At 59.3% G+C, this 105,572-nt stretch overlaps 10 protein-coding genes and 2 non-coding genes across 22 annotated transcripts; 4 read left to right on the top strand and 8 right to left on the bottom strand.

The window, feature by feature from the left end:
• Positions 1 to 860: 860 nt before the first annotated feature.
• Positions 861 to 3,105, bottom strand: TCF23 (transcription factor 23). The gene is made up of 3 exons (XM_004618960.2): positions 2,884 to 3,105; positions 2,143 to 2,385; positions 861 to 1,019 (listed from the first exon to the last, which is right to left on the bottom strand). Exons 1-3 carry the CDS (start codon positions 3,103 to 3,105, stop codon positions 861 to 863), a joined length of 624 nt encoding a protein of 207 aa, XP_004619017.2.
• A 6,038-nt stretch (positions 3,106 to 9,143) lies between these two features.
• PRR30 (proline rich 30) lies at positions 9,144 to 10,307 on the top strand. Its single transcript, XM_004618959.2, has 2 exons — positions 9,144 to 9,236; positions 9,492 to 10,307. The coding sequence occupies exons 1-2, from the start codon at positions 9,144 to 9,146 to the stop codon at positions 10,305 to 10,307; spliced, it is 909 nt and encodes a 302-aa protein (XP_004619016.2).
• A 1,143-nt stretch (positions 10,308 to 11,450) lies between these two features.
• PREB (prolactin regulatory element binding) lies at positions 11,451 to 14,950 on the top strand. Of its 2 annotated transcripts, none has more exons than XM_004618931.2 (9): positions 11,451 to 11,776; positions 12,244 to 12,436; positions 12,734 to 12,951; positions 13,070 to 13,150; positions 13,249 to 13,373; positions 13,501 to 13,674; positions 13,796 to 13,868; positions 14,056 to 14,215; positions 14,312 to 14,950. In XM_004618931.2, the coding sequence occupies exons 1-9, from the start codon at positions 11,642 to 11,644 to the stop codon at positions 14,404 to 14,406; spliced, it is 1,254 nt and encodes a 417-aa protein (XP_004618988.1). In that variant the 5' UTR covers positions 11,451 to 11,641; the 3' UTR covers positions 14,407 to 14,950. The 2 variants fall into 2 exon arrangements, with proteins under 2 accessions (XP_004618988.1, XP_054978621.1); XM_055122646.1 differs by having other exon boundaries at positions 11,451 to 11,966.
• On the bottom strand, positions 14,936 to 17,024 carry ABHD1 (abhydrolase domain containing 1). The gene is given in 13 exon segments (XM_055121357.1): positions 14,936 to 15,063; positions 15,176 to 15,196; positions 15,199 to 15,285; positions 15,288 to 15,337; positions 15,436 to 15,501; positions 15,719 to 15,802; positions 15,804 to 15,866; positions 15,994 to 16,103; positions 16,210 to 16,257; positions 16,396 to 16,567; positions 16,817 to 16,884; positions 16,886 to 16,914; positions 16,967 to 17,024. Coding segments are annotated over 13 exon segments (984 nt in total).
• Positions 17,025 to 26,611: 9,587 nt separating this feature from the next.
• Positions 26,612 to 40,776, top strand: CGREF1 (cell growth regulator with EF-hand domain 1). The gene is made up of 6 exons (XM_055122645.1): positions 26,612 to 26,875; positions 38,307 to 38,397; positions 38,995 to 39,060; positions 39,132 to 39,202; positions 39,288 to 39,412; positions 39,488 to 40,776. The coding sequence occupies exons 1-6, from the start codon at positions 26,626 to 26,628 to the stop codon at positions 40,163 to 40,165; spliced, it is 1,281 nt and encodes a 426-aa protein (XP_054978620.1). The 5' UTR covers positions 26,612 to 26,625; the 3' UTR covers positions 40,166 to 40,776.
• A 575-nt stretch (positions 40,777 to 41,351) lies between these two features.
• KHK (ketohexokinase) lies at positions 41,352 to 55,134 on the bottom strand. Of its 3 annotated transcripts, none has more exons than XM_004618929.2 (8): positions 54,588 to 55,134; positions 49,617 to 49,733; positions 47,520 to 47,654; positions 45,699 to 45,771; positions 44,287 to 44,433; positions 41,885 to 41,973; positions 41,655 to 41,812; positions 41,352 to 41,561 (listed from the first exon to the last, which is right to left on the bottom strand). In XM_004618929.2, exons 1-8 carry the CDS (start codon positions 54,677 to 54,679, stop codon positions 41,476 to 41,478), a joined length of 897 nt encoding a protein of 298 aa, XP_004618986.1. In that variant the 5' UTR covers positions 54,680 to 55,134; the 3' UTR covers positions 41,352 to 41,475. The 3 variants fall into 3 exon arrangements, with proteins under 3 accessions (XP_004618986.1, XP_004618987.1, XP_054978626.1); XM_004618930.2 differs by lacking the exon at positions 47,520 to 47,654 and adding an exon at positions 47,853 to 47,987 and having other exon boundaries at positions 54,588 to 55,131; XM_055122651.1 differs by lacking the exon at positions 47,520 to 47,654 and having other exon boundaries at positions 54,588 to 55,129.
• Positions 55,135 to 55,373: 239 nt separating this feature from the next.
• On the bottom strand, positions 55,374 to 62,434 carry EMILIN1 (elastin microfibril interfacer 1). The gene is made up of 8 exons (XM_004618957.2): positions 61,989 to 62,434; positions 61,061 to 61,186; positions 60,371 to 60,585; positions 57,299 to 59,218; positions 56,895 to 57,011; positions 56,418 to 56,435; positions 56,159 to 56,296; positions 55,374 to 55,947 (listed from the first exon to the last, which is right to left on the bottom strand). Exons 1-8 carry the CDS (start codon positions 62,156 to 62,158, stop codon positions 55,610 to 55,612), a joined length of 3,042 nt encoding a protein of 1,013 aa, XP_004619014.2. The 5' UTR covers positions 62,159 to 62,434; the 3' UTR covers positions 55,374 to 55,609.
• A 7,297-nt stretch (positions 62,435 to 69,731) lies between these two features.
• OST4 (oligosaccharyltransferase complex subunit 4, non-catalytic) lies at positions 69,732 to 70,882 on the top strand. Of its 2 annotated transcripts, none has more exons than XM_055122654.1 (3): positions 69,732 to 69,888; positions 69,989 to 70,120; positions 70,648 to 70,882. In XM_055122654.1, exon 2 carries the CDS (start codon positions 69,990 to 69,992, stop codon positions 70,101 to 70,103), a length of 114 nt encoding a protein of 37 aa, XP_054978629.1. In that variant the 5' UTR covers positions 69,732 to 69,888; position 69,989; the 3' UTR covers positions 70,104 to 70,120; positions 70,648 to 70,882. The 2 variants fall into 2 exon arrangements, with proteins under 2 accessions (XP_054978629.1, XP_054978630.1); XM_055122655.1 differs by having other exon boundaries at positions 69,741 to 69,888; positions 69,971 to 70,120.
• A 245-nt stretch (positions 70,883 to 71,127) lies between these two features.
• On the bottom strand, positions 71,128 to 86,280 carry AGBL5 (AGBL carboxypeptidase 5). 7 transcript variants are annotated; one of them, XM_055122634.1, is made up of 17 exons: positions 86,079 to 86,280; positions 83,866 to 84,123; positions 83,574 to 83,745; positions 83,174 to 83,337; positions 82,538 to 82,715; positions 82,237 to 82,415; positions 81,575 to 82,034; positions 80,992 to 81,161; positions 80,557 to 80,692; positions 79,652 to 79,854; positions 79,117 to 79,322; positions 73,472 to 73,573; positions 73,212 to 73,364; positions 72,353 to 72,576; positions 72,056 to 72,102; positions 71,574 to 71,704; positions 71,128 to 71,266 (listed from the first exon to the last, which is right to left on the bottom strand). In XM_055122634.1, exons 2-16 carry the CDS (start codon positions 84,075 to 84,077, stop codon positions 71,656 to 71,658), a joined length of 2,655 nt encoding a protein of 884 aa, XP_054978609.1. In that variant the 5' UTR covers positions 84,078 to 84,123; positions 86,079 to 86,280; the 3' UTR covers positions 71,128 to 71,266; positions 71,574 to 71,655. The 7 variants fall into 7 exon arrangements, with proteins under 7 accessions (XP_054978609.1, XP_054978608.1, XP_054978606.1 ...); XM_055122633.1 differs by lacking the exon at positions 86,079 to 86,280 and adding an exon at positions 85,231 to 85,369; XM_055122631.1 differs by lacking the exon at positions 86,079 to 86,280 and adding an exon at positions 84,730 to 85,206.
• TRNAA-AGC (transfer RNA alanine (anticodon AGC)) lies at positions 85,783 to 85,855 on the bottom strand. Its single transcript has one exon. It is a non-coding gene; the product is annotated as a tRNA-Ala (tRNA).
• Positions 86,193 to 86,281, bottom strand: TRNAY-GUA (transfer RNA tyrosine (anticodon GUA)). The gene is given in 2 exon segments: positions 86,193 to 86,228; positions 86,245 to 86,281. It is a non-coding gene; the product is annotated as a tRNA-Tyr (tRNA).
• Positions 86,282 to 94,780: 8,499 nt separating this feature from the next.
• Positions 94,781 to 101,925, bottom strand: TMEM214 (transmembrane protein 214). The gene is made up of 17 exons (XM_004618926.2): positions 101,303 to 101,925; positions 100,322 to 100,518; positions 99,539 to 99,689; positions 99,239 to 99,373; positions 98,914 to 98,996; positions 98,490 to 98,595; positions 98,306 to 98,387; positions 97,735 to 97,836; positions 97,358 to 97,499; positions 97,110 to 97,201; positions 96,869 to 96,917; positions 96,623 to 96,733; positions 96,413 to 96,530; positions 96,149 to 96,245; positions 95,885 to 96,053; positions 95,649 to 95,794; positions 94,781 to 95,540 (listed from the first exon to the last, which is right to left on the bottom strand). The coding sequence occupies exons 1-17, from the start codon at positions 101,724 to 101,726 to the stop codon at positions 95,414 to 95,416; spliced, it is 2,331 nt and encodes a 776-aa protein (XP_004618983.2). The 5' UTR covers positions 101,727 to 101,925; the 3' UTR covers positions 94,781 to 95,413.
• Between the last annotated feature and the right edge of the window lie 3,647 nt (positions 101,926 to 105,572).

Here is a 105,572-nt window from a genome sequence, read left to right as displayed (position 1 = left end):
GGAGAGTTGTTCTCAACAGTACAGACTCTATAGCCGGACCTCACGGTTTCTTCAAGGCCAGAGCTAGAGTCCACTGGAGCTGGCTCTGATTTCTGCCACCCCACTCAGCAGGCGGCTTTGATGCTGGGGAGAGGTGGCCGGTACATATCAGAAGAGAGCCCAGACCAGAAAGGCTTTAGACCGAAATCCTGCAAGGAGCCCCCCTCACCCGACGCTGGTGTCCCCTGTGCTCCCTGAAAGTTGAATTTCAGCGTGATGGAAAAGGATCAGCCCCTGGAAAAGACTCACTGACTCCTCTAGAGTGCCAGGCCCACGGTTACCTCTCAGACCTTACAGAACAAAAGTCGCTGAGATGAGATCTCCCAATGCAGCCGCTGGGACGCTATAAACACCATTCTGGGGACCGGAAGAGTGCCGGGAAGCCTTATGAAGCTAATGATACCTCAGAGCAGCGTAGGGGTGGGAGGGTCCGGGACCCCTAGAGAGAAAACTGTCGCTGCTGGCGAGACGACGATGCAGAGACGGCTCTCTGAGTCTCCTGGCTTCTCTGCCCTCAGGGAGGCCACCAGGATGCACAGTCCCTTCTTCAGCATCCCCCGAGGTGACCCCACGGCTCACACGTTTGCCCTCACAGGCACCATGAGCCCCGCTGGCCCCGGAGTTCCTGCCAGCACCCAGGGCGCCCCCTCCAACTGGCCCTTGGCCCCGTCCTTTCCAGTCTCTGCAGATCAGCTGCCCGGTGCTGTACTCTCAGTTGGCACTTCTGCCTGGGCTGCGTGTGGGGGGGGGAGAGGCACCCCGCTGAGGCAGTCAGTCAGGCCTCGAAGCTTGAGTCCGGGGGGCCAGGGCCTGCGTGATGCTTATTCACCTCCAGGTGAGGGGGTGCTGGCGGGGACCAGAGCGCCTGCCTCAACAGAACCTTGGGGACCCGCCTTTGCCTCCTTTGTTCTCAGGCCCGAGGTGGTGGCTGGGGTGGTGTCCAGGCCGCATGCATAGAGGCGAGAGCGCATGGGCCATTTCTGCAAGACAGAGGGGGGTAGTGTGTTGAGTCCTCCCCAGCTCGGCTCCCCGGGCCCCGCACACTGGGATTGGCCCAGCCTCCCTGGGGCTCCCCTGAAGACAGTGGCTCATCCCACTTAGGATCCACACGTCCCGGGCTGAGAGGAACCCCCAGTGGGGAGGGACTTGCTCGGGTGGGAGAGCAGCAGGCACCCCCGTCCCTCTATTCCCAGCCCAGCCTCTGGCCCAGCTTTCGGCACCACCCACTTCCTGTAAGCTGGGAACTCTCATCAGCCCAGCTCCGTCTAGAAGCAGGGACAGTCCCCGAAAACGCCAGGCGAGCTCTCCCTGCCCTATTCCAGCAGCCCCCCTCGGGCCCACAGGGGCACCCCAATACTGCCATGTGCTGGGCTACCAGGCCCTCCCGGCTCCTGTATCAGCATTCCTCTGTCACCCCCACCCTGCCTGGCCCCACTCGGCACCATGTGGCACCACTACAAGATGGGGTTCTCCCCCCAGGCAACCGTAGACTCTCACAGCAGTAATATCCGCAGGAAAGAACACCGGCTCAGTGGGAGCCGTTTCAGAGCTAAGGTGTTTCGAGATGGTGACCCCCACAGACGGTCCTTCCTCCTCACAGGGGCACAGGCCCCCCCAGGTGGCCTGGGGCACTGAAGCCCCCAGGTCAACCGCAATAGCCACTCGGTGTCCCTGAGCCTCGGCTTCCTTGTCTGAGCCTCACTGGGAGCTGGGTGGGGGAGGTTGGCAGGGAATGAGACCACCAGGCTCCCGCAAGCCCTGCCGGAACTTTCCTCCTGGTCAGAACACCTGACGCCGTTGCTGCCTCACTCCTGCCCGTCTTATCCCAGCTGACAAAACAAGGCAGGGGAGCCCTCCCTGGCCTCCAGCTTCCGGGTCCTGGAGAAGAGACCCCCTAACCCCTCCCCTCCCCAGGGACACCCCACCCCTTCTTAAAGAGCAGGAAGCAGCTCTCACACCCGCTCTGTCAGGGGAGGGGCCCAACAAGCCTCATGTCAGCCCCTCCCCCCACCCAATCCCCAGCCCCCTCCCCAGCCCCCCCTCTCCATAGTAGCCCTTGCTCCAGTCCTCCCCACTTTCCGGTCCCCCCAGTCCCGGGCCCACCTTGAGAGGGTGCAGGTAGCGGAGGCCTCGCAGGAAAGGCGGCCGGCCGCGGGCGGGCAGCTCGTGGCCCAGCGTGCGGGTGAGGTGGGCGATGTAGCTGGTGGCCAGCAGCAGCACGTCCAGCCTGGAGAGCTTAGTGTGGGGCGGCACTGTGGGCAGCGCGGCCTGCAGGGCCAGGAAGGCGCCGCGCAGGGCCCGCACCCGGCTCCGCTCCCGCGCCGCGTTCTCAGGACTGGCTGGGGCCTGCACGGGAGGGGGGGAGACCCGGGGAGTCAGCCCCACCCGCAGTCCAAGAGCATCTTCCCCCAGGAGACTCGCCTCAGCCCTGCTGGGCTTATAGTGGGGGACACGGTTTTCTCCCGACCCCTCCACTCGGCTCCCCCCACCTGGCGACCCAAGTTGGGGCCCCACTTCTAGGCTTCCCTGTGCCCCCGCCACCACGCACCAGTCTACACACTGCCCCGCAGGCCTGCCCGGCCTGGCCTCCCGTGCTCGGGCTAGGGGGTTCCTGAGTCTCCTGGTGCCTCAGTGTCCCAAAGGGGCGAGTTGGGCCGTGTCTGAGCTGGACTCTGGCCCCGCCTGGCCCTGCCTTCTCCCAACCACCCAGAGTGGGGCCTCGGGGTGTCTCAGTCACCACTGAGGCAGGCCAGTCCACGCCGAGGAAGAGGTGACGTCTCAGGGCCCCCCCCCCCCCCCGCCAGGCCCCTGCCCGTGCCCTCTGTAGATTCCGCATTTCCTTACCCTGCTGTCACCCCGGGTCCTGGGCCTGGGGCCCCGGGGGCTCGGGGCAGCCCTGCCCCACCTGTGGGGGCTCCAGCTGGCGTCCTCCCACGGGTCCTGCCTGGTCGGGCTCGGGCGGACCCTCTTCCTGTTGGAGCCCGCTGGTGGTCGAGGCTTGGCCTGAGCCAGGGTGCGCCCCACCCCTGGCATGGGGGGTGCCCCTCTGGCCTCCGCCTGAGTCATGCCCCGCCTCGGGGGAGGATGTGGTACTGCGGCGGCCGAGGGAGGCAGCGATCCAGGCGCTGCAGCTCTGTCCGCCCGAGCCGGCCAACTGGGTCCCTCCTCGCTCTGGGAAAACCGCCCACCGGGCCCGGCCCGCAAGATGACTTCTGCCCTCCCTCCCTGCTGGCTGCGGGGTGCTGGGTACTGGGAGTGGCCAGCCCGGGGAGGAGGCCTGGGCCTGGGTAGGCGGCAGGAGGACGGGTAGGAAGGGCGCCTCCTTCCTGGAGCCTGGCGGGGCGCTGACAGGGATCCTGTCCTAGGAAGCCGGGGTTCCAGTCCGGGGCACAGCCCGGAACCATGTCGCTGCAGAAGCCGCCTGCAAACATCACACAAACACGTCTCTTACCTCCAAGCCCACTCTTGGGCCGGCCCTCTCCAGCCCCTGGCGTGCCTTCCTTCCTCCGCCTCTGCCAGGCCAAGCGCTGCTCGTCTGAAGGTCCTGCCCTCAATGGTGAGGATTCCCTCAACCCCCCGAGTGCCCAGAACTCACGTCTCCCTGTTTGATAGGGACCCCCCAATCTCCTGCATCACCACCCCCCACCATGACAAGCTTCCTGGCAGTCCTTACTGAGCCAGGCAAGGTGTGAAGCACTTTAGATGTGGCAGGACTCAGGGAACCAGACGGGGTGCCGGCGATTGAAGCGAGGTCGACCCCGCTGCACTAGCTCTCTAATATGCATGAATTTTAAACTCGTGGGTAACATTTCATATCATTAACTCTAAAATATAACTTCTGTATAGGGTGTTGTGTATTTCTGTGTTACTTCCTCCGGTCATTCCTGGTAAAGGCCCTTGAGCTCCTAAATTGTTGCATGCCATGCCTCAGTTTGACCACCCAGAGCCCCTGGGACAGATGTGCAGATTGCTCCAAGTCCTAAGTCACCCCCGGGGGTGCTCATAGCGCTGTCGTGAGCACCACTGTCCTTGTGCCCTTGTGGAGCCATCGAAGAATATCAAAGAGGGGCCGGAGCGATAGCACAGCGGGTAGGGCGTTCGCCTTGCACGCGGCCGACCCGGGTTCGATCCCCAGCATCCCATATGGTCCCCCAAGCACCGCCAGGAGTAATTCCTGAGTGCAAAGCCAGGAGTAACCCCTGAGCATCGCTGGGTGTGACGCAAAAAAAAAAATCAAAGAATGTGGAAAACCGACATCCAGTGTAGGATAACATGGGGTTTGTATTCTTTACAATCCAGGAGCCAAATGCCGGGTTCATTGACCAAATACTGCCCGTGTGGCATCCAGAATGGCTGCAAAGCTGCAAGTGCAATTGTCCTGCCAGGGACTCGAGCTCCCCACAGCCTCACCATCAGCTGATGTTGACCAGATTTCGAGTTTTATAGTTGACCAGCTCTAAAGGACTAGCCTGTCCTTGTTTTCATCTTCCCTTATCTGATTTCTGAGACGTTCAAGCATCCTTTGTAAATGGTGCCTGGTGGTGGTTTTTCTCCATAATAGAGAGCCAGTTTCACTCTCTCCAGGTAAGGATCAGCCTCATCTACTACTACACACAGTTACCATCCTCCCCTCCTCTGTCACCCCTCCTCCTTCATCACTTGTCAAGTTCCCTTATTTACACGTAGCTCCATTTCTGAGTTCTCTATCCTATTTTTCTTACTTGATGTCTGTATTTGAGACAGTATCACACTGCTTCTATTATGTCCTGTCTACATATACAACAGACAGGACTGGGGGGACAGTACAGGTGTTCAGGCTCCCGGATGCCCTCCTGGCACTGCTCCTGAGCCACCTGGATGGCACCACCCAGCTGAACAATCCTCTGGGAATCCTCGAGGTGAGAGGGCTTCGGAGACAGTGCTCCAGAGATGTCAGGACAGCACCGAAAGGGGTGCCGTTTCCCCACAACTTGTAATTAAACCATCTCTCCTCCCATAGTTCCGCGATGCTCAGGTTTGACATTGGTCGGCCTTTCCCTCGCAGAGTGTTTATGATGAGTGACACCCACTACAGTGCCCCTGGGGTACACCCAGTTCCACAGAACCACACCCAGTTCTCCATGCTTATGTTTAACTTTGCCTTTGTGTTTTACTTCCCCCATCTGTTAATTCCCCACCCTTCAAGGAGCAGTTTCTCTTTCCCTATGCTGGCCCTGTTCCATTTCAATAAAGACGGTGCCGGCTGTCAGCCTGCAACCTGTTTTTCTGTCCATCATCCTGGGAACAACTATTGGTCCTGAACACACAGGGGACACGGTTACCTGGCGAGCAGTGACTCAGGTACTTGCTTGCATGCATCTGCTTCTCTCAGCGATACAGCAAGATCCCCTGAGCACAGAGTAAGCCTTGAGCACGGCTGGGGGTGGCCCCAAACCAATGTTTATATATAGTAAATATTTCCCTTCCTTGCCCTTCTTTTTCTTTCTTTCTTTCTTTCTTTCTTTCTTTCTTTCTTTCTTTCTTTCTTTCTTTCTTTCTTTCTTTCTTTCTTCCTTTCTTTTTTTTTCTTTTTTTTTTTTTTTTGCTTTTTGGGTCACACCCAGCAATGCACAGGAGCTACTCCTGGCTCTGCACTCAGGAATTACCCCTGGCAGTGCTCAGGGGACCATATGGGATGCTGGGAATCGAACCTGGGTTGGCCGCATGCAAGGCAAATGCCTTACCCACTGTGCTATCACTCCAGCTCCCCCCTTTTTTTGCTCTTATTTTTCAAGCTTCATTGTTAACCAGAAATAATAGCATTGAGCATCATTTTCTTCTCCTAATCTTGAAGAGAATGTGGCTATAACTTCTCCATTAAATATATTTACTATAGGTTTTTGACATTGAATCTTTATTACCAAATTTAAAAAAAAGTATTCCTCAGAGCTGGAGAGATAGTACAGCAGGTAGGGCTGCATGTGGTCAACCCGGCTCAATCCCCAGCATTCCATTGGTCCACCAAGCCAGCCAGGAGTAATCCTAAGTGCAGAGCTAGGAGTAACCCTTGAGGATCACTGGGTGTGGCCCAAAAGCCAAAGAATAGTAATTAATTAAAGTGAAAATTTTCTTTTTTATATAAAAGTTATGTAGCATTTTTGTAAATATTTTAAGTGAAAGATAATAGTTTTATCATGTTATTTTTGGAGTCAAGATTATACTAACCTCAGCTAATTAGCTGGTATCCTGTCATTTTTTAAATTTTCTGAAACATCTTTAAGTCTGGTAAATGTGCTTGTAAATCCACTGGATCTAGATTTTTTCTTTGGCAATGAGGGGAAGAGTTTTAACTTCTATTTCAATTTCTTTAGTTTTTTTTGTGTTTGTTCATTTGTTTAAGATTATGTTCCTTATTTTTTAAAATAAATATTTGGTATTTTTCTGTAAATAGGAAGATTTACAGGAAGCCCAACAATTGCGGGGGGGGGGTGCAGTCTGGGGCTATATGCAAGGTGTCTCACACCCCATACTATTGCTCCTTCCCAGAAATTCCAACATTTTGAATGTATGAAATGTTCTTGGGAAATGTGTCCAAGGATATTAAAAATAAAAAACAAACCAAAGCCTTTCCAATAGGAATTTCTTTTAAAAACCTGGGCCCTAGGGCCAATTCTAGATTGACTCTGTACCACACACACCCCAGGCACTGTCAGGAACGAGCCCTGAACATAGAATCAGAAGTAGCTCCTGAGTACTGCTGGGTGTGGATCCAAAACCCAAAATGAAAAATTAAAAAAAAATAAGGTGGGGGGAATGTGGAACCTATTCTGGAGAGAGCTATCAAAGGGCCGAGCACATACTTTGCATGCAGGAGGCCCACAGTTCAACCCCTGGTTCCTAGGCACCACCAGGAGTAAACCCCAAGCATAAAGCTGAGAGTAGACCCCCAGGAAACCAGAGTGATGGTATCGTGGGTAGGACATTTGCCTTGCACATGGCCAATCTGGGTTCAATCCCCAGCAACTTACCCGAAACCACCAGCAGTGATCCCCGAGTGCAAGCCAGGAGCTAGCCCTGAGCACTGCTGGTTTGGCCCAAAAATAAAAACCAAATCTGTGAGCCATTTCTGGCATTCAAAGAGGACAGTGCAGAACCAGAAGACTGACCAGCAGCTGGCATATCCAGTTAAGTGTATTTGGTCCACAAAATGGGCGTCTGGAAATACCTGAAGTTCTTATCACCCCAGGGGCAAGATGAAGACTGACAGGAGACCCTCCCAGCTCACGCTCAGGACACCGAATGCCCACCCTGCCTCCTATGAACCTTGCTCATGGCTGTTGACACTCAAGGTCCTAAAGACTGTGGTGGCAAACTTCAGGTGTTAGGGTGTCCGTGGACAGTGCTACCTCTCAGTGGAGCCAGAGGTCATCAGAACCCCATAAGGGGTGCCGGCCAGGAGTTTGGGAGAATAGCTTTTGGGCGGGGCAGTGCTGGGCCAAACTCAGTGGTGCTCAGGGGACCATATGCTCAGGGATGCTGGGGACTAAATTTGGGTTTGTCGCATGCAAGACAAGTGGCCTACTCTCTACACTCCCTCTCCAGCCCTTTTCTTTAGGGGGCCTGTGTGCTTGGCCCGTGCAGTGTCAGGGGCAGAATTGAGCTGGCCGCATGCAAGGCAAGAGCCTTCACCCCTGTCGTATATCTCCACCCTGGAAATCACCTTCTTTAAACAAAGACTGCTGATGTTCCCTTAGATGGTTCTAGTGTCTTAGAGGGGGGTTGCTGGGGCAGTATCTGCCCCCTTTAGAAAACACTGGGTAGAACCTGATCATTGCTGAGAAAACAGGCAAGCAGGAGGCAGAAGGCTGGGCAGGCAGGTGTGCTCTGCCGTGGAGCAGACTTGACCTGGAGCACCAAGATTCAGAGGGGAGGCCAAGGGCAGGGGGTAGGCAGTGGGAATGGGGGCACCTTAGGAGAAACTGAGTGCCTTGAAGTCTCCCGTTTCTCTTGTGCCAGGGGCTCCTCTGGGGACCTCTGAAAGAAGGCCCCGGAGCCTTGAGAAGGCAAGTCTGTGATGTCACCAAGGAGCCTTTGTGATATAAGAGGGATTCCAGGGGGAAACAGCTCCGAGGAAATGGGGCTTCCAGCTCCCAAGGGGGGTGGCCGAGCCACCCCATAGAGAACCAGTCTCCAGAGGCCTCACCAGCTGCCTCGCGTGACGGACGGTTGCTGCTAAGGGACAAGCCATCTTGGTGGGACTCTGGCCGTGCCCCGAGCACATCAGTGCCAGGGGCCAGCCTGGTCAGCACAAGCAGAGGGGCCGGAGCCCAGGATGCTGACTGGAGCCAGGGTCGGGGATCAGGAGAACAGAGGCCCGTAACAGAAGCCCCTCAGCCGGCTGCGGCCCCACAGGCAGGATTGGGACTGAGACTTGGGTCCAAGAGTGACTAGGGGCACAGGCCAGTGGGGCAAGGCGGGACCCGTCCTGTGTAACGCCTTCCTTCCCCTCCAGCTCTCTTCGGCACTGCACTGCCAGGGAGGGCAACGCGAGCTGGAAGAGACTCAGGTAAGAGCTCGCCAGCCCCGGAGCAATCCCAGTTCCTTGTCTTAGTCTAGGCCCCCACCACCTGCCCAAGTTCATCTCCTCCCTCCTCCTTTACTCGGTTCTCACCTTCCCAGGAGCGCGGCAGCTCTGCCGTTCCCAGACGTCACACATTTTGGGTTCTGGCAAGCCAGCCAGAATCTGGGTATGGGAGGCAGCCGCCCTGGACCTCCCCCGCCTCTTCCTTTCCAGGACCTGCAGGCTGTGTGCTCTGCCTGGCACACCCTGCACAGCTGCCTCTGCGCCCCCAAGGGCAGCTCTGGTTCTCCCGAGCCCCCACCTCTCATCCATGGCTGACTGCAGAGCGACAGGCTGAGTGCAGCGCCAGGCTCCTGCCTGAATCCCTGGAGGCCTGGTGGGACAGGCTCCCTGACTCGCACCCACACCTGGCCGGAGCCATCCTGCACACAAAGGACTGGCTTCCAGGGGGGGCCCCCCCGCCCCGCCTCAGAGCCTAGTCTGAACAGCCACCTGTTCTCTCATCTCTGCTCTTACCACACCAGCCCCTCGTGGAGTCAAGGAAATGTTGCCTCAAAAAAAGGAGCAGGTCCTGCTACAGAACACAGCGCCCCCTGGACGCCCCCCGCAGGGTCCTTCACAATTTGTGCACCCCTTGGCCCCCAAACTCCAGCCTCTATTTCCCCAGCAATCATACCCTTCCTCCCACCCACCACACGCCTCTTCCGTAAGGTCAAATTCTTGGGGCTCCTGGCTGTGCTCCTCGGAGTCCAGCTCTGAGTCTGTCCTCCACCCCGCCCCGTCTCCCTCTTTCCCAGACTCCTCCCATTTCTTCCCTCAGGACTCCCCCTCTTGCTCCTTCCAGCAGTCCCACTCCACTCCTCCTCGGACACGCTCCACCGTTCCCTCCCAGACACCCAACTATCCTTCTCACTCCCAGTCTCCTGCCCACGGGGAAGGCCCGCCCAGCTCCACCTACACTTTCCTGAGTGCAGGGGTGTTCCCCAAGCAGCAGGCATGGCACTGGCATCAGTCCAGGAGCACCACGTCCCCTGGGGAGGCGGAGGGGTGCGTGTCAAGCGGGAGGGACCCTGCAGATTTCAGGGACCCCGGAGCCCTGGCGCAGGCCCTGGTGGTCCATCTGGGGCCTCGACGCATCGCTCAAGACCTGCGGCTGCTGCTGCTGCAGCGTCTGTGGCTCGGCAACAACGGCCAGGCCCCGGTCGTGGAGTACCCTGTGTGCCTGGTGTGTCTCCAGCTCCGCAGCCCCTCCTGCCCCATCCCCAGGTACAAGACTGGCCCCCACCTGCTTGCCTTCCCCCAACTACTGCCCTGCGCCAAGGACCAGGAATCTGGACTGCTCCGCCTCGGCATCGGTTTTGGCCTCCGCCTGCCTCGGGGCCAGGCCAAGGCCTTGCATCTGCTGCCAAAAAAAAGGCCAGAGAAACCAGAGCCTCAGCAGGTGGCCGCACAGGCCCATCAAACATCTCCGCCAGCCCCCAGGGCGCCAACCCCAATGCCTTGGGCCTGGGAAAATTCAGTCCCAGGCACATTCTCGCAGACAGAGAGCCTCATATCTGCAGGCCCTCCCTCACCAAACTCCACCCAGTGTCCCGGCTCTCCAGCCCAGGCTCCAAAGCTGCACAAGGCCTCCCCGAAGCCCAGGCCTTGCTCTGCCCCAAAGAGGCCTGCCTCTCCAGAACCCTTTCTCCAAAGGTCGCCACCCTAGTTCCAGAGCCCCGGAGGGTCCCCGGAGCACCTCCCCCAAACCCCACCGGCCCCGCCAGGCCCCAGATATCAGGGAGTCCCCGAGACACTCTGAAGGGCTGGCTAGCTGGAGGTCAAGTGTGTTCTCCAGCCCTCAACCCTGGGAGCCCCCTGTGGAGTCTGCTCTCACCCAGTTGAAGGGGACCCAGGGCACCCGACGTTCCTTTTGGCCTTCAGCCTATCCAGTAAAGCCTGACCCTACAAAAGCACAGCCCTGTGTCCTGCTCAGGGGTGGAGGACAGGGGATAAGGGCATCTTCCTCTTAGGGAGGTGGAGAGGGCCGGTCTCCAAGGGGACGGAGTCTAACGAGAGTGGGTAGGTATCTGCGGAGGGCAGGGGCTCCCCAACCTCACCCCCGGAAATGTGCAGCGGGCACCCTTGGTCTTCCACACACTGAGTCCCGTTAGGTGGGGCAGATCCTGCCAGTGGGTCCCGCTCCTGCACCCTGGGCTACCGAGGATGTAGGGAGAGGCAGTGGGTGTGTGGCGGGAAGGGTGTTCACTGCAGAGACGGGATGGAGTGGACGTCTTCACTTCGGAGAGCAAAATCCAAAGGTCGCCTCGGAGGGTTGGAGGAGGGGCGTCTTGGAGGGAGTCTGAAGGAGGCAGCCCCCCAAAGACGTGGGGTGCAGGAGCGAAGCCCCAAGAACGGTCAACCCCCACCTCTGCCAACCACGGGCAGGTGTTGGTTACACTAGACAGTGATTTCCTCAGAACAGGGGACTCGAGGGCGCTTTTTTTTCCAGCCCTCCTGACTCCACCAAGAGGCAAGGGATGCAGGTTGCACTTCCGGTGTGTGACCTGCGCCCGATCGTGTCCTCTCTGGGGTCAAACACAACGACCGCGCTTCTTTGCTTGCGCCCCTCGCCTGACACGTGGCCAGGGATGTCTTCACAAAAAGCCGCCTTTTCCTCCCCGCGCCGCCGCCCAGTCGTCACCCACGACTTCCCGCGGAAGAACACCGCGGCGCGCCGCCGCCCCGCACCAAGATGGCGGCGCCCGTCCTCACGGGGGGCGGCGCGAGGTTGTGACGTCACGGGCCCGGCCTCCCGCAAGGGGCTGAGTGCTGACGCGCGGCGGCCGCTCTGCGCCTGCGCGAGCGGCGTGGGCCCGGTGCGCGTGCGCACGGCGAGGCGGCGCGACCTGCCTGCACGGCGCCGGGCGCGGACCGGCGGCGACTCCTGCGTGCGGCTGGCGACCAGCCCGCGAGCGTGAGCGCGGATCCGGGAGCCTTCCCGGCGGTGGCATGCCCCGGCGCGCGCGGTGCGGGCTGTGAGGGGCGCGGCGAGCGGGCGCGATGGGCCGGCGGCGGGTGCCCGAGCTCTACCGGGCCCCGTTCCCGTTGTACGCGCTGCAGGTGGAGCCCGGCTCGGGGCTGCTCATCGCTGCGGGCGGAGGCGGCGCCGCCAAGACCGGCATCAAGAACGGCGTGGTGAGAGCGAGCGCGGGCGCCGGGGCTCCCCCGGGCGGGCCGCCCCTCCCGCCCTGGCACTCGGGCCCCCCCGGCCGGGCGAGTTTCCGCCGAGAACTTCCTCACCCCGCGCCGGAGACGCCTCTGAGGCGAAGGGGAAGCCGCGGGGGCCCCCTGCCCGCGGCCGCTCCCCCTAGCCCCGGCCGGAGAGGTGCGTTTGCCCGCGGGCTGCGTTTCTTCGGAGCGTCGCCCTGTGGTTCCGCAAACGGGCTGGGATCCCCGCCCCGCTGGGGTGTCCGGCTGACCTGGGAGCTTCCCCCCTCCCCGCCCCCCAGCTAGAGCAAAGGGGCCCGACCGAGCCTCGCGCCTCACGCGAGGGGTAAAGGGGTAGGACCTGGGGCTCGCGGCGAGGCGCGCTTCGCCCTTGACGTGCGCTCCGGACCCCTCCCCCCACCGAACCCTGCGTGTCGCCGTTCCCTCTCCCGCAGCACTTTCTGCAGCTCGAGCAGATCAACGGGCGCCTGAGCGCCTCCTTGTTGCACTCCCATGACACGGACACGCGGGCCACCATGAACTTGGCGCTGGCCGGGAACATCCTTGCGGCGGGGCAGGATGCCCGCTGTCAGCTCCTGCGCTTCCAGACCCGGCAGCAGAAGGGCAAAAGCAAGGCGGAGAAGGCTGGTGAGACGCGCGCCCCCCACCCCGACCCCCACTAGGTTTGGGGAATGGGAAGGCGGCTCCCCCGGAGAGAGTCAGGTGCGGAAAGTGCTTGTGGTTTCATCCCAGGCACCTCAGGGTCCCTAGAGCATTGGTCAGTGTGACCCAGGCTTCCCCCCCACCCATTCAAAAGAAAAGATCCGGACAGGGACTGGGGCGGAGGGAGCAGGTGGGCAGCACAGAGGGGGACGGTTGTCAGGTGTGGAGAGGGCAGCGCTGGGTGGCAGAAGCCTGGCACCTGGCAGGCTGTTCATATTACAGGGGCCAAGGAGCAGGGGGCCCGACAGAGGAAGGGCGCGGCCCCCGCAGACAAGTCCAGCTCGGAAACCCACCCCGAGGGGGTCGAGCTCAACATCCAGAGCCTGCAGGCAGTGCAGACGGACTTCGGCCCCGAACCTCTGCAGAAAGTCGTTCGCTTCAACCATGATAAAACCCTGCTCGCCACTGGAGGAACAGATGGCTGCGTCCGCGTGTGGAAGGTGTGGCCTGGGGAGGTGCAGGAGGAGAGCGGAACTGGGAGAAGCCGCGCTTGGCGTCTGGGAACGTGGGGGCCAGAGTGGGCCCCCTGGGCTGACCCTTTTGGTGATGTGACCGCAGGTGCCCAGCCTGGAGAAGATGCTGGAGTTCAAAGCCCACGAAGGGGAGATTGAGGACCTGGCTTTGGCGCCCGATGGCAAGGTGAGGAGGGGACAGGGTGGAGAGCGTGGGTGTGAGCTGTTTGTCCACTCGGCGATGCCCCTAACCCTTCCGCCTTTGGACTCTTGATTCCCAACTAGTTGGTCACTGTGGGCTGGGACCATAAGGCCTCCGTGTGGCACAAGGACCAGCTGCTGACCCAGCTGCAGTGGCAAGAGAACGGACCCACCTTTTCTAGCACGCCTTACCGGTACCAGGCCTGCAGGTGTGACCCCAGCGTGTGGCCAGCGGAGGCACAGCCTAGATGCGGCTGGGTGTTGGGGGTGGGCAGCCTCGGTGGTGTCAGCCCCGCCTGCCCTGGAGCTGACCAGCCTCTGGGTCCCCGCCCCCAGGTTTGGGCCAGTTCCGGACCAGCCCTCGGGGCTGCGGCTCTTCACCGTGCAGATTCCCCACAAGCGCCTGCGCCAGCCCCCACCCTGCTACCTCACAGCCTGGGACGGCGCCACCTTCTTGCCCCTTCGGACCAAGCCCTGTGGCCATGAAGTCATCTCCTGCCTTAGTGTCAGGTGTGAGGTGGCCTGGCTTGGCCGGCGGGGGCTGGGGAGTCCCTGGGAGCCGCCCGTGGGGAGTGGGGCGGGGGTCGCTGCAGAGGCCGCCGGGACAGTGGGTTCTTTCCGTTCGTTGTAGTGAATCGGGCACCTTCCTCGGCCTGGGCATGGTCACGGGCTCGGTCGCCATCTACATAGCATTCTCTCTGCAGGTAACGGTGCAGGGGGCCCGGCCCCAAGGGCTCTTCGGGTGGGGGCTCCAGCCTGCCTCTGCGCTGAGCGCGTCAGCCAAGTTTGGCCCAGCGCACAACGGAAAGCTTCGTGGGGGCAGGCGCGTGATTTCTAAAAGGAACAGTCACCAGGTGCCCTGAGACTGCCCTCCTGCCCTCCCCTCCCCAGCGCCTCTACTACGTGAGGGAGACCCACGGCATTGTGGTGACCGACGTGGCCTTTCTGCCTGAGAAGGGCCGTGGCCCCGAGCTCCTTGGATCCCACGAAACCGCCCTGTTCTCCGTGGCCGTGGATAGTCGCTGCCAGCTGCACCTGCTGCCCTCCCGGCGTGAGTCATGGGGGTGGGCTGGGGTGCTCCCCCCTCCTCGCCCCTTCCCCCATGCGCTCTGTTCCCGGGCCCACACTGCGTCCCTCCCCTCCCCAGGGAGCGTTCCCGTGTGGCTGCTGCTGCTGCTCTGTGCCGGCCTCATCGTGGTGACCATCCTGCTGCTCCAAAGCGCCTTGCCCGGTTTTCTGTAGCCTCCCCGTCCCTTCCAGGCCTGGCTAGAGCCTGGGACGGGCACCAGGGCATGGCCCCTGGCTCCACAGCTGCGGCCGTCTCCGCTGGAACCGAGAGGTACCGCCTGCCCTGCCCACTTCAAGTTGGTGGTGGCAGGTGCAGCAGCGCTGGCATCCGGCGCCTGCGTTCACCTGTGGATCCACCTAGGCTAGCCGTGTCTGGACGGCCACCAGCAGCCCGCTGCCTGTCCTCCGGCCTGCCAGAGGCTCCAGAGTTGAGTTGTCCTTTGTCCAGAAATATGTGAAGATGCCCAGGAGCCTGCAGGCACCGCTGGCCTCTCTCCCGCAGCCGGGGCCAACTGCCCTGGGCCCTGCTCGAAGGGAAGGAAGGGGCCAGCAAAAGACCCAGGGGGGGATTGTGGATCCAGTGCGGTCGCTCCAGGCCAGCCAGGGTAACTGTGCTGTGGGGTCTCAGATGGTCGACCCCAACCCCCGGGAAAGGGGAAATGAACCTCAGCCCACTGGGGAGGAAAAGCTGATATTTAATAAACTAGAAAAGACCAGACCCAGGGCCCATGTCCGAGGCTAGCTCTTGTCCTCTCTGGAGGGGCGGGGCTGGGTGGCCGCCCTGGGCCGTGATGAGCGGGAAGGGGGACTGCGCGTCCTGCAGGCGAAGGGCTGCGGGGCGGGGGTGGCGGCCCTGTTGGACTCCCTGCCCTCTGCTGAGTTCTCGGAAAGCCCCGCTGCCCCCTGTGTGGGGGCCAGAAGGTTCCAGAGCGAGCATGCGTACCGTGGTCTGGGGAGAAGGGGCCTCCGCTGCGTTGAGGCAGAGCACTGGGATCTGGATGGCGTCGACCTTGGTTCCGGGACGTGCTGCCTGGTGGGGCGCGCAGTCTTCACAGCAAGGACCACAGCTGTGTAGCGCTCGTCAGACTGGCGGATGGTGCGGGCCCTCGGGGAGTGAGGGCAAGGCCGGCTGGGATGCGGCGCGAGGAAGAAGAATTAGAGGACTGCTTTGGGCGAAGGGGAGGACGGTGGAAGGCTACCCGCAGCACAAGGTCTATATTCACCTTTTCTGGCACTGTCCTGTCCCTGCAAAGGAGCGTGTAGAGGGGGCTGATGCCATTGGCGGGTGAAGCGTGGGTCTAGCATGCATGAGTTGGGCTCATCCCCTGACGCCACAGAGCCAACAACCACCACCCAAAGGGCCATCTCTGCTCCTGCATCTGCTGACCCCCCCGCCCAGCTCGGGAGAGCCTGGCATGGCTGCCGTCCTGCCCCATCTGCTGCTCCCCCGCTCACTCCCGTCCTACCGGGCACGGTTCAACAGAGCATGCGAGTGATGCAGCGGTTAGAGAGCAGCGAGTTGAGGGGGTCTCCAAGGGAGTGGGTGGTCGCCGTGGAGTCCCGGCACGAGCACAGTCAGTGCGGCCACCAGCTTGGCAGTCTGTCATTGTGCCCTCAGGCTCAGCGCCAGCATCCTGCAGGATTGTGTGGGGAGGAGCAGGAAAGAGGGGCCCGAGGGGATGAGCTGAGGTGGGGCGCAGGGGCACGGGGAGGAGAGCGGAGGGAAGAGCCGGCCTGTAGGGCCAGTCAGGCAGCCTTTACCCTCCAGAGGAGACGCCCACGGCCCGCAGCGGAGCGGGAGAGTACCAGTGCTTTAGGTGGCCCATAGTCTCCAGGTCATCAGTCTTGCTGGCACAAAAGGCCCTGTGGGTCTGAGGCGAACCATCACTGGGTAGGCAGGGCAGGAGGCAGCTGGCGGGGCAGGAGCACTCCCCGGCCAAGAAACAATTTAGGGAGTTGGTGGAGGAAAAAGGGGACTCACCGCAAGTTCTTCCCACGGCAGCCTCGGTTACTAAACACCGCAGCCTTGCACACAGACAACGGCGTGACTTAGCCAGACCGTCCCGAGAAGGCCTGCTCTGCCGTCGCCCTTCACGGAACACCCCCTCCCCGCCTCTGTTGGGGGCCGAGTTGCCACCAACTTCTGAGCTCTGCCATGGCTGCCTGTAGCCGCCCCTCAGCCTGCCGGTCGCAGGGCAGGATGGAGGACCCCTGGCTGCTGCCACTGATGCCAGGCAGCAGTAGAACAATGGGCTTGGTCGGGGCCCTGCCACTGTCCTGTGCGTCAGCCCAGTCCAGCAGGAGCTGACCCCCGTCCGGGGGATGGAGGACTTCACTAACAGCACAGAGAGGGGAAACTGAGGAACATCCTCACGGAGTTTCAAGGTTTCTGCCCCGACCCCTCCACATTGTCCAGGGGGAAACATGAAGACGGAAACAAAATGGAATGGCAAGGAACAAGCTTGAACGTTCCCTCAAGGCCGTGCAATTGCGAAACCTTCCACGCGGCACTCGGTTACCTAAGGCTGCGTGGGCTGAGTTTGCCTGAGTGGGCCAGCTTCCCCTCACCCCTGCCCCTCCCTACCTCCTGTAGGGGATTTGAGGCTGAGGTTGCAGGAAGGACTGGAAGATGGTCTAGAGCTGCCCCTCCAAGACACCAGGGCGTGGGAGAGAAAGTCGCCACTGTGATTGGGCGGCATCGTGTCAGGGGGGACTTAAACCGGGGCCCACTCACCAACGGAGGCTTCTGTGACCACACAACAGTCCGCCTCACCCCCTAATATTTCCCCCATGCCAGTGGGCACTTGGACCTTCAAGGCTGGCCTGGAGGCCACCGCTATCAGGGTGGGAAATCCAGCATATTGTGTCACTTCTTAACACAGTTCGGCTCCAGTCCCAGAGGTTCCGCTCTGGGGTGCCCCTGCTCTGCAGGTTTGTAGACAGAGGCTAAAGAGGTTCAAGCCATGACCTTTGACTTGCAGTACATTTTACTCTGCCACCCCCTCACTGGTATTTTTTTGGCTCCTGATATTAGCATCCCATTGTTCCAGAGGCCTAGTCCCATATGTGTGTTCCCACTGCCAAAGGGTTTTTAACGGCATCTCAATTTTCTCATGGGGCCCCTGATGGAGGAATAGGCCCACGTGAACGGGGCCATGCTCCAGGGGTGACAGTTGAGGACACTGGGCATTCGGCCCCGGTTTCAAACTCTTCAGTTCTTCTGGACAGACAGAATGAGCCTAGTCACACAGGCTTCAATGCCGTACTAGGCGAAAAGTCCTCACACTGAAGAAAGATTACATTTGTCACTGACCCTAAGAAATCAGAACCAGGTTATCTCTACACTCAGTACTTAAAAGGGACAGTGAGCAGAGGCCCAGGTGGGGAGGGTGACTTGTGAGTCTCTGACTCATCCCCAGGTCCTTCTGACCTGGAGCAGTGACACCTGTGAGTCACTGTGTGCTGCTGAGAGGCGCTGTGCCAAGGCTAGCTCTGAGCGAGCAGCTGAGGTGGAGACAGGCGTACCTGATTTGCCTCAAGTTACAGCAAGCAAGAGGCCAACTGGAATTGATCATTTCAATTAGCACCACCTGCTAACACTCAGAGGTGAAAGGTAAGCTCTTTACCTGGTTCCTCTAATTGGCACAATAGCTCTTCAAGGTAAGTACTCTGGGGATCCGGTTTGACTGTTGAGTAACTGGGCAAAGGTCACAAACTTGCTAGTAATGGATCCAGGGTTCAAACCCTTGTGGGCTCTTGGCTGTTGTACTCATTACCTCTTTGTTGCCAAGATTTTGAGTGAACAGTTGGAAGTCCTGGGTCAGAAAGTTCAGTAACCTTGAATAAGGGGTTAATAAATTAGGCCACAAGTTTTGGACTTTTAGTGTCATTCTAACTCTTAAATGTTTCCTTGACTCATTCCTGAGAATGGGTTACTAATATGCCTTTGGTTAGAGGGGTGAATTAGTACCAGTCCACTCTCCTGCTTGGCAAAAGCCATGTCCACAGTCCAGGATGGTACTTGGACTGCTTCCGAACCAATATGGGGGGAGTTGCCAGAAGTTCCGAATATATAAAGTTAGAGATTCATGACCACTGCGTAGCCGGTTCACCAAGAGATGTTTCATTAAGAACAGTTCTGGGGCTTGAGTGCTAACACAGCAGGGAGGACATTGCCTTGCATGCAGCTGACCTGGGTTCAATCCTCACACCACTTAGGGTCCCCCAAGTCTGCCACGAGTGGTCCCTGAGCATGGGTAGGTGTGGCCCCCAAACCAAAAGTGTACAGTACTGCTGGGGACAGAGAGTCCAGTAGGTAGGGTACTTGCTTGCATGCAACTGATGCACATTCAGCCCCTGACACTACATATGGCCCCCCAGCCCCCTCCAGGAGTGATCCCTGAACATAATAAAACCTGCTGGGTGTGACCCCCAAACCAAAAAAATGAGCTGTTTTGGAGTAACCATTCAAATCAGAGGTAAATGGTAAGGTTTATAGGGTATTGAGAAGTTTTGTTAAAGCAGATGATACATGATAATGTAGAAAGCTCCCACACCTAGCAATACTCAGGAGTTGAAGGACCATATAGGGCAGGAAATCAAGGGTCAGCTGCCTGCAAGGCACATGCCTTGGCACACTATGTAGATTTGGGGGGGGTAGCTGGGGGGATGGGCCACAGCAGTGATGCTCAAGGGTTACTCCTAGCTTTGCAGACAGGATTCTCCTGGTGGAACCTCTGGGGCCCATATCGGATGCTGGGCAGTGAACCCCAGTCAGCTCCATGCAAGATATACACCCTACCTGTATTACCAGTACCCCAGCTCCCAGGCCTCGTCATTTCAAGTGAATTAATAGGTTTCGTCCTAGACAGCTACATACCCCAGATTTGAATGACAGGGGGATTAGGTTTTCTAGATAAGTCATGTTTATCGAAATTTCAGTGAGAACCTTCATGTTCAGCCCTTCCCACTGCACTGTCCATGGAGGGCGTAGAGCTTCAAACTGAGCATCTTGAGGCAGATAATTGGGCTCAGGATGGTGGGGAGTAGGGAGTTGGCATGCGGTTCCTTCCGTGAGAGTGAGACCGAGTTAGACTGCCCAGAAAGAGGGGCATGTGGTAGGTACATCCCCTGGCCCCTCGGGATTTCTTCCATCTCACCTTTCCCGGGATGTCTGTGTACATCAGGGAGCAGCCGCTATGATGGGCAGTTGCTGCACAGGCAAAGAACCCACTTTCCACTGATGATAACAGCCAAGCCCGGCCAGAATGAAGGACTGAAGCGCAAGACAGGAATTTGGGGTGTCTGGGGCGGGGGTCACATTTCACCTGGGGTGAGAGGTTCAGACTGCCCCGCACAAAGGAAGCCCCAGACTGCGACCACTTCCCTGTGACCTGAGTATCTCCAACCGGCCAGGCCTCTGGACACGCACCCACCTGGGGCACACGTGTCCAGTAGCAGCCCAAGTAGAGGGTAACGCCAAGAGCCAAAACCAGAAAGAGTTTTAGACAGATTTTCGTTCTGGGGGCCTTGGGAGGGAGTCTGGCATTTCTGATCTCTGGGTTCCGCGGAATCCCAGGGTCCCCAACCTGCACGGAACAACCAGCAGCCCGCTGGCGCGAACCCCGCCCCCGCTACGCGCCATTGGACTGTCTGTGCAGGTCCCGCCCCCTTTGCCCAGCGGCTCGCCAGCGGCCCTGCGCCGCGCGGGGCGGGGCCTGCACAGACTGTCCAATGGCGTGTAGGGGAGGGGCGGGGCCTAGTGCTGCAACCCGCCCCCAGTCGCACTCGCACGTGCGGGCGAGTAGCCGCGCGCCCCCGACCCTCGCGCCGCTCTGGGGCTGCTCCCCTGCTGCTTCCGCCTCCCCGGGGCCGCCAGGAGCGCTCGGAATGCGGCTGTCGCCCAGGGGCCCGTCACTCGTGCCCACGCCTCGCCCCGCCCCCGTTTTCCGCGGTGCTCACTCCCTGGACCCCAGGGACGCCCCTGACTGTCACGTGCTCAGGTGTCGGTGTGGGCGCCGCAGTCACACCGACTGCCCCGGTGCCACCTCCTAAACCTCTGTCATTCCCATCGCCGCCCTGCCGGGTCTCACAGCCCCGCCGGAATCTTCCGGAAAGCCGATTAAAGGCCACTACCGCCAAGCTACCGGGCGGCAGAGCCTGGCAAGCAACCCGTGCTATTGGATATGCCAAAAACAGTAACAGTAAGTCTCAATGAGAGACGTTACTGGTGCCCGCTCAAACAAATCGATGAGCAACGGGATGACAGTGACAGTGACCGAAGAGACAGGTTGATGTGGGGGTGAACAGTCTACAGGGGCTAGCCCCCGAGAGGATGGGGGGCCCGCATCTTGTCTCCACCAGTGGCAAGAAGGGTTTAGAAAGAGAAAGGGAAGGTGGGTTACAGCCTGGGGTGGAGAGGAGAGTGATCCATATATTCACTGGCGCTGATGCCTTTCGCAATCGCAGTGCCGCTGCGGGTGGAGATGTGTGATTCAGGCCGCTGCGCTCTAGCCTAGCCTTGGGCTTGAAAAGGCAAGGGGGCTTTCTCACATGCTCAGCCACCCGGCAAGACAGGGCTTCTTGTTCTATATTCAGCAACTCCTTACCCCCCCTCTCTCTCCCTCTCTCTCTCTCCCTCTCTCTCTCTCTCTCCCTCCCTCTTTCCCTCTCTCTCTCTCTCTCTCTCTCTCTCTCTCTCTCTCTCTCCCTTTCCTTCTTTTTTTTTTGGGGGGAAGATGGCTGCACCACACCTAACAGTGCTCAGGGGTTACTCCTGGCTCTGCACTCAAGAATCACTCTTGGCGATGCTTGGGGACCAGATGGGATGCTGGGGATTGAACCCCAGTCTAGGGAAGGCAAGGCAAGGCAAGCACCCACCCACTGTATTATACCTCTGGCCCACTTCTTTTTTGTGAAGCAAAATAATTTTTATTGAAAGAGATCCAGAGTGCTATGAGGGGAGAGAGAGAGAGAGAGAGACAGACAGACAGACAGACAGACAGAGACAGAGACAGAGAGAGACAGAAAGACAGAGAGAGAGAGAGGTGTTCAAGAGAGAACAGAGGCTTTTCCAGAGTACAAAAGGCCTCACTCCTAATTTTGGGTCAGCTTTAGTGGCTGCACCATCACAGAAGATTAGGTTATTGAGGAGTTTTAATTTTTTGTTTCGTTTTAAGGGCTACACCCAAAAGTCCTCAGGGATCACTCCTGATGGAATAGTTTTATTCTTTTAACTATTTATTTATTTCTGGCTTATTGCAAAAACAATAAGAGAAAAAAAAAGCGATTGGTACCCAAGCCTCATGCCTGCCGTGGCTGGTACATCAAGGAGCTTTGGCAGCAATGTGGCACCACTCTGGGTGGTGGCAATGGAATTCTACAGTCGTGTGTGGTGCCAGATGAGGGAAATGCCCACTGCCCTGGTGGGGCTCACTATCACTATCACTGTCACTGTCATCCCATTGATCCTCAATTTGCTCAAGCAAGCCCAGTAACGTCTCCATTCATCCTAACCCTGAGATTTTAGCAGCCTCCCTTTACTCGTCCTTCCCAACGGTGCCTCATTAGAGGCTCTTGCAGGGTCAGCAGAATGAGACTCATCATTGTTACTGTATTTGTCCTATAAATACGCCACAGGGAGTTTGCCATGCTCTCCCATGTGGGCAGAAAAACTCTCAGTAGCTTGCCAGGTTCTCCCAGAGGTAGAACTAGGCTATAGGCCACGCACTACTGGGAGTTTGGTTTTATAGTCTCTGAATGTTGCCCGTAGATGGGATTACATGGAGCTGGGGGCAGTTTCTGTGACTGCCTAACTACTGGTAAATGGGGGATCTGGCCAGAAGAGGCTCAGTCCTGATCCAAGCAGGCTTGGAGATCTCAGCCCCGGGTCCTGCACACCTGGGTTCCTCTGCTGGTTCCTTCATGTGTGAAGCTTGTCCAAACACGTGGAGAGTGGCTTTGAGCATGGCTGTGACTGGGTTCTTGAGGTCTTCAGCTGCTGGGGCTCTGCTCGGGGCAGGGAGGGAAACTCAACCCACCCCCTCCGAGGGGCCCCCGTGAAGACAGCCAGGCGCAGGGACAAGAGACTCTGCATCGCTCCCTTCCAGGAGCTAGGTTTTATAGTCTCTGGATATTGTCCATAGATGGGATTACACGGCGCCAGGGGCAGTTTCTGGGTGTGACTGCCTAGCTACTGGAAAATGGGGGATCTGGGCTCAGAGGAGGCAAACCCAGATGCTGAAAGTACATTCACGGTGAAACCACTGTTTGTAGCTGCCCCAGGGAAGGGGTTCAGAAGAGAAGTTAGTTCTGGGAGGAGTGAACCCCTGAAGCAAAAGCCTACGTGTGAGAGACAGCTGAGAGAAGCCACAAGGGATTTGATGAGCGCATGAGATAAGCAAGAGCCAGGTTGTGAGCAGCTACAAAGGGCCTGAGAGACAGTGTCCTTGGCAAACCTACCCCAGGGCCCCTGAGCACCACTAGGGTCACTCCTAAGCACAGAGCCAGGGGTAGCCCCTGGGCACAGCTTGGTGTGACCCAAAACCCTACCCATTTTTTTTTTTTTTGCTTTTTGGGTCACACCTGGCGATGCACAGGGGTTACTCCTGGCTTTACACTCAGGAATTACTCCCAGCGGTGCTCAGGGGACCATATGGGATGCTGGGAATCGAACCCAGGTCGGCCGCGTGCCAGGCAAACGCCCTACCCGCTGTGCTATTGCTCCAGCCCCAACCCTACCCATTTTTAAAAAGGATATTAGAGTTCATCCTACGGGTGTAGGAAGGGTATCAGAGAGCCTTCGATGTGGTGGGCAACATGACCAGCGTTCTATTTCAGGGGCTAGCCAGGTACTTGGAGAAGTATGGAAGCAGAGATGTCGAATTGGAGGCTGAGAACAGAACTTGGTTCTGAATGATGCTGTCTGAGCAGGGGAAGCTGGGAAGAGGACTGGGCATCTTCAAGCACAGAGGGGGGAATGATATGACTTGGCAGTGGGGAAGGAAGGGTGTGGCCAACCCCTGGGTTTCTGCACAAATTCTGAGATGCCTGGTATTACGGTTCCCAAGACACAGCAGGGTATTTTTTTGGGGGGATGTGGGGGGGTCACACCCAGTGATGCTCAGGGGTTACTCCTGGCTCTTCACTCAGAAATGACTCCTGATATGGGATGCTGGGGATTGAACCTGGGTCAGCCGCGTGCAAGGCAAACTCCCTACCTGCTGTGCTATCACTCTGGCCCAACACAGCAGGTTTGAGGAGGAAGACAACGCATTCAGACTCCTTCAGGGAAGTTTGGGTAAATGTTCTAATGGGCTTTCTTAGACGGTGTATTTGGCATTTGGCATCTACCAATCACAATGCCAAAGTAGCAACCAAAGTTGTTTCTGGTTCCCCGTAGCGCGGGGTCTTTGCTGTCCACTTTATCGAACCCTCACACACCAAACCAGGATTTCCCCTGTCCTGAATCAACCCAAGGTCAGCTATTTCGTCCAGAAGGCACAGCCCTCACCCTTAAAGAAAACTCACCTAAATCATTCAAAGCAGCTCTTTCTCGGGGCCGGAGAGATAGTGCAGTGGGTAGCATGCTTGCCTTGCTTCCGTCTGACCTGGGCTCTAGACCCAGCACCTCATATGGTCCCCTGAGCCCTGTGAGAAGTGGTCCTGAGGACAGAGCAGGACTAAGTCCTGAGTACTGCTGGGTATGCCCCTCCCCTCAAAAAAAAAAAAAAGCCAGAAAACACCAAAGAGCCATTCCTCAAACACTGCCTTGTTCCAGGATGTCACTATGACCCTGAGGCCTGCACCTGGTCTAGAGAGTCGCCTCTTATCTCTGAATCATCATTTAGTAGTCCTTCTGGTTTGGGCACCACACCTGGAGGTGCTAAGTGCTGACTCCTGATTCTGTGCTCAGGGGTCACTCCTGACTGTGCTGGGGGACTTATGCGTGGGGCATCAAAGCGAGGTTGGCTACATGCAGGGAAGCACCTGAGCTATCTCTCTAGCCCCAGGAAACCATCACTTCAACTTGCTTTTCAATAGCAGGGCCCTCTCTCCATGTGGCCTCCGAGTCACTTTTATAAATGAAGACCCAGGGGGCTGGAGTGATAGCACAGTGGGTAGGGCATTTGCCTTGCGTGGCCAACCCGGATTTGATTCCCAGCATCCCATATGCCCCCCCCCCAGCACTGCCAGGAGTAATCCCTGAGCATCGCCGGGTGTGACCCAAAAAGCAAAAGCAAAAAAAAAAAAGGTATAAATGAAGACCCATGTGGAAATCAGAAGGAGGGTCAATTCCTATGAGGGCGGGAGGCTTCAAGATTGGAAGTGGAGATTTCATAATCTTTAGTATTTTGCAGGACGGATGAGTTCGTATGATCGCTGGAAGGAGTACTACAAACTGTCTTAACAAAAATCTGTTGTCTTACAGTTCTCGAGGTCAAGATGTCAGCTGGGCTGATTCCTGCCGAGCACTGTGAGGAGAGATCCGCTCCTCTTGCCTGGCTTCTGGTGGCTTGCTGGCCCTCTTTGGTGTTCCTCGGCAAGTAAAGCATCATTTCATTTTCTTTGTCATAAGCTGTTATACACACACACACACACACACACACACACACGTGTTTTCCTGTCTCTGTTCCCAAATTCCCTTTATTTTTGTACAGCAATATGGGCACCAATTGCGTTGAATTAGGGCCCACCCACACTACTTCAGGAGCACCCCATTATAACTCACTATTTCTGCAATAACCCTATTCCAAAGTCATCACATTCTGGTATTGGGACTTCAGCCTATGAATTTGGAGGTGACAATTCACCCTGTAACAGATAGTGATGGGAACTGTATGAACAGATACACACGAGCAGATGGTGAGTGAGGCCTGATCACAAAGATACATAAAGGGGCTGGAGTGATAGCACAGTGGGTAGGGCGTTTGCCTTGCACGAGGCCGACCCGGGTTCGAATCCCAGCATCCCATATGGTCCCCTGAGCACCGCCAGGGGTAATTCCTGAGTGCAAAGCCAGGAGTGATCCCTGTGCATCACCAGGTGTTACCCAAAAAGCAAAAAAAAAAAAAAAAACAAAGATACATAAAAACACTGAGACCAATGACCAGGGAGAGCAGAATGTTGCACTGTCTCTAAAGAGACCCAGGGAGATGCCCACGGGGAGGACAGAGTGACCCTGATGAAGGTGGGTTTGTTGTGATGGATGCTGACAGGAAGAAGATTCTGGTGATATAAGTCATACGTACATTCAAAGACCAAAGTCCCTGGGCCAGTGGATAAAGTTGTCCTGAGCACCATGCATGTGTGTGGTATGTGTCTGTGTGCGTGTGTGTGTGTTGGCCAGTGTGACAGAAGTAGGTGACCGTCCATTTAGACCACAAAGGTACAGCCACACACTGCAACCCTCTGCAGCCTGATGATCCTTGGGCGGATCCTTCTTCCAGAATCCCACCCTCTGGGGTGGCTCCCGGCCACTCCTTAGTGTCACTTCACAGTCACCGCCACACTGCAAGCAATCCCTACTTTTTTTGAGGGGGCCACACCTGGAGGTACTCAGGGTTTACTCCTGGCTCTGCACTCCAGGATCAGTCCTGGCAGGCTCAGGGGACCACGTGAGATGTGGGGGGATCAAACCTGGGTAGGCTAAGTGGAAGGCAAAAACCCTGCCCACTGTACTTTTGCTAAGGGACCCCTTTGTGTGCTAAAAGTCAGCAGTCACAGGAGCCAGAGCAATAGGACAGCCAGCGGGGCGTTTGCCTTACATGCAGCTGACCCTAGTTCCATCCCCCGGCATTCTATATGGCTCCCACAGGACCAACAGGAGTACTCTCTGAATGCAGAGCCAGGAGTAACTCAAGTGTGGCCCTAAAACCAAATAAATAAATAAATAATAAAAGCCAATAGTCACAGCAGTCAAATGAGCACCCCAGGGTGAGCTCACCCCAACACCTGGGCAACCAAGTCACACTGACCATTGGGTCATCCAGAATACAAGTTCTACAAAATCACCCACCATCTCCCAAGTCCCTCCCCCACATAGCCAGAGTCACAAGGACACACACACACACACACAAGTGACCACAAGTGATGTACTGTGTTCAGACTTGTCACACTTAGCTGGGTCCCCGCAGGCAGTGATGGGGAGAGGGCAGGGACCAGGGGACACCCCCTCCCTTTAAATATGCTCATCTCTCTTTCTCTCTCTCTCTCTCTCTCTCTCTCTCTCTCTCTCTCTCTCTCTCTCTCTCTCTCTCTCTCTCGCTCTCTCTCTCTCTCTCACACACACACACGCACACTCACACGCACACACACATGCACGCGCGTGCGCCCGCGCACACACACACACACACACACACACACACGCACACACACACACAGAGGCGCGCACACATGCGCACCCGCGCACCCGCATTCACCCCATCGTCCGGGGAATCTGGGAGGGAGCCGGCGGCGGCTGCGGGGGCTGGGCCGGACCAGGAGGCGGCCCTGCCCGCGACGCTGGCGCTCCGGACTCTGCCCGCCGGGCCAGGGCGGTGGCGGCAGCGGGAGGGCGACGTGGAGCGGCCACGTGGAGCATCCCGTGGGAGGGCTCCCGCGCGCAGCCTCGAGCCACCACCCAGCGCCCCGGCCCGCGAGCCAGGTGAGTCGGGGAGCCCCGGCGCCCGCACCTGCGCCGCTGGGCTCCCGGGGTGGGTGGGCAGAAGCGCCCCCCCGGACTGCGGAACCCGGAGGCTGCAAACGGGTCCGTCGGTTCGGCTTCCCGCCCGCTCGGATGCGGCTGGGGCGGCGGCCTCGCCGCCAGAGAACCGCGGGCAGGAGCTGGAAGGCGGGTCCGGACCCCCTGGCTGGGGTGGTGACGTTTTCCTATTCCCTGAGGCTTTTCCTCCCCTGTCGCATTCTTGTGCGGGTTGGGACTGGCTGGAGGCTTGGGGACAGGCCGAGGTTGTCACCCGCTGGAAGTGGCAGGGCAGAAATCAGCTTGGGGTGGGCTGGGGGGCAGTGCAGCTGCTGCCTCTTTGCGGGGTGTGTGTGAGGTGCGGGGCTGCTGGGAGGCTGGGGTGCAGAGGGGGGCACCGCAGGAGAAACTGAGGGAGACTATTTAGTTGAAATAACTTGCAAGTTGTTCCATTCAGCCCGAAATAGAACAGATGCTACCCAGGTCCGGCTGGAAAGGCCAGCCCCGGGCCCAGTGCCTGGGCAGGGGTGCGGTTCTGCAAGAAATGTTTGTTTGCAGCCCAGGGGAAGGTGGCAAGTGGCAAGAGCTGTCTTAAAAGGCTCTCGCCTCCTCCTAGACTGAAATGCGGGGCAGCGCGGCTGACCTTCCCCACTCGCCCTGCCCTGTGTGCCCTGTCCTGCCAGCCGCGTCCCTCCGCCCCTGCACGTGAAGACTCCAGGGCTCAGATTCCCACAGCTCCTTGACCACACTGTTAGCATGTTAGTGGCAGGAGTGTGTGTGTGTGCATGCACATGTGCATATGTGCGCATGTGCATGTGTGAGTCGCACCCAAGGACCGGCTCCTGGGCTGAGACACTGGGGCGAGGGGTGCGTGAGACGGCGGTGTGCATGCAGGGGTGAAGAACTTCCTGGGCTTCACAGGCGCGTAGGCACTGTTGTGGGGCCGTCATGGACCTGCCAGGGCAGATGTGTGCACGCACGGCTGGGACGGTGACGTGTCCTAGAAAGGGCGCAGGGCCCTAATGCCTGGCAGTAAGCAGGCAGAGGAGACGGCAACGTGAGGGTGTCCAGGTAGGGAGGACAGGATGGTGGGGACGTGGGGAGCCGTGCGGCGCAGTCCAGGAAAGCTCAAGAAGGAAAAAGACCTTGTGGTATTATCAGGTAGGATGCGTTCCACCTTTGTCTCAAGCGACCCCTTCCCCAGCCTGTGAGACAAGTTCTAGGGGACAGTTTGCTTCCGGAATGCAGCCAGTGAGCTGCAGAGCCTGGGCTTGAGCCTAGCAATCAGGGTTAGGGACCTGCACGCCTGAACTCGGGGCAATCACCACCTGTTTCTGAAAAATTCTGCATGTCTGTTTTCCTCTTAATCATTCTTTTAAAACTTATCTCCTTCCCTATTAGTCCATCTGCAAGCTCCAGACAGGACAAAGAAGCATTCCAGGGCAGGAAAGGTAGTGCAGTGGGTAGGGTGCTGCTTTGAATGCAGTGGACCAAAAAGGGTCCTCTGGGCAGCAAGAGTGATCCCTAATCCCTGAGCATAGAGCCAGGAGTAAGCTTTGAGCACGTTAAATGTGCCCCCCACACACACTTGTATCACCTGTAGTCCCGTTGATATTTGATTTGCTCGAGCTGGCGCCAGTAACGTCTCCATTTGTCCCTGTCTCGAGCTAGTGCAGCCCAATGGTATCTGCTCGCTCCAGGAACAGGAAGAGCCTCAAATCGTTCATTCAGAGATTTGACAAAGACATCTGACCATCTAGTTGGTGGGCGGCCACGAGGTCTTCTGACGTCCCGTGGAATCCAGTCGGTAACAGCTCTAGTCCAGCGGTCATCTCTGAATTGCATTACATGACCGGCCCATCTGATTTTTGATGCCTTGGCAAATGAGACAGCATCCCTGATTCTTGACCGTTGACGGAGGTCAGAACTCCGGATTCCTTCTCTCACTTGAGTGAGACATGATATTCCCAGCATAGCTCTTCCGATTCCTCTTTGGGATACCCTAATAGCATTCTCATCCTGTTTGCGTAGGGCCCAGGTCTCTGAGGCATATGGTAGTGCAGGAAGAATGGTGGAATCGAAAAGATGTGCTCGGAGTCGGAGGTTCTTTGTTCTCTTAACCACCTCTTCGACACTCTTGAATGCATTCCACGCTGCTCTCTTCCTCCTGCGCAGTTCTGGCACCAAGTCGTTCCTCATGTTGATTTCTCGACCCAGGTACACATAGCTGCTGCATTCGGAGATGTTCATTCCATTGAGAGCAAATGGAGCTTCAGGGACCAGTTTGTTTTCCCCCTCCACACACACACACCAAAACAAAGGGATGCTACCTTATATCATCATCTTACTTCTAAAGAGAGTGCCTTGCATGTTATAAGGAATTATTCAATACTAAATATATACCACAGTTGGGGCTGAAGCAATAGAACAGCGGGTAGGGAGTTTGTCTTGCATGTGGCCAATCCGGGTTCGATTCCCAGCATCCTATATGGTCCCCTGAGCACTGCCAGGGGTAATTCCTGGGTGCAGGGCCAGGAGTAACCCCTGTGCATCGCCTGGTGTGACCCAAAAAGCAAAATAAATAAATTAATAAATAAATAAAGATATGTCACTAAACCCAGCCACTCAGCCTGGTGCTTGACACCATATGCTTTTGGCTTCAAATTAACTCTTGCCCTGCTTTGCTTTGTATCTTTGTGTCTGGACAGGACACCCCTCTCCCCCTCCCATAAGCCCTTCATTCTGGCGCCCACTGGTCAGCAACCCGTCCTTAGTCCCTGTAGAGCCCCTTCTTGTGACTGTGAAGACAGGATGGCTGCTTTAAGGACATAAGACACCATCTCCCTGCTGCTGGCTGGTTGCCAGTGGAGCTCTTTCTCAACCTGAAATAAAGGACAAACGGCATCTCATCTCTGAATTGTAGAATCCTTAGTCTAGGAGTTTATATTTATACATGCCTTTGTCACCAAAGGCCTTTGACATCTGCCAGTGCTACACAGGTTTTCTCTGCCATCCAGTTCAAGGGATCATGCCTTCTGGAATTCTCTGTCTGGCCTCTTTAATTAATTATTTATTGTTTGGGAACTACATCCAGCAGTGCTCAGGGCTTACTCCTGAGGCTCTGTGCTCAGGTATCACTCTGGGTGATGTTCAGGGGACCATATAGGAAGCTGGGAATATAATCCAGGCTGGCAGTGTGCAAGGCTGGTAATATGTGTGCAAAGCTGGGAATATAATCCAGGCTGTCAGTATGCAAGGCAAACACCCTATCAGCTGTGTTATCTCTCACCCAGAGCCCAGCTAGCTCTGCCCCCCAGTTGCATACCCTCCAGTCCACTGGGTACTTGTCTTCATGTCACCAACCCCAGTTTGATCCCTGGCACCAGATATGGTTCCCCAAGCACTGCCTGAGCACAGAACCAGGAGCAGCCCCTAAGTACTGCTGATTTTGGCCTAAATGCCCCTCCATCCCCCCAAATATGCTTGATTTTATAAGGTACCTAAGTGTCTCTAAAGTGGCTACTATTTTGCACCCACCAGTTACCTATGCTCTCTGCTGCTTCACAGTTCACTAGCTTTGCTGATTGTCAGTGGTTTGGATTTTCGCCATTCTAAATAGGTGTGGTTTTGTGACAGTTTTTATTTTAGACTTTTCTTTTTCTTAGTGAAGTAAAAAAAAAAACATTTATTTACTTAGAGAAATGTGAGACAATGGGGCTGGAGTGAGAGTGCAGTGGGTAGGGCACTTGTCTTGCATGCGGCTGACCCATGTTTGATCCTGACATCTCAGATGGTCCCACAGGCCTAAGGAGTGAGTGATCCCTGAGCACAGAGCCAGGAGTAAATCCTGAGCACTGCTGGGTGAGGCCCAAAAACAAAAAGAGAAAGAGAGGAATATGAGGGAAGAGAAAGAGGGAGAGAAATATGTGTTTAAGAAAAAACACAGAGGGGTTGGAGCAATAGCACAGCAGGTAGGTCATTTGCCTTGCACGCGGCCGAACCGGTTTGATTCCCAGCATCCCATATGGTCCCCTGAGCACCGCCAGGAGTAATTCCTGAGTGCAGAGCCAGGAGTGACCACTGTGCATCGCCGGGTGTGACCCCAAAAGAAAAAAAAAACACAGAGGCCAGGGAAATTGTACAGCAAGCAAGGCACTTGCCTTGCATGGGGCCTACTGGGCCTTGATCACTGGCCCCATGTATGGTTTTCCAAGCAACACCAGGAAAAAAAGAGAGAAAGAAAGAAAGAAAGAAAGAAAGAAAGAAAGAAAGAAAGAAAGAAAGAAAGAAAGAAAGAAAGAAAGAAAGAAAGAAAGAAAGAAAGAGAGAAAGAGAGAAAGGAAGAAAAGGAAAGAAAGTGAGAAGGAAAGAAAGAGGAAGAAAGATGAAAGAAGGAGGGATGGAGAAGGGAGAAAGAAAAAGGAAAGAAGGATGGATGGAGGGAGAGAAGGAAGGAGGAAGGAGGGAAGAAGCAAAGAAGAAAGAAGGGAGGGAAAGAAGGAAAGAGAAGCAAGCAAGAAAGAAAAAAAGTAAAAAAGGAAGGGAGGGAAGGAGGGAGGGAAGAAGGAAGGAAGGAAGAAAGGGAGAGAGGGAAGGAAGGAGGGAGGTCGGAAATAAAGAAGGACGGAAGGAAGGAGTCAGAGGATGGTACAGTGGGTAAGGAGCTTTCTTTGGATTTGGCCAATTTAGCTTCAATCCCTGGCTTCCCACAAGGTCCCCTGAGCATTGCCAGGAGTGATTCCTGAGTGCAGAGGCAGGAGTAATCCCTGAGCACCACCAGGTGTGGCCCAAAAACAAAAGAAAGAACAGGTTTCTCTAGAATGGAAACGTTTTGGATGTTTTAAAGCTATATTACTAGGTATATTTAAATTCAGAAATAAATTTTCCTAGGGGAGAGAACTTTTGTGCGTTTTTGATAACACTTTTATCTAATACTTTTCACCATACAGCTTATAATGAGTCTAATGTGAGTAAAGCTTTCTTTCTCTAGATTAAACTAGTAGTTTAGGGGCCAGGCCCACAGGTGGTCAGACCTTACTCTGTTCAGGGATCGCTCCTGGCAGTGATCAGGGGACCATACGCAGTGCTGATGATGGAACTCAGGTCAGCCACATACAAGGCAAGTGCCGTCACCCCTGTACCAGCTCTCTGGCCACTTAAGTGTGCTTTTCTAGTTATTTAACTTGCCTGGGATTATTGCACTCTCAGGATTTTGTCATTTCTGTATGTTCTTACTTATAGTCATTAGATACTATGGCTACAATATTGTTACCATTTTGTTGTTGTTTTGTTCGTTGGTTTGGGGTCACACCTGGTGATGCTGGGGATCTATTTCCGGGTGGGGTCCTGCGGGTTGCTCTGGCAGTGCCCAGCATCACCCGGGCCTCCACATGCAGAGCATCTCCTGCAGCCCTTTGCGTCCTCTGCCCGGCCTGAGTGTAATGTTTATGGTTTTTTTTTTTTCTTTTTGGGTCACACCTGGTGATGCACAGGGGTTACTCTTGGCTCTGCATTCAGGAATCACTCCTGGTGGTGCTCAGGGGACCATATGGGATGCTGGGAATCAAACCCGGGTTGGCCACGTGCAAGGCAAATGCCCTACCCGCTGTGCTATTGCTCCAGCCCCAATGTAATGTTTATGGTTTTGATGTGCAAAGCAATTGAACATTCACCATCCCCAAAGTGCCAAAGTACCAAAGATCCTCCACTGACCTGTCACTGCTAGTTGGCCTCTCCCTCCCCTGACAATCCTCCTTCTTTGGTTCCGTAGTCCAAAGTCCAAAGGCTTGTTATCACAGGATACTACCTATTCTTCACTCTTGTTTTTTTACTTTCTTTCTTTTTGTTTTTGGGGCACACACACCTTGCAATGCCCATGGCTTACTCCTGGCTGTGCACTCAGGGATCGCATGGGGTGTAGGGGATCGAACTTGGGTTTAACTCATGCAAGGCAAACATCCTACCTGCTGTATTGTTGCTCTGACCCCGCTGTCTTGTTTCTCCCTGGGTTACAAGTGAGTGGAATCAGCTGGTTTTCTTTGGCCTGTTTCGCTTAACCTAATGCCCTCCAGTTCCATCCACGCTGCAGCAAACTGTACGATTTTAGCTGCAGAATACATAATAAAGTTTCAGTGTGTGTGTGTATGTGTGTGTGTGTGTGTGTGTATGTGTGTGTGTGTGCGCACGTGTGCCTGCGTGCCACAACTTCTTCATTCACCTGTCATTAGCAGTTGAGTGGTTTCCATATTTTGGCTAGTTCTCAGTGCTGCTACGAACCTAGGTGTCACATGTATTTTTTTCTATTTTGGGGAACACACCCAGTGGTGCTCCTGGCTCTGTGCTCAGGGCCCATTCCTGGTGGGTCTCAGGGGGTTCATGTGTGATGCCGGGGATCATACCCAGCTTGGCTGCGTGCGAGGCCAGTGCTTTGCCCTACACTATCTCTCTGACCCTTTGTTTTGGATTTTACCCATCCAATGGTGCTTAGGAGCTGCCTAGATTCTGCCTCTGGACTCAGTGGCCCCTTCATTCCCCAGGCCTCCTGTATCCTTTGCAAGTGCCTACCCTACTGAACTATCTCTCAGGCCCCTTTTCCAGTTATTATTTTTGTATTTTGGGGTTGGGGAGCCCACCCGAGATGCTCAGGGTTACTTCTGCTCTGCACTCAGGAATTACTCTTGGTGGTTACTCAGGGTACCCAGTGGGATGCCGGGAATCAAATCTGGGTTGGCAGCTTGCAAGTCAAGTGCCCTACCCACTGTACTATCTCTCCAACCCCCATTTTGATTGATTTGGGGGCCATACCCAGTAGGGCTCAGGACTTACTCCTGGCTCTACACTCAGGATCACTCCTGGAGGTGCTCGGGGGACCATGTGGGGAACCGGGGAGTGAACCCAGGTCAAATGCATGCAAGACAAACACCCTACTCGCTGTATTATTACTCCGGCCTCTGGACTTGAATCATTAAGAAGCCTTTGAAGTTCATATCTTAGAGAGTTCAACTGTGATTTTCTTGGTTTAACGGATTCTGGTCTAATCTTGAGATAGTGAATTCACTTGAGTTCACTATTGTGTAGGATAAGGGTCCAGTTTCTTTTCTCCCTTTTTTATTAAAAAACTTTTTTTTTTTGCCTGTGGCTATCCAGTTTTCTCAGAACTATTTTTTTTTTTTTGGTCACACCTGGCGATGCACAGGGGTTCCTCCTGGTTTTCCACTCAGGAATTACTCCTGGCGGTGCTCAGAGGACCATATGGAATGCTGGGAATCAAACCCGGGTCAGCCACGTGCAAAGCAAACACCTTACCCACTGTGCTATCGCTCTAGCCCTCTGAGAACTATTTATTGGGCTTTCCTTCCTCCATGTTATGCAGCAAACCCTTTGTCATAGATTAACCATTCCTATATTTGAGGGTTTGTCTCTGGGCTCTCAAGGATTTTGAAACATTAGTGATTGTGTAAAATACTTTGAAAATCTCAGCTTGATTTCCTCAAACATTGCTCCTATCTGATTCCATCATCTCATCCATTCTCCATGCTGCATAACTTTTGTTTCATATTTTCTATGTCTCTGAGTTCTGAACTGTATTCTGGACAATTTCCAGTTCTTCCATTCTTCCATCACCTGTGAATCTGGGGCCGGGGGTGGGGGCCAGGGTATCAGGGATGGAACCAGGGCCTCACCCATAGGAGGTAATGACTGAGCTCCATCTCCAACTCATTCACCAGGTTTCAAATCATTTTCTTTTCGTTGTTGCTGTTATTTTGTTTATGGACCATCCCCAGCAGTGCTCAGGGGTTGCTCTACACTCAGGGACCGTGTGGTGCGGAGGCAATCACGCCTGCGTATCTTACAGACACATCATGTGCTCCAGCCCACTGGATTATCTTTCTGGCCCCCTCTTTCTTTTCCTTATTTTACCCACGTTATGTTTGTGTCTCCTTCAAATTGACTTTTGGTCATTTCTATGCTCTTATTCTTTCCTATGAGCTTAAAATCTTTCATATCTTTTGTTGTTGTTTTTATTTGGTGCCAAAGTCTCAGGATTTGCTCCAGTTCTGTACTCAGAGGTCACTCCTGGTGGGGCTTGGGGTCCCTATGGCATGCCAGGGACCAAACTTGAGTTAGCTGCATTGCAAGGCAAAGGCCCAACCCTCTGGACTATCTCTCTGGCTCTTAAAGGTCCTAATTTTATTTTTCTTTTTGGGTCACACCCAGCGGTGCACAGGGGTTACTCCTGGCTCTGCACTCAGGAATTACTCCTGGCGGTGCTCAGGGAACCATATGGGATGCTGGGAATCGAATCCAGGTTGGCCACGTGCAAGGCAAACGCCCTACCCGCTGTGCTATTGCTCCAGCCCCAAAGGTCCTAATTCTTAATTACCTAGGGTAATGAAGCTCTAAGGTGCCTCATATTTCCAGGGGCTATTAATTGGGGATCACCGCTCATTACCCAGTCATTGGAGAAGTTGCAAGTGACCGTTAAAGGGTTTGTCTGTAGGTGCCGATGAGGCGCTTGCTCTGCCAATCCACAGCTGGTGGCACACAAGAAGGCAAATGCGCTGTCATATGCTACCTGTAAGTTCGCTGCTGCCATTTATCCTTTAAGCAGTGGGACTTTGTGCCTGAAAGATAGGATGTGGGCTAAGGCGCTTGCCTGGCCTGAGGCCAACCCGGGTTCAAATCCATAGCAGGGCACATGGTTCCCCAAGCACTTCTGAGGATCCAGCCAGAAAAATCCCTGAGCATCATTGGGTGTGGCCCTAAAACAAACAAGTCGAGGATAGAATTACAGTATGCAACTGTAAGGAGATGAAAAACTATAACCTATATTTGGACTAAAAAATATATATATAGAGAGAGAGTGACAATTATGCAGTGAAATGTGGCACTTTCATGCCAACACTGCCTGTTGGAAAAGCTACGTTCTAATTTTATCCAATCCGAAGCTCCTTTCACTGGGTTGTGTACTATCATCGTAGTCCCGAAGTGGAAGTGTGGAGATTATTCTAGTCCGCCGTGGGGGAGCTGGGAAGGCCCTTGCCTGGGGAGGAGCCCCAGTTCCAGCTGCGTCCTCTGAGTGGTCCAGTCCCTGTGCCCCGCCTGGGCCACGGCCGCTAAAGCCCTGAGCTCCGTGACCCCCACAGCTGTGGCCCTCACTCTCTGGCCCGCAGAGATCATGGGCTTCTCCCCGCCTTTCCTGCCTCCAGACCCTCTGTGTCTGTGGGCTCCGCACAAGCACAGGGAATCGAGGCGTTTCCCCACCTCCTAGCTGCCTGGCCTGATCACAAACCTTGTCCCTCTCCTGCCGCCTGGGGCAGCCCCTGGGCCTGGCCACAGCCAGGTTCCCACAGATGTGAGGGCTGGGTGTTGGTCAGCCAGGGGCTCCCCAGGCCCTGCCCTCTCCTCCCAGCTTGCTCGGGAAATGGATGGCACCCTGGCAAGTGGTCTGGAACCTAGCCAGTGGCATGGGAAGTCCAGTTTCAGTCAGAGGGCTGGACACTGTTCAGAGCGTCCAGCTCCTCCGTCCCAGGTTGGGGAGTCTTGTCTTGGGGAGTCCCGGAGCCCTCAGGATGTTTATAACCTCATTCGTGAGCCCCTGGCAGCCGGTGAGAAGCATCTGGGTCGGCCCCATCATGGACCAGGGCCAGACTGCGGGATTCTGCGGCATTATGGGGCCTGCGGGCCGGATGCTCCCGCACCTGCCCTAGCCCGTCAAACCCCTGATGGTTTGTCTTCCTCAGAGGGACCCTTGGCTGGGTGGGCGGCTGCCGCCGTCAGGAAATCACATGAACATCACATGCCAGGCCTGTTCAGACACTTCTGCCCTGGGCTCATGAGTGGGCCTCTATTTGGCCATTTTCCTACACTCAGGGTCAGACAAGGTTTAAAAAACACACCGAGGGGCTGGAGCGATAGCACGGTGGGTAGGGCGTTTGCCTTACACACGGCCGACTCGGGTTCGATTCCCATCATGTGGTCCCCCAAGCACCTCCAGGAGTGATTCCTGAGTGCATGAGCCAGGAGTAACCCCTGAATATTGCCAGGTGTGACCCAAAAAGCACTGTAGCACTGTCCCATTGTTTATTGATTTGCTCGAGCGGGTACCATTGTGAGACTTGTTACTGTTTTTGGTATATCGAATACGCCATGGGGAGCTTGCCAGGCTCTTCTATGTGGGGGTGGGGGGGTAGGGTGATACTCTGTAGCTTGCCGGGCTCTCCGAGAGGGATGGAGGAATTGAACCCGGGTCAGCCACGTGCAAGGCAAACACCCTACCCACTGTGCCAAAAAGCAAAAAAAAACCAAACAAACAAACAAAAAAAATTTATGGCCAGAGCAACAGCACAGTGGGAAGGGCATCTGCCTTGCATGCGACCACCATAGGATCCCCGGCGCCCCATATGGTCCCCAGAGCACAGCCAGGAGTGATTCCTGAGTGCAGGGCCAGGAGGAGCTCCTGACTATCACTGGGTGTGGCCCAAAGGAAAAAGAAAAGAATGGACCGAGGCCCCGTCCTGGACATCAAGCCCCGCTGTGGCCTGCGCTGTCCAGGCGCCTGGGGCACGTCCAGGTTTCCCCCTGGCACAGGGATCTGGGTCGACGCACAGCTGTTCCCTTGACCCTGCTGAGTGCTGGTCTCCGGTCTGAACCAGAAGCCGACATCAGGCCCGTTTCAAGAGCCCCAGCCTGCTTCTGAGTTTGCGAGAAGCACCGGCCAGGGCTGTGAGCTGCTCTGCACGCGTGTCCCTCCCTCTGCGCGTGCCCCCGTCCCTCTGTTCATGTCTCTGTCCCTCTGCGCGTGTGTCCTTGTTCCTCTGTGTGCATCTGTTCCTCTGTCTGCGTCTCTGTCCCTCTGCCCCCATCTCATCCCTCTGTCCACGTGTCCGTCCCTCGGCGTGTCCCCTCCCCCCCGCCCCTCCACTCTGTGTTTCTGCTTTCCCCATCTGGCCTCTGAGCTGGTTTCCACCTGAAACATGAGTGGACGGGCTGTGCTGAACTGGCAGCCCCGGGGCCCTGAGGGAGGGGTTCCTGCTGCTTCTGCCCGAGAGGGCTGCCTTAGACACTGGATCTGGAGTCAAGCTTTCTTTTCTCTTTTTGGTTTTGGGGCAGTGCTCCAGTCCTACTCCTGGCTATGTGCTCAGGGATCACTCCTGGTGGGGTTTGGAGTGACGAGGAATATGAGGGACTAGGAATCAAACCAGGGCTGGCCGCACACTCTGTACTATCTTCCCAGCCCTTGAGATTTATGTGGAGCCAGTCCCATCGTGGGTTGCAGATGTCCGCAGGAGGGGCGGCAGGGAGGGAAGGCGTTTCTGACTCATCACTGAGCCCACCAGATCCTAGCAGACACCCCTGCTCCTCCCCCGTCTCTCTGACCCTCTTCTAATTCCAGTGACAAGAATGATGTCGCCTTTGATGAGACTCTTAGCGCTGCTGTTCCTGCCACTGGGCCAGGCTGCTCCCAAGGAGGGAGCTATGAGGAGGTAACGAGATTCGGAAGTCAGAAATACCAGGGCGTGTAGGGGTGAATATGTAAGAGCAGCAGAAAGGGCTGACAGTAGTGATAAAGTGGCTGTAGCTGCTCCTACTACCTCGCTGGCATCACAGGCCTCCACTGACTCGAGCAGATAGATGACCCTGTCCAGAATCCCGAACGCATCTTGACAGATGGGACAGAGCTCCTCAGCTCACTGAACCCCAAACACCAACATCCATGCCCTCGGCTTGGGTGAAAACGGGGTTCTGGTGTGGGTCAGCAGCTAAGAGGGTGCGTGCAGAACTGGTCTGTGCTGAGGTGCAGCTAGAGCCCGAGGAAGGCTCCTGCGCACTAGGCCCCGTGCCCCAGTGCTCTTCCCTGGTGTCCAGCCGCTGTGGCCTCCCAGGCTGCTACCAACCTGATGTTTCCTTGGGGGGGCTTCACTTTACCCCTAAGTTAGGATTCAGCAGGGGGAGAGCGAGTCGAGCTCGGCTGATGCTCAAACGGTGGGAACTGGGCTGAGCAGAGCCGCCTTGGGGTGGGGGTCAGTGGGAGGCTGGGCCGGGGGCGCCCTGCACAGCTGGTCCTCCCCTCCCTCCTCCAGGCCCGACCCTGAAGAGCAGCATCAGCCTCTGCCCAACCCCTTCCAGCCCGGCCAGGAGCGGCTCCGGTGAGTGGGGGGCTGGGGGCCCGGGCTGGGGTGCGCATGGCCGGGACCACCCCTTTGCCTGCTCCCCGCAGGCTCCTGCAGCGCTACCTGAAGGGCCTGGAGCGCATGGACGAGGAGCCGGAGCACATGAGCCGCGAGCAGGGTGAGGGCCGGGCGCACGGGCCTCCCGCCTCCCGCCTCCCCCTGTGCCCGCACCCCCCTGACCCTGCGCTCTCCCCACCCCACAGTCCTCCTCTACCTCGTTGCCCTCCACGACTATGACCAGAGCGGCCAGCTGGACGGCCTGGAGCTGCTGTCCATGCTGATGGCAGCGCTGGCCCCGGGAGCTGCCGACGCCCCGACTCCCGACCCGGTGAGCTTGTGGCTGGGGGTGCCCGGCACGAGGCGGCACAGCCCTGGCCTCCGCGGTGACCCTGGGCTTCCACAGGTGATCCTGGTTGTGGACCAGGTGCTGGAGACCCAGGACCTGAACGGGGACGGGCTGATGACCCCCGCGGAGCTCATCAACTTCCCAGGAGAGACCCCGAGGCACACAGAACCCCAGGAGCCCCACGCGGGGGGCAAGCAACCCCTTTTCACTGAGAGCCCCCCGAGACAAGGGGTGCAGGAAGCCCAGGTGCCCGGAGAACAGGCCAGGGGACAGGCAGAAGCTGAAGGAGGGCCCCCAGACCCAGAAGGGGGTGCTGGGGGCCACCCAGAGGCCGGAGGACCCCCAAGCCAGGAATTGAGGGCTGGGGACCATGCAGAGGCTGAAGAAACCCCCAGCCCAGATGGTGGGGCAGGGGGCCGCGCAGAGGCTGAAGAAGGACCCCCAAGTCCAGGAGGGGAGGCTGGGGGCTATGCAGAGGCTGAAGGACCCCCAAGCCTGGGAGGGGAGGCTGGGGGCTATGCAGAAGCCGAAGGACCCCCAAGCCTGGGAGGGGAGGCTGGGGGCTATGCAGAGGCTGGAGGACCCCCAAGCCTGGAGGAGGGGCCCGGGGCACAAGAAGAGGTCTTGGACGCTAGAGGGGAAGCAGAAGAGCTTCCGGGGGGCGCCCTGGCACCCAGAGGCATTCCAGAAGAGGTTGAGGTGCACGACATCGAGCTGGAGAACGACGAGATGTAAACCTGAGGGGTCGGGCACCTGAGCCTCAGAGCCGAGGGCCGGCAGGGACCGTCTCCGTGTCCCCGTCCTGGCACCCAGGGGGAACTGCTCGGGGAGACATCCCAGGGGCAGGATGAGACGTCCCCAAGTCACGGGGCGGCGTCCCAGCCACCAGTCAATAAAGAACTGAGTGAACTCAGGCCCCGCCAGCGTCCTCCGAGGCCCCTCTCCGGGGAGCTGGGACTCGGGATCCCCAGTGGGTGCTGAGACCCACAGAGCTCAGGACCACCGCCCGCGGCAGGGGGAGCGAGGGGGACCCGAATCCCCATCACCCTCCCTCGGCCGCGCGGGGATGAGCCCCGTCGTCAGACAGATGATGCAACCGCGGGGACCAAGGTCAGTCACAGACCCGCCTGACACGGCCACTTAAGCGGCAGGTTTAAATCTGGATCCCTCCCCTCTGGGCTAGAACAATAGGGGGCTTAAGGCGCCCCTGGCATAGGGTACCCGAGCATTGCCCAGAGTCACTCCTTAGCCCAGAGCCAGGACTAAGCCCTGGGCATGTCTGCTGTGTCCAAACGCCCCTCCCCCCCCAATAAAAGGACTTCTTACTTCCTATAACCCCTCCCGCGCCACCCACATTGGTTAGGGGCCTGGCCCCACAGGCTGACCCAGGCTCTGCCACCCTCCAACAGGGAAAGACGTTTTATTTTTTGTTGGGGGACACACCCAGCTGTGCTTGGGGTCTCTCCTGGTGGGCTGGGAAAACCATCTGGGGCACTGGGGATTGAACTCGAGTCCACCGTGTGTGAGTCAAGCACTCTCCCGGCTGTCCTATCCCGGCAGAGGTTCTACCTTCCCTCCCTGCGGCTCACGGGCTGGGGACAGTCCCTGTGCAGACAGATGACTGGAAGAGGCCACCAAGTCACAGAGCAGGCACCCCAGAGCCACTCTGGAGCCCCCGCCCGGGGGCACCCTGCCCACCGGTATGCAGGAAGCTTTCCTCCACGGGCAGAGTCCAGCCCACCCTTTCCCCATCAGGAAGGCAGGGTCCCTGCCTGGCGCTGGGAAGACCCTTGTTTAAGGAACACTCCTTGCTCCTGGGGCCCATTCCTGGAGGGGGGATGGTTTGTGGGGTGAATAAGAGGGTGAAGGGTTTGGCAGCTTTGGGCACCCAACACGCCAACATGTGGAGAGGAAACGGGAGGGCGTGGAGGCGGTTTATTTGCTCTGCCACAGCACAGCAGGGCGAGGTGCCAGGACAGGACGGGCCGCCCACAGCCCGCATCTGCCCCGTGCAAGCCAGTGACTCCAGCCTCACCGGCGGTCACTCACACGATGCCGTCGTAGCCCTGCAGGCCACACTTCTTGCCGGCCACCTGGCAGCCGAACCGAAGCGCCTCCTGCACGCTCTTCCCTGCAGGGGGACCAGGGTCCGGGTGAGGCCGGCCCGCTCCCCCCCCCCTACCCCGGCAGCAGCTGCCCTGCCCGCCCTCCTGCGGGGGCTCACCCTGCGCCAGGCTGAAGATGACGGCCGCGTTGAAGGTGTCGCCCGCCCCCAGCGTGTCCACCACCCGCGGCGGCGGGAAAGCGTCCGAGTGCAGCAGCTTCCCGTCGGGGCCCAGCGCGCTGGCGCCCTGCTCGGCCCAGGCGCAGATCAGCGTCGCCCTGTGACACGCGGCGGTCAGGCGCGCCGCGGCCCCGCCCGGCAGCCCCGGGCCCCGCGGGCCCCAAGCTCACCCTTTCCGCACGCGGCTGTACAAGCCCTTCAGGGCCTCCTCGGCGGACCCGAAGCCCAGGTGCTTGGCCACGTCTTTGCTGACAAACACCTGCGGGCGGGCGAGGGGAGACAGGCGGCTTGTCATCCCACTCCCACGCGCGCCCCGAGCTCCTTGTGGGCCCGCAGGGACACCCTTTCCTTCTCCTTGCCGGAGCCAGCCGGGAGACTGCGCGCGCTCATCCCTGCAGGCAGGCTGGGGACCGGCCGGGAGACTGCGCGCGCTCATCCCTGCAGGCAGGCTGGGGACCGGCCGGGAGACTGCGCGCTCATCCCTGCAGGCAGGCTGGGGACCGGCCGGGAGACTGCGCGCTCATCCCTGCAGGCAGGCTGGGGACCGGCCGGGAGACTGCGCGCTCATCCCTGCAGGCAGGCTGGGGACCGGCCGGGAGACTGCGCGCTCATCCCTGCAGGCAGGCTGGGGACCGGCCGGGAGACTGCGCGCTCATCTCTGCAGGCAGGCTGGGGACCGGCCGGGAGACTGCGCGCGCTCATCCCTGCAGGCAGGCTGGGGACCGGCCGGGAGACTGCGCGCTCATCCCTGCAGGCAGGCTGGGGACCGGCCGGGAGACTGCGCGCTCATCCCTGCAGGCAGGCTGGGGACCGGCCGGGAGACTGCGCGCTCATCCCTGCAGGCAGGCTGGGGACCGGCCGGGAGACTGCGCGCTCATCCCTGCAGGCAGGCTGGGGACCGGCCGGGAGACTGCGCGCTCATCCCTGCAGGCAGGCTGGGGACCGGCCGGGAGACTGCGCGCTCATCCCTGCAGGCAGGCTGGGGACCGGCCGGGAGACTGCGCGCTCATCCCTGCAGGCAGGCTGGGGACGGCCGGGAGACTGTGCGCGCTCATCCCTGCAGGCAGGCTGGGGGCCGACCGGGAGACAGCGCGCGTTCAGCGCTCCCGGGAAACCCAGGTGGGTCTGGAGCGCCCCCTTCAGGTGAAATCTAGTAGCACCAGTTACGCAGCCCCTGCGTTGGGTTCTGTTCTGTTCTGTCGTGACCCTGGGCCCTCTAGGTCTTCTTTTCTTCATCTTCTTTTTTGAGGGGCGCAGGAAGGGGGCGTGGTGGTACAGGATACACCCGGCGATGCTCAGGGTTTACTCCTGGCTCTGCATTCAGGAATCACTCCTCGCAGTGCTCAGGGATCCAACCGGGTCAGCCATGTGCAAGGCAAGCGTCCTACCCGCTGCTCTCTCCAGCCCTGCTCTCATCTTTATTTTATTTTTTTTTGCTTTTTTGGGTCGCACCCGGCGATGCACAGGGGTTACTCCTGGTTCTACACTCAGGAATTACCCCTGGCGGTGCTCAGGGGACCATATGGGATGCTGGGAATCGAACCCGGTCGGCTGCGTGCAAGGCAAACGCCCTACCTGCTGTGCTATTGCTCCAGCCCCCCTGCTCTCATCTTTAAAATAGAGCTTCCGGGGCTGGAGCAATAGCACAGCAGGTAGGGCGTTTGCCTTGCAGACGGCCGACCCAGGTTCGATTCCCAGCATCCCATATGGTCCCCTGAGCACCGCAAGGAGTAATTCCTGAGTGTAGAACCAGGAGTAACCCCTGTGCATGGCCGGGTGTGACCCAAAAAGAAAAAATAAATAAATAAATAAAATAGAGCTTCCTGGGTACCAGTTACACTACACATTCACATTCTCTCTCTCTCTCTCTCTCTCTCTCTCTCTCTCTCTCTCTCTCACACACACACACACACACACACACACGCAGAGGGGGAATGATTTGGGCCATAGCCGGTGCATCTGGGGGCCACTTTCAATGCCCAGGGGCCACTCCCAGGGATGCTCAGTGGACTCTGCGATGTCAGGGACCAAATCACATGCCACACAAGCGCCTTAACCCTGTACTATCGCTCCAGCCCGGGGAATTCATGCTGGGGGGGGGCAGTCATGGTTTGGGACCACTTGCTCATGCTCAGTGGCTATATCTGACTCAGGAGTGACCCTGGCAATGTTCAGACTGGAACCCGTTGCAGGGGTTTGGACATAGGCCGCAGTCACATGCTGGACAAGTAAATGCCTCACCTCCAGCTCTGTTTCTCTGGGGGAGACATTCATATTTCTTACATGTGAGTTAAAATGTAACCCCTGTGCATCGCTGGGTGTGACCCAAAAAGCAAAAAAAAAAAAAAAAATGTAGCCCAGGCTGAAACCCACCCAGCATGGCCTCTGATGCCAGAGTTATTGCCAGCCCTGCCCCCAGCTCCCCTGTGGCCTTCCTCGTGCTCCCCATCCCAGGGCTGGAGGACACCGCTCTGCCATCTGACAGGTGACGCCTGAGGAGGCCCAGGGAGGAGATGCAGCCCTGTGCAGGCTCCCTGAGGCGGTGGCCAGGGAGAGGCCAGGGGCTGCTCACCACGTCTCCGTAGCCAAACAGCTGAAAGAGCTCCTCGCGGGTCTTTTCCACCTCCACGGACACCCGGATCCTCTGGGCCAGAGGCTGCTGGGCATTGTGCTGTTCGATCCGCTGCAGCATCTTCACCTGCTCGGCCGCGTTCCGGCCCTGCGGTGGGGCCGGCAGGTCAGGGGCAGCTGCGTGTGCTGCGGCCGCTCCGACTCCTTCTTCCCTCTCCACACAGCTCCGGGAGAGGGTGGCAGGGGCTGGAGGGCTGCAGCCCTGGGCTAAGACTCAAATCATAGACTTCTGGATAGAGGGGTGGTGGGGAGGGCCGACCAATAGTACAGCGGATAGGGCATTTGCCATGCACGGGCCGACCCGGGTTCGATCCCCGGCATCCCATATGGTCCCCCAAGCACCGCCAGGAGTAATTCCCAAGTTCAGAGTCAAGCCTCAAAATTTTAGAGCTGTTGTGGAGTTCATGCCCAATTCAATCAACATAATCAGTGGCTGAATAAATAGCAGTACTCCTACATTTTTAAAAAAGAAAAAAATCTAGAGCTGTTGTTACTTTTTGGGTTTTGTTTCTGTTCTGGGGGGCCACACCCAGCAGTGCTCCAGGATCACTATGTGTTTGGGGACTCCAGGGACCATACTTGGTGCCGGGGATCGAACCCCAGCTTGGTCACATGCAAAGCAAGTGCCTTATCCACTGCATTATTGCTCTGGCCCTTCTGGTGCTATTGTGGAGCTGTGAGACCCCATGGTCCTGCCTTGCATTTCCCAGGAGAGGGTCTAGGGACTGAGAGGCTGGGAGCACGGCTGGAGCGGGAGAGAGCAAGGCCCTGAGTGTCATCCCAGCTACGGCATGTCCCTCTGCCCCCTCACACCACAGCGTGTGGCCATCATTAAAACAAAACAAAAGCAAAAACTTTTCTAAAGGACCTACAATAAATTTTTTTGCTTTTGATTTTGGAGCCCATCGGCAGTGCTCAGGAATTACTCCTGGTGGTGCTCAGGGGACCACCTGGGGTGCTGGGGATCAAAGCTGGGTCAACTGTGTGCAAAGCAAACACCCTCCCCACTACAATAAATCAGTGGCAGGTCTGGGGTTAGCACTCAGGACTCCTCAGAGTTTCCTTCCACCCAGACACCAAAACTTTTCTCTCCATGGGGCAGAGTCTGGCCTCACGGAGCCAGGGCCAGTATGTAAGTGGCAGGGACACTGGGACGGAGCCAGAAGCAAGCAGTGTGACCCTGAATAACGCCTGGTCACCCGGGCCTCCAGGTCCCCACCTGAAACACAGAGGGCTGTGGGTGGGGGCGGGATTCCTTTTTCTCTAAGGTACTTCGTGGTGCAAAGAAACCCAGGAGGAGACTGCCATGGATAGACAGGGCAGGCAGAGGGGCACAGCAGGGGGAAGGCTTGCCTCAATGTGGATCCACTTGAAGCGAGTGAGGTCAACCTTCTGGAAGTCTGCGGCAGACACATCTGGCAGGTTCCTAAGTCCCACGTGGATGCGACAGAGGACACAGGCATGGTGAGATCAGGCAGGATGCAGCGGACTAGAGGCAGTTTGCTCAGGTACTTCTTCCTATGTCTAGGGCTCTGCTGCTAGCGATGGGCGACTCAGCCACAGCCCGCAGTCCAAAGGACTTGTAGAGTGTGCCTTGGGGACCTCATCTCCCTGGAGGCCCTAAGAGCTCTGAGGACTACAATTCCCAGAATTCTCCCTGCCTGCTATGTGCACAGCTTCCAGCAGTCAATGGCCGCCCTTCCTAGAGCCTGGCTCTGGCCCCACTCACTCTAGTCGCAGCACCCCTGCCCAGAGTTTGAGTGCTTCATGTCAAACACTGAGGTCAAGGTTGGTGCTGAGGATACATTTGTGAGGTGTAAAGACTTTGGGTTTTTTTTGTTGTTTTTTTGCGTCACACCCGGCGATACACAGGGGTTAACTCCTGGCTCTGCACTCAGGAATCACTCCTGGCAGTGCTCGGGGGACCATGTGGGATGCTGGAAATTGAACCCAGTTCAACCACGTGCAAGGCAAATGCCCCACCCGCTGTGCTATCGCTCTAGCCCCTGAGGTGTAAAGACTTTGAAGGGTCAAGTATGACCCTCCCGATCAGTCTTACACCTGGGCCCTCCCCTCCCCTCCATCCGCTCATCTAATCCTGTGCCTTGGGCCTTTCTGAGGCTGCTCCCCAGAGGTGCAAGGGGCCCAAATGCACAGCTCACAGCCCTGCTGCCATTGGTAACGTGTACCAACAGCCATAGTTAAGGGAGTGGGTCCTAAACACTTTTTCTGAACGTCCTTCTCTCACTCGCACATGTGGGCGATGAGAGTTGCTAAGGATTGTTGGTGAGCAGGCTAGGGACCGGGGCCAGAGCGTGCGGCCACCACTAGCAGGTCTGCCTAGCACCACTCTGTCTGGTCCACGGCGCAAACCCTGGCCAAAGAGCTTGTCCTGGTGAGATACAACAGCAGCCTGCCACTCGGGCAGCTGGCCGTGGGTCGTCTCAGCGTAGAGGAAGGCCTGTCATGCAACTTGATTCTCCCGAGCCAGGGCCATGTGGGGTGAGGGCTCGTCTGTTTTAAACACCCCAACCGCAGCTGCTTGGCGCCATGGGTCGGCATCCAGCCGGGAAATCTCGGTCGGGCACCTCTTCTGGGCTTAGGGATGCTTTCACGTCACACCTCGCATTCCTCTGTCCTTGGAACAACTTCCCCCTACCCAGCCCCGCCGGTAATTGGCTCATTACAGAGGAATCACCTCATAAATTACACTGTCCACGCCTGACAGTCCCTGGCAATGGCCGCAGCCAAGTCGCTGGACAGAGCGGCGCCCATCTCTTCCCACCTCTCTTTTTCCCTAATCACAACCAATTCAGCAATCACTGTGGAGGGGACAATTTCGGGTGCAAAGATGTGGCCACCGAGGGTGGGCCGAGCAGTGATTGGCGCGCTGTGTCAGGGCGTGGAGCGGCCATGCAGTGATTGGTGGGCTGTGTCAGGGTCGTGCAGTGATTGGCAGGCCGTGTCAGGGCGTGGTACGGCCGTGCAGTCATTGGTGAGCTGTAGCAGGGCGTGACGGCGCCGTGCAGTGATTGGTGGGCTGTATCGGGCCGTGCAGTGATTGGTGGGATTTGTCAGGGCGTGGTACGGCCGTGCAGTGATTGGTGAACTGTATCAGGGCGTGACGGGGCCCTGCAGTGATTGGCGGGCTGTCAGGGTGTGGCCAGGGCTTACGTGTCGTAGAGCACAATGGTGCGCGAGCCATTGGAGTTGTTGACGATGCAGCAAGAACACGGGGTTTCCCCCCTGCTCTGCCAGGCCACCTGAGACACGTCCACTCCCCGCCGCCTGAAATCAGCCACCAGGAAACTGGGGGCAGGGGGCAGCCCGAGCCGAGGGCAGGGCGAGGAGACAGAAGTTAGAGCCTGTGTGTGGCCGGAACCTCCCCCACGAGTAGGCTGTGGGGGGCCAGAGCACGTGAGCCAGTGAGAGGAGACGGTCCTGTCCTGGGGCTTGAGGGCTGGCAGTGGCGGCGGTGGCTGGCATGGTACAGACGGGGACACAAACCTGTGAGCGTGCAGGATGGTGCGGCTACCGCTGGCCTCATTGATGATGACGGTGGAGATGGGGACAGAGCCTGTGGTCTGGTGGACCACGTAGTGCAGGTCCACGGAATAGCGGCGCAGGTCTTCCAGGACAAAACTGCCGGGCGGAGTCACCCGGGGGGTGAGGGGGCAGAGATCGGCGAGGGCTGGGGGACCAGAGGGAAGGGTCCCTAGGGGACCCTGAAAGGCAAGGGGGGCAAGCAGAGGGTATTTGCGGGAAGGGGTCTCAGCAACTCGGGGCTGTCCCGGGCCATGAAGGGGCACAGAGGCAGGAGGGCGCAGCTGGAACTCGGTGAGGAAACAGATCTGGGACAGGATTCAGAGACACAATTTAATCCTGACTGGAGCAAACCCTGACCAGGACAGGACAAAATATGGACCCTGTTAGTAAGCCAGAGGTGGCGGCACTGCAGCCCATTTCATGCAAGAACTGGGAAGAATTGATTAATTGCTCAAGTGGTAGTACTTTGGCCCCCAACTGCCCCCCACCCCGGTCTTTGAAGCCCCTGCCCAGCCTCCTGGGGCTGGTCTCAGCTTTACCGCCTCCAGGATGCCCATTGCCCTCTCCTCCCACAGTGCAGTGGCAACTCTCCTGAGTGATGAGGGGCTCCTGGTGCCCACTGCCTCTCCCCCTGGGCCTGCTCTAGGAATCTGGTCCAGAATCCTCTCCGTGGGAGCGAGCTGGCAGGCATCCCACAGGTGCAGCAGGACAGGAAGGTCTGCCACCAGCGTCCTGGGACCCACAGGGGAATCCTGTCCTCTCACTCTGGCCTGACCCCACTTCCCCACTTCCAGCAACACTGAAGCATTTGTGGAAAGATGCCAGGCTTGGCACAGCAGCATTCCCACCTGCCACCTGCAGGCACCTTTCAATAGCCACCCGCCCACAGCCTGGAAAATGGGGTTTGTCTTGCCATGGATCTCCTGCACCCAGTGTGCCTGGCAGCCGGCCCGAGCCGACTCCGGAGCAGGACACGGGGAGCCTGACTGATCAGAAAGGGCGTTACTGCCCAGGACTGCGCCGAAGGCAACTGCAGACTGAACTGGACATCCACATGGGTGCTGGCCGCTTGGCGTCTCACTGGCCGGGCAGTCACCTCCTGTGCCCTTCTGCCGGCAACTCCAGAGAGCAGTCTGGCAGTGTGGGGGGGCAGGAACCGGTCGCAGCCCCCGCCTCAGAGTTCAAAGTGCTGAGTTTCACAAACCAGCTGCCTGGCAGCCTGCCCAGTGTCCACAGCGGACAAAGTGTAGGTCCCAGACCCAAAAACTCCTGACTTGAGGACGTCAGAGGCCAAAGGGCTCTGAGACACACACCCCCCTGCTGCAGCCCACATGGGGACCACATGGTCCACTTGGGAGTTGGAGCTTCCACAGCCAATGGGCTGGAGCCCCACTTGACTCCAGGTGCCCTGGGGCCGGTCACCTCTGCTACAGCCAGGAACAACAAAAGGGCAGAACACATTGGCCCTGTCCCCTCAGTGGGCCCTGGGTGCTGGGGATCAGGAGGACTGGGAACCATGTGTGGGGAGCAGCCTAGCAGGCCCTGAGCTTACCCCCATGGCTGGGAGGACAAGGGGTGTGGCCGCAGGGGCTCCCAGGCAGCGTTTAGAGTGGGAAAGTGGAAAGACCCACCAGCGAGGTTTGGGCTTGAACCCCAACAGGCTCCCTGGCACCCCCATTCCTGGGCTTCCTCCTCCTGCCCCCACCCGTTCCCCCTTGTACTCACTCAGCCACGTGGCCGGGGGCCAGCGAGCCCATGAAGGCACAGGGCGCTCCGAGCAGGGAGAGGACAGTGCAGGAGTTGGACGCGTTGCCTCCACGCTGCCATCGCTGGGACAAACATCTGCAAAACAACCCAGCACAGCTCCCTGCAGCCGCTGCCCGCTGGGATCACTGGGCACCAGCGTGGGGTCCCCAGGCGAGCGCTCAGGCGGGATCTCTCCTTCCGCAGGGCGGGCAGCGTACTGGGGGCCCTGGTCTGTCTCCTCAGCACAGGCCAAATCCAAGTCCACAGCAATTCATGTCTCCACTTCCGCCGAGTCAGAAAACCGGTACCAGGCAGGGTCCTGCTAACCCGGGGGTCACTGTCTCCATGTGATAACCCCCCAGCCCCACCCTGCCTTGGGAGCTGGATAGGGTCCAGCTGCCTCTGCCCGAAGGAGTTCAGTGTAAACCCGGTTCCTGTCTCACTTCTGGTAACAGCTTTGGCTAACACGAGGCAGTCAGGAAACCAACAGCCATAGGCATTGTGGCCAGGGGCTGGGCAGCAGGGACGGCACTTGCCTTGCAGGTGTGCGGCCCTGGGTTCAATCCCTGGCAACACAAACGAACAAGTAGGTGGAGCTCACCCGTATGTCAACATCAGAGACTGTGGAGGAGATCAGCAATTTCCCCCGTAGCCCCTCTCTCCACCTGAGTTTTATTAGGGTGCAACTGTCATGATACTGTGGTGTAAGTTGCCATTTTACGTAATTAAAATGCACCGGGGGGCTGGAGTGATAGTACAGCGGGTAGGGTGTTTGCCTTGTACGCAGCTGATACAGGTTCAATCCCCGGCATCCCATAGGGTCCCCCAACAATGCCCCGAGGGATCGCTGAGTGAAGATAAGCCAGGAGCGTGCATTGAGCATTGCTGGTGTGGCCCAAAAAGCAAAGCCAAAACATGTAACATGATGTGAGTGGAAGTGTCCACGTAATTAACATGGGCCACAGCATGAGTGGAAGTTTCTGAAAAAAAAAAAAAAAGTATGCATGGTACTCATGGAATTGACAGCTTGTGTAAGTTTCTGTGTCGCTGTCGGGGACCCTGGGTGCGGAAAGTGGAGGTAACGGACATGTCCCGGTGTGACGGAAGAGCCATGGAGGAAAGGGCTGATGCACCTACACACAGGGAGATGATAACCGCCCTCAGGGTCTCATCCCTCCCCTCACATGGCTACTTCTCCATGGTCCAGTCATCCCAGGAGGTCACCACAGGTGGCTCTCCCCCTTCCAGAGCTAAGCTAGCCTTGGCAGCTTACAACAGAACTGCTAATACCAGGACACCAAGGCAGAACGTTTAGACTAACTGTACGCGCACACTTTCCCACAGGCTCTTTCTGCCTGGAGAACAGGGAGGGAACATGAGCTCGTTAGAAAATAGGTTACTTTGAGTCCAGAGTGATATAGTACAGTAGGCATGGCACTTGCCTTGCACACAGCCAACTTGAGTTTAATCCCCGGCACCCCTTATGGTCCTCTGAGCCCCGCCAGGAGTGATCCCTGAACACAGAGCCAGGAGTAAACCCGGAGCACTGCCTGGTGTGGCCCCCAAACAAACCAACCTTTGTAAATGGCCAAGTAGTGTTCAAGCCCCAAGTTTATAAAATGATCACATGGAGATGAGGGGCAGACCACAGGGTGTCACCCGCCCCCATCATTCAATGAGTGACAAATCTCCCCCACTTTTTTTTTTTTCGCTTTTCTTTTTGGCTTTCTTGGTCACACCCAGTGATGCTCAGTGGTTACTCCTGGCTCTGCACTCAGGAAGTATTGCTGTTGGTGCCCGGGGGACCGTACAGGATGCTGGGGATCGAACCTGGGTTGGCTGTGTGCAAGGCAAACACTCTACCTACTGTACTCTCGCTCCGGCCCCTGCTACCCCACTTCTGACCTCCCGATTCCGAGCCCCGGCTGTGTATTCCCAAAAGGGAAAGTACCGAGGCCCCATGCGATGAGGCTTCGAAGGAAGGGGGCTCAGGGATGCTCCGCCGCCTCCACAGAAAGAATGAGCACTTGGATGCTTTCTGGAAAGCTCTTCCCTGCCGGGCCCTGGAAGGTGGGCTCCTCTTCAGGGACCTGCTCTGCTCCTGGGCATCCCCCACTGTCCACAGAGCACAGAGATCCGGGGACAAGCAAGGCCAAGGCTCCTGGGCGGGACTGGGACCCCTATTGCAGGCGCGATAGCCAGGAGCTAACCGGGCAGGGCAGGGGCGAGACAGGAAGAGGCCCGCAGGACAAGTCAGTGACGGGGGGATAGAGTTGGGGCTGGGGCAGACGCAGACGAACAGCAGCAGAGGGTCTCTGGATCTCCTCACTCAGTGCTCACACCCCGGCCAGTCCCTGGCGTCCTGGAGGAGTAGCACGGGGCTCAGAGTGCCTGCCTCGCCAACCTGGGGACTCACATCCAAACCCCGTTTCCCGGAGGAGCCGAGCACAATCCGGGCAGCTCTGCTGACTGTGAGCACCGAAACAATGACACACGAGTGCCAGAGCCAGGAAGTACGACCTCCGGCCAGCGCATGTGTGAGCGCCCCATGAGCACAGCAGTGAGTGAAAACTTGAGCACCTCAACTCAGGGTGAGCCCTGGCGCACCTGTGTGCAAGCGCAGCAAGGAGAAAAGAGCGTGTCCCAAACCGTGTCCGAGTGTGTGAGCACTGGGGTTTGAGCACACTGGAGCCTGAGTCAGACCCAGCACTGCTGGGGCGCCTTGGTGGTCCCCAGCACCGCCTCCTTAGGCCCAACCATTCCACCGTGGGCCCAACTGGCTGAGTATTGCCAGAAGTGACCTCTGGACCCACTGTGGCTTACTCTCCAAGCCCATGTTCTCCCTGGAACGTGCATCTCACTTGTCCATGTTTCTTTTCCTGTTTCTACTCTAGAGAAGTCTGTGTTCGCTCTCCTCCCCCTCACTTCTTTCACTTCTTTCTTTTTTTTTTCTTTTTGGGTCACACCCAGCGATGCTCAGGAATTACTCCTGGCAGTGCTTGGGGGACCATATGGGATGCCGGGGATCGAACCCAGGTCGGCTGCGTGCAAGGCAAACGCCCTACCTGCTGTGCTATCGCTCCGGCCCCGTCTTTCACTTCTTTCTAAGTAAGTTTCAATAAAAACTTTCTTGTTTCACAAAAAAAAAAAAAAAAAGTGTGTGAGCAGCCCAGCCACGCAGGTGCAACCCAGGTCGTTGTAATACAACAGGTGTACAGGGGAAGACAGGAATCAGGCCCTCATGGGTGGGAATGTGGGCTCAGCCTCCCCAGGCCCTGCCTGTCCCCAGAGCACCTTGGGTGGTTCCTCCCTGCACCCAGGGGCTGCCCACAGAGCGGGGTTGCCTCTCTAGCCTCGTGCCTTAGGCCCGCTCACTGTCCCAGTACCCTGGCAAGGGGCTTTCACCTCCAGCAAACAGCAGCTGGGGCAAAGGGCCAGCTGGGAGAAGCCAAGTGACAGAGAACAGGGCAGAAGCAGGAGCTCCGACTTCTGAGCCATGGTGATAATCAGCGCCCCTTCACTGGGGAAAGCAGGCAGGAACCCCTTCCGCCTCCCTCCTCAGCTGCCCCAATTTCAAAGAGGATCTGAGTCCCCCTCACACACTGCCCTTGTGTAGCGGCTGGGAGGGAGCTCTGTGAATGCATGGGGCTGTGGGGACCCCCAACATACACACAGACACACATGCACACATGCTGGGTGCTCCAACACACATGCACACAGGACCCCCAACACATGCACACATGCAAACATGCATGCAGGATGCTCTAACACACAGAGAACCCCCAAAACATACGCATATGCATACATGCATGTAGAACGCTCCAACACACATGCACACATACAGGATATTCCAAAACACATGCATGCAGGACACCCCAACACACTCATGCGCACAGACATGCAGGATGCTCCAACACACACACAGAACACCCCAACACACATGCACACACACATGCACACATGTGCAATGCTCCAGCATATACACACAGGACACCCCAACAAATGCATGCAAGCACACCTGCAGGATACTCCAACACACACATACATGCATACATGCACACAGGACACCCCAATTCACACATGCGCACATATACATACACATGGATGCTCCAGCACACACACATGCATGCACAGATGCAGGATTCTCTCTCTCTCACACACACAGAGGATGCCCCAGCTCCCCCCTCAACTGGGTCCAGCTGCGGGGACAGTACCAGCAACCCCTTGAAAGCCCTGGATCCCTCCCACAGAAATGCCTCCCTGGCACTAAATAGTCACACGTGTAAGTGCTTCTCAAGAGTAAGTCTAATAAGTAACAAGTAGAGTGAGTCTAATAAGTAACAAACACTGCTGCTACTTCTGAACCCAGGGCCATGTGTGTCTGTGGACACTGGCTGAAGGTAGGTCTGGTCAGCTTCTTAGGGAATCTGGCACCAGGAGAAAGGGTCAGGACCCAATGTGCCCGCTGCGTGCCTAACCCAGGGCTCCCCGCGGTGCCTGCAGGGCCAGGGAGCCCAAGCCCCAGCCCCACTGCAGTGTGGTTTCCCTGCTCCCAGCGAGCCAGCTCCACACGCTGCGGCTGGGGCGCCTTGGGGGTCTCATAAAGATGCAGATGACCATGCCAACTAGGAGGCAAAGCCCGAGAGAGGCACGTGCCGCCTGCCTGCCTGTCACAAAGCCGAGGCGCCCCCGCAGCTCTCTAGCTGCATGCCTCGGGAAGTCACCTGCTCTCCCAAGCTGGGCTGAACCCGGGGTAAAACTGGCCGGTGGTCCTGCCACTGGCTAACTGCGCGGGGAGAAAGCTCAGGCTTCTTTATTAAAAGCCTCGCTTCTCTCCCCAGCTGGGAGGGAAGGACACAGGGGTCCTGCCTCACTGTAGGGGGTAGGGACAGGACTCGGCGGAAGGGGGACCTAGCTCCGCGACCCTGCAGCGACCCCTGAGGTCTCTACCTGCTGTCCTCGTCCTCCTGCGGGTACTTGTCCACCACGTTGATGATGTCCAGCACCACGAGTCCCACACACAGGATCTGTTTGTTTTCCATAGGGTCGCTCCAGAACTTGCTGCCGCCCAGCTGAGTGTCCTCTGAGCTTGGCCTTTTATTCCAGACCCTAGTGTCCAGGCTCCAACGGGCTGCCCTGGCCCCTCCTCCACGACCCGAGCTGCTGCTCCTCCTCCTCCAAGCAGCCGCTGGGACAGCGCGGGGGGCGGGGGGCAGAGGGGCGAGGGAAACACGCCTAGGGCGAGGCGGCGGCGCCACCAGCAGTTAATCACGCCTCCCACTTCCCGGCCTCAGTTTCCCCCTTTGTCAGATGAACTCGGGTCTAGCACTGTCAGCCATGCACAGAGGAAGGGCAAGAAGTACACGCCCTCTGCCCGCCCTCGCCTACACCTGCAGCCCGGGCTCCCGGCGCGACGCCCGTGCCGCGCAGCGGGTGGCGGCTGCAGTGCCCCGCGACTCCCGAGGGCCCGCCCCAGACCCGCCCCAGGCGCCCAGGCCCCGCCTCCGCCGCGGAGCCACCGCCAGGTGGGCCGCCGGGGTCACGTGACGGGAGCCGCGGCCGGGCGGGGCGTCGGGCTCGCGCCTCAGCGCCCCCTGGCGGGCCCCGGAGGAAGGGGCGCGATCAGGGCGCGGGATGCAGCCCCGGTGCTCCAGCTCCCGTGCACTCACGTCCACCCCGTACACACGCAGCCCACGAATGTTGAGTTGTTTTTTTTTTTTTTTTTTTTAGAAAAAAACCCAAGTGTCTTTATTCCTGGAATAGTTTAGTACGGCGGAGGAGTTCTCGGCAGAGCCCGGGCGGCCTAGCACCAGCCTCGCGCGCCCGGCCGGGAGGGAGCAAAGGCTGCGGAGATGCTCCTCGGCAGTGCAAGTCCGGCAGAGGGCGGCCAGCAGGCCAGCAGTCTGAACCAAGGGACCCGAGTGCCGAGCCCGCAGCGCCCCGGCTCGCCTGCTGCGGGGGCCCGGCCCCGTCTACGCCTGCTCCAGCTCCAGGTCCCCGTAGAGCAGGGCTCCGCTGAAGATGGTCAGCGGCTCCTCCGAGTGCGCCAGCTGCCCGGTGACCAGGTCGATGCACACCGTGTCCCCGGCCTGCAGCGGCAGGATGAGGCTGAAGACGCCCAGCGCGCCCGGACTGGGCTGGCTCTCGGCCACCGGCTTGTTCTCCAGGCCCTCGGGCTCGTAGCCCCCCGAGTCTATGCGGGCCACGCCCAGGTTGGAGCGGGACAGCACAGCCTCCACTTTCTCGTGCCGGTGCCCGGTCAGCACCGCACTCAGCAAGTAGCGCCCCGCCACCGGCGCGGTGAACACACCTAGGGGCAAGGCAGCGGTCAGTGGCAGAGGGCAGGCGGGCACTGCTGAGCCCGTCCCAGAGCTGGGGGGGAGCACCCATTCCCAGGAGGCCAGGGACTGGGGGTGAGGGGTTCTCCCCGTTCTCAGGCTGTGCAGATCAGCGGGTGATCCAGGGAAGGAAGGGAAACAGGAGTCCAGAGGGGCCCGGGATGGCCACAAGCCCAGGCTTACCAGTGACCGGATCGTAGTAACCGCCGTCATTGAGCAGGACTCTGTCGAAGGGCACAGTGCCCGGCTCAGACCGGGGCAGGCTGAGGGCAGCTGAAAAGGCCACCCGGGGCCCAGAGACGGCTGGTGCGCCCTCCACTCCTGTGGGGTGCAGCGGGGTGAGTGTGGGGGTCTCCAACAGGGATGCCCAGTCCCCTTCCCGCCCATCTCCGCCGGCTGCCAGCCCGCTCCTGTTCCTCAGCCTCCGATGAGATGCACTTACCCTGCTCGCCTTGGGGGCCTGTGGGGGGAGGAAAGGGCAGAGTCAGAGGCAGCTGGGAGGCCGCTCCCTCTGCACTAGGCGCGATGCAGACCGCAAAGGGCCCCCGGGGGGTGGAGAAACTTGGGGGACACCAACCCCACCCCCACCTCTCACACCTTATACAACCCTGGAGGGCTCAGCCTGAGTAAGTTCTGTTTTGATTTGGGTGACCCCCAGCGGTGCTCAGGGCTTTCTTCTGGCTCTGCTCAGGGATCACTCCTGGCAGGGTTCAGAGGACCATACGGGTGCTCGAAACTGAAGCTGGGCTGGGGCGTGCCAGGCAGGCGCTGGGCCCTCGGTGCTATCACTTCTGACCCTGAGTCGTCAACATGACCCGCCCCCCACTTCTCTGTGGAGACCAGAGTGAGCCTGCAAGCCTGGGCTTCCCTGGGGGGTGGACAATAAACCGGGCAGCAGCCGGGATTTCAGCCCACGTACCCGGCAGCCCGACAGGGCCCTGCTGTCCATCCTTGCCGGGCGATCCTGGAGGTCCAGCAGGCCCTGGGGGTCCCTGAAGTCCTGGAGGCCCTGGGGGCCCAGCCACACCTGCAGGCCCTGCAGTGACAAAGCTAAGGTGATGGGGAGGCAGATGGAAGTTTCTAGAAGGGGACGGGGGGGTGGTGGTGGTGGATGGGAGAGGCTGTTCCCCCAGCCTCCTGCTGCCCTGCTGGACACTGGGCTGGCAGAGCAGCACCCCACCCCCACCCTCCTGGGGTGTCTGGCAAGCTGGGGCCAAAGCAAACCCATTGGATGTATATACAGCTCGTGCCAGGCAGCGCAAGAAGGAAGCAGCAGAGGTGCTGGAGAGGGAAGGGGCCCAGGAGGGGTGCGGCCGCCCTCACCGGTGAGGTCCTGGAGGCTGAGCTGGTGCAGCCGGTCCTCTAGCAGCTGCACGGAGCTGTTGAGGGCACCCAGCCGCCGGCCCAGGCCCGCCTGCCCCCCGAGCAGCTTCTCCAGCAAGGCCGCCTGCGTGTGGCTGCTGCTGTTGGCGTCGCGCAGCCCGGCCCAGAGCCCGGCCACGTGTCTGGAGAGGCCTTCGCGCAGGCCCTGCAGTCCCCCGGCCACCGTGTCCAGCCGCTCACAGACGCCCTCGAGCCGGCCCAGTCGGCCCTCGAGGCTGGGGCACTGGCTGGTCTGAGCCTGTCCCTCCTCCAGGCCCCGGAAGCGCTCCTCACTCTCCGCCGCATGCTCCGCGGCCTCCTGCTGCAGCCGGTTAATCTCGGAGATGATGCGGTCCTTGGTGGCACCCAGGTCGGCCAGGTCGGCGCCCTGGCCCTCCACGGCCGTCTGGAGCTCGTGCAGGGAGTCGTTGAGGGAGCTGAAGGTCAGAATCACCTCCGAGAGCTCCCCCTGCAGGGCCTGCAGAGCGGTGCCTGAGCTGCCGCCGAACACGCTGAAGCCGTCCAGGGGCCCCCGGCTGGGTCCGCCCGTGCCGGTGCCGGTCCCCGGGCCCCGGGGAGGCAGCAGCGGGCAGGAGCAGCGCTCCACGCCGTCACGCAGGCGGCCCAGCTCCTCCTGGACCCCGCCGCAGGCCCCGCAGCCCTCCTCCCCGCGGGCCTGCAGCAGCGCCTCCAGGTGGCCCAGCCTCGTGGCCGTGACGTTCAGCCGCAGGGCCAGCTCGGCGGCTGCCTCCTCCTGGGCGTCTGCCCGGCCCTGGAGCTGCCCCACGGCCCGCTGCAGTCCCTCCAGCGCCTTCTGCCGGGCCTCGCCGGCCACCTCCACCTTGTGCAGGCCCGAGCCCAGCAGCCGCAGCTGCCCCTCGCTGTCCAGCACCCTGTGCTCCAGGGCCCGGAGGCCCTCGCTGGCCTGTGCGTCCTCCCCCGGGGCCCCCGCGCAGAGCTGCCCACAGGCCTGCACAGCCCCGGCCACCTGCTCTTCCAACACATGCAGCCGCCGGCCCAGCTCCCCGCTCACGTTGGCCAGCCGCCCCTCCAGCTTCTCCAGCTGGCCCCGGGCTGCTGAGGGCAGCCAGCGGACCAGCCCCCCCGGACGCCCGGGCCCCCTCTCCTCCTGCTCGTCGGAAATGCCCAGGGTGGAGTTGAATCGGTCCTCCAGGTGGGAGAGGCGAGAGGCTAAGCTGGTGTAGCCCGGGGGGTGACCCCCCTGGCCTGCGGCGCCTCCCAGCTCCGAGCCTCGCCAGCCCACCGTCACCGAGCCGGCCACCGAGTCCAGCCTGCGCTCCAGCTCGGCCAGCCGCCGGCCCAGCTCCGGAGGGCAGCATTCCTGCGGGGCTCGGGGGCCCAGGGCCTGGCCGGCCAGCTGCCGCTGCCGCTCCTCCAGCGACGCCAGCAGCTTCTCCAGGGCCCGCAGCCGCTCCCGGTCCTCCTGCTGCTGCCGCCGAAAGCCGTCCAGTCCCGCCAGGCACACGGAGCAGGACTCCTGCAGCCGCCGCTCCAGCTCCCGCAGAAGCTCCTCCTGGGCGCGGGGAGGCCCGGGGGCCCGCTCCTGGGCCCCACGGCCCCCGTCGGCGCCACCCCCGTGGTGGTTGTTGAGATGGCCCAGCTCCTGGTCGTGCGTGGAGACCCGGTTGTCCAGCAACTGCAGCTGCTGCTGGATCTCGTGGAGGGTCTCGTGCACGCCTGGGCGGGCAGCGGCGTCTGCGGGCTGCTGCCGCCCGTTAAAGGCCGTCTCCACGGCTTTCTGGACATCTTCCGCCAGGCGCCCACTCAGGCCCTGCAGCACTCCCCGAAGGCCCTGCAGGTCCTTGGTCAGGCTCTGCACTTGCTCCTCCAGCTGCTGCACCTTCTCCGACTGCCCAGGACCTGGCAGAGAGGGGGAAGGCTCAGAGCCAAGTGCTCACCTCGCTGGTCCTGCCCTTCCCAGCCGCAGCAAGGGTGGAGGCTGAGGCTGCTCTGGCCACTCCTGGGGACGGGGGGGGGGGTGTGAATTAGGAGCTCTGGGCAAGCAGAGACAGGAGGGAACTGCATTCACTGAGCGTCTACACCCGTGTGCACCTCCTTCTTCCCCCAGCCATCAGGCAGATACTGTGGGCGTGTCCCAGTTTTCAGACTGAGAGAACCAGAGAGGTTCTGTAACTGGGCCACGGAGCACAAATAAGTGACCGAGCCAACATCAAAACCCTGGTCTGACCACCAGCCAAGCCCTTTCCATTGTCCACGGTGCCACCTCACTTTCCGGAAATGACACCCTCATCGGTGGAATGGGAATGACATTCCCTGGCCTCCCTCGCCAGGCTGTCAGGGTGAGCAAGCAGAGTGGGAACACGGGGGCCCGTGAGCCCCGCCACAGTGGCTATTCCTGGGACAAACAAACGAGTCTCCAGGGCGAGCCTGTGAAGGCTCTAGCTGGACGGTGGGCGAGTCCACCGGAAGTTCCTGTTTCCATAATTACTGCCTGGCCAGTCATCTCCCTGGCAGGTCAACACAGCACGTCTGCAGTGCCAGGCACACAGGAAGGCAGTGGGGACAGCGGCATTGTGGGACCTGCAGTCTCCGGGGCCCACCAAGGGGCCTGGGACTGCAGTGGACTGCAGTGCATGCTAGGACTTGTAGTTCCGGCCAGGGGCCCTCAGGATCAGGCATCTGGAGCAACGCTGCTGCAGCTGTTCCCGGCAAGGAAGTTTCCCCGACACATGTGGGCGTGTGTGAGCACATTCTCTTGAGGTCTTTTTCCTCCGGGTCTCAGTTTCTGCTGCACACGTGCACATACATACACACACACACATATGCAAAGAGGCAGACCCACGCACATGCACGGAGACACATACACATGCATGCAGACACACACACACACATGCACGCAGACACACACACATACACGCAGACACACATACACCTGCACACTTTTATGCACGCATGCACATTGATGCACTCAGGCACAAAGCCTCCAGGATTTCTCTGCCTCCGTCCCTGCCCAGCGTCCCCACCTGTCTTCCCAGAGGCGTCCACACTCACCTTCCCCGCCAAGTCCGCTCAGGTGGTTGCCGGCACTGGAGCCGGAGAGGTTGGGGCGGGCCGGCCGGGGGCGGGGGGTGGCTGCTGCAGGGCTGAGCGCGGGGGCTGAGCCCTCGGCACAATCATCACCCCCGTAGCCCTGGCAGCACCTCCACTCCATGTCCGTCACCGTCTTGTACGCCACGCGGTATCGGGGCCGGAGGAAGCTGCGGTACCTGCAAGAGGCAGCAGGAGCTTTGGACACCCCCAGTCTATCGGGGACCCGGTCGCTTTCCTCAACTGTGGGGGGCAAGGAGGGGTGCCTATGCCTCCCAGCTGTCCAGCTTGGGGGCCCCCCGACTGTCCAGCATGTGGCCTTGCTCAGTTGACAGCTGTCAGCTTGCTGGCCCAGAGCCACCAGCAACCCCCCGCCCCCCCCCCCCACCCCCGTTCTTCCTCTCTTTGTCCCGTGCTGAGATCTTGGACTCTTCTTGCGTGTGGCTGGGCCAGAGAAGTATGCGGGCACTGGGGGTGTGGCCCAGGTGAGCTGTCCCTCAGCTGCCCCCCTGGGCCAAACATGTCCCGGGGAGACCAGCGGGGTGCCTGCCCTCGGTGGCCATCTCTGTACAGGTGCCCCCTTGCCACCCACCTCTGAAACACCCAGAACCCCAGAAACACCCCCTCCTCCCCCACCCCTGTGCTGGGGCTCACGTGACGCTGCGGGAACACTGGGGCTGTCCCCAGCCACAGGGCTGGTAGTCGGGCTTCACGACGGTCTCCACGCCATCCTCCAGGACGCAGCTCACCGTGCGGCTCACCACGTAGGCGCACCAGTTTCTGCGGGAACCAGCACCTCTGGGCCCAGAGCCAGAGACGCACACACACACACACACACAACCCAGAGTGAGGCTGGGGGCCCGAGGGAAGGTGGAACGATGAGGGGGTTTCCATCGGGAGCTGAGGCTTTGCGGGGACAGTCCCGCCCCCGCCTTCCTGCGGCAGGCAGGGCTGATAAAGCCGGCTCAGGACTGGGAAAGGGGTGAGAAGGGTCTCCACTACCAGCTGCTCTCAGGGGACGCGTGGGCTGAGGGGTGGCCTCTGAACCCCCCCATTGACTCCAGTGGTCCCTGCCACTTCCCATCCATCCCCAGCTCCTGAGTGTCCAAGGATCCTGGCTTCCACCCACCCTTCGGGGCAGCGGCTGGACATTGGCGGAGAAAGAGCCATTGATGAGTGCCTCCCCGCCCCCGAGCGTCGAGGCCTCATTCATGCCGGCTGCACGCAGGAGTGACTCGGGCGACGAGGTGGGTGGAGAGGGGATCCATGCCTGAGGAGCGCGGGGCTGGCAGGAAGGCCTGGTCCCTGCCCCGGGCGGGGGGCAGCCTTGGGCACCCAGTGGCAGGTCCCCTCTGCTGGTCCCCGGGGGAGCGACGGGGGAACCTCGCTATTCCCAGGGCCCCAGAAAACGCCCTGCAGGAGGATGGGCGTGTGAGGAGCCGCTGATGGACGGCTTCCTCTCCCCGTCCCGACTGGGCTGCGGTAGAGCCCAGACAGGGGGGCCTGGCAGAAGATGGGGTGAGGGCACCCACCGGCTCACCCGCGCCCCACCTCCAGCGTCAGGGAAGTCCCCGGCTCTTACCTGTGGCGGCTGGCAGGCCGGGGGGCGCTCTGGGCCTGGGGTCCTCCAGGGCTGAGGGTCCTGCCACCCCCCGTGTAGAGACTGTAGCCACGAGGGGGGTAGCTGGCGGCCCCCACGGCCGTGGTCAGCAGGCAGCAGAGGTAGCAGCTCCAGAGGGCGCGGGGGGCCATGGTGTGGGGTCCGCAGTGACCCTCAGAGGCACATCTCGGCTGGGCCCCAGCTTCCTGCCTGCAGCCCCCGGCCACACGCTCCCGGGCCGCCCGGCCTGACCCTCTCCCCCTCCTCTTTCCTCCTCAGGCTCCGCTGCTGCTCGTCCCTCCCTCGGTTCCTTCCGCCCTCCTCTTCGCCTCTTCTGAGGGGCGTCTGTTCTCCAGGGCGCTGGGACACCGTCCTGGGGCCTGCCCCGGGCTCTCCTCGGCTCTCAGGGCCTCCTCCCCAGTGACCGTTCCCCGGGGTGACAGGGCTTTGGCCCTGCGGCTGGGCTGTCGGAGTGGCTGTGGGGCGGGCCGCCTCCCGCCTCCCTCCCCGCCTCGCTCCCCTCCCTTCCCCCCTGTCTGGCTGGCGGTCGGTCGGGCCTCCCCTTCCTCCCCCACCTCTCCAACCATCGCCACATCTGCTTCTTGTTAACTCCGGGAAGGGGGGCGGGTGGTGGGGGGGAATGCGGAGCTGCCGCGGCCTGAGGCCAGTCTCAGATGGGCCACAGAGAGCGGGGCCAGGGCCAGCACCCAGGAGGCCCCCCGCTGGCCGCGTAGACAGGGAGCAGGAGCTCTTCTCTTCGGGGGGGACTGGGCCAGCTCCCCCTGGGGAACGGCCCAGAGCAGGAGGGGACAGCCTGCCAAAGCGGGGAACATCCTTCCGGTGGTTAGAGATGGGAGATTCCAGCCCAGGGAAGAGACTGGTCCAAGGTAGCACCAGCCTAGAGCAGGGCTGAGAGAAGAATCCAAGTGCAGGCATGAGGATGAGGGCCCGAGCCACAGGACAGAGGGGAGGGCGCTTGCCTCGCATGTAGCCGACCGGGGTTCGATCCCTGGCATCCCACAGGGTCCCCTGAGCACTGCCAGGAGTGATTCCTGAGTGCAGAGCCAAGAGTCATCCCTGAACACTGCCAGGTATTGCCCAAAAAGAAAAAAAAAGTGCCAGGAATGAGGGAGAAAGGAGGGAGGGTTCTCGGCCCTGGAGGAGAAGTCAAAGCACTCGTGGAGGGAGGCAGAAAGGAAGGAGGGAAGCAGGAGGCGGGGAACTGCCTCTCTGGGGGAGAGGGGCATTCCCAGTGATGCCTGGGGACCAGGAGGTGCCAAGGCGCAAACCTGGGACTCCCACATGCTAACTGTTCCTCCAGCCCTTTGCACTCCCTGACCCCCGGACCCTTGTTGATTTTTGAAGGGTGGTGGTAGTGACCTTTGGGTCACCCCCAGTGGTGCTCAGGGCTTCCTCCTGGCTCTGGACTCAGGGCTCACTCCTGGCAGTGCTCAGAGAACCATGTGCAGTGCCAGGGATGGAGCCTTATTGGCTGTGTGCAAGGCCAGCACCTGAACCCCTCTGCTTTCTCTCTGGCCCCCAAACTCTTGTTCTTAAAAAGGACAAAGCTGGGGGCTGGAGTGATAGCACAGCGGGTAGGGCGCTTGCCTTGCACGCGGCCGACCCGGGTTCGATTCCCAGCATCCCATATGGTCCCCTGAGTACCGCCAGGGGTAATTCCTGAGTGCAGAGCCAGGAGTGACCCCTGTGCATTGCCAGGTGTGACCCAAAAAGCAAAAAAAAAAAAAAAAAAAGAAAAAAAGGACAAAGCTGGAGCAATAGCACAGAGGGTAGGGCGTTTGCCTTGCACGTGGCTGACCCAGGTTCGATTCCCAGCATCCCATATGGTCCCCTGAGCACCGCCAGGAGTAATTCCTGAGTGCATGAGCCAGGAGTAACCCCTGAGCATCGCCAGGTGTGTCCCAAAAAGCCCCCACAAAAAAAGGACAAAGAACCGAGGGATCCAGGCTTGCCCTGGCCAAGAAGGGTAAGGGGGAGGGCGGGGAGCAATAGACGGGGGACCAGTCCGGGTGGTGCTGCAGGAAGTGTCACGGCTTCTGTCTTGGGTAAGGAACGCAACCACATCCCCCCCATCGGCCTGACCGGAAAACTCCTCTTGAGATGACAGCATCTGCCTGCTGGCCGCCACCATCTGGCCGCAGTGCGGGGCTTGGGAGAGAGTGGTCCTTGTGTGTGCGTGCTGGGGGGACACCAGGACGCAGGAGGCTGAGGACTGAGACAGAGGGGAGATGAGAGCGTGAGGGGCAGGCTCGGGGGAGGCAAGCGCAGAGAGAGGAGAGGTTGGGAGCCACGGGTGCGGCTGGAAGAGGACAGAAAACTCCCACGAGGCAGCAAGGACAGTGGCAAGGGTGCAGGGTAGAGCGACGACGAGCTCTCAGGGAGAAGCAGGTCCACAGAGTGGAGGGGGACAAAGGGACAAGGGTGAGGCTTCAAGCTGGGAGAAGTGTCTGCCTCTGTCTCTCATCCCTAACATGGAGCAACAAATTCCCTCCTGTCACTCATTCGTTCTCAGTGCTCAGAAATGTTGGCTCTGACTGGTGTCCCTCTCAGGAAAAGGGGGGACAAAATGTCAGAGAGGACAGTGTAGACGCAGTCTGGAGAGGCTCAGATGACTGGCACAGAGCTTGATTCTTGGTGGGGGGCACACCCAGCGGTGCTCAGGGGTTCCTCCTGGCTCTGCATTCAGGAATCACTCCTGGCGGTGCTCAGGGATGCCAAGGATCGAACCCGGGTCGACCACATGCAAGGCAAGCGCCCTCCCCTCTGGACTGTCACACCGGCCCCTGGTTCCAAGCTTTTGAGTAGGGACCTGCATGTGCAGAAAGCAAGCAAACTGCCAGCAAGGGCTAGGAGCCAAGAGCTAGGGTACACGGGGGCGGCGTGCGGGGGGCCCCTCAGAAGAGCCTTTTGGCTTGGAGAAAATTCCATGACTCCTGGCGGGGGCGGATCTGTTGTCTCTGTGTGTGTCCCCAATTCCTTCCACATCCGGCCCTGCAGCACTGGTGTGGCGGGAGCGGTGACTGTGGAGAAAGAGAGGCCCGAGGAGCACACAGACTGTCTGGGCAATGAGCTAGATTCAGGCAGACACCAGAGAAGGTGCCAACATTTGCACAGGATGGGGGGGGGGTGCAGAAGAGGAGGTGTGGCAGAACCAAGAGCTTGGTTTGGACACAAGCAGGTTAAGATGAGAGCATTAGCACACAACAGACCCGGGTTCGCTCCCCGGCATCCCATCTGGTTCCCTCGAGCACCGCCAGGAGTAATTCCTGAGCATGAAACCAGAAGTAGCCCCTGAGCACCACAGGATGTGGCCCCCAAACAAGCCAAACAATAACAAAGACGAGAGCACTACAGGGTCACACAGGAAAGGCTTGTTCGGGAGTGGTTGCAGTGGGCGAGAGGGAGCCTGGTTCTGGGTACCTTTCCGGGCGATAACTGGCAGCCATGAGGATGGAGCCCACCAACTCTCCATGGTTCTCAGGCCTGCGAGGAAATCTGGCGAAAAGGCTGGCGAATAACGTGCCGGAGGCAGCAGCAAGGAACGTTGTGGCTGCCCCGCGCGCCCACAAGCTCGGTGGTTGGCACAGACCGGGGAGATCCTGCCCTGATGTTGCCACCAGTGAAGGGTTCTGGGCTCAGAGTCGGTTCTTGGCCCTGACCCCGGGCAGGGAGCAGGGAGCACCCCCTCTCCTCCCCACAGGCGCCCCACTCCCCATCCTGGCCTCCAGCCTGAGTTTTCTTTCCCTCTTCATCCCCCTTCTCCTCTCTCTTTAGGGGCCTCTGGCGACCTGAAAAGTCATCCCGACCAGACTGTCATGGCTCTGTCGTCACCCAGGCCCGGGCCCACCCCACCCCCCAAGTTTCTAAATCTGTTGTCTATTTTAAGTGTGTCAAGTCAAAAATGTTGGCTTTGAAATCTAATTGCAGTAGGTTGCATTTCATTTAGTCCTGGAGTTGGGAGCCAAGACAGCGAATGTGTGTGAGAGCGCCCGCAGGCCGCGGCTCTGAGTTCACTGGGAAGCTCGAGTAGCCGGGCGAGCGGCCGGCAGTGGACACAGGTGAAGGGAGAAGGTGGGGGTGCTCCTGGAGGTGGCTATGGTAGACACCCACCTACTCCCAGAGCATGGAAGAGCCTTCCTGTAACCAGAAAGGGTTAGTCTCTGGGGCAATAAGACAAGCTATATTGGGGGCTGGAGTGATAGCACAGAGGGTATGGCATTTGCCTTGCACGCGGCCGACCCAGGTTCAAATCCCAGCATCCCATATGGTCCCCTGAGCACCGCCAGGAGTAATTCCTGAGTGCAGAGCCAGGAGTGACCCTGTGCATCGCCGGGTGTGACCCAAAGACCAAAAAAAAAAAAAAAGACAAGCTATATTTTGTTTGTTTGGTTTTTATTTGGGGGCTATACCCAGAGATGCTCAGGGCTTATTCCTCGCTCTAGATTCACAAATTACTCCTGGTGGTGTTTGGAGGATCCTATCGGGTGCCAGGGGTTGAACCCGGTGAGTCACGTGCAAGGCAAATGCCTACCTGCTGTACTATCGCTCCCGCTTACAGGACAAGCTCTGTTTTGTACCTGCTCCAAGAGGGGGGCTTTTCTATTGCCAGTGGACACTCTCTGCTACCTTAGGGGACCTTCCTTCATTCCCTTGTTGCTGACTGAGCCCTGAACTCTTGGTTGTGGGGCCAGCTTAGCCAGGGATTACCTGCAAATCAGGAACATTTTCTGTCTAAGTTGCTAGAGTGGGCGGGGGCTGAGGGGGAATAAATGTGAACTCGGCTTTGGGTCATGCCAACCCTCCTGAGCAAAAATCCAATCCTGGGCTGGAGAGATAATATACTGGGTTAAGTGCTGCCTTGTATGTGGCTCACCTGGGTTCGATCCCTAACACCACAAAGGGTCCCCCAAGCACTGCCAAGGAGTGATCCCTGGGCACAACCCCAGGAGTAAGCCCTAAGCACTGCTGGGTGTGCCCCCCCTTCTCCGCCCCTGCGCCCCCATCCCAGAAAAAAAAAATGTCCAATTCTTTTTAAATGTGTATGATTTCTTTCCCTCTGTTAAAAACAAGTCACTGGGGGCCTGGAAGGGAGCTGGCAGGGTGGGAGTGTATGCCTGTTATGCAGAAGGCCTCACGTCTGACCCCTGGCGCCACAGGCCCCCAGAGCAGCGCTGGGTATAACCCTGACGGTTCCCAGCACCAAGCATCACCGTCCTCTATCAAACTGGGCGGCACACACAGCCAGGCTGCAGACTGCCAGGAATAACCACCAGCCACTGCTTGGGAGACTCCGAAACGAAACCAAAAACAGGCCCCAAATGGAGTCATTTATGCTTACCCGGGTCACCACACTAAACAAAGAGTTTCTGCCTGACCCAGGAATGGCAATTTTTTTCTTATTTATTTTGAGCTCAGGCCTCACTCCTGTCGCACTGGGGGGCCCTAGGCGTGGGGTGTACTCTCGCCGGCCACAGGAATCTTAGATCAGTCAGGACCACCTAGTCCTACTAGTGAGGTCATCCATCCAATAAATGGCTGCCCACCGCCACTCCACATTCTGCTGAGCGTGGAACTTGTCCCCCTCCTTCATGCCTAGGTCTGCCATTGTCGCTTCTCCAAGCTCCTGTCTGTTGGACACGATGCAGCCCTCATCACGAGCAGCTGGAGAGAGCCAGCGAGATCTTGAGAATGCGCGCAGTTCAATTTTATTGCTGACCCCTTCTAAACCTTCCCCCAGAACTTTAGGGAATGATTTCTCTGGAGTCATGGTCCCTTTTTCCCAGGTTTTGTAGCTTTTTTTTTTTTAACTCCTGAGTCTAATTTTTGCTTCACATCTTCTTGAAGACATGGCTGTATGGCACACTGGTCATTATCAGAGACTGAGCTTCATACCTGCCCCCCCACCATATCCTCACACCCCAGTTTCTCAGGTAAAGGCTCCGCCGGTTTGATTTCCCACACACTTCTCCACCCAAGCTCTCCCTAAGTTTTATTTGCTTTCAGCTAAGCCTCATTTAGTCCTAGAGCTATTTTTTATTTCAGTTCTCTTCGGGCACCAGGCCAAACACCCATTTGAGGCTGATAAAAAGCTTTGCTGTCGTAGGCACAGGAAGTTCTGTGAGGTGAAGGACCCTTCTGGATGGTTCTAAGACAAATCCCTTCCCTCTTGGCACTGACCCTAGGACAACCCACTGAGCCTGCAGTGTGAGAGACGCCAGCCCTCCTGCTGTAGAGCTTTGGTCAACCTGATCACTTCCTCGGTCCCTTTGCTCCTCTGTGACCTGCCGGGGAAGGTTCTCCTGGGCTCCCGAGGTCAGAACACTTTGCCTCCCGGTCAGCTGGTTTGGGGAGAACAGGAATCTGAAGCATGTCCCAGGCTCGCCCCCCACCCCCGGCATGTGGAGTCTGATTCTTCTTTCCAGGGGTCTGCTCTAGAGGTCTGGTGCTTCTGGTGCTTTCAACAATCGACCTAAGTGTCTGGTGGACTTGGATGGGCTTCAAATTTCCAGGAGACACGAAGCTGAATGTGTGTAATCCTTTAAGACCTGGGCCTGGGGGAGGCCGGGAGGCGCCGTCTGGGTTTCACATTTGAACAGAGGGGGCACCGCGAGGGATTTCAAGGAGGAAACTTTTTGGGGAATTCTGAGGGTGGGGCGGGGGCGCCCAGAGGAACTGCAGACACGGTGGTGCAAGTCCCAGCAGAACGCTGGAGGTCCCAGACCAGACCCCTCGGGGCCCCGCCCCAGGCGCCGCCTGTCCAGCCCACAAGCTGGTGCCTGGCCGGGCAGCTCCAGTCCCAGAACAGCTCCTGGAGTTTTCTTTGGCTGCCAGCGGCAGCGTCCCCTGGGCCCTGGCCCCCCTCTATCGCAGAGCAACTGGCTTCCATTACCCCTGACAGTTCCAGACCCACAGCCCCGCCCCCCGCAGCCCCCAGCCTGGCACCGTGCCATTCCCTTTTATGGCGAGGCCGAAGGCAGGCAGGAGCGGCGGGAGCAGGCGCTGTCGGGACTGGACACGGGGTGCTGGGGTCCCCACCTGGGCCCCTCTCCCAGATCCGCCCCTACCCTACTCTCTTCGCGTCTTTCTCCCCTGACCCGCCCTGCCGCGACCCCCTCGCGGGTCCCAGCCCTTCCTCCTCTTTCCTCCCTCACATCCGGGGGGTGATTTCCCACTTGGCCCAAGTCCCACGGTTGGGGTTTTGATTCCGGGAGGGGCCGCCCTACTTCCGACACCCACCCCCGGGGACGGGGTGGAGCCCGGGCAAGGGAGGCATGGGTCAGCGCCCAGGCGGGACGGTTCCCGCGGCACCCGGAGGCCCCGGCCTGGCGCTGTCCTGCACCGTCCCCCGCGTCCCACCCCGTCCCGGCCGTCCGAGTCCGGGAGGTCCGGACTGCGAGGGCGGGGCCCAAAGGAAGCACCTGGCTGGGTCGGGCCGGGAAGAGAGGATGGGCAACAGCACGGGGGGCAAGGCAGGAAGGAGGGGTGAGGTCGAGCCTCCCGCCCGGCCCCTTTGCCGCACCCATGTCCTGGCTTCTCCTCGGCTCCGGGGAGGCGGACACAGCTCGGCTTAACAGCGTCCCGGGCCGCGCCAGCTGCAGCCAGCTGCAGAGCGCCCAGCCCGCCGCACGCTCCAGCGAGGCTCCGCCCCCCGCGGCCTCCGGCCCCGCCCCCACCAAGTGTCCCGCCCCCGCAGGCCTCCGCGGGGAGCAGGCGAGACGGCCGGGCTAGAGGGGCCGCTCCGGACCCGTCGCGCGGCCGGAAGTGACTCGCTGGAGCCTGAGCTGGCGTTCCGCACTTCCGGCCCCGGCTTCCTCCCTCGAGCCGCTTCGCGAACGGCGTGGGAGCCCGGCCCGCTGATCAGGTGAGGGGCACGCCGGCGTCGCCCGGCGGCCAGCGCCGGGGGCCCGTCCCGGGGGCCTGGGCGAGGAGCGCGCCGCCGTCAGCCCCTCCTCTTCTCGCAGGATGATCACTGACGTGCAGCTCGCCATCTTCGCCAACATGCTGGGCGTGTCGCTCTTCCTGCTCGTCGTTCTCTACCACTACGTGGCCGTCAACAACCCCAAGAAGCAGGAGTGAAAGTGGCGCTGCCCCAGGTAACGGCCCCCCGCGAGGGGTGTCGCGCCAGGGGCTGCAGGCGTCGGGACTGCACACCGGAAGGGGGCGGGCCAGCGAGGACCGAGCCCAGCGCCGGACCCCTCCTCCGTGCGGAGCGGGGGGCACCCCGCGGTGTCCTAGCCCTGCCCCGGAAGCTGCGGCCGGCCCGGTCGGGTCGGGGCTGCCCCGGAGGGCAGTGACCGGGCGGGGAAAGGTTCGGGGGCGCCTTCCTGGAATAGGGCGTCGGCCCTCCGCAGCAGGCGGCACCCCCCTTGCCCCGTGGGGTGCTGAGGCTTTCGTCTAGGCGGAGTTTGGGGCGGAGGCGCAGAGTTCGAGAACTGCCGTGCTGGGAGGCTCGGGGCACCGGCCTGGGCTTGGCCACCCTAGACCGCAGACCCGTCTCGGAGGGAGAAACGGGGCGGGGGGCAGGGGGGTGGGTTGGAGCGACCCCTCCGCGGCGCAGTTCAGGTGGGAGTTGGCGCCTCGAGGGTTTTCCTTACCTCGGGTCTTTCCCCCTCTTTTCTAGGGCTCCAGGACATAGTCTGAGGCACGATGGAGGGTGCGAGGGTCCCCTCACACTTCACTTCATCCCTCCTACCCATCACCACATACAAAAAGCAACTACACCTGGATTTTTCCAAACAACTTTTATTTCCTCAAAGTCTTCCTTAACCCTATGGAATGAGAAGCTGCCACGTAGTAGGGCCCAGTATGGGGCTTCTTTCTTTTGTACTCCCCCCAATATAAAAATATATATATTTTTCTGTGGTCCCAAAATCTTGTGCTGTGGAGGGTGGGGAGGCGTGACAGGTCCCTGCTTTGACCTGTCTCAAGGTGATGCTCCGTGGTGCCTCGGAATGGTGTGGCTTCCTCCCAGGAGTCCGGCTGTCACGAGGCAGCGGAGGGAGGAGACTAGCATTGGCTCACTGAGGCCCGGTCTTGGGGCCAGAGCCCCGGTGTGAAGGTCAAGGCATCAAACCCGGGGAGAAAGAGTAAGTGGGGGAGACTTGGGAACAAAAGAAACCTCAGCTTGGCTCAAGGGCCCCCCACTGTAACAAGTCCGGGTAGGGTAGTCGGACAGACTACTGGGAAGAGGAGAAAAGGCAGGGGCAGAATGGGGCCGCGGGGGCCTGGCCCGAGGCAGCCTGCAACAGAGAAGAGAGAGGTGTCAGGGCCCTGAAAACCGGGTCCTGCTTCTGCTCTGTGAGTGAGGCCTGGGGCGGTGGGGTGGGGTAGAGCGGCACCCCAGGCCTTACACCCCTATCAGAAGTCTTTCTGTTGTCTCCTGAGGTTGAGACTGAGACCTTGATAGGGAAAACATCAGGCTACATTCTTAGTGAAAGTACATTTAGTCTTTGAGGTCAAGGGAGGAAGGAAATGACCCTGAGTGGCAGGAATGGGCAGGGTGGACAGAAGCAAGAGGTGGGGCAAGGGACTGAGTCCCGGGCTCACCCTGGTGCACAGAGGGGTCCCGGCTCCGGCTCACTGCACTCCTTGGTCTGGGAGATAGGGGATGTGGGGCCGGAAGAGCCTCTCATCCCTCTGCAAGTCGGCGGTGAGCCCCGGCCCAGCCTGGGCCTAGCCTGTGTGGACAGGAGTCGACTAAGAGGCTGGAGTCTTCCACGAGCTCTTGGCTTCAGGGGTACTTCTGGTTTGTGCACACACATGCGGTAAAGGGACTGACCCAGGTGCTGAGGCCCTGCCTGTGGGTGCTGTCCTAGCTGAGGGGAAACAGGAGCACAGGGAGCTCGGGGGTTCAGGCCGACAGTCCCAGGAGGCAAGAGGACCCAGCGTTGACCGTGCGAGAGGGGTCTGGGCACCGGGCCTCTGCCTCCGCTCCTGCCTATGCCAGGTGCCTCGCCCGGCCACCAGGGCGGGCTGGGTCAGGAGTGGGAGCGGAACTAGTCCTAGGAAGCAGCAACCAGACGTGTTACCTGGGGAATCCGGGACCCCTCCTGGCGGGAACTCTCCTCGGGCAGTTCTGGGCAGAAAAAGAGGAGATGCTAAGGGCAGGGCCGGCAAAGCCACGGCTGGCAGGCTGAGGTAGGGGCAGTCTGGCAGGGGTGCTGGGGGTAGAAGCAAGCAAGAGGCCTGGCTGCTGGGACGGGCACTGGGCGCGAGCAACTCTCTGGTGGGCGGGGTGCTCTGAAGCAGTGCTGGCCACCCCCCAGCTGCCCAGCCAACAGTGCCACCGGTGCTTATGCTGCAGTGGACAAGCCCTCGCGGGTTACCTGCAGTCGGGTCCTGATGCAGGGGATCCGAGGCCCCGCCCCTAGAAGGCCTTTCCCGATCACCATCACGGCTTCTGGCTTGTCCCCTGAAGACAGAAACGAGCAGCCAGCCCCTAGAGAGCAAAGGAAGCTGCTGACAGGGTGGGCCCCTGCAGTAGAGAGGAGGCCGGAAGTTCCTTGGGGCCGGGGTCTGGGCACCGCTGCTCTCCGGACCGGCTGGGTCGCTGCTGGGGCAGGGCAGAGCATGTAATAGATGTGCAGCTGCATCCCCGCCTCTCCCTGCTACCTGCTCTTTCTTCCCCAACTGTTCCCAAGGGCCCCGGTGGTGATCACCCCTGCCCTGCTCTAATGTGCTCCAGCTCTGCTCTGACGGGGGCAGGCTTCAGAGCGAACGAGAAGCAGCCAGGGCTCCAGTCAGCAGTCCCCCCAGCTCACATGCTGAGGGGGGCTGTGTGCAGGAAGTCATCTACCGTCCAGAAGTCACTCCCTCCAGAACTTAATAGGTGGGCCAGCAGCCTCAGTTTGAGTGGACAGGAGTGATCCGTGGCCCATAGTGATGGCCACTGGAAGCCGCTGGCCAGCTCCCAGAGGCAGGTGGGCAGGGGCCTCAGGTTTGTAAAAGTGAGCGATGCGAGGAGAGCGGGCTTAGAGCAGCGGGTCTCACCCAGAGGCCCGGCTTCCTGGCCAGGGCTGCGGCTGGGCATCAGGAGTGTCCAGGAAGACAGAATGTGCCTGGCCTGCAGTGGCCTGTGGGACATGCTCGTCAGGTTGGCAGTGCCAACGAGGGCGTTTCGCTGAGCTTAGGAGCCTGACCTGCTGGCCTGAGTGGAGGGGAGGGCGGGCGCGGGGGGGCACAGACCTGAGGCGCTGAGCGAGCTGGGCAGCAGGCAGGGGCCCACGCTGCGCGAGGAGGCCGGGCTGGGGTTGGGAGCTTGCGGTGCGGCCAGGCTGCTCGAGGTGGGGCGCTGAGTCAGCGGCTGCTGTCGCCGTCTCCTTTCCTGGCCGCGGGGGTCTGGGTGGATAGGACAGAAGCAGATGAGAGGAGGTGAGTGGGGGTCCAGTCACAACATCACCACCCCGCTGGCTCCCTGGGGTCAGTGTGCCCCTTTTCTTGCTCACACCAGCATCCTGAAGAAACGCTGGGACGGTTAGCAGGATCTGGAATGTTCTCCGTCGGCCCACATCCTGTTTTCCCTCTAGCCAGCTCAGCACCGGCTCGTCCTGCAGAGGAGCCGCTTAGTGAGGCCACTGTCGCCCTCATTCCTCTTCCCCCGGTGATCTCCAGTCAGAAACCTCCCTCTGTGAGCTCCCTCCTCGCCTTCTGTGCTGAACCAATTCTGACAACCTCTGCCTCCACCAGAATGTCTTCCCTCTCCCGTGCATGGCCACGACCCTTATTCTAGGATCTCAGAACATCCCGCTGGGCCCTAGAAGCTATTCTAGAAGGTCAGCCTGATTAAGAGCACTGTGGGGTTGGAGTCAAGAGGTTGAGTATAGCTTAGCAGGCGGGAGGCCTGGTTCAATCCCTAGCACTGCATGGACCCTGAGCGCCCTGAGCCCCCGGGCACAACCAGATGAAGCCCCAAAACAAAACAGATTTGGTTGGTGGATCCCCCCCGAGACCATGAGCTGCTTCACTGATCTCCTGGGGTGAGGGCCGGGGTTGGCCTCTATGGGGAAGCTGGTGGTTAGGGCTGTTGCTGAAAGGTGGGGTCCCCTGGGGCAGACCCGGGGTCCCTGGAACAGATCCGAAACGGGAGACTGACTTGAGGTGGGGCAGTTCACATCACAGCACCAGCACGTGCCAGTTACTCGAATGGCAATGAGCTGGGCCCTGTGCAAGCGAGCACAGCAGAGGCTCTCTGGCTGCCAATGCGGTGGTGCTGGCCTGGACAGCAGCCAGGGGTGACAGGGTGACGCTGGGAAGGACGATTGCTAGGAAGCAGGGTGAGGAGACAGGCAGAGCCTCAGGTGGGAGCGACTCTACTTTGGAGGCCTTGGCAGAACTGCTGGGTACCAATTAGAGTCTAAGATTAGCACCGAAGTCAAAACACCCAGACCCTTAGGGACCAGGAGGAACTGGCACAGCGATCCCCCAAGACAGCAAAAGTTAAGAGTCACAGCCTCTGTCAAAACACCCCGAGACTCAGACATAGCGTCCAGACCTGGCTGTTCTTGGGTCAAAGGGTGGGGGGCGCTGTCAGGAGGGGTCTGAGCGTGAGCAGAATGAGCCGCTGGAGAATGAAACCGGTTTTCAGGTGCTCTGAGAAAACACGAAGGTGTGTTGAAAGCAAGCACCGGGCAAGCCCCCTCCCCCGGCAGACGGGGAACAGCATGCAAGCCAGTGGGGACCTGGAACTTGGCATTTCTGGAAGAGACTGAGTGATCCTAAGAAGGGGGTGCAAACAGGCGTGTGCTCTGGAAGAGGGTGCAGAAGGCAGGATCCTGGGCAAGATGCAGGCGACTGCTGGCTCTGACGCCGGGGCCAGTGACAGGCTAGGCCAGGCCTGGTCAGGAGAGGCCCGAGTGGGGAAATGGAGAGTTACTTCAGGGCCAGGAGCCTGGGAACTGCGCTGTGCACGCGTGACCCTCTCTTGTTTTGACCTGGCCTACCTGCCCCCACTGAGAGCCAGGTCAAAGGGAGGAGTCCCAACCACCAGTTCCTGGTCCTCAGCTACAAAAGCAGCTGCTGGAGGCCGTGTGGGACAGTATCCTGGTGGCCTTGTCAGGTGGCACAGGTGGTGGGGGAGAGCCAGGTTGCCCTCAGCACTGTCAGGTCGAAAAGGTGGTCTGCATAGGTGGAACATCCTATGCCCTCCAGTAAGACACAGTTCTGTCCTATGCTCTGGATTGTGTCTTACCGGGGACAGGGCAGGCTTAAACCTCGCCTTTTCTCTAGGACGGCCCATACTGCTGGTCACTAAATGTCTGGCCCAGAGCTGGGGGTGAGAGCAGGAGGTGCTCCCAGTGTGTGATGTGCCACTTCTGGGTGGGGGGGGTCCGTGAGCCCCCATTCTGCAGTGGACCAGGGTGGCTCTCCCCAGAGTGGCCTGTCCAGTGGAGAGCAGCAGTCCCAGTGATCTGAGGCTTAAGTGTCAGATCACAGAGCGGCCGCCGGGCAGTAACTGAAGGCCCCTGCTTTTACACAGGTGTCTCCTTTTTATTTTGGTTTTGGGCCACATGCGCTTGTGCTCAGGGCTGACTCCTGTCACTGTGCTGAGGAATCACCCCTGAGGGGCCCGGGAGCCATATATGGTGCTGGGGTTGGCCCCGTGCAAGGAAGGCACCCTATCACCCTGCGGAGACGGAAGGGCTGGGAGTAGCTTTCAGTTACGGACACCTCTGGGACTAGGAGGAAGGTGCAATGGGAGACCCTGCCTGACCCTGGCACGAGTGGCACAGGCAGCAGGGAGGGCTGCCTCTCGTCCTCCTGGGGCTCCTCCCTCTCCACTGCCCAGAGTGCGGCCCCCTGCCGAGCCCTGAGGACAGCTGTGCAGCTTGTGGGCCTGGCGGGCAGGCTAGGGTGGACGCTCCCCCTGCAGCTCTCCCACCTCCTGTCCCACCCACCCCGAGTTTGCCACTTCTGACCACCTGAAATGTCCCACGAGGCACTGCAGGCGACGGAGCAGACAAGGTCCATGAACCTGACAGAAGCTTCTGGTCGGGCCACCAAAATAGTCCCTGCACATTTCCAGGTGGCTAGCCCAATCTCACTTTTGTTCTAGCCAAGAAACCTCAGCCACCCATTAAATGTGATCGTTTTGCTACATTTGTGGCAACTTTCTTAGAAATGGGCAATTGAAGCAATCTGTCATATCCCAGCCCTGGTTTTGGACTTGGAAAGTAGAGCTTTCTCATTGGATTGGTGGGGGAGGCGGCCTGTTCTTCCAGTTTGGGAAGACCCCCTGGGCCTGTGTGTGACCCTTTGTCAGGAGAAACACCTCAAGGCTGCCATGGAGGACAGAGCGGGCTGGACGAGAGCTTTCCCAGGCTCCCGCCCTGGAGTCCTACCAGGGGTGCGGAGAGACAAAGCAGCCACTGTCACCAGCAACTGTGGGGGGCAGTCAGCCCACCATCTCTCTCTGGTCCTCTTCTCTGTCTCAGGTGACCCGATTCCTGGCCCCGGCTGAAGAGACAGTTTCCCGGTTCATAACGAGTCTTGGAGCCAGTCTCTGGGGTGCCGAGACAAGCCTGAGTATGTCGGAATCGAAGTGCATTCAAGGGAGGGCCCACAGCTTCTCACTTGGGTTTTTACGTCCGGCTGTTGGGGTGACTCTCAGATCCACCTTGACGCCCCTTTCCGCAGGCTGGCTGGGTTTGGCCGCCCGAGCACTCTGGCAGCCCTGCATGGCTGAACTAGGGAATGCGCTCAACAGTCTGCCCGGCCCGGGGCCCCTCCCCTGGGGCCTGCAGCTGTGCCACTTCTCTGACCTCTCTGGACTCCCGTGGTGCCGCCCTCCTAAGCCACTGCCGACGCGCACTTCACACGCTGCTCTCCTGCGCAGCCCGATCTCGGCCATTCTCTAGCGCACAGTCGTTGCCATACAGACAGCGGCCCCTCCATCTCTGCGGGGGGCACCGGTCCCAGGATACCCAGGTCCACAGATGCTCAGGTTTCTTACTCGGGACGGTGTGCTATTTGCCCACGATCCACACTCAGGGCCCGTGTGCTTCACAGCATCTCAACTTACAGCACCTGATCCAGTGTAAATGCTAGACCAACCGCTGGGCCCTCCTGCGTGAGGACTGACAATGAGGAGAAAGGCCTGGACATGCTCAGGATGGACCAGCCCCCAGAGGCCACAGACTCCTCCTCGAGTCTGCCTGGTGGAATGGGAGCACGCGGAACCTGCAAAGGAGGCCCAGCTGATCCGTCATCTTGGCTGACCAGCCTCTGAGCACTTGCCCTCTGGGCCAGCTACTCGACTTGCACTTGGTCCTCCCCACCCAGCACCGCACCTCCAGCCCCCCGGCTGGCCGACCCTGTCCTCTCTGTTTCATTGCTTTTGGGGGAGGGGCCTCAGCCAGTAGTGCTCAGGGCTTACTCCTAGCGCATCGCTCCTGGCAGGGCTCAGGGGATCATATGGGGTGCCAGGGATCTAACACAAGTCAGCCACGTGCAGGGCAGAAGCGCTACCCGCTGTACTCACACTGTACCATCTCTTTGGCCACTCAAGCCATCTGCCACCAGCCCTTCTTTCAAACCATTTTGAACGGAACCGTCTTTGGCGGAGCTTGTTTATCTGACGGGCCCCCAGATCCCCTCCAAGCTTCAATGCTGTGTTTCCTGTCCAGTGTCCCTGTCCCTGTTGTCATTCAACCAGGAGTGCGTTGGTACTTGCTAAGCCCACTTCTCAGTTATTTGGAGAAGTAGAAGAAAAACAGACTCCATCCAGGTCTGTCAATAAAAGCTAAAATTCAGCACTGCAAGAGGTGGGGGCGGAGGGTCTCAGGAGGATGTTACTAGGATAGGATTACAGGCCAGGGAGACATACTGGAAATAAAGCAGTCGCCATGCATATACTGCTGGCTTGAATTCCTAGAACCACATATGGTCCCCTGAGCACCAGGTGTGGCCCAAACCCTCAGCCCCCAAATGAAAAGTGTTTGAAAACATGATTAAAAATAGTTTGAAAACCTGTTCCAATCAGACACTATGAAAGGCACTTTCCTGTGTCCCTTCTCTAGTTAGGGGAGGGGTTTATGGCATGACATTCAAGAGTTTTAAGAGGCTGACCAAAAAAAGACAAGACAAGAGAAAATACACTTGAACAGCAGGTTTGACTAAGAGTCAAGTAGGGACCAGAGCACCAGTACAGCGGGTAGGGCTAGCTGTGCACAGCTGCCCCAGGTTCAATCCCAGCACCTCACATGGTCCCCCGTGAGAGTGCAGAGCCAGAAGTAAACCCTGAGCACTGCTGGGCGTGCCCCCCCTCCACCAATGGTCAACAGTTCGGCAGTTGTGGCCAGTGTACCTTTAAGAAGTCTGTTTCTGCCACAGAAAATTGGAAATAGCCGCTATTCCAGGACGCTCGACAGGGGCAGGACACTGTTCACTTGTTCTGTTGTTGTTGCGTTTACACTCTCTTTCAAACCCAGTGTGAAAATGTTGTTTCCCACTGAAGACCAGTGTAAGGAGTGGGCCTCAGGGCTGAAGTGGAGGCCACACAGCGGGAGGACACCCTGCAGGCGAGCTCAGAGCTCACGCGGACCAACAGGTGGGCCGGCCCGAGACAGCAAAGCTCAGACAGCACTGGACTCTGGCACTGGACTCTGGCTTCTGCTCACGTCCGGCAGCTCCCCACACCCCTCCTGCCCAGGGAAGGCCCTGCGCAACCCTTCTCTTTCCCAAAAGGCCATCTGCCTCCTGGCGAACCCTGGGGGTGCTGGGGTGCACATGAGCGGCTGTGACTCACTTTTCTTCTGTGGAAACGGAGCCTGGAAGCCACCGTCTGAACAGGCCGTGAAGCCAGCAGCCAGGCCAGCCCTCGGGACCCTCGCATTGTCCATCCTCCTCCCGGCTCAGTGTGGCCCCACTCCTGCCAGGGTTCCCCCCCTGCACCCCAGCACGTGCCGCCACCACCACACAGCAGCGGGGGCTGCAGGAACAGCAGGGGCGCCGGAGAGCTGCCGATTGGGCTGGAAACTGCGTTTATTGACTGGCCTCTCGGTGCTTGGCCAGGCGAGTGTCTTCGAGCGTCACTTCCCCCAGCAATACCCCAGACAACCGAACACCTGCTGCAGGGGCGCCCGGCCTGGCTTACCTCTGACAGGGCCCAGCTCCCGCTGGCTGACCTTCTGGGTGCCGGAGCCCAGGCCTGGCAGCCCCGGGGGCCGGAGGCCATGGAAGGGAAAGCTGGGGGAGCTCTTCATCTGTGGGGAGTCCTGCTGGCTGCCGCCGGCACTGGTGCCGGTGCTGAAACTGCGTGTGCGGCTCAGGGTGTTCTCAGGGCCGGTGCCGGGCAACCCGCTGTAGAGAAGCAGCGCCACTAAGCCCTGGGTCCGGGCGGCGGGGCCCAGGTGGCTGCTCTGTACAGCTCCTTCTTGGGGGAAAGGGCACAGGGACCCACTTGAAGGAGGAGGAGGAGGAGGAGGAGGTGGCGGGGGTGAAATAGGAACCCAGTGTGGGCACAGCAGCAGGAGGGGGCGCTGGGAGCCCTAAGGGTGGTTCAACTGGGCACCTGCCCCAGACCAGCTGCTGGCCCTGGGAGCCCTGTCCCTGTGCCCCGGAAGCTGAGCAGCCCCTGGGGCTCACTGTGTGCAGGGCTCCAAGGCACGGGTGGGGGCCGCGGGCCGTACCTGGCGTTCTTGGGCGGCGTCCGGGCGCCTCTCTTCTTGGTGAGGCCCAGGCTCACGGTGCTGCTCAGGCCTCGGCTGCTGCGCACGTGCCTCAGCATCCAGGCCCGCAGGTTCGTGAGGCTGCTGTGCTCCGACAGCACGATGCGGGGCCATGGGTTGCACTCGGCCATGTCCAGAGCCGCGATGGCCATTGCACGACCCACCTGCGCGAGAGCCCAGCAGGGGCTCAGACGGCTGCTGCCTGGAGGCGAGCAGTCCCCCGCGAGGCGGGCTCTGCCTTGGTCCCTGGGCTCCCTCACTTGGGTTACGTATTCCCCCAAGTGGGTTTTGAGCTGGTCCCTAAACTGTTGCCCTTCGGGGGCCTCAGCCATCGTGCTGGGGCCGGTGTTTGTCCTCCCTGGCTCCTGGCAGGAATCCCCCAGGAGAAGGTGCCCGCCTCTGCTCTAAGCTGCAGCTCCTGCTCCGTGTGGTGCCCTTGACCCTGGGAGTCAGTGCCCACTGCTGAGAGGGTGCTTGGTTTTTGGTTTTGGGGTCACAACTGGCGATGCTAAGGGTTACTCCTGGCTCTGCACCCAGAATTATTCCTGGTGATGCTCAGGGGGATTTCCCGGCTCTGCACTCAGGAGTCACTCCTGGCTGTGCTTGGGGGACCATACTGGGTGCCAGGAATAAAACCCAGGCAGGCCACGTGCAAGGGAAACCCCCTACCCACCCTGAGGGGGTGCTTCTATCCACCCTGAGGGGGTGCGTCTGAGCCCAGGAGGGGCGGGGGTGTGGGGGTAGCCAAGGCCAGAGGCAGCTGACGCAGGCAGGCAGGCAGGGAGTTCCCTGTGGCGGGGCCCGGAGTGCCACGCAGCCTACAGAACCACGAGGGAGAGGCCCGGCTCCCGCTCCTGCAGACAGACCTGCTCAAAGAGCTCCACAGTGTATCTGGAGGGGAAGGCAGGCGGCGGCGGCGGGCTGGCACGGCCATTGTCGTGGCAGGCGGCAGGGATGCTGTTCACCGAGCGGCCGGTGTTGTAGTTGCATTCAAGTGTGTAGCTAAGACACAGAGACCGCGGTCAGTGTCCTGTCTGGATGGAAATGGAGCAGAGCCCTGGGGACAGGTTAGGGCGTTCTATGACGGTAAACCCTGAGGGGAGAAGTGGACTCAAGTAGCCAGTGCAGATCCCGAGCAGTGGCCGCCAATCTCCATCACCCGCCCAAGACGTCCCCGAAAGGCCGAGTCTGAGGCTAAGAGCACTCGGGAGAGCCTGTGGCCGGAGACGACTCCAGCTCCCCGGGAGCCACAGTCCTTGGGGGGTTCTATTGCAGCCACTGAGACCCAGTTTCCGCCCAACCTGTGGATTATCCCTGAGGCTTTGTGGATGGCAACCCGGCCGCTGCCCTCTTTGGACTGGCCGTCTCGGCGATCTCGGGCATACATGTTCTTCTCTGAAAAATTGCAGCCCTGGAAGTCAAAGTGGGCTGAGTTCAAGGAGATGAGCTTTGGATACAGCATATTTTCCACCTGTTCACCAGAGAGAAAAAGGGATTCAGAAGATGAGGCAGAGAGCAGGGCAAGGAGACAGCAAGCGGGGACCCAGGCGGAGCCCAGGTGGATGCCCTCCCTGCTCTGGGCTGCGGGCAGCGTGTCGGGGATGCTCTCCGGGTGTCTGACACTGTTCCCAGGTGCTGGAAGGCACCGTTCCACCTCATTTGAAGCTCGTGGCTTTGTTGGAGTCCCACCTTTCCCTTCTTCCCTGGCTTCCAACCCAGAGCAAGGGCTGATGCTCACAGCCCGGCCCTCTCTCAAGGGCGATGGGCGAGGGCATGACTCGCCCCAGCTTGAGGCGGCACGTCGCCCTCCTTCTGCCGGCCCCCGGACCTTCCTCTCCTCACGTGCCTGCGCCCCCACTCCCGTGTCACTCTTTGGACCCCTACCTGGGTGCTCTCGTCGCTGAAGCTGTTTCCGTACATAAAGCAGCCCCTCTTGGAAGCATGTCCGTGCAGGTCGACGTAGTAGGCGACCCCACTCTCTTTGGGGGGGATGTCGTCGGGGGCTGGGTGCTGACTCTCGGTGCCCTGCTGGGACACGATCCACATGCTGCTGGGCTTCTGTTCGGCGAGCGCGGGCGGTGGCCAGGCCTCGGCGTTCTCCCCGCTGGGGGCGCTGTCCAGGTGCGCTTCGCTTGGCAGAGTGCTGCTGGCTTTCTCCAGGTCGACGGGGGGAGCGCTGGGAGGGAGGTGGGGACTCTGCTGGTGCTCAGGGGCGTTCTGGGCATTGAGACGCGAGTGCACGTGGTGGTAGAGGAGCACCGCTTTGGCCCCATAGATGGCGGGGTGCAGGACCGCGTCAGGCTTCAGGTACTGGCGGTTCAGATTCACCCCCCGCGAGTCTGTGCTGGAGGAGAATGGGAATGCAGAAAGCAAGAGGCTAGGGTTGCATTAGGGGAGGAGGAAGTGAGGCCGGCCCCTCCCTTGGTCTGTTGCCAACCACCGGCACTAAGGCGAGCCCCCGCCACCCTCCAGGAGTCCCTCTGGAGACAGTCGCCCGCTGGACCGTGGGGCTTTACCGGGGCAGCAAAACTGGGGAGGCGTCTTACCGGTAGTGGCCACGGACCACACCATCGGGGTTCAACATGGGAATCAGCTTAAAGACAAACAGGCGACGCAGGGTTTGGGCCCGGGGGTCATCAGGCCGAAGGATGAAGTCCAGAAAGCCATTGAAGACAAAGCTGGACGGGGTCTCCCCAGGGTGAACCCTGCTGCTTAGGAAGAAGACCTGAGGCGGAGAGGAAAGCAGGCGTCAGCGCCGCCTCGCAGGAGCCCCTGCTTTCCAGCTGGCCGGTCTGACCCAGGACACGCACGCCCAGGTGCCCGGGGCTGCTCCGTGACCCCACTTACCCTTTTGCCTGTGAAACAGTAAGGTCTGGGCGTGCTGGTGTCGGGGAAGAGCAGCTCCAGGCGTGGCTCTCGGTCCTCGCGAAGCCCGTGGCAGGAGCTGATGGTCAGCAGGTCCACACGCAGCCCATCCAGCGAGTAGCACAGCGTCTCCCGATGGTAATAGATGGTATCCAGAGGGCTGCGTGGATGCAAACCATCCCGTTAGGGAAAGACCCTCCAGGGCAAGCAAGAGGTGGGCGTCAGCGGCAGCCCCGTTGGTCTCGACCACAAGGCTGGGCAGCCCGGCCAGCGTGCAGAGCCCCGGGCAGGATGACGGAGGGCGGCTCCCCCGTTTATGGCTCCCTAGCATGGGTCACTGACGCAACAGAGAAAAGGGCGCGCTGAGCAGTGCTGGCGGGGGAGCTGCGCGCAGGACGGGACGGCACTGCAACGGGGCAGGTGGATGAGTGCAGGGAAAGTGAGGGAAGCTGACGTCACGGTCACACAGAAACACGTCTGCCAGAGTCCCAGGACCCCGTATCCTGGCAGGAGAGAAGTGCTGAGGCTGGGCCTGGGGCCCTGGGGGCTGGCTCTGGAAATGGCAGGTGGTCAGTGTGGTCCAGGACGGTGTGGCAGGAGGAAGGACGGGGGTGGCACCTGCTATGGGTGGGGTGGTTTTCCAGGAAGCGCTGGTCTAGTTGGTTCAGCAGATCCTGGCAGTCGCTGTAGGAGAAGGGGTAGCAGAAGGCGAAGAAGGTGGTGGCCCCACGGCCTTCTAGGAAACGGTGAACAAAGGATAACACAAACTGCGTCTCTGTCATCTGAGGAGCAGAGGAGGGAGGGGCAACAGGCCATGGGGGTGAGAACTAAGGTCCGGCCGTGAGCACCGGAGCTGACCTGACACCCTCAGCGTCCGCGCCAGCTATCCTCCCTCTGCCCCTCCACACCCAGCGGGCGCTGCCCCCACCCTGACACCCTGCCCCAGGGCACACGCCTCGGCCTCTCCCTCCGGGGCAAAAGTGCCCAGGCCCGCGTTTGCTCCTCTCGAAGAACTCACCTCAAAGGTGGGCCGGTCTCGGACCCGTTCCCAGCGCGGCCGGGTCGGCACTGTGCGCACAAACGGGGCCATGCCCTGGGAATACAGCTTGCTCTGCTTGTTCATGTTCATGATGTTGATCTTGATGAGTTTCCCTGGCGTTCCTCCCCGGACGCTGAAGTAGAACCAGGACCTGCGGACGCAGGAACAGGAGGAGGGGAGCGAGGAGCGGGAGGGCGGGAGGCAGGGGTGAACCCCACAGAAGAGGACGACCTGGGGGAGGGGTCAGTCCTCCTGCCCGCCCCCCCATTACCTGTTCCCATTCTCAAACTCCGTCTCCGCACAGTCGGGCCGGGTCCACACGTTGAACTCGTAGTCGGGGGAGCTAAGGCTGCTGGCGGGAGCTGCCACCCCGCCTGCCGCTCCTTCCCCATCGCTGGACACAGACTCCACCTTCTCCACATGCGCGAGGTTCCCCGAATCAAAGCGAGAGCTGAACAGCAGTCCCCCACAGCGCAGCTCCATGACGGGGCCGGGGACGCATCCTCCTGCCCCGCTCTGGCCCTGAGAGCTGGAGAAACGGGACCAGCATGAAGACAAGCTTTGGATAAATGAGGGCTACTCGAGGCCGGGGGGGGGGGGGGGGGGAGGGAGGGAAGGGGTGTGCCTGTCCTAAGAGGCAAGAGGTTCTGTCCCTCTTAGAGGAGGCTAAAATAGGCGTCCAGACAAGACGGGATCAGTAGAGTTCCCACACTGGGGGTGGGGACACACTGGGGGTGGGGATAATTAATAAATGTTACACCGTAACCTGAAAAGGCCATTTCACTCTCGAGTGGTTATTACAAGCTTAAGTACTCCACGGCATCATGGTGTGGAGAAATGCAGCCTGCAATTCTAAGTTGCGTACCCCCCACCTAGCCAGTGCGTGTCCATCCTCACAGGTGGGCCATGCTGCATCTCTGGTCCCTGGCCTGACCCCTCGCCCCACCCCATCCAGGGCAGAACAGAAAGACCCCAGTGCCCGTTCCTCCCTCCCCTGGCATGCGCGCCTGCTCTCCTGAGCCCGGAGGGGCTGGTTCTTCCCTCTCCGCTACTACCTACGCCTCCTCGGGAAGAACAAGAGGTAAGCGTGGCCTCTGCCAGGCCGAGGGAAACGGAACCAAAGCCACCTGCTCACCTAAATAAAGACGGCCGCTCAGTTCCAGCTAGGGCAAGGGTCTTCATCCAAGCCCACCCCTGGCCTGTAGGCCCCGGGGCCCCGGAAAACGCTACTCTAGTAGCTGAGGAAGGGGTGCTCTAAGCGCCCCGGGGAAAGTGGCTGGCGGAGTTCCACTGGGGGCGGCCGTGGGGCTTCTCGACCCTCCACTCCGAAGGCCCCTCCATCGGCCCGGGGCAGGGGGGAAATCTGGAGGTACGGGGAGGGGTCGAGGCTAACTCACAGTGGGCGCAGAGGAGGAGGAAGGCGGGGCCCCGGGTCCGAGGGGCAGCTACGGGGGTCGGGGTGCGGGGTAGAGGGGGGAGCGGCTGCGGCAGGGGGAAGGGGCGCCGGGGCTGGGGGCGGGAAGGTCCGGCCGGGCCCGGCAAGGGGCGGGATGGGGGTTCGGGGGGCTCGGGGCTGAAAGGGGCTGAGAAGGGGGCGGGGCCGGCGGGGCCCCGCACTCCACGCAGAGCCCCTCACCTCTCTCCGGGCCGGCGATCCCGCTCCCTCTCCCGCTAGCGAGGCGCCACCTCGGGCCCCGGCACCTGGGCCCTCCACCCAGGACCCAAACAAAACCCGAGCGCCGCGGCGCCGGGACCCCGCTCTGCCAGGAGACAAGAAGGCCCGCGCCGATTGGCCGCGGCGCCGGCCGGCGACCCGCCCAGTAAGGCGCGCTGCCATTGGCCAGCGCGCGGGGGCGGCCGCGCGCCCGAGCAGGTAGCGGGGCGCGAGCGGGCGCGGGGGGCTCGGCCGGCGGGCGCGGCGGGCGCGGCGGGCATGGCGGGAGGGGGTCCGCCCGCGTCTCCCGGAGCAGACGGTTAACGGCCTAGCAACCTCCGCGCCTGGAGAGGGCCAAGCGCCGCCGACAGAGGGAACTGGGAAAAGACGCACCTGAGAAATAAAAGGGCCACACGAGTGCGAAGGCCGTCAGTGGCTCCGGCGACCCCCCGAGCAACCCTAAACACCCACCCACTCCGGAGACCATCCCCCCGGTTTCAGAACGGACGCGTCCCGCGAGGGGCAAAAACCGAGTGGAGGATGCGGGCATCGATCCCGCTACCTCTCGCATGCTAAGCGAGCGCTCTACCATTTGAGCTAATCCCCCAGCTGCGAGCGAGTCCCTTCCCTTTGCCTTACAGGCTGTTTCGGGTTGTCCGCTGACCACGAAGAGCGACGCGACTCGGGGCATGTAGCGATCACTGCGGCCGGGGGCGACAGGTTTTAAAGCAGGCGTATAATCATTCATTACACACGAGCGACAGTTTAAAAAAAAAAAACACATTTAAAACTCACTCTTGCGGCTCCCCTCTCGACCCCTCAGTACATACCTGCTTCACTCAACATCTGCAGCGCTCATGGCAAATTCACAGGCAGCGCCTGGGTAAAGAAGTCTCCCGGCCGGGAAGCGTAATTCAGCGACGGGCTAAAAAGGTTGTACGAAGTCCTTCGAGCCGGAATCGAACCAGCGACCTAAGGATTGCCACGGCTCAACCACTACAGTCCTCCGCTCTACCAACTGAGCTATCGAAGGCCCCGCTGCTGCCGGTGGCTACCGATGCCCTTCTAAAGCTTCCAGACGCCGGGCTGCGCGCGCTCGAGGCACCGGGTACTCGGCCCCCACCTCCTAGAGGCGCGCCCCTGCCCAGCCCCTGCAGACCGCGCTGGACAAAGGAGACCGGCGAGGAAGTGCGAGCCAAGGACCCGCCGCCCGACCCCGGACGAAGAGAACACGGGCACCACCGTCGGTCGCCCCGCGTCTCCCTGCTCTTCGCTAAAACCTGTAGAAGCGCCCCCGGCCGACCCCCGCGCCCGCGCCCCGGGGTCCGTCGGGCTGGTGGGGGGGTGCTCGGAGCGCCTGCGCCCCGCACACACGCCGCGCTCTGCAGCGAGCCGGCTGCAAGGCCCCCTTGCAAAGCCCGCGGCTTCCTTTCGCCCTCTCTGCGCCGCCGCCCCCCGGGTTTTTTGGGGGGCGCCAACGAAAGCCCACCCCCGGGCTGACGGAGGGCATGCCGTTCGCCGCCGGGCCCGCGGGTGTCGGGGATCGCTCCGTCCCGACCCGCGCCGGAGAGATGCCCAGCGCCGGGCTGCAGGCGGCGAGGCGGGCAGCCCCGGCGGCGCCCGCTGCCCACCCGCGCGCCCCTGCCGGCCCCTGCCCCGCCCACACCTCGGCCTCTTTCCGGGCGCCCGGGGCGTCCGCCCGCGCGGGGTTCGGGCCCGAACGGGCAGCGGCGGGCCGAGGGTGCGTGTAGGGGTGCGCGGAGGAGGGACCCGCGTCCCTCTCCAGCTCGGGCCGGCTCCCTGCGCCTCCTGCAGGGCACGCGGGCACGGGCCCGGCGCCGTCCGGGCAGCACCGGCCGGTACCGAGCTGGGTACCGAGCTCCCGGCTCCCCGCAGCACCAGCTTTCACGCAGGCACCTCGGCCAAGCGCGGGCGGCGAACGCGGCTTGGACTTGGCTGTGCGGGTGCAGATGCGCCCTTGGCCGGGGCCCGCTCTCCTCCGGGCCGCCGAGCTCGCCCCTCTGCCTGGCCTCTCGCTCCCAGCTGCGCGGCAGCAGTGTTAGAATTCAGTCCCGTTGCTTTTTGTTTAACTGAGTAATACAATGAACTGGTTGTTGTTGTGTTGTTGTTGTTGTTGTTGTTTTTTAGTGGGGACGATTGCGGGGCATTGTACACATTCGAATGTGCAAATGTCACCTCTCCAGTTTGGAACTTTCAGACTATCCCTCCCCGCCCCCCCACCCCCATGTCGCATACCTTTTGTTCACTCACCCCTACCCACCCCCACGCCAACCTTTCAGAGACAATCGTCAATTCTCTGCTTTCTGTCTTTGTCTCTTCCGGAAATTTGAAATACATGGCCTTTTGTCCATTTCTTTCATTATGGTGTTTTTGAGACCCGTTCAAACTGTAGCCACTATCAGCACTCAGTTCCTTTTGAAGGATGAATAATATTCCGCGGTATGGATCTGCCACTTCGTTTATGCACTAATGTTGGACATTTGCGCAGCTCCCACTTGTGGCGCTGTCTGATCGTTGTGCCTGAGTGTCCGTGTGGATAGAAGTTTTCTCTTAGAGACACACTTCAGAGTGGAATTGCTGGCTCAGATGATAATGATATGGCTATTAGCTCTTTAAGGAACTGCCACACTTTCCTTCTGAGATGGAGGCATTTTAAGTTATCCTTTAAAAAATTATAAACTAAGTTGTAGAGGCTAGATCAATCGAAGGTGCTTGCTGATCCATGAGGATTCGGTCCCCAGCATCCCATATGGTTCCCTGAGCATCGCCAGAAGTAATTCCTGAGTGCAGAGCCAGGGGTAACCCCTGAGCACCGTGGGGTATGATCCCCAAACAAAACAAAATAAAAATGATAATAAATTGAGCTCTATTTATTGTAGCCATTTTCCCTGTTTCATTAATGATTATTTGGAACTACCATTTGAATAGTTATTTTTAGCTTATTTTTAGCAATTTTTTGAAATTTTTATAATCTTATTGAGACAGTTTCCCAGTTTTCATTATTTTTTTTTTCCCAGTTTTCATTATTAACAAATGTTCATAACGGGGCCAGAGCGATAGTACTGCAGGTAGAGAGCACTTGCTTTGGGCATGAGCTCGATTCCCCACCACCGTATATGGTCCCCTGAGCCCCCCCCAAACACTCAAAACATTGCAAATGTTATTCATAGATATTGTATAGGCTTTATTTTATTAGTTTTTACACTACACCTGACAGTGCTCAGGGCCTACTCCTGGCTTTGCACTCAGGGGTGACTCCTGACAGGCTCAGGGGACTAAATGGGATGCCAGGGATAGAACCGGGTCTGCTGTTTGCAGGACAAACCAACACCCTAGCCACCTAGGTCGGTTGGGTGCAAGGTATATACCTTACAAGCTGTACTATCATTGATGCCCCTAGTTTTTTTACTTAAGAAAAAAATCGCTATATATTTTTAGGACTGGAATTGCTTACGAATACTGACTTTGAAGCCTTTTTGAGAAATAGCCCCAAATTACTTAATGAAATTGTATCAATTTTGATCATTGCATCCAATGGGCATTTATTATTATTATTATTATTATTATTATTATTATTATTATTTGCTTTTGCTTTTTGGGTGACACCCAGCAATACACAAGGGTCACTCCTGGCTCTGCACTCAGGAATTACCCTTGTTGTGCTCAGGGGACCATATGGGATGCTGTGAATCGAACCCAGGTTGGCCGAGTGCAAGGCAAACACCCTACTCTCTGTGCTATCATTCCAGCCCCACATTTGCTATTTTTAAAATCTTTGTTAATGCACCAGATAATAAGTGGCACTGTACACCCTATGTTCCTTGCAGCACTATCCACAATAACCAAATCTGGAAACAACCCAAGTGTCCAAGAATAGATGACCAGATAAACTGCGGTACATCTACATAATAGAATATTATCTGTAAAGAAAGATAAAAGTCAATACAATTTGAATTTATTTTATTTCTTTTATGTATCTGGCCAGTTTTCCCAGAATCACTTGTTGAAGAGACTTTTCTTGCTCTTCATATATTTTTTTACTGAAGATTAATTGATCATGTACTTGAGGGTCTCTCAGGATATCCAACTCTATTCCATTGATCTGAGGGTATGTCTTTATTTCAGGTAACCATGCTAATTTAATTACTGTTGCTTTGTAGTACAGATTGAAGTTGGGGAAAGTGATGTCTCCCATGTTCTTTTTCCCAAGGGCTGCTTTAGCTATTCATGGGGTTTATTGTTCCATATGAATTTTAGGAGTATTTGACCTATGCCTTAGGAAAATATTGTCAGTGTCCTTATAGGGACTGCACTCAATCTGTACAGTGCTTTGGGAATATTGCCATTTTAATATTAATGCTCCCAATTCATCAGCAGGGCATGTATTTCCATTTTCTCGTGTCCTCTTTCATTCCTTGAAAAAATATCTTATAGTTTTCATTGTACAGGTTCTTCACTTCTTTAGTTAAGCTGTTTCTGAGGCACTTCATTTTCTGAAGCACAATAGTGAATAACATTTTTTACTCTCTATTCTCTCTCATTATTTCCGTATAGGAAAGCCACGAACTTTCGTGTTTTAATTTTTTAGGTTGCCATTTCCCTATACAAATCTATTGTTTCTAGGACCTTTCCTCGGAGAGTTTTTGGTATATTCTAAATATAGTTTCATGCCATCCACACATAGTGAGAGTTTGACTTCTTCCTTCCCTATCTGGATGCCCTTGATAACTTTTTCTTGCCTAATTTTCTTGCCCAATTGGGGATTAAGAAAGAAGCTCCCCTGGGCAGTGGCGGGGTATGTTCGTGCAGGGGTGCATGGAGGAGGGGGCCGCTTCCCTCTCCAGAAGTATATATGGCAAGTATACTTCCAGCACTACATTGAGTTGAAGAAAACACTTCTTTTTAAATTTATATATATATACATATATATGTATATGTATGTGGGTATATGTGGGTACTCCCAGTGGTGCTTAAAAGGCCATATGTAGTGCTAGAGATTGAACTAGGTTGGCCACATTCAGGGCAAGTGACTTAATCCCTGTGCTAACTCTCCCAACCTAAAACCAAGCATTTAAACAAGAGCAACAATAATTATTTAACACTTAGAAACAAAAAACACGAGAGAGGAAGGGCACTTTCTGATTCATTACTGACATCAATTACTCTTTTTTTTTTTTTTTACTTTTTGGGTCACACCCAGCGATGCTCAGGGGTCACTTCTGGCTCTGAACTCAGGAATTACCCCTGGCCATGCTCAGGGGACCATATGGGATGCTATGAATCGAACCCGGGTCGGCCGCGTGCAAGGCAAACGCCCTACCGGCTGTGCTATCACTCCAGCCCCGGTCAATTACTCTTGACAACAAAGTCAGATAAAAGTACCACATTTTCGGGCTGAAGTGATAGTACAGAGAGCATTTGCCTTGCATGCGACCAACTCTGTTGATCCCCAGCACCCCATATGGTCCCTGAGCACAGAGCCAGGAGTAAGCCCTGAGCACTGACAGGTGTGGCCCAAAAGTAAAAAAGGAGTATCACATTTTAGAAAAGAAAACTATATAGGACTAGGTTATATGAAAATCTGAAAATGGTTTTATTTCTTCTAGCTAGGAGTAATTCCTGACCATTGCCAGGTATGACCCAAAATAAAAAAAAAATAGAAAGAAAGCTAAACTTGTACTGCTTGGTATTTACCAAAAATGAATTGAAAACATGTTTACACAGAAAACCACATGCAGCTATTTATAGCAGTTGTAGTCACAATTGCCAAAATTTGGAATCATCCAAGATGGTTTTTAAATAAGTGAATATACAGTGGTATAGGCAGACAATGGGATATTATTTAATGCTAGAAAAAAAGGCCCACCGAGCCCTAAGGAGACAGGAAGGAAGCCTGAATGCACATCGCCAAGTGGAGGAAGTCGCCTCTGAAGGCCACACGCCGTATTACCCCAACTCGGGGACATTCTGGTGTTACTTCGGCAATACGAAGGCAGGACCCAGGATCGGAGGAGCCGTGGTACCTCAGCGCAAACAGGTGGGACACGGGGGCTTGGAGGGCAGGAAACGGCATGATCCCATGTCATACTGCTCTTGCCAATTTAGGGTTAGGCTTAGGGTTAGGGTTAGACCCCATGGGAAGGGTCCCTCCAGAGTGACTGTCATCTAAACTGTGGATTTGGTGTCATTCATCACTGATGCTAATGACCTTGGAGGGTTGTCTGAATGAAGGAGGGATATGGGTTTTTAGTTTGCGTGGGTGGGGGGGAAAGTTTGAGCTACACAGGGTATTGCTCAGGGGCCATTCCTGTCCTGTTCAGGGACCAAATGCAATGCTGGGCATTGAACTGTTAGTCACATGCAAGACCTTAACCCTCCTACTCTCTCCTCTCAAGCCCTTAGCTTGTTTTTTTTTTTTTTCTTTTTGAGTCACACCCAGCAATGCACAAGGGTTACTCCTGGCTCATGCACTCAAGAACTACTCCTGGCAGTGCTCAGGGGACCATATGGGATGCTGGAAATCGAACCCGGGTCAGCCGCGTGCAAGACAAATGCCCTACCCGCTGTGCTATCACTCCAGCCCCCTTAGTTTGATTTTTGTGAGTCTAAATCTGCTCTTAAAACAAAGCCTATTATTAGTAATTGCTATGCTAATATGGTAAAAGTAGCAGCAAGTCTTATCTAGTGCCATGTTCAATTCTAATGCTTTTATTGGTAGGCAGAACAGACCATCAACACTTGCTCCCTCCCACACAGTGGAATTGCCCACTACAAATGGATGATGGAAAGTTATACCAGGAAAGATGTGAGAGCCTTTGTCCACATCCCTCAAGCCCTTTTAAGAGAAGCATGAATAGAATGTAGGATGCATCTCCTTAAATGTTTACCTAAAGCAGAGCTTCCCAAACTTAAAAAAAAAAAAACACAACAGAACAGAACCCTGGGGATCTACCCTTTACAAAGTGAACATACACCAAGTACCCCGTCCTGCACCTGAGACTACTACTGCCCCTCCCAACCCCCCCCCCCCCCACATAATTATACGCCCCTGAGATCACCCGCTTTGGGAGTCTGACCTAGATAGAGCCAAGCTCCTTTAGGAGACAGATGCACTAAAACGCTCAGGGGTCATACAACTTAAGTGGGTCACTCTGGAACAGACCAGGACCAGCCGACCCATGTCTAGGGAAAACATTCAACCTGTGCATTGTGGCGCATGGGGACCACCAGCAAGGCCCCGGGTGTGGGCTCAGCCACCTTCCATGCCTGGCATGTCATTGTCCCAAGCTGAAGGCTGCAGAGTGGGTAAGCCGAGGACCGGGAGGGAGTGTGGGCAGGCCCAGAGAGCAGCATTCCTGGGCAGGAAAGGGGTGCAGCCTCCCGCTCACTCTCGGGGGAGCTCTGGCTGTGCGGGAAAGCCCGGCTGTCCAGATGTGGCTGAAATGTCTGTTCCCTTCAGAAGGGGCAGGGACAAGACCGCCCACTGTCTGCTGTCAGCACCTGGGTTCAACGCGCTGGCCCAGCCTGGCCTTCTGGTTCAGCAAAACCGAATCACTTGGATGCCTGGGTCAGTTTTTATGGGCAGCTGGTACAATGCTGGGCTTTCCCTCTATCATTCTGGTATTGGTCAGACAGTTCGGACCTGAGACGGGGACACTACGGTGGGCACTTGCCTTACAAATGGCAGACCCGGGTTTGATCCCCGGCACCCAATAGGGTCCCCCAAGTCCTGCCAGGATGGATCCCTGAGCACCGCCTGGTATGGCCCAAAAACCAGGACAAATAAAGGCTAAGTGAGGTGTCAGTACCTTGGTGCAAGGTGGTGGGAACCCCCGCTAGCCTGTTGTTGGCAGCCAAGGGCTGTAGAAACAGCCCACCAGGAGTGACCTGAGCACCACTAGGTGTGACCCCCAAACAATCCCCCCCAAAAAAAAAAACAAACCAAAAATCCCCCAAGAAATAAGGTGACCACAGTGGGAAGCCAGAACCTGGGCAGAGGGCAGGGGTGGGGAGGCCGTTGCAGGCTGAGCACTGTCACCCCAGCAGCGGGCTGCAGTTGAGACAGGGTAAGAGCGTCATTTTTCTTGTCCTGTGCCCTTGCCAACTGGGCTCCCAGCAAAACCCTTCTTCAATTTGCCTCAAACCCAGGCAAGTTATTAGATTCCTTTTGTTTTGGGGCCACACCTGGCCGTGCTCAGGCTGACTCCTGGCTCTGTGCCGAGGGGACCGTATGGGATACCAGGGAGTGAAACTGGGTTGGCCGCATGGAAGGCTGTGTGCCCTACTGCTGTCCTACTGCTCTAGCCCAAAGTTACTAGATTCCTGATGCAAAGATGGGTCCTGTTAATTCTTTATTTTTTTTTTCTTTTTTTGGGTCACACCCGGTGACACACAGGGATTACTCCTGGCTCATGCATTCAGGAATTACTCCTGGCGGTGCTCAGGGGGCCATATGGGATGCTGAGAATTGAACCCGGGGCAGTCGTGTGCAAGGCAAACACCCTACCCGCTGTGCTATGGCTCCAGCCCCAAGGGTCCTGTTAATTCTGACAGGTAAGAAAGGACATGGTAGTCTTGGGGTCCCCAGACAGGCCTGCCGATCACTGCTAGGCCCCGGGCCCCTGCAGGCCGACTTTGGCAGAAAGGGTGAGGTGGGCTGCCAGAGTGCTTATGCTTGAGGGAAGAGTCCCACGACGATGAGGACTCGAGTAGGAATCTGCAGTGGCGGGCAGGCAGCAGCCCCCTGGAGATGGACAGCATCACACTTGCCCGGTCCCCTGGTGGGGACAGAAACCAGCCCGAGGCACCGGAGCCATGGTCCACTTGTATTTCCAAACATTCGAAGAAAGAAATTTGAGGACTGAAAGATCCATGTACTTGTCAAAAACAAAACAAACATGGCGATAATGCTTCCGGTGACAGGCACGCCAAGGGTGCTTGACCCACGGTGCTCGAGACTGCACCCAGGGCCCTGCTACATGGCAAGCACGCGCTCCTGTCTTCCTCAGTGCCAGTGATCATACTCGGGGTCCCCCGAACAAGCAGCACGGGGCCACACCTCCAGCTGAGGGGCGGGGGTCAGACCCTGCCATGTGGGGGTTTTTCCTGGCAGCGCGGGCGCCGAGCTCAGGCATGGCCTGTAGCCCTCTGCGTTCTCCAGCCTGCCCTCCCCAGGCCTACACTGTGTCCGGGAAGCCAGGTGGTGCCGGGGGCCGGACTTGGGGCCCTGCATGCGCCATGCCTGTGTTCTCGTCTCACCAGCTCCCCAGCCCCCTGCCTGCTCTTCTCAATACAATCTGCCACACCGACAAAGCAAACCTTGGGACACGAATCATGGTCCTGACCCAGACAACATGAACGGGGGAGCAGGGGCGGCTCAGGACCGGAGCCGGGCACCCTTGAGGACAATGGGGTTCCCTGCTAGAGCTCCCATACTGCGGCCTGACCCACAGAACTGTCCAGAAATGAGCAGTACTAGCCCACAGGCAGGAAACGGACGCGGAGAAACTGCTAGAAATCAGACGTCCTTTATTTCATCCTGCACGCACCGCCAGCAGTCACGGCCGCAGCTGTGCCCTGAAAAGCCGGGAGGGCCCCTGGACCCATGGCGCATGCCATCTGCACTGCCGTCCCGACGGGGGACAGCACTGGCGGGGGGGCAGCGGAAGCAGGGCCAGTGCAGGGGCCCTCTCCACGAACTCTCCAAGTCCACGGGCAGCAACACCAGGAAGCTGCTGCCCACTGTGGGGTCCACTTGGATCCTTCCGCGGTGGCCAAGATCTTCGCAGCAGGACTGTCAGCTGAGGAGCGCCAAGGCCCTCTTGCCCAAAGGGGCTCTGCGACATCTGGGGCTTCTGGAGACAGAAAGCTGACAGCAGGGGACACGAGAGGGAAAGCGGGAAGTGACCAGTCGCGACAGAGGCTGGGAGGCAGGTGCCACAGGGCCAGCAAAGCATCCAGTGGTTCTGTGGGCAGAAGGTGAGGTCTGCCTTTCCCACAGAGATGAGAGCTGGGCCAGAGGCTACCGGCCATCAGCCGAGGAGACACAATCCAGGCACCAAGTAACAGAGACCCCTCGGCCGACAGCCACCCCCTCGGTCATTCAACTCAGGGCCTGCTCTGGACGGGAGCCAGTGGCCAGGCATTACTGCTGGGATACCGAGGCCAGTGCCCAGTCCAAGAAGGTCACGGTGACGTCCTGCAGGCGGAGCCAGGTCCAGAGCACGGCCTCGCGGAGCTGCGTCCTCACGCAGGCCCAGGTCACCTCACCTCTGGAGGAGAGGACAAAGGGGTGGACAGCCGTTCAGGCCCCTGGCCGTGGCCCAGACGCACCACCTGCCTCCCCGAGGGGCCACGGGCTGCGCGTGCGCGGGCCTCACCTGCACGCCTCGTGGCAGTGCTCCTGCGCGCGGGTCAGCGCGTCCAGCAGGAGCCGCCAGCAGGGCAGCAGCACGTGCTCATGCAGCAGCAGCAGCAGCTCCCACAGACCCTGCGCGAGTCGTGCCAGGACGGCAGGCAGCTGCGCCTGCGGTGGACGGAGTGGGCGGGGGCGGGGTGAGGGGGCTTGTGATCACAGGCCTCGGGACTGCCCCCGCCCCCGCCGCCCCCAGCTCACCCTCTGCCAGAGGCTGTGCAGGCTGTCGCCCAGCCAGGCCAGCGGGGCGGCACAGTGCGCAGACAGGAAGCTGACGGTGGCATTGGTGTGGTCCCAGGCCAGCTGCAAGCCGGGCCTTGCCACGGTCAGCAGCCTGGAGCCCCAGGCCGGCAGCGTTTCCTCAATCCAGCTGTAGGCAGAGACGGAGCGGGAGGGCATTTCCTCAGCAGCCCAGGCCCCCCGGGCCAGGTGGGGACAGAGCCCCGTCCCTCCCAGCCCGGGTACCTGTAGCCGTGCAGGCTGGAGGCGTAGAGCTGTGCACAAGCCCACTGGCCAGCAGGCAGGACGCCGGAGGAGTGCAGGAGGCGGCCGGAGAGGGAGGCTGCGGGGGGCGGCAGGGAGCAGGCTGGGCACGCGCACAGGCCTCGGAGCCGCCTGCTCTCTGCTCCCCGGCTGTGACCTTAGTCTAACAGGGACTCCTGAGCGCGAAAGGGGCCTCGGTTCTGCTGAGCCCAGTGAGAGCCCACAGCTGCAGCCCGGGCCGCTTACCCTGGAAGGAGCTGTGTGAGTGGAAGTCATGGCACAGGAAACCCACGACAAGGACGAGTGCCAGCAGGAGGAGCCGGGTCCAGGGCAGCCGGAGGCCCCGCGCCTGCTGCAGCAGCCCCTAGATGGCGGCGGGGTGGGCGGCGGTCAGGGGAGCGGCTGCTCCCAGGCAGGGCGAGGGGGGCCGGCTGAGGCAGGGAAGCCGGGGCTCACCTTGCAGGCCGCCTCGCAGGGCCCCACGTCGGGGTTCCCGCCGCCCTTCCTGAGCAGCTCCTGGTTGGTGAGCTTGAAGGCCTGCGCCGTCTCCTGCAGAGACTTCTGCGTCTACAGGGTCGGGAAGCCTGCGCTGAGGACAGGCGGGGGGACCCCGAGCGGACCCCAGAGCCTCCACCCGGCCTCACTCTCCGCCGAAGGCAGCCAGCGCCTTCCCTGCGGCCCCGCCTGCCCGCAGCCCCTCACCTTCTTGGGGATCTGCTCCCAGGACCCGAGCAGGTGCTCCAGCAGCACGCTGTGGGGACACAAGCCCTGCCCGTCAGCACCGGCCCCGTGCCCGCCCTGAGGGGCTGCTCCCAGAACCCCCCGCCCAGCCGGACAGGCAGGGGCTGGAGCGACGGGTGCTGGGCTCCTGCTCCAACCGGAGACAGCCTGGGAGCCTGGTCAAAGGGGTCCCCACGTGGGTCGGGGTGTCCCCCCCACCTGCCTGGACTGTGACAGGTGCTTGGGGTACAGCTGCCTCCAGACGCTGGTGCTGTGGGGGTCCACCGTCAGGCACTCGGTCAGACTGTTCACGAGCTGCTCGGGGGGCAGGAGGGAGCGTGCTGGGGCGTTGCGGAGGGGAGAGCTGAGAGGGCGGCCACTCCCCGAGGGGACGCCCCAGGCAGCCCCCTCCTCCCTCAAAGGCAGAGGAGCCCGCAGGAGGGATGGCCAGAGCAGAGGCGGCATCCTCACCTCTCTCTTCATCTCGGCGGGGCAGCTGGGGGTGGCTCTGGACAGGAAGGAGGGGAAGTAGGTGTGCAGGGTGGCTTCCGGCTTCGCCCCGAACGCCAGCACCTTCAGCCGTGGGTAGAGCTGGCACAGCTGCTCCTGCAGGCTGGACAGAGAGGCCCGCTCAGGCCCCGGGGCCTGCCCAGGACGGAGCCGCCCTGGGCCCCACCGCGCCTGCACCTCTCTAGTCCGGGACCCCTGGGACCCTGGCCCCGACGCCTGCCTCCAGGCCTCAGGGTGGCACCGTGCCTTGACTCTTGGGCGCCTGGAGAAGGGGCGGGATGGGCCTTCCTGCCTCCGTGGGGGTCTCCGCCACAGCCGTGCCCCCAGGCAAGCCCTACCTGGGCGTCAGCGAGTTGTTGGGCATATAGGCGAAGTCCAGGAGAGGAAACAAGTCCTTGGGGCCAATCATGCCAAAGCCCTTGGTGAGGTTGGGGTGCATCCTGGGGTGAAGGGGGGAACAGGTCTGCTGGAGACCACCAGCCCAGCCGCGATCCCCCTCAGATCAGCATCGAGGAACAACGCTGCTACGCGCCTCCCTCCCACCCAGTCTGAGTGGGGGAGCAGGTCCCAATGTCTCCCTCCCAGTCTGAGCGGGGGAGCAGGTCCCAATGTCCCCCCACCCCCATCCAACCCAGTCTGAGTGGGAGAGCTGGTCCCAATGTCCCCCTGTGCCTCCCCAGTCTGAGTGGGAGAGCTGGTCCCAATGTCCCCCCACCCCCATCCAACCCAGTCTGAGCGGGAGAGCTGGTCCCAATGTCTCCCCGTGCCCCCCCAGTCTGAGTGGGAGAGCTGGTCCCAGTGTCCCCCCACGCCCCACCCAGTCTGAGTGGGAGAGCTGGTCCCAGTGTCCCCCCGCGCCCCACCCAATCTGAACGGGAGAGCTGACCCCAGTGTCCCCCCATTACGCACAGAAGCAGCCGATCCAGGTAGGCGATGGCGAACGGGGACAGGGACTTGATGCCCAGCACGGGCAGCATGACGCCCAGCCACACTGTGGAGACAGAGCCCGCGAGACGCCTCAGCCCGGGCCCAGGTATGGAAGCACCCCCAGGCCCCGAGTACCCCCCACCGTGTCCCTCCGTGTCCCCCTCACCTCTCAGGCCCTCGGGGAGGCTGGTGAATCCGGCCTGCCCCACGGCCCACATAATGGTCAGACACTTGGCTGGTCGGCTCTGGTGGGAACTCAGCAGCTCCAGGAACTGGGGACACGGGTGGGAAGGGGGGTGTTTGGGGTGGGGCAGGGAAGCAGGAGCACCCCCGGGCCACGCAGGAAGAGATGCCAACTGGGGGAGGGGCAGGCCACGGGCAGCAAAGTGACTCAGGGCATGTGCTATGGCTCTGGCTGCAGTTGCCTCGCACGCCAGCCACTTACTAGCCGACCGACTCGAGGAAGTCAGGCCCTCTCTGGGCCTCAGTCTTCCCATCTACAGAACGGGCCCAGCAACACCCGCCTCCCAGGCGGACAGACCGAGCAGAGCGCGGTCCCTGCCCGGGGCCCACCACCTCCCTGCGCTCACCTTGCCCAGGTTGGCCGTCACAATCTTGGGTTTGTCCTGCAGCACGGCCTGGATGCAGATGCGGTAGCCATGCAGCGACTCCCCTGGAGAGACCCGTGTGCTCAGACCCCCCGGCTCCACTCGGGGGCCCCCCAGCTGGAAAGCGCCCTTCAGGCGGCCGCAAGCCCCAGTGCCGGCTCGGCGAGTCCGAACCGCCTCCTCCCCGCCGGGAGTGGCCGGGGAGCACGTGAGTCTGCTGGAGAGAACGTGACCCGCCGGCCACTGGGTAAGGTGGGCGGAGAGCAAGCCCCCGGCCCGGGACAGCACGGCCCGCCCCCGCCCTCACCTGGCGTCTTGTCCAGCTCCTGCAGCATGGTGAAGAGGCAGTGGTCGAAGAAGAGCTCCAGCGAGCCCGCGGCCCGGCTCAGCAGCCCCCGAATGACGGCCCGCAGCTCCCGGCTCACCAGGCTGTAGGGGTAATCTGGGGGGGCCCCCGCGTGAGCGGCAGGGGAGAGGCCGAGGGCCCTGCCACTGGCGTCCTCCCCATCCCCCCCGGAGGCGCGGAACCTTTGGGACCGTTTAAGAACAGCTTGGGTGGCCCCCACCTGCGGGCCTCGCGGGCGGGACGGCGCTCGGGGGCACTAACCGTGCGTGTGCTGGCTCAGGGTGGGCTCGCTCGGCGGCGCCTGCAGCTTGTAGTTGAGGTAGCTGGCCAGGTCCTTGAGCCACACGGACGGGTTCCCGGAGAACACGTGCTGGCTCTGGTCCAGCTCCTTCTGCAGGGCGGCCATGTCCAGCTGCCAGGGACACAGGCCCCTCGGGGTGAGTCGGGGGCGTAGGGGGACCAGACAGAGGTGGGGAAGGAGGGGGCCAGAGGACAAAGGGCACAGGCGATGCAACGCCACGATGCTGCCGGCCGTGCCCGCTCAGGAGAGGGGGCAGCCCGTGGGAAGGCCCCAGACTCGGAGGCCCTTCCTGCCTCCAAGGGCAAAGACAGAGGGCAGGAGGGGAAAGGAGAGACTTCTCCCACAGGCCGAGGAACCCAGGACATCTGTCTCACTCCCTCTCAAGTGCTCCTTCTAAACTGCCTATTTATTTCCTCTCTGCACTGGAGGTGGGGAGGGGGCCCGTCCTTCCCTGGGCACCTTCCCTCCACCGAGAGGGTGGCCACATTCCAGGGGTCCTGGGGCCGGAGCAATGGCACAGCGGGCAGGGCGGCCGGCCTTGCATGTGGCTAACCCCAGTTTGATCCCGGCACCCCGTCTGGTCTCCCGAGCACCGCCAGGAGGGACTCCTGAGTGCAGAGGCAGGAGTGACCCCTGAGCACTGCCAGGTGTGGTCCCCAATAAACCAAAATATTCCAACGGTCCCTCAGCTGACCCTGGAGCCTCCTTGGCCCCCCGCCCCCCCCCACCTCCACTGAACTCACAGCCTTCAGGGCCTCCTCCAGGCTGCGGAAACGGCCCTGCTGCGGACCGGGCTTGGCGACGGGGGCTGCCTTCTTGGCTGGCTTGTTCCCCATCTTCTTGGGCTCCACCGCAGGCGGGGGGACCTGCTCCTTGTTCTGCCGCTTCATGAGTTTCTCGAAGCCCCGCTCATAGAGGGTGCTGGAGGTCTGGATGGGCGCTGGGCAATAACCCGGGGAGAAAGGGGGCGGCCCTGAGCGGGGCTGTCCTGCCCTTGCACCGCCACCTACCTCCTCCCCGGGGAGCCACTGCCGCCCGGCCCCTTCCTTCTGGCTGACCCCCCCAAAGCAGGGCAGGGCACCCGCCCTCTGGCTTCCTTGGCAAGCAGTGCTGGGGGGTGTGGATCGCCCGGCCCGGTCGAGTATCCACCCCAGGGCCTTGGCGCGGCCACACCCCCGGCAGAGGCATTTCATTATCAGGTCAGCGCCGGGGGAACCTGCGAGTGACAACCAGCCTTGGGTGGGGGAGAGGCGAGGGGGGGACCCAAGGGTTTCTCCAGTTCCTCCTGCCGCCCACGTGATGACCCGACACTCGACAAGCAGCCAAGGCTTTCTCCAGGGCTGCGGGCCGGGGCGCAACAGGTTGGGACCCTGGGTGGGTCGTTCCTCCCACGGCCGGGCCCCCTGCCCACCCCGCCCCCCACCAGCTGGCTACTTAAGGAGGGGCCGGCCCAGCGTCCCGGAGACTGTGCCCAAGTTCTCAGGCCCCTGCGGGGAGGCGCGGCCGGGCTGGGCCCGGGAACAGCTGCGGGGTTCGGGGTGAGGGACAGGGGGGGAGCTGGGCTGCCCAGAGCCGCATCCGAGAGCCCCGACACGAGTCCTGGGCGCAGCGCCGAGCGCCCCCGGCCTCAGTTTCCCCTCCGGGAGGCTCGGCTCGGCGGCTGCGCGGGGGCGATCGCCCCGGCCGGCCCCGGGGGCGGTCGCGGCCCCCCGGCGACTACTCACGGGTCAGGTCGTACTTCCACACTCCGTTGGCCTCCCCGAGGGCGCGGCGGTCTCCTCCGCCTCCCCGACGGCCGCCGCCGGGCCCCGGCCTCCGGCCCTTCTTCACCACCTCCCAGCGCCCCCCGCCCGCCGCCTTGGCCGCCATGGCTCGCCCCTCGGCCCCGCCGCTCCCGGCCTCGCCGCTCCCGGGCCGTCGCGCTGCGCGCTGCCACGTCTCCGCGCCGGCCGTCGCGCGCCTGACGTCGGCCGCAAGGCAGCCTGGGACTTGTAGTCTTTCGCCCTCGCCCGCGCCCGGGCCGTGATGTCCAGCAGCCCGCCGCGCGCGGGCCACGGTGCTGGCGACTTGGTGGCCCTTGGACTGTTTTGTTTTTTCCTTTCCGAGCCTTTCTCGTAGGGCTCGAAGGATGAAACGAAGCTCGCTCATCCGGCCGCCGGTGCCCGTTCCAGCTCGTGTTCTCTTCCGAACACGTATTCCTTTCCTTCTCTCCTCTTCACGTCTTTCTAAGTACGTTTTGTTCAGCAGACACTTTCTTGGGCCGGAGAGGGGCCGGCGGGTAGGGCGCCTGCCTTGCCTGCCTTGCAGCCGCCCGGCCTGAGCCGGTCCCCCGGCCCGCCGGGCGCAATTCCTGCCTGCAGAGCCAGGAGTGAACCCTGAGCATGGTCGAGTGAGGCACAAAAACCAAACGAAACAGCGAAACAGAAAGAACATTATCTTGAGTCACCAAAAAAAAAAAAAAAAAAAAGATGAAATGGAGAATTCTAGTTACCTCCACATTTGAGCATGAACTGTTTCCTCCTTTTCCGGAAAGTGCTAAGTGCTAATTTTTCTGATGCTCCTGACTGAGGGTTTAAAGGGGTAAAAAAAGCCTCTGATCCAAGGGCCTGGAAGACAGTGGAGCCTGAGGGGAAAGACTGTGTAGAGGCTGGCTAGTGGGGGGTCCTGGAAGTCTGGGGCCACAGGGCTGGGGTTCCCCTTCCAAGAAAGGCCAGAAATGTAACTAAGTCGAGGTAAGAGTCAGCCCTGAGTCCCAAAAGCAGTGGGGCAGCCCTTTAGGGGCCCAGGCCTGAGCCCCGCTCAATAGTGACAGCGCAGATCAGTCACCACCCCACCAAGGGCCTTCCCTAGCCTTGCGGAGTCACACCAGGTCCAGAAACCCGAAGCATCACGGCAGGGAGAGACGAGGGAAAGTGAAATGTAAGGGCTTAGTGACGGTGAGGGAAACGCGCCGTTTCCTGTATAGCCAGCACGGAGAGTGAGCCTTCTGCCTGCCATACTGCGGTGCGAGACAGGCAGCCCAAGTAGTCAGAACGAAGAGTGCAAAATCCTACAGGATGAAACGGTTAGGAAGTGATGGGTGCCACGGGATGGAGAGCAAGGAAGGCTTGCACAAGTCACTGGCGGGGTGGGGGTGGGGGCGCTGGAGCAATAGCACAGCGGGTAGGGCGTTTGCCTTGCGTGCGGCCGACCCGGTTGGATTCCCAGCTTCCCATATGGTCCCCTGAGCACTGCCAGGAGTAACCCCTGAGCATAGCCAGGTGTGACCCAAAAAGCAAAAACAAAACAAAAACAAAAACAGAAGTCACTGGGGGCGGCTTCTTGGAACAGGTGGTTTGTCGGCTGAATGGGTACAGTGGAGGGAAGAGGCCGGCTGTAGGAACTTACTAACTAGAGCAAAGTGGTCTGGTGGTGGAACGTGGCAGAGCAAGTCTGGGAAACTGGAATTAGTTGTTCGTAGGTGTGGTGCTTAATGGGACTGAGGAGCGGGTGAGGTTGAGCAAGGGTCTGAATTCTTTTTTTTTTTTTGCTTTTTTGGGTCACACCCAGCGATGCTCAGGGGTTACTCCTGGCTCTCATCTCATATGGGATGCCGGGGATCGAACCCGGGTCGGCCGCGTGCAAGGCAAACGCCCTACCCGCTGTGCTATCGCTCCGGCCCCTGAACTCTTTTTTTTTTTTCTTTTTGGGTCACACCTGGCAATGCACAGGGGTTACTCCTGGCTCTGCACTCAGGAATTACTCCTGGAGGTGCTCAGGGGACCATATGGGATGCTGGGAATCGAACCCGGGTCGGCCGTATGCAAGGTAAACGCCCTACCCGCTGTGCTATCGCTCCAGCCCCAAGGGGTCTGAATTCTTACGCCACAGGTCTGGTCTGGCCAAATCTGGCCCTTGTCCTCAAGACCGCAGGCTCTGGGAAGCCAGTGGAAAACCAGCATGATCCCCTACTCAGAACGTTAAATGGACCCCGTGAAAATGGGGACGGGAAAGGCAGGAGGTGGCAGGAGACTGTCAACTCCAGGCCTTCCCGGGGCTGACTGCCACCGGCGCTTCGAGTTGCAAGTGCTCTTGCCAGGAACACTAACCATTCATTTCTCAGATGGCAGCAGTGTCCCCTCTCTGCTCAGCTCTGTGTCACAGGCACGGGTACAGAGAAAACCCTCATTTGAGCAGAGAAAGAGAATGGGGTCTCCCCAGTGACAAAAATGGGGGCTGTTCCGTGGTGGGCTACAGGGTGGGGCTTGCTTTCCTCTTTCCCAGGGAGAGTCTCGCATGCCTGGCATCTAGCTGTTACAGCCACTTGCTTACTTATCCTGCAGCATTTCCTCAGCCCCTCTCTAGCTAAGAACCTGGCACCGGACTGGGGAGAGGTGGCACACACACCTCAGTGGCATGAGAAGCCCTGAGCCTGCGTGGGAGGCAGACATGTACATGGAAAGCTACATTTCAGCATCACAGACATTCCAAGGGAAGAGGGTGAGAGCTAGTGCAAGAGGCAAGAAGACAGTGAGAGCTACTGCAAGAGGAGAGTTTAGGCGGGGTGTGAAGGGAAGGATGAAAGATGTTAAGGGGGGGCTGGAGTGATAGCACAGCGGGTAGGGCGTTTGCCTTGCACGCAGCCGACCCGGGTTCGAATCCCAGCATCCCATATGGTCCCCTGAGCACCACCAGGAGTAATTCCTGAGTGCAGAGCCAGGAGTAACCCCTGTGCATTGCCGGGTGTGACCCAAAAAGAAAAATAAAGAGATGTTAAGGGCCCAGGAAATAGTATATTGGCTCAGGGCTTGTATGTGACTGACCCAGATCAGGTCCCCACACTGCCACCAGGAGTGATCGCCGAGCAGAGGCAGGAGTAAGCCCTGAGCACAGACAGCTGTGGCTTCCAGACAAAACCAAACCCAGAGAAACCCAAGTGGTCAAAGGACAGGTGGATGTCTAACATGAGGGCGGAATGAAACAGTTTGACCCCTGAATGAATTTTCAATTGTTGCTGTTATGCCAGGAGTTCGGTGGCATAAAACAACACATGCACTAATTTATACTCTGAAGGTGAAGATCTGAAAATGTGCTTCCTGGACTGAAACAGTGTGCCGGGCCATAGTGCTCTCGGAGCGCTGGTGGAACTTTCCTGACTTTCACAGCAACTAGAGTAATTCTGGGGTGGAGGACCAACCAGATACACTTGGCCTGCAGCTGGCAGCTTGAGTCCCGACACCATGTACAGTCTCCCAATCACTACCGGGGGGACCCCTGAGCACGGATACAGGAGTAGCCCCTGAACACCACTAGGTGTGACCCAGGCCCCCTCCTGAATGGGGGTGGAGGTGCCTGGGACTGAATGCAGACAAATCAAGGGCGGGACCACTGAACTTCATCTCAGCCCTTCCTCAGGGTTGCCCGCCATCCTTGGCTTATGGCCTCTTTCCATCTTCAAAGCCCGAAATAGCCGTAGGTTGTTCTCCACGTTCTGTTCCTCTGACCTGCTCTCTCTGACCACTTCTGCTTTCATGGGCCCTTTTATGCACTGGACCCACCTGCATGACCAAGGCTGTCCTCCTCCCTGCGTTGGTGTCTATTTGGGCCACACCTGGTGGTGCGCAGGAGCTTCTCCAAGCTCAGTGCTTAGGAGCTACTCTGGCGCTCAGTGCTCAGGGGATTCTGGGATGAGGGGCTGCCTGCACACAGAGCCTGCCCTTCTGCTGCGCCCCTCTCCGACCCACGGTCTCTCTACTTCTAAGCTCAAGGGAGGAGCAACTTAATCCCCCGTTGTCAGGCAGGCAAACACGTTCCCAGCTCCTGAGACTCGGACACACCATCTCTGGGGAGAGGCCCACTCCTTCCGCCACGCTCACTGCCAGCAGGGGGAGGTCTGGGCATGAAGATGAGCAACGTGGAAACTGGCGCCTGTTGGTGCCATCCGCCAGAAAATCTGATACGATCAGGCAAAAGAAGGAATCTAACTAGGACACGTGGAAGCAGGCATGGAAGTTG

This window comes from Sorex araneus, chromosome X (assembly GCF_027595985.1).
Source record: "Sorex araneus isolate mSorAra2 chromosome X, mSorAra2.pri, whole genome shotgun sequence".
NCBI lineage: Eukaryota > Metazoa > Chordata > Mammalia > Eulipotyphla > Soricidae > Sorex > Sorex araneus.
The sequence above is the reverse complement of the archived record's forward strand: the minus strand, read 5'-3'. Positions and strand labels throughout refer to the sequence as shown.

What these genes read in the sequence shown, in the direction of transcription:
- TCF23 (XM_004618960.2), bottom strand. Translation starts at nt 3,105, where the DNA reads ATGACTCAGGCGGAGGCCAGAGGGGCACCCCCCATGCCAGGGGTGGGG. An exon ending in GGACCCGGGGTGACAGCAGG is followed by an intron (nt 2,386 to 2,883) that starts GTAAGGAAATGC and finishes CCTCCCGTGCAG; the next exon opens with GCCCCAGCCAGTCCTGAGAA. An exon ending in GCTACCTGCACCCTCTCAAG is followed by an intron (nt 1,020 to 2,142) that starts GTGGGCCCGGGA and finishes TCTGTCTTGCAG; the next exon opens with AAATGGCCCATGCGCTCTCG.
- PRR30 (XM_004618959.2), top strand. Translation starts at nt 9,144, where the DNA reads ATGTTGCCTCAAAAAAAGGAGCAGGTCCTGCTACAGAACACAGCGCCC. An exon ending in CACAATTTGTGCACCCCTTG is followed by an intron (nt 9,237 to 9,491) that starts GCCCCCAAACTC and finishes GTTCCCTCCCAG; the next exon opens with ACACCCAACTATCCTTCTCA.
- PREB (XM_004618931.2), top strand. Translation starts at nt 11,642, where the DNA reads ATGGGCCGGCGGCGGGTGCCCGAGCTCTACCGGGCCCCGTTCCCGTTG. An exon ending in AAGCAAGGCGGAGAAGGCTG is followed by an intron (nt 12,437 to 12,733) that starts GTGAGACGCGCG and finishes TTCATATTACAG; the next exon opens with GGGCCAAGGAGCAGGGGGCC. An exon ending in CTTTGGCGCCCGATGGCAAG is followed by an intron (nt 13,151 to 13,248) that starts GTGAGGAGGGGA and finishes ATTCCCAACTAG; the next exon opens with TTGGTCACTGTGGGCTGGGA.
- CGREF1 (XM_055122645.1), top strand. Translation starts at nt 26,626, where the DNA reads ATGCGCACCCGCGCACCCGCATTCACCCCATCGTCCGGGGAATCTGGG. An exon ending in AAGGAGGGAGCTATGAGGAG is followed by an intron (nt 38,398 to 38,994) that starts GTAACGAGATTC and finishes TCCCTCCTCCAG; the next exon opens with GCCCGACCCTGAAGAGCAGC. An exon ending in GCACATGAGCCGCGAGCAGG is followed by an intron (nt 39,203 to 39,287) that starts GTGAGGGCCGGG and finishes CCCACCCCACAG; the next exon opens with TCCTCCTCTACCTCGTTGCC.
- KHK (XM_004618929.2), bottom strand. Translation starts at nt 54,679, where the DNA reads ATGGAAAACAAACAGATCCTGTGTGTGGGACTCGTGGTGCTGGACATC. An exon ending in TCAAGTGGATCCACATTGAG is followed by an intron (nt 44,434 to 45,698) that starts GCAAGCCTTCCC and finishes GCCCCACCGCAG; the next exon opens with GGCCGGAACGCGGCCGAGCA. An exon ending in TGTTTGGCTACGGAGACGTG is followed by an intron (nt 41,974 to 44,286) that starts GTGAGCAGCCCC and finishes GCCCGCCCGCAG; the next exon opens with GTGTTTGTCAGCAAAGACGT.
- EMILIN1 (XM_004618957.2), bottom strand. Translation starts at nt 62,158, where the DNA reads ATGGCCCCCCGCGCCCTCTGGAGCTGCTACCTCTGCTGCCTGCTGACC. An exon ending in CAGCCTCCAGGACCTCACCG is followed by an intron (nt 57,012 to 57,298) that starts GTGAGGGCGGCC and finishes TTGTCACTGCAG; the next exon opens with GGCCTGCAGGTGTGGCTGGG. An exon ending in TTACTACGATCCGGTCACTG is followed by an intron (nt 55,948 to 56,158) that starts GTAAGCCTGGGC and finishes CCTTGCCCCTAG; the next exon opens with GTGTGTTCACCGCGCCGGTG.
- OST4 (XM_055122654.1), top strand. Translation starts at nt 69,990, where the DNA reads ATGATCACTGACGTGCAGCTCGCCATCTTCGCCAACATGCTGGGCGTG.
- AGBL5 (XM_055122631.1), bottom strand. Translation starts at nt 84,776, where the DNA reads ATGAAGACCCTTGCCCTAGCTGGAACTGAGCGGCCGTCTTTATTTAG. An exon ending in AACCACCCCACCCATAGCAG is followed by an intron (nt 82,716 to 83,173) that starts GTGCCACCCCCG and finishes GCATCCACGCAG; the next exon opens with CCCTCTGGATACCATCTATT. An exon ending in CAGCTCGCTCAGCGCCTCAG is followed by an intron (nt 72,577 to 73,211) that starts GTCTGTGCCCCC and finishes CTGCCCCAGCAG; the next exon opens with CGACCCAGCCGGTCCGGAGA.
- TMEM214 (XM_004618926.2), bottom strand. Translation starts at nt 101,726, where the DNA reads ATGAGCGAGCTTCGTTTCATCCTTCGAGCCCTACGAGAAAGGCTCGGA. An exon ending in TACCTGGATCGGCTGCTTCT is followed by an intron (nt 97,837 to 98,305) that starts GTGCGTAATGGG and finishes CCTTCACCCCAG; the next exon opens with GATGCACCCCAACCTCACCA. An exon ending in CTCACACAGCTCCTTCCAGG is followed by an intron (nt 96,246 to 96,412) that starts GTAAGCGGCCCG and finishes CGCCCCCCGCAG; the next exon opens with CCTCCCTCTCCGGCCGCCTC.